Consider the following 105232-nt stretch of genomic DNA (forward strand, 5'->3'; position numbering starts at 1 on the left):
TGACAGAAGGCCTTACACTAACACGCACACTCTGTGGAACCCTTAAAGACATGAGCAGACACATTTAGCAACATACACATGGTGGTGAAGAAGCTGTGAAAGGAGACAACAGGTAGGAAATATTTCTCATGTGCTTTAAAAAAATGCATTTTTATAAATAATGGTAACTGATGATGGTAGCAGATAACTATATATACTGTATATATTAGTGATGCACGATAATACATTTTTCAACCGATATCGATAACCGATAATTTCCTGCCCCTTCCACCCGATAACCGATAATGTCAGACCGAAAATTCTATTCAAATATATATGTAAAATTTTAAAGTATACAAAGATCAAATGTTACTGTGCAAAAATGTAATTTAGTGTTTTTTTTTTTTTCCACCTCATATGTGAACAAGTAGTAAATTCCAACAACTAAACAATGGCAATGACGTTGTGTAATGTTAAGCTTTTGGCAACAATTACTTAGACAGTAAACACCCAAGTTGCACAAAAATGCCTTTAAAAGTAAGCCATTCCTACCATGTAATATCACATTACTACACTGCAAAAACACCTCCTTAAAACTAGCAGAATTGGACAAAACTGTTGATTGCGCACATTTGGAGGCTAAATCAAGTATATAATTATCGGATTGCATTATCGGTTGAATTTCGTTTTATCTGGATTATCTGTGTGATGTCATAATTGCCATTATCGGCCGATAATTATCGGTGACCGATATTACCGTGCATCTCTTGTATATATGGCAGAAAACACAGACAAGGCTGAAAAAGCAGTTTCTGCTTTTGCACCCCTCTATAAAATAAACTGCTGTATTTTAAGCCAAAAGAACGGTTGTGTTTGATAAAACAATTTGATATGCTGCCATAGCAGATTCATGGCACATTAAGCCCCTGAACTATTTTTAATTTGTCTGTTTTACCCTGGAAACCCCCATTTACAAATGTTGCGCAGCCGTTTTTGTTTCAACCTAGCCATAAAAAGTTAAGTAATCGTATTTATTATTCGAAATGTCTGTCATTTTTAGCTTAGAATCATTAATCAATGTCTAATATTTAGTTAGAAAAAAACTATTTTAAAAAAATCATTCACTCGCATATTTTTAACTTTTCAACAAATAACGTGAAATGAAATGACAACAATGAAAAAATTGCCGTCTGTAAAAATAGTCGCATATACGTATCTACCTCATATCTATCGCTTAATTGTATTTTTTCATTACTGTCGCATTTTCCCCCAATAGTTTAGATAAACAATCGATCCAAATAAAGAAGAAGAAAAAACATTTAAAATGGTGAATATATGAAAACATCTCGACCACTCCTTGATGTCTGCGATTTCTGCATCGTGACCCTTATTACAGTGCCCTCCATAATTATTGGCACTTCTGGTTAAGATCTGGTTTTTAGCTTCTAATATATATATTAGGGCTGTCAAACGATTAAAATTTTTAATCGAGTTAATTACAGCTTAAAAATTAATTAATCGTAATTAATCGCAATTAATCGCAATTCAAACCATCTATAAAATATGCCATATTTTTCTGTAAATTATATACATATATTCTGTAAAATAATTTGTTGGAATGGAAAGATAAGACACAAGATGGATATATACATTTAACATACGGTACATAAGGATTGTAGTGGGCATTTCACTCTACTGTCATTTAAATCTGTCTATGCTGTCCTCACTCCGAAGCGTCTACTTTTTCCAAAGCTAGACAGCTAGTGAACGACGACTTAATAATCAGACTTCTTCCTTTTTCATCTGATTTATTAATAAAATGGCCTCAAACCATTGTCCTCTTTAGACCGTAGTGAAACTACAAAAAAAAAAGTACACAAGCATTGCATTAGCAACAACGTTAGCTTAGCACGCTATACAGGTTCACTAAACATAAACAAAAAGCGTCTCATACAAAAAATATAACATTTCGCTTACTAACATAATATGTACATTCTTTACAACGACCATACTTACGGACAAATCTTGTCCAAGGATCATATAAGCACAACATTACAACGTAGGCGTCAGCCCGAGACGTCGTGCAGCCATATTGAACTGGCAAGAAAGCAATAAACCATGTCGCAAAGCGACCACAAGAGTTCGCTGTTAGACAGCACAAAAAACCTTGCTGTAAAACTTACCAAAAGGCAGAATACTGTCTGAGCGGGACATGTGCGTTAATTGCGTCAAATATTTTAACGTGATTAATTTTAAAAATTAATTACCGCACGTTACCGCGATAATTTTGACAGCCATAATATATATATATTTAAATTCAAATAATATGGGACCTTAATGGGAAAAAATAGAAATATCCAACCTTCAATACAAGTGCATTTATTCAGTGGGGAAAAAATCCCACATAAAGAATAATTATTTGACATCAAATAATGTGTGTCACAATTATTAGCACCGCTGGTGTTAATACTTTGTACAACCCCCTTTTGCCAACAAAACAAGGTGGTGGTGGAGGAGCTTGATTTTGTGTCTGGTGAACCATTTCTGTGTAGATTTGGCCATATGTTTAGGGTCATTGTCTTGCTGAAAGACCCATTGACGACCCATCTTCAGCTTTCGGGCAGAGGGCAACAGATTTTGATTTAAAATGTCCTGTTATTTCAAAGCATTCATGATGCCATTCGCCCTAACAAGGTTCTCATGGCGTTTGGAAGCGAAACAGCCCCACAGCATCACTGACCCACCCCCATACTTCACAGTGGGTATGAGCTGCTTTTCAGCATGCACATCTTTCGTGGCACGCCAGACCCACTTAGAGTGTTTGGTTCCAAAAAGCTCAGTCTTGGTCTCATCTGACCAAAGCACACGGTCCCAGGCATCAACTGTCAAATAATTATTTCGTTATGTGGGATTTTTTCCCCACTTTTTTCCCCACTGAATAAATGCACTTGTATTGAAGGTTGGATTTTTCTCTTTTTTTCCATTAAGGTCCCATAATATTTGAATTTAAAAAAAAATATTAGAAGCTAAAAAACACATCTTAACCAGGGGTGCCAATAATTATGGAGGGCACTGTATATTACCATGTTTCACCCATAAAATCCGCCAAAAATCCGGCTGTGGCCATTCACAGCTGTGTCTTGACACTTGGTGATGCATGCTACGTGGAGTTTTTGGATCGAAAAGAGGAAAGTACCTGATAATATCTCGTCAAAATTAGTGTTGCACCGATACCATTTTTTGGCCTAGATACCGATACCCTGCTGTGCAGTATAGGCCCAGGCCGATACCGATTCCATAACGATACCACTTTGATTGAAATATGTACTGTATATGTATACAAAGTGAATCTAGTAGAACTTTTTGTTGCATACCTGGTATATGTGACAATAGTTAAATAAACTTTTGGCCCTTAAAGGCCAAAATAGTGCTAAATTCATGAAATTAAAACCACTATAATACTAGCCCAACTGTAAGATAGTGAAAATAAAATAAATAATGAATAAACTTTTTTAAACCCTGATTTTTGGCTCTCAAAGGCCAAACAGTGCAACTTTCATGAAATTATAATAATAATTGACCACAGCATCCTGTCTCTCTATTAGCCTCCCTCTCTGTGCACCATCAGCAACACACACTTAGCCGCTTAGCTTATTTTGCTTACTTCTACAGCACTTTTGAAGAGGCTTGCCACCCGTCCTTTGAAATAAGGAATCGTTCCGAATTGGGAATTAAAAGTTGCGTTCCGTGTTGAACCAATACGGAATATATAGAAATAGATACATTTCTATGCATTTTAGGAGTTTTGGGGATGTCCCTTTTTTTTCGTCACCTGTACAGCTTAGGGCGCGAGGGGGGGGCGTCCCTTATTTCTATTTCTGAAAGGTGGCAACCCTACTTTTGAAACAGGTCTTAAATTACTGCGGCATTTCTTTCACTACAATAAAAGTAAAGTAGACTAAGTGAGCTGACCTTTCACTTGGTAACAGTTGCTACTGTTGTAGCCTCAAACTCTGTGTTCGTTCACGTTTCGTCTTCAAATGTTTTATCAGGTTCGAGGTATTGAAACTGCCCAATTTAACTCCACCTCTCAAAACTGTCCGGCCCCAAATCTTGCATGCAGTTATTGTACTCGACGGAGATTATAAACTGAAATATGTCCAGACCGCCGACATTTTCCTTTCGTAGTTTGTTTTTCCTACATATGAAAAAGCTGCACGGGCATTGGTTAAGAGCAGCTATTGGCCTGCTCTCATTGTTCTGGAGCAGGCCAATAGCGATAGCTGCTTGGCATGCAAAGTGATCACGTGTCATCACACAACGGAGAGTGTAGTGAGTGTCAGGAGAAAAAAAGGCTGCGGTCAAGTGTGTAATACTGGACCGGTAAATGGTATCGGCACACTCTTTGCTGGTACTCGTTGATGCCAATACCACCATTTCGGGCCGGATCGGGCCCCCCTGCCGATACTGGTATCAGTATCGGTGCATCTTTGGTCAAAATCATGGTGTCTTTAATTCTGCTCTCGCGTGCTCTCACCTCCAGTTAGGGTTCTGCTGTTTAAAAAAAAAAATTTTTTTTTTTAAATGCCCTCCTGTTCAAAAAATTTCTTCCCACAGAAAATTGACATCTTAAGCTTTCCAATGATGTATCACACATGCATATAGGACAATTTTGAAATTTGGCCAAATTGGGGGTCTCAGAGCGGAACCCATTCAAGTCACCTCAGTGTTTTCCGCCATATATAAATTTAGCCTTTATTACCCAAGTAGCTAAAGTTGTTGTATTTGTTGTTGTTGTATTGTTGTAACTTTTAAAGTTATGTGTGTGTGGAGTGGGTGGGGGGGGGGGTGATAAAGGGATAAAATTAGTAAATATTTCATAGACTAACCTAATTTAACTTGGAATAAAATGTTCATTTGTAACGAAAAGGAAACAACAGCCTCTATAAAGATAAATTGTTACTCAGGACTACTAACTGTTCTAAAATAACGGCAGTTTTCTCGTTTTTCTTAACGTTTTGTGGGAATGCGAGCCACTCCCACACGTTACATTTATACCCATCACTACGTAATATTTCCTCGTCTTAGCTCTTCATATCGCCCATGCTCTTTGCTGTGTGCGCTTGTGCTTTTGTTCGTTTCAAAAATACTGTGCCCACTCTGAAAATGAGAGCTCTGGTACGGCAAAAAAGTATGTTCCTTGAGGTCACATGCGCCACCCCAGGCATCACTCTGGGGTGCACCCAACTATTTGAGAAGCATTGCTTTACATGCAAGTCGATTTATAGTAAGCTGCTCACAATTGACTTACTTCAGCACTAAGCAGTGGTGGAACCAAGGGCGTAGCTTTGGTCTCAACATTGGTAGGGATGATATAACAGCATAACCTGTAAGTACACATTTTGCTGGGGACGGGACATTAATATAGCCAAACATATCGGGTGAATGGGGTCAGGGCTACATTTCTCGCAAATATAAACCTAATTAATTGATAGGCTAAATAATCAATGCAAAATACATCTGTATTGACTGATACTAATTTTCATACAGTGCCTTGCAAAAGTATTCGGCCCCCTTGAACCTTGCAACCTTTCGTCACATTTCAGGCTTCAAACATAAAGATATAAAATTTTAATTTTTTGTCAAGAATCAACAACAAGTGGGACACAATCGTGAAGTGGAACAAAATTTATTGGATAATTTAAACTTTTTTAACAAATAAAAAACTGAAAAGTGGGGCGTGCAATATTATTCGGCCCCCTTGCGTTAATACTTTGTAGCGCCACCTTTTGCTCCAATTACAGCTGCAAGTCGCTTGGGGTATGTTTCTATCAGTTTTCCACATTGAGAGACTGACATTCTTGCCCATTCTTCCTTGCAAAACAGCTCGAGCTCAGTGAGGTTGGATGGAGAGTGGTTGTGAACAGCAGTCTTCAGCTCTTTCCACAGATTCTCGATTGGATTCAGGTCTGGACTTTGACTTGGCCATTCTAACACCTGGATACGTTTATTTTTTAACCATTCCATTGTAGATTTGGCTTTATGTTTTGGATCATTGTCCTGTTGGAAGATAAATCTCCGTCCCAGTCTCAGGTCTTGTGCAGATACCAACAGGTTTTCTTCCAGAATGTTCCTGTATTTGGCTGCATCCATCTTCCCGTCAATTTTAACCATCTTCCCTGTCCCTGCTGAAGAAAAGCAGGCCCAAATCTTGATGCTGACACCACCATGTTTGACAGTGGGGATGGTGTGTTCAGGGTGATGAGCTGTGTTGCTTTTACGCCAAACATATCGTTTTGCATTGTGGCCAAAAAGTTCAATTTTGGTTTCATCTGACCAGAGCACCTTCTTCCACATGTTTGGTGTGTCTCCAAGGTGGCTTGTGGCAAACTTTAAACAAGACTTTTTATGGATATTTTTGAGAAATGGCTTTCTTCTTGCCACTCTTCCATAAAGGCCAGATTTGTGCAGTGTACAACTGATTGTTGTCCTATGGACAGACTCTCCCACCTCAGCTGTAGATCTCTGCAGTTCATCCAGAGTGATCATGGGCCTCTTGGCTGCATCTCTGATCAGTTTTCTCCTTGTTTGAGAAGAAAGTTTGGAAGGACGGCCGGGTCTTGGTAGATTTGCAGTGGTCTGATGCTCCTTCCATTTCAATATGATGGCTTGCACAGTGCTCCTTGAGATGTTTAAAGCTTGGGAAATCTTTTTGTATCCAAATTCGGCTTTTAACTTCTCCACAACAGTATCTCGGACCTGCCTGGTGTGTTCCTTGGTTTTCATAATGCTCTCTGCACTTTAAACAGAACCCTGAGACTATCACAGAGCAGGTGCATTTATACGGAGACTTGATTACACACAGGTGGATTCTATTTATCATCATCGGTCATTTAGGACAACATTGGATCATTCAGAGATCCTCACTGAACTTCTGGAGTGAGTTTGCTGCACTGAAAGTAAAGGGGCCGAATAATATTGCACGCCCCACTTTTCAGTTTTTTATTTGTTAAAAAAGTTGAAATTATCCAATAAATGTTGTTCCACTTCACGATTGTGTCCCACTTGTTGTTGATTCTTGACAAAAAAATTAAATTTCATATCTTTATGTTTGAAGCCTGAAATGTGGCGAAAGGTTGCAAGATTCAAGGGGGCCAAATACTTTTGCAAGGCACTGTATGTGTGGTTCAGGTGATACAATGTTCCAGTCAAACTTTTGTTTTCAAAAACTACTAAAGACACAGAAAACTTCAAGAATAAATGTCTGAATTTAATTAGCAAATTTATATTTCAATATTTGAACATAACTCAAATTATATTGAAATACACAATACAAACTTGTTAGTAATCTCTTAACTATCCAGGAATGCAAAAAATAAACATGTGTCTAAAGATCACTCATTATTGTTGAGAAACTAATACAACATATATATAACATAAAAATAATTTAGGGCTGTCAAAATTATCGCATTAACGGGCGGTAATTAATCTTTTTAATTAATCATGTTAAAATATTTGATGCAATTAACGCACATGCCCCGCTCAAACAGATTAAAATGACAGCAGTGTAATGTCCGCTTGTTACTTGTTTTTGGGGTTTGGCGCCCTCTGCTGGCACTTGGGCCCAAATGATTTTATGGATTTCAGCACAATGAGTGAGCATGGTGTAATTATTGACATCAACAATAGCGAGCTACTAGTTTATTTTTTGATTGAAAATTTTACAAATTTTAATAAGACGAAAACATTGAGAGGGGTTTTAATATAAAATTTCTATAACTTGTACTAACATTTATCTTTTAAGAACTACAAGTCTTTCTATCCATGGATCGCTTTAAGAGAATGTTATAATGTTAATGCCATCTTGTTGATTTATTCTTATAATAAACAAATACAGTACTTATGTACCGTATGTTGAATATATTTCCGTCTTGTGTCTTATCTTTCCATTCCAACAATAATTCACAGAAAAATATGGCATATTTTATAGATGGTTTGAATTGCGATTAATTACGATTAGTTAATTTTTAAGCTGTAATTAACTTGACTAAAAATTTTAATCGTTTGACAGCCCTAAAAAATATACATTAGAAATAACATAAAAAAAAAACTGTCAGGGATAAACAAAGCTAAATAACACTACTGCTTTTGTCCATAAGTACAGCCAAACTCAACAAAAAAACGAAAGCTCCTTCAGGCTGCTTTAAAAACACATAAATGAAATAAAAATGAAAATTGGGGAGAAGGGGATAAACCTCGGTTCACTGCATTGCCCATAGTTTAATTAACGTTAACAGTAGAAAATACATTCAGGAGGACACTTTTTTTTCTAAGCAGCTTCTTACTCAAGTTTTGCAGGTTAGCAAATTCACACAGTTTAATGTTATAAAATTAGTGGTGTGTTCCCCACCTCCACAACATTGACGTCTTTTACATTAAATACAGTGGCAGCAGCTGGTCGGAAAAAGAAACTTCAATCAAACGTGCATTTGAGGGGAAAAATGGACTTGCACACTCAGCAGTGAAAAGGGGTAAATGTAAGTCTGAACATAATGAAAATAATTCACTCAATAATGGTAGGGTCAATTATATCCTCACTACATATAGGGAGACAATCTAAATTACCTTAAGTCATTATATAATGCAAATAAGGTTGCTTAAAAGTTGGTGGGGACAATTTGTGCATCCTAAAAAGTTGGTAGGTTTATGTCCCTACCGTCCCAGTGCAAACCTACGCCCTTGGGTGGAACAAATGTGGATTGTCCGACGACGGGGGGTAGGTGGGTGGTAATGGAATTTTGCGGCCCCATCCAGACAACCGGCCAAGTGTGGGGGGGCTGGGAGAGATATTATATTGTAACACTTAAAATACCAATTTACAGCTCCGCGCATCATTTTCCCTTCCTGTTTGACCCTCCCCTTGCCCAACCACGCCCACAAACCGGCGGGTGTGGTCGCACCCCGCTAAGTTCCGACCTCGTCGGTAGGTCTAAAATAGGGGTGTGACAAAATATCGAAATGGTGATATATCGTGATACTTTGTATCTTTGTATCCCAAAAGGTTATCGATATGCTCCTGCCAAGAATCGAGATATCGTTTTAAAAAGGTGTCAATGTTAAAAAAAAAAAAAAGATTTAAAAAAAGAAAAGAAAATGAACCAACAAGTTGTTATCAAAATCTTCCACCATAATCCAACCCCTAGCAAAAAGTATGCAATCACCAGCCTCAAACCAGCACTCACTCAGACATTTTATCATACTGTAGAACAAACTCGGATAAAAAGCTTGAAAAAATAATGAATGACTTCAAAAGCAAACCAAGTGTACTCAAAACAAGGGAGGGTAAAAATAAATAAATGAATAAAATAAAAAATAAATAAATAAAAAAAAAAGATATAAAAAAAAGTGACTCCAATGCAAACAGAACATATCCTGACATCACAAGGACAGATAATCTTAACAACATGGAACTGGTCAAATGGCCACTGAGTGCCCTGGCCAGGATCTTACAGTGCGGCCAAAACCTGATCAACGCGCCTGCCTGGATCGAATCAACTGAATAAACTAACCACTGAATTATGAACTAATCTACTGGAATCAACATAACAAGCACAAGGACACAATCGACATGGACAATTGGAAAAATGAACTATCAAGGGGGATGGTTAAATTACAAAAAAAAAAAAAAAACTTGTAATCACTACGCAATCTGAATGTCAAAAATTGTTATTCGATAGTTTCTGCGTCCTAAGGTATACTGGGGGCGGGTTTCAATAAGCTTTGGCTTCTCCGTCTGCCATTTTCTTTTCGGGTTGAATTAATTGTAAACAAATATGAATGCTGTATGTTTTTTGGATTTGTCACGTGTCACGTTGAATTCACATGTGGAGTCCCTCAAGGGTCAATTCTTGGACCACTCTTATTTAACATCTATATGCTTCCGTTAGCTCAGATAATGGAACAGTATGACATCTCCTATCACGCCTATGCAGATGACACACAACTGTACATTTCTGTGTCCCCACATGATTATAGTCCCTTAGTCTCCCTGAGTAAATGCATTCATCAAATCAATGAATGGATGTGCCAGAATTTTCTCCAGTTAAATGTGGAGAAGACAGAGGTGATCATTTTTGGGCCAAAAAAGGAAAGGTCAAAGATAAGCAGGCAACTTAGCACAATGTCACTTACAGCTACAAATCAAGTCAGAAACCTTGGCGTAATTATTGACTCAGACCTCAAATTTGATAGCCATCTAAAGTCCATCACTAAATCCGCTTATTACCACCTAAAAAATATAACCAGAATTAAGGGGCTTCTGACTCAACAAGACATGGAAAAACTTATGCATGCATTCATTTTCAGCAGATTGGACTATTGCAACGGTATATTTACGGGTCTTGATAAAAAATCAGTCAGGAAGCTGCAGCTAGTACAGAATGCTGCAGCCAGAGTCCTCACAAATACAAAGAAGCTGGACCACATTACACCGGTTTTGAAATTGCTACACTGGCTTCCAGTGAGTCAAAGGATAGACTATAAAATACTACTGCTCGTCTACAAAACACTTAATGGCCTTGGACCAAAATACATGCTTGACTTGTTAGATTCCTATGAGACATCTAGACCCCTAAGGTCGTCTGGAACCGGTCTTCTGCATATTCCAAGAACAAGAACCAAGCAGGGTGAGGCAACATTTAGTTATTATGCTCCTCACCTCTGGAACAAGTTACCTGAACGTTTGAAGTATGCTCAAACTGTTAGCTCTTTTAAATCAGGGCTAAAAACGCTTTTGTTTAGCACTGCATATCCATAACTGGCTATATATTTCAATCTACCTACTTTCTATTCCTCTTGTGCTTATCTCCATTGCTGATTTTAATTATTAGTAGTAGTAGTTTTTGTTATATTTTTGTTTTATTTTTATTTATTTATTTTTATTCTATTTGTGATTAAATGCGATCTTTTGTCTTGGTTTTTACATTGTATTGATTTAAATGTGATTTTTATGATCTTCATGTGATGTAAAGCACTTTGAATTGCCTTGTGTTGAATTGTGCTATATAAATCAATATGCCTTGTCTTGCCTTGCCGTGTCATGCCTGAAGGGGAAAAAAAGAAAGAAAGTTAAGAAAGAAATGTGCAACTCTTTAGCATTCAGATACACTAAAAGAAATGAATAGAAAACGTGGTGATCAGTAAATGTTACTTTTATGGAGAAAGTACAGGGAAATATATATGGAATCACTCCATTCTGAGGGAAAAAAATATGGAATCATGAGAAACAAACAAAGAAATAACCATCACACATCTCTAGTATTTAGTAGCACCACCTCTGGCTTTCATGACAGCTTGCAGTCTCTGAGGCATGGACTTGATGAGTAGTCTTCATCAATTTGGTGTCAACTCTCTTTGATTGCAGTTGCCAGATCATCCTTGCACCTCGGAGCCTTGCTGTGGACCATTTTTCTCAACTTTCGTCACAGGTTTTAAATAGGGTTGAGATCTGGGCTATTTGCAGGCCATGACATCGACTGGATGAGTCTTTCTCCAAGGAATGCTTCAACAGTTTTAGCTCTGTGGCATGATGCATTGTCATCTTGGAAAATGACAAACATATTTTCAATCGAAGGGATAAGAAAGCTGTCTAAAATTTCAATGTAAACTTGTGCATTTATTGAAGATTTAACCACAGCCATCTCCCCAGTGCCTTTGCCTGACATGCAGCCCCATATCATTAAGGACTGAGGGAATTTTGATGTCTTCTTCAGGCAATCATCTTTGTAAATCTCACTGGAACAGCACTAAACAAAAGTTCCAGCATCATCACCTTGTCTAGAGTCAAGAACTTGCATTGGACAAGGTGTTAAGAGTCAAAAATCTGCATTGGACAAGGTGATGATGCTGGAACTTTTGTTTGGTGCTGTTCCAGTGAGACCTTAAATGGCCCAAAATTACCTAATTGCTTGGCATTGACTGCCACTGACAGCCATAGACGTTCAATCCGTTTGAAGTGGGAGGGATGGCAGCGAATGAACATGAACATTCGTTCGAATCGATAATCGTTGTATCGCCATATCCTCAGATCATCGTTATCATGAGCTTTGTATCGCAAATCGTATCGTATCATGAGGCACCAAGAGGTTGGCTTGCTCCGCCCTCGGAATTTGATCCGCCGGACGGTCGCCAGACTTAATCGCTGGAACAGCGATGAGTCTGGTATACCAGGCAAGTAAGTGTGATACATCATTTGAAAGCTTAAAATCTCAATTTTCTGGGGGAAGAAACATTTTGAGCAGGAGGGCATTTAAAAAATATATTTTTTTAATTAAACAGTAAAACCCAATCTGGAGGTGAGAGCATGCGAGAGCATAACTAAAGACCCCATGGTTTTAACAAGATATTGCTAGAGGTGTGGAAAATAACCGATATGGATTGTGGTCGAGATACAAAGGTACGCGATGCGAGTGTATCGATTCATTCACAGAACAGAATTACAGATGCCATGACTTTAACGAGATATTATCGCGTACCAACTTTGTTTTGATCCAAAAAGTCCATGTAGCATGTATCACTGAGTGTCAAGACACAGCTGTGAATGGCCACAGGGGGATTTTGTGGATGAAACATGGTCATATAACAAGGGTCGAGATGCAGAAATCGCAGACATCAAGGAGTGGTCAAGATTTTCTTTTTCATTTATTTACCCTTTTAAACATTTTTTTTTTCCAATTTTTTTTTTGTTTGGATCAATTATTTATCATCTAACATATCGGCGAAAATGCGACAGTAACAAAAAAAAAAATACAATTAAGCGATAGTTATGAGGTAGATATCCGTGACTTTTTTTTACAGATGCTATTTTTTTCATTGTGACATAATTTGTTTAAAAGCTAAAATATGTGAGTGAATAATTTTTTTAAAGTCGTTTTCTTTTTTTTTTTTAAACGAAATATGAGACATCAATGAATGATTCTAAGCTAAAAATGACGGACATTTTGAATAATGAATATAATTAATTATCTTTGTTTTATGGCTGGTTGAAACAAAAGCGGTTGCGCGACGTCTGTAAACAGGGGTTTTCAGGGTAAAACGGACAAATTTAAAATAGTTCAAGGGCTTAATCTGCCATGAATCTGCTATGGCAGCATATAGACACATTATTCTATCAAACACAACTGTTGTTTTAGCTTAAAATACAGCAGTTTCTTTTAAAGAGGAGTGCAAGAGCAGAAACTGCTTTTTCAGTCTTGTCTGTGTTTTCTGCCATACAGTGGGGCAAATAAGTATTTAGTCAACCACTAATTGTGCAAGTTCTCCCACTTGAAAACATTAGAGAGTGAAAGTCCGTGTTGCCCGACGACAGCACCAAAACATCACTGCTCTAGAGGAGATCTACATGGAGGAATGGGCCAAAATACCAGCAACAGTGTGTGAAAAGCTTGTGAAGAGTTACAGAAAACGTTTGGCCTCCGTTATTTCCAACGAAGGGTACATGACAAAGTATTGAGATGAACTTTTGGTATTGACCAAATACTTATTTTCCACCATGATTTGCAAATAAATTCTTTAAAAATCAAACAATGTGATTTTCTGTTTTTTTCCCCACATTCTGTCTCTCATGGTTGAGGTTTAACCATGTTGACAATTACAGGCCTCTCTAATATTTTCAAGTGGGAGAACTTGCACAATTAGTGGTTGATTAAATACTTATTTGCCCCACTGTATATAGGAAAGTCAATTACATACAATGACACTTTTTGCACACTAACGGGGGCTTGGCCCCCCTTAAAATCTGCTTATGGCTATTGTTTCAGTGTTTTATTTGATTTATTTTTAACAAAAAAAATAAAAATCTACCCAACACCAAGAGGTGCTGCAGCACCCCACTTCCCGCACCACAGAGACCCACTCATCATTTTTCATGAAATACCTCCCCATTAAATCACACTGAATCATTCAAATGTAAGGTTCCCATCTTTTCCTCTGTTTCCACTGTTAGGGTTAGTCAATAGTAATCACTTCCAATGGCATCACAGGGCTCGAAGTTAAGCGCATCCCGATTGTTTAGAAAAAAAACCAGCAGCCTGAAAATAATACATGGCCGATTCAGGCAGGCGAATGAAAATACTGCTGCAACGATTATTCAGTTAACTCGAGCAATTCAATTAGAAAAGATTCGAAAACATTTTGCTGCTTCAAGCATTCGTTTAATTAAAGTGGCGTTTTAATGGTTTGTTTTGAAAGTGTTTACATTTAGTTTTATTAATTTGGGTGGCTACACTGGCAACAGAGAATATGACGTAACGCATTTCACATGGCTGAATCAAGCTGCTCCCTGTTAAGACCGACATAAGCTAAGTTTTTGTTTGCGCTAATGTTTTTTTTTTTTTTAATGCATTTGTAATTTGGTTTATAGGTGTATTTAGCCGTTTTTTTTTTTTTTGTGGGAATATGTGTTTGAACCATTTGTTAAGAGCATTGTGAAGAAAAAAAAAAGGTTGGCATTTTATAGCATTTAAGCTAGCGGAGTTTTGCTATATAAGTTAGCCAATTGTTCTTTTGTTGTCCTTAGATCCTCATTTATTTATTTTATTATACCGTTTGAGGCTCAGCTCAGGTATTCTTTTTTATGTTCCTTATCCGATTACTCAATTATTCCAACTAGTTCCTCGATTAATCGACTACTAAAATAATTCACAGCTGTAGCCCTAAACGAAAATATAACCGTCAAATCCACTTACAGTATATTAATCAATTCAGTCAATTGTATTGATATATTCTTATGTTACAGTGGGAATGGGGGATAAAGTTACCGACCAGTAGAACAAAGCATCCCCATGCAATTTTTCCGGAAATGGCATTTCTTTTCTTTTTTTCCAGTAATTTTGAGTTGCAAAATCCATCATCAATGTTGCTATTGCACAATGGCATGAAGCGGATTTTAAGCCCCCCCCCGTGGACAAAAAATTGACTTTCCTATATATATATATAAAAGTTGTAAAGCAATAAAACTGCAACAAAAATGAATTAAATGAACAAAAACAAAAAAATTTTTAACAAAGGGTCAAAATTATTTTTCGAACAGATCATGTGACTAGCACCTTAGATGGTCATTTGCTTCGCATATAATTTTCAAATAAAAAAAATAGGGGAGGGCAATTTTATTTTTCAAAGGATTTTTTTTCTTTGAATTTTTTTTTATTTATTTTTTTTTTTATTGAAGCAACTTTTTTTGGGATTGAATGATTTTGACACAAATGTTCTACCCATATGGCCCAAACACAAAAAGGATTGCTTCAATCAAATAAAATTTTTTCAATGACAAATTAAGTGTTCAAATGCAAATTTTTCAATCTCAAGTATTTTTTGCCATTCAAAAATGTTCTCTATGACTGACATTTTCTTTTTTTTTCTTGAACTAATTTTTTGATTGAATAATAAAGACAAAAACGTCCTAACCAAAATGTGGCCCAAACACCAAAACATTACTTCAATCAAAAAAGTTGCCTAAATCCAAAAAAAAAAAAAAAAAAAATCAAACAAAGAAAAATAGCTTTCACATGCATTTTTTGAGTTTCAAATGTATTTTTGCATTCAAACACATTTTTTTTGATTGAAGCGACTTTTTTTTTTTTAATTGAAAATATATATTTTGATTGAAGCAACTTTTTATTTTTATTGAGGCAACTATTTATTTGGATTGAAAAATGAAGACACAAATCTACCTCCATATGCCCAAGGGATACACTTTTTTGACTGGGGTAACTACATTGGCACGACACCGGCGGGTGTACCAAATTCAATGGATGACGATCTTGGTGAAAAGTATTGCCTAAGCAGCCTGATTTAGAATTCCCCTCAAGAATGAGGGGAAACAAAAACGCTCATTGTCAACTTATTATTATAAATATTGTTGTAAGTTAATTTTATTGCTGACACTGCGTTTCGGGGTCATCAACATGTTGTGCCCACCCTGCCCCAAAAGTCAAACTCCGCCTATGCTTAACTCTGACAGCCATAGACGTCCAATCCATTTGAATTGGGGAGGCCTTTTCTGCCAGGTGGCCACCGCCATGAGGACCACCCAGCACACCTCTGTGAGGACGCCCTCAACCAACTATGCTGATTGTGCATATCTTCTATTCTGACAAGCATGTGTTTGTGTATGTACATTAGAGTGGTGTGAGATGGAGCTCGCTGCATGTCAACATTGCATGGAACATTTATTACAGCCAGCAGCTAAAGGTGATTTTTTTTTTTTTTTGTAAATTCTATGAAATTTGTCTATGTAAAAGTTATACTTTGTTTGCTTCCCATTGTGTGTGTCAAGCAGAAAGCTGTCAAATATGACAGATTCCGCGCATCCTACTTTCTGGCCTCCAGGACACCTGAGTGGTTCATGTTTCCACATGCATGTAAGTGAATAAAGTGGTTCATGTAACATGACTTGGTGATTATGTACAGTGGGGCAAATAAGTATTTAGTCAAACACCAATTGTGCAAGTTCTCCTACTTGAAAAGATTAGAGAGGCCTGTAATTGTCAACATGGGTGAACCATGAGAGACAGAATGTGAAAATTTTTTAAAGAATTTCTTTTCAAATTAGAGTGGAAAAAAAGTATCTGGTCACCTACAAACAAGTAAGATTTCTGGCTGTCAAAGAGGTCTAACTTCTTCTAACCGGTCTAACGAGGCTCCACTCGTTACCCGTATTAATGGCACCTGTTTTAACTCATTATCGGCATAAAAGACACCTGTCCACAACCTCAGTCAGTCACACTCCAAACTCCACTATGGCCAAAGAGCTGTCGAAGGACACCACAGACAAAATTGTAGACCTGCACCAGGCTGGGAAGACTGAATCTGCAATAGGTAAAACGCTTGGTGTAAGGAAATCAACTGTGGGAGCAATTATTAGAAAATGAAAGCCATACAAGACCACTGATAATCTCCATCGATCTGGAGCTCCATGCAAGATCTCACCCCATGGCGTCAAAATGATAACAAGAACGGTGAGCAAAAATCCCAGAACCACATGGGGGGACCTAGTGAATGACCTACAGAGACCTGGGACCACAGTAACAAAGGCTACTATCAGTAACACAATGCGCCGCCAGGGACTCAAATCCTGCACTGCCAGACGTGTCCCCCTGCTGAAGCCAGTACCCGTCCAGGCCCGTCTGCAGTTCGCTAAAGAGCATTTGGATTATCCAGAAGAGGACTGGGAGAATGCGTTATGGTCAGATGAAACCAAAATAGAACATTTTGGTAGAAACACAGGTTCTCGTGTTTGGGGGAGAAAGAATACTGAATTGCATCCGAAGAACACCATGTATAGAGTAATTGTCCCCCAACCCAGAGGATGTGGGTTCGATTCTCCGCCCTGATGAACTCGTCTAAGTGTCCTTGAGCAAGACACTGAACCCCACTGAGAAAATCAATGCTAATATTTACTACTTTTCATGTTGTCACAGTGTCATTTTGTCAGTGTTGTCCCATGAGAAGATATAAATATCGCAGAAATGCGAGGGGTGTACTCGCTTTTGTGATACGCTGTACATCTAAGATTGAAATTTCAGACATCAACCTATTTTCTAAGTGGGTGAACTTGCAAAATCACAAAGGGTGCAAATACTTCTGCTTCTTACTGTAGGCCTATACAGTGCATAATCTTGTGTTGTCACAGCAGTAATGACACTTTTGTCCGTGTCAGCTCTGCCATCTGCTTTCGGACCAGTGAGAAGAAAAACCCTGCAGAATGTTTTTCGGCCCATCCCGCTGGAGGCTGCTCCGAATGCGCTTGAAGGAATATGGCGGCATCGCCACACCAGGAAGTACATGAAGCAGGGACTTGAAGGAATGGCGCACACCAGTGATCCGTGGTGTAAGCCGCAGCTGCTGCTAGATGCAACCCACGGACATCTTTTGGGGGTTGAAGACAAGCTGTACGAATGGCCTCGTGGCAGATTCTCTAAGCTAAAGCTACACTCACAGCAAAAAAACCCACTCCTTCCTCCACTGAACCCACCCGTTCTGCACCTCCATGTCAGCAGGTCATCTCCTCCATTCAGCCTGCTTGAGGCCTTAAATTGAATTGCAAAAAAAAATTCCGATGCTTCAAATGTCAACCATATCATCTGTCTTATCCTACAGATGTGAATAAAAGTGAAGGTCTGATTGGCAAAGGAGTGGACATCTTTTAAAATGTGTTTATTTTTTACATGTATCGCCAGTTAACACATTGGCAGGATAAGATCAGTCAGACAAATGGCACGGGCTAATAAAATGACATGAAAAACATATGTGTAAAAATTTAAAAGTAGCTGGAAAAAAATTTTGAAGTCTAGAACAATGCAAATTCAAATCGACAATCACTCAATAACAAGTTTAAATGGAATCACACGACATCCATGCCCAACCCCCTCGCCACCATGGTGAGGGCCTGAACGGCTCTGGACGTCCCGCCGGCGTCTTGCTCCTCCCGGGCGGTCCCGACCGGCTCGTCGTCGATTTGCGGGATGGTGCTCATGACACAGTACACGGGGGACTCGTCGCCTCTGCGAGGGCTCGACTGAGCAGACGTGTCCTCCTCGGAGAAGGAAGAAGTCGAGGAAGAGCTTCCGCCATCGGGCGCGGCCTCTTTCTCGCCACGCCTTCGCGGGCTCTTGCGAAGGCCTGTGGGTCTCTTGTTCATGTTCTTCATGATTTCTTTGGTCACCTCCTCCGTCTCCACACGCACCATGTTGAGTTTTAGAAAGCCGTCGGCGTCCTTCCTGTATCTGGAAAATAAACATCAATCCATTTTGACTGATCGGAAAAGAGTTAAACGAGCCAATCTTGGTGAATGCTAGAATATCGTAGCGCACGCAACAACTTTTGCTCATTAATATTATTGACGTTAGCAACTGCTGCTAGGAGGGTCAAGCTCGCGTTTCTCCCTCATGCTAGATGCATGCAAATAGTGTACGAACGAGATGTTTACTGAGCTAAACCTACCAATTCTGTCCGAAAATGATGTCTGGTAAAGATGTGGAAGAACATACAAATGTTTAAAGAGATGGCTTGAATGCGAGGGCTGAAAAGACGGGTAAAAGTGCCGACCTGATCCAGAGGTAGCTTTTTTTTAATCGATACCTTTTTCTTGTGTGCATTGGCTTACGCCACTGACAATGACATTCTCCTGTTTCAACAAGCTATCCTTTACCACCATATGCCCTGTCTTTCTTATATTTTATATCCTCTGGTTGTCTTACCTCCTCTACGACTGTTCTTGGGAGTAATTTATATTGCTATTTTTGTGTAGCAATCGCAAATGCTACTCGGTGACAGCCAACGAACATTTAAATTTTTTCATTAATAACAAATCTTAATTCTATTAATTTATTTACACTTCCCCCTTACTAAGGTTGTTTCTTTACAACAGAAAAGGTAAAGCTGTTAAATCTAGGGCCTATTTGTATGCATGAACAGGCTTACGGCGTACTACATAAAGACCAAGGGGAAAAATGGCTCATTTATTTAAATATCCATATTTTAGAAAAATATGCCTACATGACTGTTGTAATATATAAGATACAGTGGTACCTCTACATACGATCACTTCGACACACGATCTTTTCGACATCCGACGTAAAATTTGAGCCGCCATTTGTTTCTACATCCGACGAGTTGCTCGAAATACGACGACATGACAGCACTGCAAACGAACCCACGGTGGATTTTCTTATGTGAGAAATCAACACAGTTTTCAAAAAAAGTTGATACAGTTGGAGAAACAAGGAAAAAAGTGATGCTTACCTTTGAAATGAAGATGCAAGTTATAGAAAAATATGAGCTTGGGGTGCGCGTCCCTGAACCGGCTCAACAATACAGCTCCATGGTCCTCTTATGACCACCGTTCGCCACTATTTATAAGTTAAGGTGACAATTATTATTGTGGTAACATTGCCAAGGAAATCGCCAGCTTTGTCACGTTTTTATCATTTATTTAAGAACTTATCCAACACAAAACGCTCATTGTCTTAAGCAGTTGACTGCTCTCAGGAAAACGAAAGTATTATCTGTACCGCACCGACCTATCTCACTGGAGACGTCACCTTCGCGGTGCGTTCAGGGACAGTAAAAAGTGTCCGCCATATTAGAATCCGATTCGTTACATTATTTTCAGGAATAATTATTAATTCTTCTTCTTCTTCTTATATTATTCTGAATTATTTATTTATAACTTATTTGTTTTTCTATGTTTAATTGCCATTTGTAACAGTGCCAGCAGTATTTATTAAGAATTTAGTGTATGTTTTTAGGCTTTGGAACGAATTAATGGAATTATAATGTATTCCTATGGGAAAATCCTGCTCGACATACGACCATTTCGACTTACAAACAAGGTCCTGGAACGAATTAAATTCGTATGTAGAGGTACCACTGTATATATATTTCCTCACCGGCCACTTTATTAGGTACACCTGTCCAACTTGACACTTAATTTCTAATCAGCCAATCACATGGCGTCAACTCAGTGCATTTAGGCATGTAGACATGGTTAAAGACAATCTCCTGCAGTTCAAACCGAGCATCAGTATGGGGAAGAAAGGTGATTTGAGTGACTTTGAACGTGGCATGGTTGTTGGTGCCAGAAAGGCTGGTCTGAGTATTTCAGAAACTGCTGATCTACTGGGATTTTCACACACAACCATCACTACGGTTTACAGAGAATGGTCCGAAAAAGAAAAAATATCCAGTGAGCGGCAGTTCTGTGGGCGGCAATGCCTTGTTGATGCCAGAGGTCAGAGGAGAATGGCCAGACTAGTTTGAGCTGATAGAAAGGCAACAGTGACTCAAATAACCACCCGTTACAACCAAGGTAGGCAGAAGAGCATCTCTGAACGCACAGTACGTCGAACTTTGAGGCAGATGGGCTACAGCAGCAGAAGACCACGCCGGGTGCCACTCCTTTCAACTAAGAACAGGAAACTGAGGCTACAGTTTGCTCAAGCTCATCGAAACTGGACAATAGAAGATTAGAAAAACGTTGCCTGGTCTGATGAGTCTCGATTTCTGCTGCGGATGGTAGGGTCAGAATTTGGCATCAACAACATGAAAGCATGGATCCATCCTGCCTTGTATCAACGGTTCAGGCTGGTGGTGGTGATGTAATGGTGTGGGGAATATTTTCTTGGCACTCTTTGGGCCCCTTGGTACCAATTGAGCATCGTTGGAACGCCACAGCTTACCTGAGTATTGTTGCTGACCATGTCCATCCCCTTATGACCACAATGTACCCAACTTCTGATGGCTACTTTCAGCAGGATAATGCACCATGTCATAAAGCTGGAATCATCTCAGACTGGTTTCTTGAACATGACAATGAGTTCACTGTACTCAAATGTACTCAAATTAATAAATTAATAAACAAATAATTTAATCGAGTTAATTACAGCTTAAAAATTAATTAATCGTAATTAATCGCAATTCAAACCATCTATAAAATATGCCATATTTTTCTGTGAATTATATATATATTCTGTAAAATAAATTGTTGGAATGGAAAGATAAGACACAAGATGGATATATACATTCAACATACGGTACATAAGGACTGTAGTGGGCATTTCACTCTACTGTCATTTAAATCTGTCTATGCTGTCCTCACTCCGAAGCGCCTACTTTTTCCAAAGCTAGACAGCTAGTGAACGACGCCTTAATAATCAGACTCCTTCTTTTTTCATCTGATTTATTAATAAATTGGCCTCAAACCATTGTCCTCTTTAGACCGTCGTAAAACTACAAAAAAAGTACACAAGTATTGCATTAGCAACAACGTTAGCTTAGCACGCTATACAGGTTCACTTAACATCAACAAAAAGCGTCTCATACAAAAAATATAACATTTCGCTTACTAACATAATATGTACATTCTTTACAACAACCATACTTACGGACAAATCTTGTCCAAGGATCATATAAACACAACATGACAACGTAGGCGTCAGCCCGAGAAGTCGTGAAGCCATACTGAATTGGCAAGAAAATAAACCATGTCGCAAAGCAACCACAAGAGTTCGCTGTTGCAGCACAAAAAGCCTTGCTGTAAAACTTACCAAAAGGCAGAATACTGTCTGAGCGGGACATGTGCGTTAATTGCGTCAAATATTTTAACGTGATTAATTTAAAAAATTAATTACCGCGCGTTAACGCGATAATTTTGACAGCCCTAATATATATATATATATATACAGGGGTGCACATAAGTGGTTCGCATGCGCGCATGCGTACTGGACGTAGACAAACGCGCTGGCCCTCAACGGCTTCCATACGCTTTTGCGTACCGATGGCTGACCACTGTATTTGCGGCGGACACGAGAAAATAGCTCCTCAAAATGTCGAAGAGGCAGGCCACACTGAGTAATTACTTCCATGTTCCCCCACCCCCGTCAAAAGACAGACAGACGACAGAGACGTCACCGGAGCTACCGTAAAAAAGGACTTTGGCTGAAAAGTGGCTACAGGAGGTACCATGGCTAGAAGCAAATGATGCTCGCACGGATATGCGGTACAAAATGTGCCGTGAGAATCCCAATGTCGCCGATAAGAGCAGCGCATTTTATGTACGGTCAAAGAATTTCAGCCATCCAAACTTTGAAAAGCACGAAAAAAACAGAGCATGTGGCAATTAAGCAAACTATTGATGTCAAACAGGACCCCACTCGCCCTATGGACAAGTGGTGGAATAGGGCGGAATAAAGGTAATGAACAGCGACATGCACTGACAAACGTGTTTTTGCTCGTATTTTACAAAGCTAAACATGCACGTTCAATGAGGTCTTATGAGGAGGACATCCCACTTTTAAAAAGGCTTGGAGTTAATGTGGGAGCCGCATAATGCCCTTTATTTTGAATTGGTGCTTTTTATTTCTTTACATTTCACTTCAAAGTAATGGCAATTTTGTTGTGCCAGTTGATGTTAATCAAGCATTAACTGTTAATATAATTAATTAAAGTTAATTGGCTCTAAGTAAAGCTTGTCATAAATTTATCGCATCAGGCGGGTCGGCTCTCAAGCTCAATGAGGACCAAGTCACATCTCCAGGTCCTCCTCTGAGAACCTGGGCAAAAAAATTATGTGCACCCCTGTATATATGTATACATATATATATATATATATATATATATATATATATATTTTTTTTTTTAAGTTAATTCACTGTCAGACAGAAGCAGCACAGTAAACCGTCACGAAATACAAAATAAGTAAATGGGTTACCTCTTCGTGGCAAGCAATGGATCGGGATTGTCATCTCCCAACAAAATGTTTACTGCATATCAAAGGAGATCGTACCTTTTCTCGTAGGCAACGTCTAACTGTTTGCATTACTCTAACACACAATATATAATTAATCAGGGAATAGTATTGTTTCTCGTATTTACAGTTTGACTTTTTGTATAACTCCAACACGCCCAATATAAAATAAACAGCACTTATACCATTGTTTAAGGAAAACAAGCAGAATTTAGGGCATAAAAGATACACGACGCCTTCTTATCACGGAAGCCCAACGTGTGCATCATGAGCAACATTGATGCACCAACTCTGGCAATCAGTTCTCCCGGACAGTCCAGAACAAATGGCGGGCCGCTCTGTCCCAACACAAGGAGCATCGGAAAACGCCCGATATCCAACTGATAACACGACTGACAAGACTCCCAGAGCCCCTTTGATGCTGAGGTGGCAAAATCCACAACATTTGTTGCCCGGACAACAGTAACTCCCGAATCCTCCTGTCCAATCCACAAACAGACAATAATCCCAAACACACTCTTCTTCCTGCCCACGGCCCGCCCTGCGAGAGCGAACTTTGAACTAAGTCTTGTCTTTTTCTGTCGAGATGCTTTTGTTGACTACTGGTATGGTGACCTTGGAACAAGCTTGCCTCCCTGCCTGTGTGTTTCCGTTTTGCCTTGCCGTTTTGCTCGCTGTCGACCTGAATAAATTGTCAACTTGTTTTCGGTGAGCCTTCTTTAAACCTTTCAAAATGCAGTCAGTACAAAGGTTTAAGACTAAGGTGAACGCGCGGAGTTTGGCCCTTCTGGGCAGATTGCCAGGGTCCCGCCGGCCCGGGTCTTTGGAGCTGCGCCAGCGCGGGTCCGGCGATTCGGCTGGTGTGATTCCGGTAGTCTGGCTGGAACGTCAGATTCCTTCAATATGAAGGTTAATGGCTTCACCTAGCTGGCATTAACTGGTCTTTTGTACGTCTGCACAAGTTGATCCATTGTTCAAATTTTTTCTCTCTGAGTTTCTGGTTTCGGGAAACACAGAAGGAAAACATCCTTCATATGTGGATGGTCGTAATGTCTTGAGTCATTTGTACAAGTTCCATAGCAGCAGTGTTTATTCGGCATGTTCTTTTTTGAAAGATTACCGGCAGAAAACAAGCAGTACTTGCATGGGTTGTATGCCAGCGCGCTCCTATGTTGAGCCCTTCCGGTTTTCAATGGTGAGGTCACGCATTCATGCGGTACACTATTTTATTTCAACAATTTTTAAAACTTTTTATTGCTTCCTGGTTCGCAACGTGTGACTTTGCTTTATGATGACATCACCAACCTGAATCGCGAATGACCCGATGGCCACTTGAGTTCATGTTTCTTTCGCAGGTGAAGTGTGAGCGTGTAACACCAGGAGAACACCTTGTCACAAAGGTGACATTTATACTTAGACACGCCCCCTACCTGCACACAAAACGAGACATCACTCATTTCATGAGCTCAAGGTAGACAAGCGAGCTAAGCAAGCGACCTCGTGCTCCCTCTTGAAATGCTGGCTCATGGACTGGTACGTCTGGCACGAATACTGGCAGCCTTCCACGGAGCAGCGGAACAGCGAGCCCTCGTTGTGGACGAATGTGTGCTTATTCAGGTCTCGCTGGTTCTTGAACCTGACAGGAACAGAAACATCGTAGAGGACAAGCACGTCTTGAAGTGAACGAACGTACCTTTTATCGCAAAAGTCACACGGGAAAGGCCGCTCGTCGCAGTGTCGGAAGCGGATGTGGATCTTCAGCGCGGCCAGCGTGGTGCATGTCATGTCGCAGAAAGGGCACTTGACATGATTCACTGAAACGACAGTGTCTTTTTTTATAGGGTGCCATTTGCGTTCTCAGTATAAATTAAGCTCTGTTTTCATAAAAAAATAGACAAATACACATTCATCTTATGTTTTTGTGTATTATCGATTGCTGTCTATTATAAATTCAAGGGTACAGGCTCCTAAATTCTTTTTTTTTTTTTTTTTTTTTTTTTTTTAATTTCATATACTTCTGGTAAAAGGATCTAATAGAATTTTGCTATGTCCTTGAGGTGTTTCATTCAAATTCAGTCTATAAAAACTAATATAAGTAGAATTTTTTAAAAATGATTTTATTGTCCTGGATAAACCATCTTTAATCATGAGTTGTTTTTACATTTAAATATATTATTCAATTAACAAAAAAGTTCTCTGTTCATTCCCAGTGTCACTGTCCACTGTTAGCTATTTTTAGTGTCCATTTATGAAAATTCCCCATATTATAACGACAATATCTTCTGAAATTTGGGAAAATTTCGCCTCTTGTTAACAAAGAAATTTCAGGGTATGAAAAGCAAAAATACAGAACGGCTGGTCCTCGAAGCTCCCAGAGTATACTGAATGTTACATCAGGGGTGAAAGTGGAACGGAACGGTCCGGAACGATGTTCCGGCAAGAGATTTGGCGCCGGACTGGGGCGGAACAGTTCTTTGATCGTGAAAATATGACAGCAACTGTAAAAACCCCATGCTAAAAACAACCTGCCTGGATGATACACAGGCATCTCCAAGAGGAAAACAATCTACTAATGTCAGATTTACAAACGCCTGTTAACAACAAGCATAATAAAGTGCTTGAGTAGCGTCGTTTCCACCGATATTTATTAGAGGTGCACGATAATTATCGGTCCGATAATAGGAATTATGACGTCATCCCAATAAATCCAATAACATTACATATTATCGGGCCAATTAATATTATTTTTGGCACTGTGTTGGTGGATTGGGATGTGTGCGTTTGTTTCCACTCCTGTTTTGCCAGTATGCAAAGTTTTGTTACTGCTCTAGAGGCCTTATTTTTCCATCCCTGAGTGATGAACCTTACTATGGCAATTAGACAATGTTTGCCTTTTACAGTGCTATGGTTACAAGTTAATGAGAAGCCTTTTGGTTATTGATAGGCTTGCTGTCCTATAATGGCGTACCGCAAGCAACACGTCACTTCCGCTCATTAATATTCATGACATTAGCTACTGTTGCTAAGTAGGGACAAGCCACCGTTTGTCCCTAATAGGAAATGAATGGAAATCGTGTACGAAGGAGATGTTTACAGACCTAAACCTACCAATTCTCTCCAAAAATTATGTGCCTGGTGCCAAATTCACTGGCAAAGATGTGGAAGAACATATAAATGTTCAGTTAAAGAGATGGCTTGAGTGTCGAATGTTGAAAAAGACGAAAAAAACGAGCCGACCTAAGCATAGCTTTAGCTTTTTTATCGACACGACTGACAATGACATTCTCCTGTTTCAACAAGCTATCCTTTACCATCAGCCCTGTCTTTCTTATATATCCTCTGGTTGTCTCTTACCGTTCTTGGGGGTAATTTAGTTAGCTTTGTGTAGCGCATCAGCCCTGTCTTTCTTATATATCCTCTGGTTGTCTCTTACCGTTCTTGGGGGTAATTTAGTTAGCTTTGTGTAGCGATCGCAAATGCTACTCAGTGACAGCCAACGAACACTTTAAATGTTTTCATTGATAACACATCTTAATTCTATCATTTATTTACACTTCCCCCTTACTAAAGTTGTTTTTTTATATATACATACTTATCTATAACAAAAACGGTAACAGTGGCAGTCAGATACCATTGTAATTCTTTTCAGGTCATTCATTGTCAGACAGAAGCAGTACAGCTCAACGTTACGCTAAAAGAATAAGTTAAAAATATAAAAATGGCTTATCTCTTTGTCCTCTGAAAGACCATGCCAACCCAACATAATGTTTACTGCATATGAAATGTGAATGGATTCACCGAGCCGATGTTAAAGTCCGCGCAAATTGATTCGGTCTTCACATTTTTTCCTCCCGAGTTTTTGGTTTCCGGAAACGTAAGAGGAAAACATCCTTCATGTGTCGTAATGTGTAGAGTCGTTTCTACAACTTCCAAAAAAGCAATACATGATCGGCATGTTCGTGTTTGAAAGATTACTGGCGAAAAGTAGCACAAATTACATTGAGTCTATGCGAGGGCGGGTCTATAATGTCCCACTTCGGCTTTACTTCCGCTTTATGATGCGACGTCACCGTCACGGTCTAAAAATAGCCTGCGTGCGGTACGCCATTGCCAGGGTAACAAAGCTGTTTGATGGACCAAGACGACTAAAGTCTCTTCTCCTGTTGCACCAAAAGTTTTATCTGCAGACAAAGCACAATACCTGTTGGGTTTATGTTTGTTTTAGTTATGTGGTTATTGTTCAGGGGAACACATGGTCAATGATTTTCACTGATTGATTGTGATTGACTCATATTATATTTATTTAAAAAAATGAATATGGGCACTTTATTTGAAGTCAAAACTGTTGTCTTTGTTATGTTCATTATAATAATGTTCATGTCATCATGAAAATTCTGGTTATGTCAAAGGCAAATCTACGCTGAATCCACCACTAGTATTTTTGACGTACAGGTGTTCAAAAATTTATATACATTATCGGTTATCGTATCGGTATCGGCCTTAGGCAGCAGGACGTTATCGATATCGGTTTCAAAGAATGGATATCGTGCACCCCTAATATTTATTAATTATTTATTCCAAGTGGTGGAGCGTCCATGGAGTAGAAAAGTATTTTAAATCATCTCTAAAAACTCCATATGCAGTCATGTAAAAAAATTAGGACACCCCATTAAATATTCAGTTCTTTATTGAAAAATGTTCACATATCAATGTCTGATAGTTTTTATCTTTGGAAAAGAAAGTGATTTAATTGCAGGTAAACAACAAAAAATAACTTTGTTTTACTTACCGGTACATACATCATATATATATCAACAAAAATGCATATTCTAACTGAGGAAAAATTTAGGACACCCTACAATCTAATAGCTACTGTTACCTCCTTTGGCTGAAATAACTTCATTGAGATGCTTTTTGTAGCCATCTACCAGCCTTTGACATCGGTCTGAAGAAAGTTTGCCCCACTCCTCAACGCAGAATACTTTCAACAGTGACTGACTGTTGAAATAAGAGAAAACACCATGGTGACATCAAAGGAGCTGTCTGAGGCCTTCAGAAAGAAGATTTCAGATGCTTATGATTCTGGTAAGGGATTTCCAAAGCTCTCCAAAGAAAATAAAATCAGCCATTACACTGTCCGGAAAATAGTCTACAAGTGGAGGACGTTCAAAACAACTGCCAACATGCCCAGGTCTGTCTATCCAAGCAAGTTCACCCTGAGAGCAGACCGCAAGGTCCTAAAAAAAAGTCTCCAAAAACCCTAAAATTTCATCACGAGACCTACAACAGGCTCTTGCCTCTGCTGATTTGAAAGTGCATGCCTCTAAAATTAGGAAGAGACTTCACAAGTTTAACCTTAATGGGTGGTGTGCAAGGAGGAAACCATTGCTCTCCAAAAAGAACATGAAGGCCAGCCTGAAGTTTGCTAGAGTGAATGGACAAAGACCAGGACTTCTGGAATAATGTTCTTTGGGCAGATGAATCTAAAATTGAATTATTTGGACACTAGAACAGGACATGTTTGGTGAAGACAGCAATTCAGGAAAAGAACCTCATACCAACTGTGAAGCATTGAGGTGGAAGTGTCATGGGAATGCTTTGCTGCAGCACGACCTGGCAAGCTCACCATCATAGAATCCACCATGAATTATATCGTTTATCAGAGGGTGCTTGAGGAACATTTGAGATTATCTGTGAAAAAAATTAAAACTGAAGCGAAATTGGACCCTGTAACATGACAATGACCCAAAACATACCAGTAAATCCACCAAGAACTGGCTGAAAAAGAAGAAATGGAGAGTCAACGCACAGATCTTAATCCCATTGAGATGCTGTGGGGTGACTTGAAACGGGCTGTACATGCAAGAAACCCCTCAAACATCTCACTGTTGAAAGTATTCTGTGTTGAGGAGTGGGGCAAACTTTCTTCAGACCGATGTCAAAGACTGGTAGATGGCTGCAAAAAGCATCTCACTGGAGTTATTTCAACCAAAGGGGGGTAACACTAGCTATCAAGTGGTAGGGTTTACTCTTTCCTTAGTTAGAATATGCATTTTTGTTGATATATTTGGTTTAATGAGTAAAACAATGTTAATTTTTGTTGGTATTGAACTGAATATTTAATGGGGTGTCCTAATTTTTTCACATGACTGTAGTATATATAGTACAATAAAGGCATTCTATTCTATTCTATTCTATTCATGTACAGATAGCCACAAAATTGATTGATGATAACAGAAAGTCATGCCAATTTATTTGTATTTTTAGAATGTGTTTTTTTTAAAATTAACTTTAGGATTGGATTGGCTAGCATGGCATGACAATGAATGATGTTGGAATTTGAGCTGTTACCATGTTGTCGAACATGACCCCGCAATAGTCTCTCACTGGAAAAGGCTTTGCCACAGTGTTCACACACGAGTGAATCTGTGAAAAAAGATTCAGGACTGTTAGAACCACTCATAAGAATCAGGTGGAATATTCATGTGCAGTCCACCTACCCAGTGGCTGTGCCTGCCTTTGGAGGTGGTCAAAGAGTTTGGTATTGCAAGAGAAAATGCTGCCGCATGTGGGACAGGCAACTAGTCGTTCTTGCGTGTGACTTCGTACGTGTTCTCTCAGGCGGTAGCGGATCTTGACGTAGACGTCGCAGCCCGACCAGTGGCAGAAGAGAGCCTGCCGTTGATGAGAGAGCGGCTTGTGCTCTGCACTTTCCACGTGATTGTCCACATGCCGGTAGAACCACTCGGGGTTGGTGAATGAGCTCTGTGGAGAAAAATAACAAGTGAGACTGTGAATGATTATGTTTGGGTGAGATTGACGGCACCTGACGTCCAATATATTTTGACTGGGAGATGCTGACGAGAGCTACTGTATGAAGGAAGGAGCTTCAGGAAACCAGTACACAATGTACCTTAATTTTTGGACTTAAAGGCGCACCTGACTAAAAGCCGCCACCCATCAAATTTGACACGAAAACAGTATTTCTTCATAGATAAATTGCACTGGACTATAAGCCACAGCTGTCCTCACTGTATTATGGGATATTTACACCAAAAGATATTAACCGGTAAAACTTTATTTGACAAAAGACACCTAATCCATTTGACCTAAGAGGCAGCGAATTATCTCAAAGCTCAAATGGATTGAACATCTATCGCCATCAATGGTAGCCAATCAAATAGCATAGATGATTTTTTTAATATGGCAGTAGAGTTGAAATACAAGTACGATTAAAAAATAGCTTTGAATTCATTGTTATAGAGGCGTTAAACGGAAGCGGCCCGCTAGGGGGTCCAAAGTAGTGCTGCAATGATTAATCGATTAGAAAAAAGATTTGAATTAAATTTTGCTGCTTTGAGTATTTGTTTAATTAAAGTGGCATTGTAATGGTTTGTTTTGAAGGTGTTTGCATTTATTTTTATTGATTTGGGTGGATGTACTGCCCTGTAGTGGCAACAGTGAATTTGACATAACTCATTTCACATGGCTAAATCCAGATGCTCTCTGGTAAAACCAACATAAGCTAAGTTTTTGTTTGAGCTAATCTTTTTTTAATGCGTTTGTGATTTCCTTTATGGGCATATTTAGACGTTTTTGTGGGAATATGTGTTTGAACCATTTGTTAAGTGGATTGTTTAAAAAAATAAATAAATAAATAAAAAGACGTTAGCATTTTATAGCATTTAAGCTAGCGGACCTTTGCTATGTGAGTTATCCAATTGTCCTTTTGTTGTACTTAAATTCTCATTATATGCCGTTTGAGGCTCAGCTCAGTTATTTTAAATTTTTTATGTCGTTAACAGATTATTCGATTATTCGAACTGGTTCATCGATTAATCGACTACTAAAATAATCGGTAGCTGCAGCCCTAGTCCAAAGTAGGATGTTCTGCCTGACAAGCACTTTGTAGCTTGTTCATACTGTACATAAACACTCACATTTATTTGTATGAAATCAAATGTCTTTGCCAATTCATAGTTTGATCATTAAAATTTGGCCAACTCTGTTGATTTTTACCTCATTGGCTGCCATTGACAGTGATAGACGTCCAATCCATTTGAACTAGGATGTTGGCAGCAAATGAACGAACTCCCAGTATACATGGATTGGACGTCCACTAGAGATAAACTCATTTAAATTCACAGCAGTATGATGAAAAGGGTGATTGGCAGTGAAAGAGTTATTGTGTGCGTAAAAGCTTTACATCACAGTTATCCCAATGGCACAGGTGTTGGTCGGAACCCTCGGGCAGCAAGTTGTTGGTGTGCACAGCGTGGTTGCAGGCAGGTAGGTCAGGTCGAGACTGAAGCAGCTGAGAACCCAAAAACTTGAGCTTGCCGTGGTAGATGTGGAAGTACATGTGAGACTCCAGCTGGACCGGGCTGCCCATGGAGACAAACTCGCAGCCTTCCCACATGCAGGCATACTCGTCTGAGAAGTGCAAACGACAGTCAATAGAATACGTGGCACGGGTTCCAATCAACTACAGCCTCACCTAACTCCTCCAGGGTGTCTTTGTCCCCCAAGTAGTCTCGCAGATGCTGAGACATGTGGTCGCTCAGCTCTTCCATGCTGCTGCCTCTGTAGCCGCATGACCCCCACTCGCAAACCACCTCGAAGTGGTCCAGCCTCTTGGTGGTCATCATCGCTGGCCACAGACATTGCATTTTACACATAAACATTGCATTTTACACATGAGAACGCACAGATTAATGCCATTAGTATGCAACACATTTACCAGGCGCATCCCAGCAATAAGAATCTCTTTTAATAATTGAAAAACACACGGGACTTATTTTTTCTAAATGTGTAGTGGAGGAAAAAAAAGTTAACAAAAGCCAGTGTTTCCAGAAAAAAAGTAACCTTTGTATGGGCAGATATTTAATCAATGTCAGTACTATTTGAGCCAATCATATACGAGTATCCCAGACTGCCAGCCCTTCCTCATGAGGTCAATAATACCCATTATCACATACACGTGTGCTCGAGTCTATCAGTGTGTATGTGCGTGGGTATAACTTCAAGTCACAAAATGTCTGCGCTCATAATGTGTCATTTTTTGTGTTAAACCATTTTATCCATTGTCAGAGGTCTAAGATTTTTTTCAATTTCCATTATCAACATAAATTTGTCAACGAGCACAATACACCATCGACAGTTAGTGAGAACTCGCGAAACTTTAAAAAAAAGTGCATTCATCAAGGGTTCGTTGGCTGTGATTTGCGTGTATCTGTCAGCCGAAACAGCCTAATAGCACAGATATCAGTATGCCTGCCCTTCTGCCGATGGATACGTTGTTGACGTCAGCGCAGCAGAGCTATGAAAACAGAATAAGTCTCTATATTGGGCACTGCCCCTCTGCGAAAATTCACTCAAGACTTTCGGCTTCGTCCAAAACGGCCATCGCCGCTCACTTTCACTAAGAGGTCCCCTCCCACATACACAATGAATGGGTTGCCGCTGATCCCTTCACACTAGGCTGCCGCTATAGTGTGAAACAGCCTTAGATATTTAAAAAAAAAAAAAACAGTTGAAAGCACGTGTGCAAAGTTGGCTTGGGAGACAAGAGTTTTGAGCGGGGAAGAGGACCGTGAGCAAATAAAGCAAAAAAAGCAGTCCATAGTATGGTCTTATTTTCAAGAAAAAAATGGGAGGGATTCACTGTCATTTACAGCCTTTGAAAAAGCCGAGCTTGCGTACCATGGCAGCACCCCTGCTATGAACAAACACCTGAAACGCTGTCACTCAGGTGCAGGGGCGCCGTATAGGGGTGAAAAGTGATATGATTTCTAAGGGCCCATGCCCTGATGGGGCCCACAAACAAAATTAGAACATTAGGTAATCGTTTGCAAATTTAATTTAATTTAATTTTTTGGAGACGTTTCCTCTTTTGAGGATGAGGTGGGGTGTCCTGACTCCTGAGCGTCTGCTTTTAAAGAAATCTTTGTCTTGAAAACGCGTGGGGCGGTGCATTGAGCAGAGCAAGCGAGGTAAGTAGGCAACCAACCCGGAAGTGGAGCGCAGTGCTGGGCAGACAGCAGCGGGCAGGCAGATAACCATCTTGCTGTCTTTAATATCTCCTGCTCTTTTTGTTCATTATTGTTGGCTCGGTGTTCACTCATGAGCGCAGGTATGTGTTTGTGTCTGACAGACGTGCATGGGCTGGGCGCACCGCCCCTCCCCTGTACGACTCATTCACGCATTGCCGCAAACAGCCTACAATGGCGCCGTTTTACTCATATACAGAGATAAGAGGCAGAGTGGAGTAGATACAAGCATTCATTGGGGCCGTGCTTTTAATTGGCAAAAGCTTTGTCATCTCTCCCACAGCACCTATAAATATTGTGGGAAGCGACGTGGGGAAGAATGACAGGAGTTGATCTTTTTCTTAACACCCTGTAGTGTACCCAACGCAGAGAAGATATAGCATTTGCAGCCACCACACACAGTCATGGCTGCACCACTTCCCATTATGCATTTGGGCAGAACAGTTAAGTCGCTACAGTATCATTTACTGAAAGTTCAACAAATACACTAGATGGCAATATTTAGTCACAATATACAAACTCACATTTATCCTTTAAGAATTACAAGTATTTCTATCCGTGTATCCCTTTCACAGAAAGAATGTTAATAAAGTTAATGCCATCTTGTGTAAGAGTGTGACAATATCTCGATACAGCGATATATCGCGATATTTTGCAACCCGATGGGTTATCGATATGCTCCCGCCAAGAATCGATACTTTTATTTAACATATTGGCCATACAATGGAGTATGGATGCTGTAAACTGCTCAATGTTTGTTGAGCAATTCCTTGGCGGTCCATTAGGGGCGCTCGTGAGTGGCGGTGAGGGTAAAGTGCGCACAAGTTGTCTAGAGAAGAAGAGGAAGCTCCAAGTGGGTTGAAAAAATAAAAAAGCTCAGTGAGAACGGTGGAGGAAAAAAGGAGAAAAATATTGCTACAAATCACACATGGGGACACACTTTAGATTTTACACCAACAAGAAAGGAAGTAAGGTGAACAAGGACTTTGCTGTATGCAAGAATTGTCCAAGAAAAATAAGTTTCACTGGGAGCTGGTGACGTAGTGGACACTGGGGTTTGTGAGCTTCGCTTTCATCACTTGAGGTAAGAAAGTTTTGCAATGTAATTGACTTTTTAATTTACATGTATTATTTTGATGACATTTGGTGTTGAATGATATAAAATAAACCAGGACACTAAACTGGATGAAAATGAATATCGAACAAGCCCACATGAATTTACCGATTTATTTGAGAACCAATTTCCATCTAGTTTTCTACACAAACTGTTATTACTGTCATTTTGATACAATAAGCTATAAAAATGGTTTGAATAGGTTCCAAGATATATAAAGTGATGTGCATGATAATTAATGTAGCCTACATATTAAAAATAGGTAATTATTGAATTTTTAATTTCTATACATTCAATTAATATTTTTTTTAATTCAATACTTCCAACACAAAAAAAAAAATCAGAACTTCAACTCAAACGCTATGAAGTAGCTAATATTTTTTGTTTTATTTTGTTGTTTTTAAGGTGAGGAAGACTGTGACTGAGCAAGTCTGACATCTTAAATGCTGAAGCAGATAGCGGAAGTGCTCAAACCAAGCAACAAAGTTCATATCCGAAGAAAAGACCCACCAATTTTATCATTGCCCCACTCCAAGCTCAACTGCTGACACCTACGGCACTTTTTATTTATTTATTTTTTTAAAGATTTAAAACTTTAAATAAATTAAGGGTGCCATTCATCATGATCTCTCCAAGCGATATCAGTGGTCGTGGTTGGTTTCCTCTATATGTGCAGGGGCACAATTTGCAGTAGATTTATATTTTACAGCAATGTTGCACAGAAAAGGTGTCACTGTTTAATAAATGACTTAAACAGTATTTTTTCTATTTTCAAATATCTTTTTTTTTTTTTTCGTTTCAACAGTTGTATCGTAGAATGTCATGTATCCAATTTCTGACCAATATATCGATAATCGCTGTATCGTGATATAATCGTTATCGTGAGCCTTGTATCGCGAATCGTATCATATCGTGAGGTGCCCTGAGGTTCCCACTCCTAATCTTGTGGATTTATTGTTATAATAAACAAATACAGTACTTATGTACAGGATGTTGATTGTATATATCCGTCTTGTCTTATCTTTCCATTCCAACAATAATTTACAGAAAAATATGGCATATTTTAGAGATGGTTTGAATTGCGATTAATTACGATTAATTAATTTTTAAGCTGTGATTAACTCGATTAAAAATTTTAATTGTTTGACAGCCCTAGTTAAATGTACACCTTATGCCTAATATATACATAACACAATAAAACAGAATTGTTGTGGAACTCAAAATGTTGACTGGACAGTAATGGACTAGGCACATTAAATCATTAGTAACATCAAATATTACACTATACACTAAAGTATATCAGTAGCCGTGTCCTTAAAGTGTCTGTGACACGAAAAAGCATGTTTATTTCATAATACACGCGGTATTTTATGCTCCTGAATGATATGGACCGCTTGGATGTGTGTGGAAGCGATCGCTATATTTATTTAGTTTTTTGAATCCCGCGCCAGGAAAATTAGTGACTTCCGGCTTCGGTCTTGCATTAAGGAGGAGGGCGCTGTGACGTGTACGGTAGAAGACGTCCTCTTCATGCTACAGTGTACTGTTGTGTATGAGGACGAAGGATTCAGCTGATTTTGCGGATTAATACGTTTATTTTTCGCATCACGCCAGCCGAACGGCTGCAGAAAAATCATTCTGTATGAGGGAGAGGCGTATGCGCCTTTTTGGAGTTTCAAAAGGTTCCCATTCACCGTGGATATTCACTGTGGGACCATTGGACTTACGATGAAGTGAGTAAACATCTTGTTTTGTATTATGTCAAATACGAATACAGCGATTACAAAGTAAACACTACAAACTTCCTTTAAATGAAGGACTACTTACGTTTGATCATTGATAGGCATGTAAAAAGCTCTCCTAATGCATTAGCAGCAGCACGTTAGCTGCGTTAGCTCCAGCCGCCCTCCTCCGGGGAACGAACTGTAAATTGCTCTCCGCCGGGCGGTTTGCCGATCCGCTAAGACATTCGACAACCGGGTCGTCATGTCAAATAATCCAGGATAGCTATGTGTGATTTTCCGCTTTGAAGACTTTGAAACATCACTCGGTTCGGGTTAGCATGTCGGCTAGCTGTCACGCCTTCTGGTTTGTTTACATTCTCCGAAGCCAGGGAAGGGAAATGACATATGTCCGATTTAGGTGTCATAAAATATCGTTCGGGAGGTGCGACAGTAAAGGTGAAGTCGACAGTTTTGACCATTATGGAGTAATTTTGCCATGTCGTCCTGAATAAATGCATTTTTATTATTTCATATTCCATTCAGCACAAGACTGTTATTTGTCATGACCATGCCATTTATTTAGCAATTGGGGAAAATACTTGGATAAAAAGAGTATCCTGTAAAAATATTGAAGCAAAGAGACAGAAACAATGACATTTTGCCGCTCTCTTCGTCGCGTTTTCCTCATTGTGAATAGTTCCCCCTCAACGGGCTGACTGGTCCTTCTTAAGCCATTTATATAGCTATTGGGGAAAAATACTTGGGTAAAAAGAATATCCTGTAAAAATATTGGAGTAGAGAGACTGAAACAATGACATTTTGCGGCTTTCTTCATCGCGTTTTCCTCGTTCTGAATAATTCCCCCTCAATGAGCTGAATAGTAAAACCGATGAGCCCAGTCTCCCGCTGACGTCATCCACCTGTTGGGTACGCTACAGCCCTATAATGGTAGCCGTGGCTAACCGGCAGATTAAAAGACTAATTTCTCGTCATCTGTGCTTTGCTAAATTGTTGTATATAGTCGAATCGTCTCAAAATATGATTCTAATTCACATAATAATGACATTTTAGACTTTTTTTCTCGTGTCATATGCTCTTTAAGTCTTTCTTAAGTTTTCCCCTGACCTTTTTACTGCGATAATATAATGAAAACCTGAAATTATGGCTTTTAGTTTTGGCCACCCCAAGATTTTAAGTGGCCCCATCTGGCCACACCTATGAAAAATTTCTGGAGGCGCCACTGGCCGGAGCCGCTGGTCGTGCATGGTCGCCCCATGGGACAATTGTGGAATACGGAATAAACTGCGTTCCGTATTGGTTCGATACGGAACGCAACTTTTAATTCCCAATTACGGAACGATTCCGTATTTCAAGGGACGGCTGGCAAGCCTAATTGTTAGGGACAGCCCTAATTTGCATGACTTTAATACTTTGAGCAACAGCCTTTCAAATGAAGGTCATTTACAGTAGATGCTGTCTGTCCCTTTATGATTGGTTGAGTGGCAAGGATGGGAATGTGATTGGACAAAACCAAGTGGACTAATATTCACATAAAAGTCATCACATATAGACAGAAAAGAATAAAAGTCATCACATATAAACAGAACACCTTAATTGTCATAGTACTGTCATTGCCTACAACGAGATTTAAAGCTTCGCCATAACGGGCTCCACATAAAACAAAAGTATAAGGCTAACATAAAAACACAGGTTACCATGTACACAGATTTGGAGTAAAGTGATAAGTGCTAGCAGGAGTTGGTGATGTACTGGTAATACAGTGCGACAGTTCTCAGTTGGGAGGCAGATGGCTGACTAGATATGATAGTACAAATGAGTTTGTGCATAGATATCAATGTAACGTGCAACCACATCATTTTATGGGCCAAATTGCTCGTTAAACCATTAAATTGTAGCAAAGAAAATTACTCGAATTAAACTATCCCTTCTGACCTTAAGCGTCGGACATTTTTAAAGACTTCTAATATGAATAAAAACGTTCGTACTCATTCTTTGACAATGTAAAATACAGTGCATATTTTTTTAAATTCATATTTGTGACACGAATGTTAACTAAAATGTGGGAAAGGGTTCTTACAGATAGTTATGTGACGCCAAACATCAAGCGGGTTCTCAGCTCTACTGTTGCGTGTCTTCCCTTGTTTACTTCCGGGTTTCCTTGGCGCCAAACAGGAAACGACTTTCTTCTTTGACGGGTCTCAAAAGTAATACACTAAAACAGAGCCCTCTAACGGCTGTGTTTTATTTATTTATTTTCGATATTTGTGATTTGTGTTCATAAAAATGTGTGGTTATTGGTTAATAAAAACATTACATTTCTATATTTGATGAGGACAATGCACAATGATCAACACATCAGTAAAAAAAAACATCATTATAAATATGCCAGAGTCAGCATTGTTCATACATGCATTAATTTTATTGACTCTAGCATGAAATGTTTAAAATCCAAAACCAAAAAATGATGAGATCTAGGTAGTGTTTTACTGTAAGAGTGTCCTCACGAATCATTTATTCAATATGTCAAGCTGCTCTGAAATGACACTAGACATAAGCAATGAATTATTGATGCATTGTTATGTCAGGATGACTGATTCGCAGGAAAACAGACAGAAACATCACAGCATGGCAATACAATCTAATTGAGTAATGTAGCTGATTGACTAGCTGTTTTACCCAAATTATCTTGTGGTCACCTTGCAATTTAAAAAACAACTTCAAAACAAAATGCAGATCAACTTGGGTTCTTGTTTTTTTTTTTCTTTTCTTTTATTCCTTTTTGTCAAAATGATTATTAAATGGAAATATAATTTTTTTTGCCTTTTGATGTTTTGGCAAATATTTCTTGTATGTATTACGACCTTCATTGGAAGATCTTGTCTGTTCGTTTTCCCATGTAACATTATGATTACATATTCAATGATTGTTTCAGTTTCTTTTATGCAAATTGTTATTTTCTCATGCTTAGAAATGTGAAGTGGCATAACCACAGACAGCAAGGACGTATGTTTGGTCTCAATATTGGTAGGGACGATATAACAGCATAACCTGCATGAACACTTTTTGCTGGGCACGGGACATTAATAAGACCAAATAGTTGGGTGAACGGTGGTCAGGGCTACATTTCTCACCAATATGAGCCTAATTAATTGGTAGGCTAAATGATTAATGTAAAATAAATTTGTATTGATTTATATAAACTTTCACACTGCAAATTTATAACATCTTAATCTGATATTTTTTCTTAAATGTAGTCAAATAAAATTTTCTCCATCTTGTTTTGAGTGTAAAAGGCTAGTTAACAGATTAATGCGTCAGATTATTCCACTTACTTTAAGTGAATATATGTTTTTATTAACCCCATACATCTAAATGTTGGTCATTTTTCACCTAAATCAAGAAAAAACTGCTTTCAAATTATGAACAATATCCATTTTTTCATTCAGAACATTTCGAACAAGTTTTTTTTTTTTTTTTTTAAGATTAAAGATACAAACATTTTGCTTGAATAAGTCTGTTAAAAGTTATTTTCAGCTAGTTATTTTTCATATTTCAAGAAATCTGAGTAAATTTACTTGAAGCACTGGCAAATAATTTCACATATTTCTAGATTTATAGTATAAACAAGGGAATTTACATTTTTTTCCCCCTCCGTTTTAAGGAGGTGTTTTTTTGCAGTGCATATGTATTGGTTCAGGTGATACACCATTCAATGTAAACCTTTGTTTTCAAAAACATCTAAAGAAAATTTTAAAACTTCAAGAATAAATGTCTGGATTTTATTAGCAAATTTTAATTTGCAATATTTGAACATAAATTATATTAAAATACACAAGAAAAACAAACTTGTTAATCATCTTTCAACTATCCAGGAATACTGAAAAAAAAAAAAAAAAAAAACGTTTGTTTTAAGACTACTCAAAATTGTCTGTCTCAGTAAATCAAAGACCACAAAAACACTTCTTAGTAAGGGAACAACATAAATACATAAAAATTGAGCCTTCCTTCTGGTAAGACACTACTTCTTTTGTCCACAAGCGAAGCCAAACTCAACAAAAAAATGACAGCTCCTTTGGGCTGCTTTAAGACCACATGAATAAAATAAAAATGAACTCTGGGGAAAAGTGGGTAAACCTTAGTTCACTACATTTTTTAGAGTTTAATTAACGTTGACAGTACAAAAATTACAGGAGGATACTTCTTTCAAAGCAGCTTCCTCCACGAGTTTGAAAAATTCACAGATTAATGTTACGCTAACTCTGATGCAGGTCGGACTTTCAGTAGCAAAATTAGTGGGATGTTCCCTACCTCCACAACATTGACGTCTTTTTATATTACTTACAGTGGCTGCTGGCGGAAAAAAAACTTCTAATATCCCTCATCTTCGAAGGGGGCGGAGGAGGCGGCATGTTGTATTTCTGTCGTGCTGTGAATGTGAGTGTGTGGGGTGACTCAGTTCATCAGCCAATCAAACGTGTGTTTGAGGGAAAAAATGAACTGGCACATTCAGCAAGTGAGAAGGGGTCAATGTAAGTCTAAACATAATGAAAGTAAATCATTCGATAATGTTGGGGTCAGTTCTATCCTTACAACATATGGGAAGACAATCTAAAAGACCTATATAACTGAAGTCATTATATAATGCAAATAAGGTTACTTAAAAGTCGGTGGGGACAATTTCAGCATCCTGAAAAGTTGGTAGTGTTATGTCCCCACTGTCCCTATGCAAACCTATGCCCTTGACAAACGGTATGTTTACATGAGCATGAAAATAAATCCTTCAAAACAGTCAAAGTAAATTTCAACTGTTTACTAAATCATGCGATAACCCTGATCAAACTTGATTATTTTTATAGTGTATCATTTTTCCCATGGAGAATAAAAGTTAGGGGGGAAAAAAAACACGATTACAATCTTTATGTTCACTTTTTGTTCTTTAATCCGAATTCATTTCGAACAAGCTGAAAAGCACACACGCGCACACTGAAAAGATCACACCAAACGCATCATCATCTGCATCCATTTCTTTTGTTGTGTTTCTTCAACGTGATGACAAGATGGCACCGCTTGCCCATAATAATAATTGAAAAAAAAAAAAAAAAGATGGCAGCGTTCAGCACCAGAGTGTGGACTGCGTGGCACTTTGTTGTCTTGTTAGTGGTGAAGGTGGCACACACACATACACGCATACACACAATCAGGTACTGTAGTGTGCTTAAAAGCAGAGAGTGCACGTTAGTTAATGCTGGAATGCTGGCGAGAGCTACCGGACATGTGAAGGAGCTTTAGTTAGACACTGGAAAGAAAAAGGGCATTTGAGTTATATGAGAAAAAGAGATCCTAATATTATATTTTTATTCATATTACATTTGTTGCATCACTAGATTTATTCACATATTTGTTTTCCTTTCAAGCGTTGGGCTTGATTCTTGTAAAATTAGATTGAAATGTTGTAAAAAGCAAGTTAGTATTTGCATGAATTAAATATTTTTCTCTAAGAATATGAAAAGATTGAGAATATAAAATCATAACTTTTTTGCCATATTAAATATGTGATACTACTACTTTATCCTTGTTAATTAAAAAAAAAAAAAAAGCCTTTTCTCTCCAATTTTATGACATTTTCCTGACATAATGACATTTTTTTTCTTGCATTATTAGATTCTTTCTTGTAAAAATGTTGTCATTTTCTTTCCAGTGTGACCCCTAAGACTCCCACTTAAAGTGTAAATTTTTGTCCTTGTGTGTAGAAGACACAAGACCTTACAAACTACATTATTGTTATTAGTGTAACAGTAAATTTGCAACAAGAACCACCTTGCTGGTGTGTTTACTTCATAGCTTAAACAGCCACTACTAGACTATCATTTACTACTAGACATGCATATATTTCAAAGAGCATAGCATATATGGACCCTTAAAAGCTCAATTTACAAGCTAAAATGCATACTGAATATTGGGGGTGGGGCTTGCATGCGAGCTCCAGGGAAATTAACTCCAATTGATTTGGTTTCTTAGCAACAAAACGGATGAAACTGGAGATCAGCCTTCTACTGAAAAAAACAGCCGAGGCACTGCAAAGAGGAAATCGCCCCCTTTTTCCCCCTGCACAAAATGAGTTGTATATTTTTCTTTTGTTTTTTTTACAATCATCAGATGTGAAGTTGAAGTGTCAAAATACCCCTTTGTACATGTACAGCACACATACAGTAACCATGGCTCTATTGTGCAAATTAGGTGCTTGAAAAATGATAATAATCATATAAAGCAGCTTTGTGGACACACACTCCATTTTTCACACGCACAAACTGTCAAAGATTAACATTAGACGCAAATGAGGAAAGTGAAGCGAGTGTTTAAACACGTGGCAAAATTACTGTTTGGCTTCGGCCAGTCTATTGCTGAGCTCTTTGTTCTTCTTGGTGACGCCCGCCTCCGCTTCTTCTTCTTTCTTTTTGGCGGAAGCGGCGAGCAGCTTCTTTTCCTTGTTCTCCTTGGCTTTCTTCACCGTCTTGGTCGTTGTCGCTTTCTTCGGCCTGACGCGAGACGCCGGCTTGTCCGCCTGCCAGGGAAATACAGGAAGATGGTAAATAAAAATGGGTTAGTTGGGTTGATGCTAAAGTCAGAGCATGCGTTTCCTTAAGGTGTCCTATAAGTGTTAATGGGGGTTAGTGGAATGGGAAGAATTAAAGAGCACAAAAAAGGTTTTGTGCTTTTTTCTGGGGTGAAAGGAAGTGCCATGATCAGCTTTTACACTCTCTTACAGTGCATATAAAATGTCTAAACATCCATGTTCTAATGCCATCTTTCTACAGGGTGTGTAGACTTTTTGTTCCCACCGGCTGTTCATTACACCTCTCAATGCGGCAAAATTACAACAATTAGATTTTCATTTTAACTTTTTTTTCCCAGTACTGCAATATAAAGACATCAAAAGGCACTAAAGTCATATTTTTTCAATATTTGTTTAAGGAGAAATTAAGAAAAAAAATGACAGAGAACGCTCAGAAGAATTAAAAAAAAAAAAAAAGTTAAAAGAACAAAAGTAACGTAAATACAGTGGTACTGTACCTCTACTTACAAAATGAATTGGTTCTGGAAGTAGTTTCTTAACTTGATAATGCATAAAAATGAATCAAAACATGTAACAAACATAAATTACAATTAGAATATTGCAGAATAAACATAAAATCTGAGTTGTGAATAATGAAAAAAGAAACAAAGATAGAGTAAATTAAAGAATAAAAGTTAATTCACTCATGTAAAGCTATCGGAACACGAGGGGCGAATGAAGAGGACGCTGGGATACACACATGCAGTGGAGGTCCCTCTTAGCCAATTGAATGCCAGGAATGCTACGCAATAGCCAATTGAAGAGCAGCTGTAACTTTGTCACATTTAGTCAACTCTAGAAGCTGCATATACCAGCCATACTATATTTTTGCCTTTCTTATCCTGAAATTTGTTTCGTAACAAGAGGCAATATTTTCCCCGTTAAAGGAAGTTCTTAAGTAGAGGTACCACTGTACTGTGAATTGAAAAACTCATTAAATATAATGTAATATACCCCCCCACCGTCCCCCTTTATTTTGCACAGATTTTTGTATTTTACTTTTCTAGTTTTCTTAGTGACTATTTCTTTCTAGTAACACAGTAGTTATATGTTTATAGTTCATTATTTTTCAATCAATTTCTATTTCATTTATTGTTCATTTAATTTTTGCACCATGAATGCAAATTATAAACTCATAACAAATCCCAAGCATTTTAGTTTGGCGACATCTAATGGTCAACCAGCATAACCGCTGTGATAAGCTGTGACCAGCCCTTTTACAAAGGGAAAAGGCTTCTACATTCACTTTCACGGCAACGCATGTTAGCCCTAAACCGATAATGAAAAATCAACGTCGATATTATCCGATGTCACTTTAAATGCTATTATCGGCCATTACTAACGGCTACCCAATAATATGGGATAACTCTAAAAAACCAAAAAACTCTTTCTCATGGAAGAGTCTATTCTATAGAACTGGTTGCCATATTTCATTTTTAGGCAAACAACAACAACAACAAAACTCAAATTACCGGTAATTATTCTTAAAATCTTTTGCAAAAAAAAAACAAAAATCAAATGAATTTGTATAATCAATTCATCGCCCAGGGCTAGTCCTAGACCTGGTTGTCAAAAGAGCCATGTAATTGGAAAAAAACGTTCATCAATGGCACTGAAAGTGTTACATTGGCATTGTATTGTTAATATCATCTATAATAAAACAACAATTACTACTGCTTCTCCTGTTATGAATCCTGTGATAATGATATGCTGACATTAGCATGCTATGAATGTTGGTCAACGGTTAATTTGTTTAGTGCAAACCACTATAAATCCTGAAGAAAAACAATAATTACGACCTCATAATCCATAGATGTGATGTGGCATAAATCTTTGGCTGGAAATTCTGTCAATCTGTGATTGAATAGTTGGTCAAAACCTCTTCCACCAAAGAAGCCCAGTGACATGCCTCAAATTTAGTGTGGATTCATTTGTCTTTCTTCTACAATCACGCATTTGTAGAATTAATCCGAAAAACTTTCATGGTTGATTGACAGGTTAATAAAAAATGAGGTGGGACAAGCAACCAGTGAAGAGAGGCTATTCAATAATAATTAGGGATGTCCCGATCGCATATTTTTGCACCCGAATCACTTGATTTTGAGAATCTCCAGATCTGATACCGAAAAAAAAAACAAAGGTTCCAAACATGTTACTGTCCCATCGGCCCACCGTCATAACATGAATTATTTTAAAACAAGATTCTTTGGCAAGATCAAAGTTACAAATCTGTCAATCATTTTTAACTTTAAGTACCAAATGCAAGCTGGACAGTTTGGCAGCACTGCTTAGCAGGAGGGAGGGTGAGAGGCTGTAGTGCTGTACGAGCATGAAGCAGAAAAACAAATACATTTTTAAAAATAAAAACACGATCCTTTCACACAATTCAGCTCCTCTGGAAAATGGCGCGATCGGCCTGATTTCCGATCAAGCGATCGGATCGGGACATCCCTAATAATAATACTAATAATAATAATAATGTGGTACTAATGAATGGGATTATGTGTGTGTGTTTGGGTGTGCGTGTGTGTGTAGTCTGAGGTGGGCCTCCATGCTTTTTTAATGGAAACACACCTGACTACAGCAGATTTACAACAGAGATGCTCTTTGCCTCTGACTCGTCCTATGAGAATGAGAGAGGGAGGGGCTACATGAACACATGTTGACACACAAACACGCACACGTGCACACAACACAATATGGGACAATTGGTCCTATTATGGGTGGGAACAAAAAAATTCAAATGAAGCAACACGATACTAAATGCTAATTTTATTGAATACTTTTCCATTAAAAGCACAAAAGCTATATATTCACTGGGAAATGGAGCAAAAAGTGTCAAATGTCAATGAAATCCAAAAGTCATGAAAAATATACTAAGAAATAAATTTTAGTGTTGCCAGTTTTGGCTTGCCCCAACAACAGTCGCCACAGTGAGGTAAAAGTGGAAAGAAAAACCAAGTAAAGCCATAAAAATATTGTATATGGTATCAATAAATATTCGGAAATGTTACTCTCATGTTACTTCTCATAATTTTTCAACAATCATTCTCAGAATCAAAAGATTAGAAACTGCACTCGCTAGTTGCACCCACTTCATGGTTTATGCATTACACTTACGGGCCACTTTATTAGGTACACCATGCTAGTAACGGGTTGGACCCCCTTTTGCCTTCAAGAACTGCCTCAATTCTTCGTGGCATAGATTCAACAAGGTGCTGGAAGCATTCCTCAGAGAGTTTGGTCCATATTGACATGATGGCATCACACAGTTGGTGCAGATTTGTCAGCTGCACATCCATGATGCGGATCTCCCGTTCCACCACATCCCAAAGATGCTCTATTGGATTGAGATCTGGTGACTGTGGAGGCCATTTGAGTACAGTGAACTCATTGTCATGTTCAAAAAAACAGTCTGAGATGATTCCAGCTTTATGACATTATCCTGTTTAAGGTAGCCATCAGAAGTTGGGCACATTGTGGTCATAAAGGGATGGACATGGTCAGTAACAATACTCAGGTAGGCTGTGGCGTTCCAACGATGCTCAATTGGTACCAAGGGGCCCAAAGAGTGCCAAGAAAATACTCTCCACACCATTAGACCACCACCACCAGCCTGAACCGTTGATACAAGGCAGGATGGATCCATGCTTTCATGTTGTTGACGCCAAATTCTGACCCTACCATCCGAATGTCGCAGCAGAAATCGAGACTAATCAGACCAGGCAACGTTTTTCCAATCTTCTATTGTCCAATTTCGATGAGCTTGTGCAAATTGTAGCCTCAGTTTCCTATTCTTAGCTGAAAGTAGTGGCACCCGGCGTGGTCTTCTGCTGCTGTAGCCCATCTGCCTCAAAGTTAGACGTACTGTGCGTTCAGAGATGCTCTTCTGCCTACCTTGGTTGTAACGGGTGGTTATTGGAGTCACTGTTGCCTTTCTATCAGCTTGAACCAGTCTGGCCATTCTCCTCTGACCTCTGGCATCAACAAGGCATTTCCGCCCACAGAACTGCCGCTCACTGGAGATTTTTTCTTTTTCGGACCATTCTCTGTAAACCCTAGAGATGGTTGTGCGTGAAAATCCCAGTAGATCAGCAGTTTCTGAAATACTCAGACCAGCCCTTCTGGCACCAACAACCATGCCACGTTCAAAGTCACTCAAATCACCTTTCTTCCCCATGCTGATGCTCGGTTTGAACTGCAGGAGATTGTCTTAAACCATGCCTAAATGCACTGAGTTGCCGCCATGTGATTGGCTGATTATAAATTAAGTGTTAACGAGCAGTTGGACAGGTGTACCTAATAAAGTGGTCTAATAAAGTGGCACTTCATCATATTGCAATTTTAACAAAAGTGGAAATAAACACCTGAACATTTAGTATTCAATGCGAAAAATAGAAACTGAATATACTGCATTCACCTAAAACACTATAAAATTGCTTCATATTATTACTTGGACAGAACTAGAGTATTTCCATAAAGATAATTGTCTTTGTAGTTTAACTTGATGTAAGGTCCTTTTTACAAGCATGAAATTTCATTTTTGTTTTTACTAGTATTATTATTATTATTTACAGCATTATTTTTAGTTATAATTTTGGTAACCACCACCACTATAAACGTACCGTATCTTTGGAAAATCATTTTTTTCATTGAGCTCTTGTACTGGATCATATAGTGCAGCTGTCCCTTATAATGTGACGATATCAGTACATTACTGAGTGTAAAATGTCTTGCTATCAGAGCGTGCATGCACTCACCTTGTGGGTCTCCTTGGCAGGCTCGCTATACAGGCTGCGTATCCGCCTGCGCTCCAGCAGCTTGTTGTCGGCCGGCTGGGCCTTGACCTGCTCACCCCTGAAGGTGGCGCTGTAGCTGGTTTCCAAATTGCTCTCGTTTTCGGCCGGAGGCTTGTACTGGGACGGTGCCTTAATGGGCTTGACTGGTTTCACGTCCTTATAGGCTTTGAACTCAGATCTACGAGACATGCGACACCATGTTTATTTGCTTTATAGACTCATCGACACTAGTGCTGCAACGACTAATTGATTAATTCGAGTAATTCAAATAGAAAAAAAAAACTTTGAATAAAATTTTGCTGCTTTGGGGATTTGTTTAATTAGAGTGGCGTAGTAAAGGTTTATTTTGAAAGTGTTTGCATTTAGTTTAATTGCATTGGGTGGAAACACTGAACTCGAGTGGCAAGAGTGAATATGACATAACTCGTCTGACAGCTGAATCCAACTGCTCCCCTTTTATGGCCAACACAAGGTTGTAAGGTTTTGTTTGAGCTTATATGTTTGTTTATGCATTCGTGATTTAGTTTAGAAGTGTGTTTGAACGATTTGTGAAGAACTGTGTAAAAAAATAAAAAATTAAACCTAAGCATAGCATTTAAGCTGGCGGACCCTTGATATGCAAGTTTGTTTTGTTTTCGATTGTTTTGTTGTCCTTAGATCCTCATTTATGTATTCTTTATACCATTTGAAGCTATTCTCATGCATCTTATTTTTTTAAATAAAAGTGCAATTCCTGTTTAACAAACACTCAAAGTGTAATCATAGCAAGCCAAAATAAATATTATTGCAAGCATAAACACGTGTTTCTTTCGTTGTACATCTAATAAAATTTATTCTGCAAGGCATTAAATGTTTGTAATCTGATTACTCAATTATTCAAACTAACTAATCAATAGATTAATCAATTGTCTAAATGATCGATAGCCGCAGTAGTTCGCTAACGTGTATTTCATATGCAGAACGTGTAAAACCATGATTAAGTACAGCGGTACACTACAAACATGCAAAATAGTACAGAAATATCTGAAAACAAAGTATATTGGTTAAAAGAAGTCTTTCTAAAGACACTTTGTTTCCAGAAAATGTGGAATTCATTCCACCTCTGTAAAATTTATTGTTTTGTTGAGAGAAATAAGTACTCCCTTTAAAATGGTTACTGTTTTTGCACTTTCTTGTAAAAAAATAAATAAATAAATAAAGCAGTTTAAGGGCAGCTTTTGTTGTATGGGTATGGTTCCATCGCTCCTCTTGAATCATTAGGATATTTTAAATAAATAATGGACATAAATTTGTTTGGCTACTGTATTAATTAGCAATGTACGATACAGCGATAACCGCGATCATCGTCAATACCGTGATCATCGTTCAGTAGTTGAATCGTAGCGCCCTGAATCGTAATCGAATCGAATCGTGGGGTGCCTAAGATGGCACACCCCTAATGGCAATACAACAGTTATGGATTTGTGGGTCAGAAATCATTCAAGGATATTCTCCAAAACAACTAATAAACAGATAAACAAACAATTTTCATCCCTTTGCTGTGAATTCGAATCAGCTCATCACTAGTTGACAATCCATTTGAACTGGGAGGATGGGGGCGAATGAACAGCTAATGCCAGGCCACGATTTAATTCTGGGCCATATCACGACATTTTCTGTTGCTTTTCGGTTACTGAAAAAGAAGTTACTCAAGAACGTCCAGGCTCAAATTAATGAGAAGTGACTCAAAATCAAAAGGGAGTAACCTGTAAATGCCCTAAAAATGAACAGGAAGTGACCTGTAAATGCTCACAAGATTGGCTGTGAATGCTCTATTTTTAGTGCCATTGACGCCGCTAGACGTCCAATCCAGTCAAAATAACCCGGATGTCTAGCTCTGTCAATGGCTGCCAGTGCGCTAACGTCTGCACTATAGTATTCTAATGAAAGATTTTTGTATCAACCTTTTGGTTCCTTTTATATTTTTCAACAGTCACACTTTCTGAAAACGATATATCGATTCATGGTGGGAGCATATCCATAAACGTTGGACTACAAAGTATCGCGATATATCCCCTTTACGATATATTATCACACTCCTCATGGTAAATAGTGAAGATCTTAAAAGTGGTCCAAAATCTCTCATTGTATATATTTGAACTAATGCATATACTGTACTTTAATTTTTGTTACCAGTCTGACAAAAGACTAATGAAGCACTACAGCATAAATATGAATTTGCTAATGAGAATCATATTGACCATCCACTTTGTAAAGTGCACCAGCCTGGCCGTGATAATCTTTCCACTTAATAATGTTGAAGTGCTCATCACGACATATTCACATCTTCAATTGAAAGAGATCATGCAATGACCGCCATGCCACCAAACTCCCAGCATTTTATTGAATTATTCATTCTTGGCCTACATCATGTTCATTAGGATCCGAATGCAGGAAGCTTCAGCCACCCCTTCAAAATCTGATTGTAAAGCGTAGCACACAAGATTACTGTACTGCTTCATTTGTGCAACACACTGCATTGATTTGGTAGCCCAGGGATGGGGGAAGGGCCAATCAATACATTAGCCTTATCTTTACGGAAATATCACTTACAGGGGTCATAAGGGTCTTGTAACAGGAAAACGTGCAGACGACAACATCCAAGTAATATAAAGTGGAACATTACTGTCACAAGAAAATTGGTTAGGCAGTTTACACTTTTTTATTGGAAAATATTGCACAGTATAATAGTAGTAGTAGTATTTTGCATCTTGGTGGTAAAAGCTGTAATGTGGTCTTCTATGAAACAGATTCTTGCCTCACTAACACCCCTCCCAAAAAAAACATGTTTTCTTTCTATCATTCAATCTCGATTCTTTCTGGTTTTATTTATTTTACTGTTTTTTTTTTTAACTGGCAGATTATTTCAACATTTTATTCAAATAGAAATTAGTAGCACTGAATGCTCTGCAGTGGCAGGGTTGAGGAGTGGATAGCACATTCGTCTCAAAGTTCTGTGCTCAAGGTTTCAATTCCAGACATCGGCCTTCCAGTTTGAAGTTTGCGTGTTCCCCATATGCCTGCGTGGGATTCCTCCCACATCCCCAAAACATGAATGCTAGGCTGATTCAACATACCAAATTGTCCCAGCGTATAAGTGTGAAAGAATAGTTGTTTCTCTCCTTGTGCGCTGCGATTGGCAACCAATTAAGAGTGTGCCCCACCGACTATCCGTAGTTAGCTGGGATAGGCTCCAGCACCCCCTCGTGAAGATATCGACAACAAAGAGGAATGAACTTTAGAGTGTTATTGGGGCCTACGATCAGAGTGGATTTTAGTTAGTTAGTGATTATTAATGTCATCACCAGAGACAACGAGGAAATGGGTAACAGCAGACTCATTTTAATCGAAGAGAATAGCGAATTTAGCGATCAGTGATTTTCCATAACCTGTTGGAAAACATGTTAACAGGTCTCTTTCCTCGATCAAGATGAGCATGCAAACACACAGAATTGGTTTGAATTGATGAATTTTGTAGATCCGGAATACTTACCGTATTTTTCAGACTATAAGCGGCAGTTTTTTCATAGTTTGACTGGGGGTGCGACTTATATTCAGGAGCGACTTATGCATGAAATTATTAGCACATTATGATATCATTTCACATGTTATTTTGGTGTTTTGGAGTGACACCAATGGTTTGGTAAACTTGTTAGCATGTTCTTTATGCTGAAGTTATCTGAATAATTCTTAATAGCTATGGCCACGTTCGCGTTCTGCCTTTGGCAATTGACTTTTTTATATTGAAATGCATGCTTTTAGTTTGTGGCGCTTTCACGGCCAAGTGGGGGCGCACTCGCACTTGTTTATGCGAAGAAGAGCGCTCACATGCCAGAAGAAGACGGACAGCTACGCAGCGTCTGAGTGAGTGGGCGAGGGCGAGAGAGAGAGAGAGAGAAACACGACTGCGAACCTACGTTCATTGTTTATGCTTGAAAAATATCTCTACAGAGGCAACGCCTGTGTGTATCATCTTTTCTGTTGTTGTTGTGCGTTTTCCACCCGCGAGTGGACAATTAGAGCCAGTTGTGTGGTTGTTGAACAATGTGCTAATGCTAGCGAACGCATGCTAACTGTTTGTGTCATTGCTATAATAGACGCTAATTATCATTTATTTACGTTGATGCTAACCTGTTGGGTATCGAGGATTAAATTGATTTGTATTATTTCTATTTTTAGTTTAACTCTTCAAATGATGGTATCATAACAACGGCCAAAATTAAGTCAGCAAATTATACGAATGTCCATCATCGTCATTTGGGAGTTTAGCTCGCTGTATAGCCAGGACCGAGCCGTAGTGTCCTGGTGAGGACAGTATATTCGCATTTCGTTGTTCATGCATCATGTAACATTATCAGACAGTACACTTATTCAGCATGTTAGGACTGCGAAAATGCGATTTATACTCCGGTGCGACTTATATATGTTTTTTTCCTCTTCATTGGGCTGGTGCAACTTATACTCAGGTGCGACCTATACTAATAAAAATAAAAATTTAAAATACGGTAGTTGAAAATTTAATCTGAGATTTCCATTTTCCATCCAAGATTTTCCACTCACTGGTACAGACAACCTACTCTATGTGTACTGCTAAAAAATACAGGCCTCACGATGTAAAAAGGGAAATACTCAGAATACTGGAAACACTCAGCTAAGGAGGGGCTGGCTGAAGGCTCAGAAACCGGATGCCCCATCAAGTTTGTTAACGAAAATCAGGCATTTTTCCCCTTGGGTGGAACGTCTGATATCGTGAGGCTAGGACAAATGCTGGAAACTGAATTGGCTGATGATGAACACGGAAGCAAAACACAAATTTGCGACGCGCAAATCGTTTTTTTTTTTAATGGAAAAATCTCCGTTTAACCATTGAGAACCTTTTTAGACGTATTCCCAAAAAACATGTTTCTTTAATAGCTTTTGAAATATGGCCATTTCATGAATAAAGTGCAAATCCTACATTGTGCACCTTTAATAATAAATACATGTATAATAATAATAATAATTGAGCCATAACATCCATATAATTTCGGTCATGTAGGCCACACTATAGCAAATGTTAATATTGTGAGCTACATGACCAAAAATGTGATGCCCATGTATGTAGACACTTGTTCTTTTTGGAGTTTTTGTTTTTGATTACCAAAAACAGTCACCTGTCCTATAAGGGGTTCATATTTGTGAATAAAAAGTTTGAGAACCACTGCCAAGGCATATAAGGTGTAAATCAACATTCATTAAGGATTAAATTATTAACTAGTATTACCAGTTAAAGCAACACTTTGTAATTTTTCAGTTTGGTCGATTTTAGCGACACCGATGGGCAAAAGCGGTAGTGTTTTGCTTTAAGGAAGACCATGAGGACCAGTGCTGCGTTTCCCATGAGGACCAGCGCACACCTGAACAGTGTCGTAAAATCATCAATAAATCAAAAATCAATGCCTCGGTTGTCTGCAGAAAACAACATTTCTGTTTCCAGCGTCTGTGTAAAGGACAAATAATAATAAGGTAATTAATCTATTTGTGGCTTAACAATGGCATATGACGGTTACTAGAGGTCTGCAAAATTTCCGATTCTTAGATTATTCGCGATTCGGCCGTGGACGATTCGAGAACGATTCACAAACATCCAAATTCCGATTGTTGAAATATGCCAAGTAAAGCAGAAGTACGACACACTCAGCGCGCCGCGCGGTCTTCGGTACGCAATTAGGGACGGAGCGAGAGTAGCTAAACATCATGCTTCTCATTACCCGGCCCCTCGGGTAACGCCAATGCTCAACTCACGGCTCTAGCTCAACTCATGCCACGAGATAAAAAAAAAAAAAACAACAACATACCTGACTGCTGCCGAAAAGCTGCTACAACCCACATTATGTTACGGTAGATATCATTTATATAGAACTAGATGCATTATAGCTTCGGTATCGTTACGGGGGCGGCGTTAGTAACGGCCGCCATCTTAAAGCAGTACACTTCCCTGCAAGGCTGTTGTTGCGAACCTTCCAAGCGAACCTAATTAACTTTTTATCTAAAATACTCTTAAATCGGTAAAATATTGACTTGAATCTATCTTTAAAATAGTTTTAAAACTTTTACATGTTGAAAGTAGACAAAAGAGAAATTATGGAATAACAGGAGCAATTTTAACAACTTTAACGGTTGATTCACAACATTAAATTAATTGAAAGTAGTTTAAAGCTGCTGATATAGAATGGGGACTAGAGTTTTTTTTATTTACTGTTATTTTTGTATATTTGTTTACTGCTATATGTTAACTTGATATTGAAATAGTAGTTTGGTTTAGCCTGAGAGGATTTTTGAACAATTTTGGAACTAATGTACAAAACAAATTAAAAAAAAAAAAAAAAAAAAAAAGGAGTGGGGTGCATCAATAATCGTTTTATAATCGAATCGGAGCCTCTGAATCGTAATCGAATCGTTAGGTGCCCAAAGATTCCCAGCTCTAACGGTTACCAACCGTGTGGCTAACCCACCATCCCTGAACTTGTCAGGGCTGACGAGATCAGTTGAGGGGTTGGCATCACGCCAGCGAGTGAAAGCCGGGCCAGTGTTTATTCTGTATATGGCGGAAAACACTCAGTTGACTCAAAGTTCCGCTGTGAGACCCCAATTTGCCCAAATTTCAAAATTGTCCGATATGCATGTGTGATACATCATTGGAAAGCTTAAAATCTCAATTTTCTGGGGGAAGAAACATTTTGAACAGGAGAGCATTAAAAAAATAAATAAATAAACAGCAAACCCAATCTGGAGGTGAGAGCATGCGAGAGCAGAATTACAGATGCTACGACTTTAATGAGATATTATCGCGTACTCACCTTGTTTCGATCCAAAAAGTCCATGTAGCAAATATCACTGAGGGTCAAGACACAGCTGTGAATGGCCACAGCTGGATTTTTGGGGGGATTTTATGGGTGAAACATGGTAACATAACAAGGGTCGCGATGCAGAAATCGCAGACATCAAGGTGTGGTCGAGATTTTCTTTTTCATATATTTACCCTTTTAAACGTTATTTTTCAATTTTTCTTTGTTTGGATTGATTATTTATCATCCAACATATCGGGGAAAATACGACAGTAACAACAAAAAAAAAAAAAATACAATTAAGCGATCGTTATGAGGTACAGTGCCTTGCAAAAGTATTCGGCCCCCTTGAACCTTGCAACCTTTCGCCACATTTCAGGCTTCAAACATAAAGATATAAAATTTAAATTTTTTGTCAAGAATCAACAACAAGTGTGACACAATCGTGAAGTGGAACAAAATTTATTGGCGAATTTAAACTTTTTTAACAAATAAAAAACTGAAAAGTGGGGCATGCAATATTATTCGGCCCCCTTGCGTTAACACTTTGTAGCGCCACCTTTTGCTCCAATTACAGCTGCAAGTCGCTTGGGGTATGTTTCTATCAGTTTTGCACATCGAGAGACTGACATTCTTGCCCATTCTTCCTTGCAAAACAGCTCGAGCTCAGTGAGGTTGGATAGAGAGTGTTTGTGAACAGCAGACTTCAGCTCTTTCCACAGATTCTCGATTGGATTCAGGTCTGGACTTTGACTTGGCCATTCTAACACCTGGATACGTTTATTTTTTAACCATTCCATTGTAGATTTGGCTTTATGTTTTGGATCATTGTTCTGTTGGAAGATAAATCTCCATCCCAGTCTCAGGTCTCGTGCAGATACCAACAGGTTTTCTTCCAGAATGTTCCTGTATTTGGCTGCATCCATCTTCCCTTCAATTTTAACCATCTTCCCTGTCCCTGCTGAAGAAAAGCAGGCCCAAACCATGATGCTGCCACCACCATGTTTGACAGTGGGGATGGTGTGTTCAGGGTGATGAGCTGTGTTGCTTTTACGCCAAACATATCGTTTTGCATTGTGGCCAAAAAGTTCAATTTTGGTTTCATCTGACCAGAGCACCTTCTTCCACATGTTTGGTGTGTCTCCCAGGTGGCTTGTGGCAAACTTTAAACGAGACTTTTTATGGATATCTTTGAGAAATGGCTTTCTTCTTGCCACTCTTCCATAAAGGCCAGATTTGTGCAGTGTACGACTGATTGTTGTCCTATGGACAGACTCTCCCACCTCAGCTGTAGATCTCTGCAGTTCATCCAGAGTGATCATGGGCCTCTTGGCTGCATCTCTGATCAGTTTTCTCCTTGTTTGAGAAGAAAGTTTGGAAGGACGGCCAGGTCTTGGTAGATTTGCAGCAGTCTGATGCTCCTTCCATTTCAATATGATGGCTTTCACAGTGCTCCTTGAGATGTTTAAAGCTTGGGAAATCTTTTTGTATCCAAATCCGGCTTTAAACTTCTCCACAACAGTATCTCGGACCTGCCTGGTGTGTTCCTTGGTTTTCATAATGCTCTCTGCACTTTAAACAGAACCCTGAGACTATCACAGAGCAGGTGCATTTATACGGAGACTTGATTACACATAGGTGGATTCTATTTATCATCATCGGTCATTTAGGACAACATTGGATCATTCAGAGATCCGCACTGAACTTCTGGAGTGAGTTTGCTGCACTGAAAGTAAAGGGGCCGAATAATATTACACGCCCCACTTTTCAGTTTTTTATTTGTTAAAAAAGTTTAAATTATCCAATAAATGTTGTTCCACTTCACGATTGTGTCCCACTTGTTGTTGATTCTTGACAAAAAAATTAAATTTCATATCTTTATGTTTGAAGCCTGAAATGTGGCGAAAGGTTGCAAGATTCAAGGGGGCTGAATACTTTTGCAAGGCACTGTAGATATCCGTGACTTTTTTTACAGACACCATTTTTTTCATTGTGACTTAATTCGTTTAAAAGTTTAAAATATAAGAGTGAATCATTTTTAAGTCTTTTTTAAAAGAAATATTAGACATCAATTAATGATTTTAAGCTAAAAAAATTTGAATAATAAATCTAATTAATTACCTTCGTTTTATGGCTGGGATTAAACAAAAGTGGTTGTGCGACGTCTCTGTAAACGGTGGTTTCCGGGGTAAAACGGACAAATTAAAAACAGTTCAGGGGCTTAATGCGCCATGAATCTGCTATGGCAGCATATAGACATATTGTTATATTAAAAACAACTGTTATTTTTGGCTTAAAATACAGCAGCTTATTTTAAAGAGGGGTGCAAGAGCAGAAACTGCTTTTTTAGTCTTGTCTGTGTTTTCCGCCATATCCTGGTAGCCTGTCCTCATTTTCCTCTTCAGATAAAACGAGTATGTGGTTTTGTTTTGCGGTAACAATTGTTCATTGATAAGCTTGTAGCTTTTCATTCTGCAGACTGCATCTTTAAGACCTTTTGTGTCGAAGTGCTTTCTGAGACCGTAGAATCCTGATGTTGAAACTTTAATGTTCAATCCATACGGAACGCAAAATTAATACTGTGGTCCTTTCGAAGACACTTTTATTCATCCAGCCTATTCACCAGTTTGTGTCTCCCATTCTGGTAGATGGCGTCCGTTGGCAAGTTTTTCTTTTCTTACGAGCTGGTTCATCCAAATTTTTATTACGTTTGTATCAATTTTGTCAACTGCAAGTCATGAAATGCTACGTAAGTGCAAGTTCACGTGATCAGAAGAAGCAGACGCTAAGCTCAACGCGCGATTCTTGGGAGCAAGTGGCTACAGACTGTTTCGGTGCATTGTCTCTAGGGCTGCAGCTATCGATTATTTTAGTAGTCGATTAATCGATGAGCTAGTTTGTTCGACTAATCGAGTAATCGGAAAAGGAACATGAAAAATTGAAATACCTGAGCTGAACCTCAAACGGAATAAAAAAACAAAAAAAAAATGAGAATCTATGTACAACAAAAGAACAGATGTCTAACATGCATAGCAAAAGTCCGCTAGCTTAAATGCTATAAAATGCTAACTTTTTTTTTTTTTTTTACAACGCTCTTAACAAATGATTCAAACACATATTCCCACAAGAAAACGGGTAATATGCCTATTAACTAAATTATGAACGCATTAAAAACATTAGCTCAAACAAAAACTTAGCGTACGTTGGTCTTAACAGGGAGCAGTTGGAGTCAGCCATGTGAAATGAGGCAGACCAGAGGGCAGTGTATCCACCCTAATCAATAAAACTAAATGCAAACACTTTCAAAATAAACCATTACAACGCCACTTTAATTAAATGAATACACGAAGCAATAAAATTCAATTCAAATATTTTTTTTCTAATCGAATACTTGAGTTAATTGATTAATCGTTGCAGCACTAATCGTCTCGTTGCCGAAACAGTGACAAAATCAGAACGGAGAAAAAAACGTAACGCACGAAAAACATACAGATTTTGAATGTACAGCGTACACATTTAAAAATCAGTGCTCATTTGTAAAAATTACTCCGAAACTGTACAACTTGACAGATATGAAGCAGCAGGATTCGAAACGAAGAAAAAAAGTGGCGGCTTAAAGTCTGAAAATTACGGTAGTTGTTAGTCGACATATTATCACAAATGTTATGAAAATATTTTCTAAAAGGTTTTTAAAAAAAAGTTACCTAGTGTTGCTTTAACACATGTATTTCTAAAGGATGCATGCACAGTACTAATGACACTTGAATCGATGGTGCCATATTCCCTTCATGGAACATCCACTGACTTAAAATATGTACAACGTTATTGATAAATATTGTATTTGGTCGATTTTAAGCCTCTCCATTGAAGGCGAGGAACTCCAAAAGAAGATAAAAGATGTTTCTGCGTTACCTGTAGCTACTATTTGAAGCGGTCAAGGTCTGCTTAATGTGTCTGTTGAGAGCGTCGGCTGCCGCCCTGCCTTTTCCGCTAGGCGCCTCCTCGCCTTTCCTGTCGGCGGACTTGTCCCTCTTGGCCGGCTCCTTCACCTCCTTCTCCTGGAGCTTCTCCTCCAACTCGCTCTTCTCCACGCCGCTATCTATCTCGGCGGACACTAGCTCCATCTTCCCCGCTGCCGCGGTGCTGCCGCTGCTACCGGTGGGAGGTGCTAGGCCGGCTTTAGGGATCCAGGGGTGGTCGTGTTTCTTCGGGATGGGCCACGCTTTATAGTCCTTTTGGTACTGGGTCTCCGGGATGAAAGGGCCGGCCGCGGGTTGGTACTCATTCCTGGGTTTACAGCTGGGCTCCGGGCGCACTTTCCATGCTTTAAAGTCTTGCCGCATGACGGAGGAGGAGGCGTCCGAGGCGGCGGCGGGCGGTGCCTTGGCGGCCTCCGGTTGGCTCTCCGGCCGGCCCTCAGCAGGGGCCCGTTTCGGCTGCTTCTGCTGGACGTCCGAGTATTTGGTGAAAACGAGAGGCACGGCGATATCCGCCTTGTCCAGCTCGCTCCAGAAGCGGTTGATGCAGCAAGCACGCGTGATGCACGGCCACGCCATAGTGCTTCGGGCTCGGTTGTTGGCAACTCGTTGGTTATGCTTTCTTCCTGCTTTGCTTCTGCAGGATGCCTGCCGGAGGGTTCAATGGGTGGACGTGCTGAGGCTGCACGAGTCAAGATGATGACTCCACCCACGTTTTGCACCTGAACGCAACTGCATGTTCAAACCAGCAGAGGGAGAAAATGACACCAAAACCCGTTTAATTTAGGGTCCTTTCATGATTAAAATTTGGAGCACCTCATTTTAAATAATCCAAGCACAAATGACAGAAACATGCGCTTGCTTAACTCATCAACTCACATTGATAGCACCAGACGTCCATTCGATTTCAACTGGAAGGGGCTGGTAGTAAAGTACCATCACTTTTGATTACTAGGAAATAGGGGTGTGACAAAACATCGACATGGTGATATATCGTGATACTTTGCATCCCAAAAGGTTATCGATATGCTCATGCCAAGAATCGAGATATCATTTTAAAAAGGTCTCAACGTTTAAAAGGGGAAAAAAAAGGAATCCAACAAGTTGCTACCAAAATCTTCCACCATAAGTGTCTCAGTTGACTCTGGCTGCCATTGACAGCGCTTGACGCCCAATCCATTGAGACCGGAAAAGGCGAATGAACGTTCGTTCGTAACCAGAGAATTCACAGTCACTCTTTTTGATTTTTGAGGCATTTACAGTTAACTTTCTGTTCGTTTTAGGGTATTTACAGGTCATTTCCAGTTGAATTTGAGTCTCTGCCTATTAATTCCGAGTCACTTCCTGATCTGTAACCCAAAATCAACAGGATGTGACCCATAAAAAGCCCCAAAATAAAAAAGAAGTTACCCTAAAATGCCCCAAAATGAACAGGGAGTGACTGAAAATCCATCAGAAGCCATCACTGCTGCCTTGGGGGAGACAGGCAACCTCTGCTGCCACCTGCTGTCAACACTGTTGTTGTCCAACATGCCTCCTAGCATACACTGCAGTGCTACGGATGTAAATTAAAAAAAAAAAAAAAAAACAGTAAAAACCATCTTTATCAGTTAAAAAAAAAATCATATTCTGTGCTAAACATTTCTTTAGTTACTGTTCCAGTTTTTTCATTAATTGCTAGTTATGGTATTTGGTAACACTTTGACAGTGGTGACATAAGACTGTCATTAGACAATCATAATTTTGACATGGCACTGTCCAAAGCATTAATGAATGCTTATAACAGATGTCATTTAGTGTTAACCGGCCAATTATTTCACTTTTGAATGGATGTAAAAGATCCAAGCTGGACTTAAATGGAGTTAGTGACATAATTTGCCAGATGATACTAAATGACATGTCACAAGCATTTATTAATGCCCATGATAGTGTCATGACACAATTATGATGATCTTATGACAATCTTATGACATCACTGTCAAATAAAGTGTAACCTATTAACCCAAATAAATCAACAAATAAGCCGCACTTGACTATAAGCCACAGGTATCAAAATGAAGGAAAAAAGTAGCGGCTTATAGTCCGAAAATTACGGTATATATATTTGGGGGGACACCTTGTATTTCTGAGATTCTGGCTTAGAGTCCTGGAGAACTTCATGTGAAGAATTTGCATGCTATTACAGTGCCTGGGTGGTTTTTCTCAGGGTACTGGAGCTTTCTCCCACATTAAAAAAACACGTATACTTTATTTAACGGACGACTAAACAAAAATACATGGTCGAGCAAATTACATATTTAAGTACTGTATTAAAAAGACAGCAAATTCAGGAATTTATGAAAAAACACCAAAATGTTCTATCAACAGTAAATAAATGAATCATTACAGGAAAAGTGAAGCTTAAGTCAAAAATAACACACTAAACATCAAAACAGCCCACAAAAACAGTGCTAACAATTAATTAATGAATTCAAGTGGCTCAGTAGAGGCAAACATAACTGCAGCTCAGTATTAGCTCTAATAAATTGGCATTGGTAGAGCAGCGCCTCCTTGTGGTCACCTTGCTTATCGTAACAATAATATCACATTGACAGGAGGAGTGTGATTTGTATTAATGTGGACTTGCTTATACAGTATGAACAGGTCTGTATATTTTCACTCATTCATCTTCCGTTCTGCTTATATTCACGAGGGTGGAGACTATCCCAGCCAATTACAGGCAATATTATTATTTTGATTATAAACCACTGGGAATTTGGAATAAAATTTGTTCTAAGGAAATCGGTACAAAAAATTTACCTTGTTTTGCATTACAAGGTGCACCTGGTTCTACTCTTTCACAAAAACAACACAATTTAAATACAAAAGATGCAACTACTGTTTCAGTTCTGACTCGGAACAGCCTCATTTAATTTGCCTTCTTCCTCTTCTTGCTCGACTTCCATCTCGGGCTCGTCCTCGGGGTAGAGTCTGCAATATTTGTCAACCATGACATCCAAGTCCGGCTTGACGTGGGTGTTGACGTTGAGCACGGCCAAGCTGCGGTTCCACAGCTTGGCGGGCACATCGTCCAGGTAGGCCCGCAGCCGCTGGCCGGCCGTCACACCTTGTTGCTCCTCCATCTTGAGCGCGGGAAGCGTGGAGAGCACCTTGAGGAAGGCATTGACGTTGGGGAAGAACTTGATGTCGGGCAGCTGGAGCGTCTCATGGATGGTGGTGGGTAGGCGCACCTCTTTGCCGCGGTGCTTCCACTTGATCCGCCAGCAGTGCAGCTCGGCCGGCAGCGTGTCGGGGCTGGGCAGGTCGGCGCGATACACGTCGGCTGAGGTTTCCTCACTGGTGTTGAACTTCATTTGGCCCATGATGGCGGGCACCAGCGATAGGCACTTGAGGACTTTGAGGTTGACCTCGGAGAACATCTCTTCCACTTCCTGCATGACGCTGTGGATGATCGGCAGCGTGACGTACTCGCGGTAATAGGCCTCTGCTTGGATCTCGCTCATGTCGGTGGCGCGCTGCCTCTGAACGTAGAGCCGGGGGACGCGCACGGGGATCTCCATGGAGGCGGCCAGGCTCGTGGCCTCCTCGTACCAGAACTCGTGATACACGTCGATGTTGTCGTTGACCTCATTGAGCGAGTGCATGACGGCGGTGAGGCTGTTAGCGGCGCAGAAGGCATCCATCGTCTCACTTTGGAGATTCCGGCCGAACGCTCGGGTAAAAGTGAGGACGCTTTTCAGGACCACGGCGGTCATCACCATCTCGAAGTCGGCGAGGATCTCGGACAGCGAGTAGGCGGCGGCCACCTCCGCGCCATCGAAGGTGCCGTCCGTGTTATCGTGGATGTTGTCCAGGCAGGAAACGAGCGGCGGGAGAATGTCAAGGAGCACGTCGAAGACATTATGCTGCGTGGTCCAGTTGTCGGCACAGGCCTGATGTAGCGCAGTGGCCTTTTCATCATTCTTTTGGTAGTGAGCGCTGATGCAAGTGCGTAGCCCGTCCTGCGCTGCTGTGCTCTTGAAGAAGGCAGCAACCCTCCTAAGCGTTTCCACCAGCACCTGCATGTAGGCATGGGCAATTATCAGTTTCTCATGGTCTGATAACTTTGAGCAAAAGTATCACGGTGTTAAAGCTAGCCAGCTTCACGCGCCACATCACAGTTACTGTAGGATTTACTTAACTGACTAATCGAATGCCAAATAAATTGACAACTGTTTTGATAGTCAGTTAATTGCAGATCACGTAATTGCACATGCCAAACAAAATAATAACTTTCCAGCTCACATTATTCTGAAAAATAGGAGGGTTAAAAAATGCATTTTTTTAATGTGTCTTAAAACAATGTTTGCAATAGAACACTTAGTACAGCACAAAAATAAATAAATAAATTAAAAAAAAAGCTCCGGCAGCTCGTTTATTTCAAAGACATCGGCACACTCCTTGTTAAATCCAATATCCAAACTGCCTATCTTTTTACAGGATCAAAAAGTAGCTCATATGGTAAGTTTCTGCGTTATCTGATACCTTGACTTTTTACAACCTTCAAAGCGGTGATCGGCACATTCCTACCTGCACGTTCGGAAATGGCAGACTGTTGGCCAAGTGGATGTTGAGCGCCATGCGCGAGCAGGGCATGTGCAAGGCCAGCGGGTACTTCTCCATCAAGAGCACGGCCACCGCCTTCATCTTGGTGGCTGACGCCCCGGTTACTTTGTGCGCCTGTCCGCGACAGTCCTCCATGCTGAGTCCCCAACGCTCCGTCAGCTGCGCCTCTATACGCTCCACCAGCGCCAGCTCATCGCCATCGAACGACACAAAGTCCAAAAATTCCTCGCGGACCACATTGTGCTGGTTGACGAAACGCAGGAAGAGGGGCAGATGCTTGTCGTCACCAAAGTCCACCAGGTCGTCGGTGACCAGCGAGAAGAAGCGGCCCTCCCTAGCCTCCATCAACATCTCCTCCCTCACTGTGTTCTCGCACACGTCCAGGAGCTGGTTCAGCTGGGCCGAGGACAGGAAGTCTGCGTTTACCGGCGTGGCCTCGAAGCGCCTCCTCAGGGCCTCGTCTCCGGCATGCATTCGGTACTGCAGCAGCGCCTGGAAATTGTTGGATGCTTTGTCTCCGTCTAGGGCTTTGAAGGTCTCCAACGGAACGCATTGTTTGGCAAGCTCCAGAACCAGCTCAAACAGAGACCGCAGGTAATCGCGCAGCTCCTTCTCCTCTGCCGACATCTGTGGCTCATCTGCTCTGGGATCTTCGGCTACTGCCTCCTTTTTGGATTTCTCAGCAGACGCAGCCACTGAGGAAGGAGGCACACTTGACTGGTATACCAGGGAATGACAAGATGACAAATGTTTGATGTAGGCATGTCCTGATCACATATGTTTGCACCAGAGTCACCTGATTTGTAGAATATGCCAATATAGAGTCCCGACCCGATACCGAAAAAAAATATGACGATGACATAACTCATTTAACTCCTTGAATCCAGCTGCACCGTGTTAAAAACAAACATAAGGCAAGTTTTAATTTAGACTGGATATATATTTAGCAGTTGTTTGTGGGAATATGTGTTTGGATGATTTGGTATGAGTATTGTTAAAAAACAACAAAAAAAAGTTAGCATTTTGTAGCATTTAAGGTAGCGGACTTTTGCTATGCAAGTGCGCCAATTGTTCTGAGGTGCTCATTTATTTATTAATTTTTTAATACCGTTTGAGGCCAAGCCCAGCTGTTTTGATTTATTTTTAAATTTATTTATTGCTCTTTTGAAATGAAAGTGCAATCCTGCAGAGTTTGAAGAAACACTCGGAGATTTTATTATGTATTTAATGCATAATCTTATCTTGTGTTTGTCTCCTAACTTTATTCTGCAATGCATTAAATGTTAATAATCCGATTACTTGATTATTCGAACTAACTTGTTGATGAATTGATTATTCATATATGCAGTGGGGCAAATAAGTATTTAGTCAACCACCAATTGTGCAAGTTCTCCTACTTGAAAAGATGAGAGAGGCCTGTAATTGTCAACATGGGTAAACCTCAACCATGAGAGACAGAATGTGGAAAAAAAACTAGAGGTGCACGAGGTGTTTCCAATCCTGTTTTTCCAGTATGCAAAGTTTTGTTACTGTCTTTGTTTTGTTCATTAGAATAATGTTCATGTCATCATGAAAATTATGGTTCGGTCAAAGGCAAATCTAAGCTGAATCAACTACTAGTATTTTTGACCTACAGGTGTTCAAAAACTCAGGTGAATATACATTGAAAAATTATATATATATTATCGGTTATCGTATCGGCCTTGAGGAGCAGGAAGTTATCGATATCGGTTTCAAAAAATGGATATCGTGCACCCCTAAAAAAAAAAATAAAAAAAAAACAGAAAATCACGTTGTTTGATTTTTAAAGAATTTATTTGCAAATCATAGTGGAAAATAAGTATTTGGTCAATACCAAAAGTTCATCACAATACTTTAATATGTACCCTTTGTTGGCAATAACGGAGGCCAAACGTTTTCTGTAACTCTTCATCAGCTTTTCACACACTGTTGCTGGTATTTTGGCCCATTCCTCCACGCAGATCTCCTCTAGAGCAGTGATGTTTTGGGGCTGTCGTTGGGCAACACAGACTTTCAACTCCCTCCACAGATTTTCTATGGGGTTGAGATCTGGAGACTGGCAAGGCCACTCCAGGACCTTGAAATGCTTCTTACGAAGCCACTCCTTTGTTGCCCTGGCTGTGTGTTTGGGATCGTTGTCATGCTGAAAGACCCAGCCACGTCTCTTCTTCAATGCCCTTGCTGATGGAAGATTTTCACTCAAAATCTCTCGATACATGGCCCCATTCATTATTTCCTTTACACAGATCAGTTGTCCTGGTCACTTTGCAGAAAAACAGCCCCAAAGCATGATGCTTCCACCCCCATGCTTCACAGTGGGTATGGTGTTCTTCTTTCTCCTCCAAACATGAAAACCTTTGTTTCAACCAAAAAGTTCTTTTTTGGTTTCATCTGACCATAAAACATTCTCCCAGTCCTCTTCTGGATCATCCAAAAGCTCTCTAGCGAACCGCAGACGGGCTTGGACGTGTACTGGCTTCAGCAGGGGGATACGTCTGGCAGTGCAGGATTTGAGTCCCTGGCGGCTCATTGTGTTACTGATAGTAGCCTTTGTTACTGTGGTCCCAGCTCTCTGTAGGTCATTCACTAGGTCCCCCTGTGTGGTTCTGGGATTTTTGCTCACCTTTCTTGTTATCATTTTGACGCCACGGGGTAAGATCTTGCATGGAGCCCCAGATCGAGGGAGATTATCAGTGGTCTTGTATGTCTTCCATTTTCTAATAATTGCTTCCACAGTTGATTTCTTTACACTAAGTGTTTTACCTATTGCTGATTCAGTCTTCCCAGCCTGGTGCAGGTCTACAATTTTGTCTCTGGTGTCCTTCAACAGCTCTTTGGTCTTGGCCATAGTGGAGCTTGGAGTGTGACTGACTGAAGTTGTGGACAGGTGTCTTTTATACCGATAGGGAGTTAAAACAGGTGCCATTAATACAGGTAACAAGTGGAGCCTCGTTAGAAGAAGTTAGACCTCTTTGACAGGCAGAAATCTTGCTTGTTTGTAGGTGACCAAATACTTATTTTCCACTCTAATTTGCAAATAAATTCTTTAAAAATCAAACAATGTGATTTTCTGTTTTTTCCCCCACATTCTGTCGCTCATGGTTGAGGTTTACCCATGTTGACAATTACAGGCCTCTCTAATCTTTTCAAATAGGAGAACTTGCACAATTGGTGGTTGACCAAATACTTATTTGCCCCACTGTATATGGCGGAAAACACATATAAGACTGAAAAAGCAGTTTTTGCTCTTGCAACCCTCTATAAAATAAACTGCTGTATTTTAAGCCAAAAGAAACTGTTGTGTTTGATAGAACAATATGTCTATATGCGGCCATTGCAGACTCATGGCCCATTAAACCCCCGAACTAATTTTAATTTGTCCCTTTTACCCTGAAAACCACCTTTTACAGACGTCACGCAACCGCTTTTGTGTCAACCCAGCCATAAAACGAAGGTAATTAATTATTCAAAATGTCTGTCGTTTTTAGCTTAGAATCATTAATCGATTTCTCATATTTCATTAAAAAAAAAAAAAAAAAAAAAAAAAAAACACTTTGAAAAATTATTCACTCACATATTTTAAACTTTTAAACAAATTATGTCACAATGAAAAAAATTGCATCTGTAAAAAAGTCACGGATATCTACCTCATAACTATCGCTTAATTGTATTTTTTTTTTTTTGTTACTGTCGCATTTTCTCCAATATGTTAGATGATAAATAATCGATCCAAAGAAAAAAAAGTTGAAAGAAAAAAAAAGATGTTTAAAATGGTAAATATATGAAAAAGAAAATCTGGACCAATCCTTGATGTCTGCGATTTCTGCCTCGCGACCCTTGTTATATTACCATGTTTCACCCATGAAATCCCCAAAAAATCCAGCTGTGGCCATTCACAGCTGTGTCTTGACACTCTGTGTTACATGCTACATGGACTTTTTGGATCGAAACAAGGTAAGTACGCGATAATATCTCGTTAAAGTCATGGCGTCTGTAATTCTGTTCTCGCGTGCTCTCACCTCCAGATAGGGTTTTGCTGTTTAAAAAAACTTTTTTTTTTTTTTTAAATGCCCTCCTGTGCAAAATTTTTCTTCCCACAGAAAATTGAGATTTTAAACTTTCCAATGATGTATCACACATGTATATCGGACAATTTTGAAAGTTGGCTAAATTGGGGGTCTCAGAGCAGAACTTCAAGTCACCTGAGTGTTTTCCGCCATATATATATATGTATGTAAAATCGATTACTGCAGACCTAGACAGTTTGTTCCAAAACTTTTGAATAGTGTTTTCATACGTGCCGTTCAGATTATCATTTGGCATAACCCCCCCACCCTTATTTGGAATAGAATCTTGATCGAAATGGGCTCGATCGGTGTGTACAAGATGCCTTTTTATTCCGACCAGGCTTTAAATTCGGATAAAAGTGTCCATTTAAACATACTTACTGAAGATGAAGACTTTATTGGATTTAGTAGTGATTTGGAGTGAGATGAAGAGATGGGTAAGGAAGTTATGTTGTTTAAGATACAGTTATCTGACTAAGGGATGATACATTAAACTTATAATTACTATTATTGTTATTAATAATCATTGTTTTTCTTTTAATTTTTGCATTTTTTGGGTTATACTCAGGTGTGACTTGGTCTGAAAAAAATGTTAACTAAGTGGCTGTTATCTATCTACATCTAATCCATTCACCCCGATATTGTAGTTAAATGCATTGGACTTCTATTGACGTCAGTGGTGCCGAATGATGCCCTATAATGGGTTAATATTTTTTCACAACTTATGCCCCCCCTTATTGGCTTGTGTACTGGGATAGCCTCAGAGCCCCAGCCTACTTACATCTCCTTTCCCTTATTCGTCTTAGGTCCTCTTCCGTCTGAAACCGAAAAACAAGAAGCTTTACCCAAAAAGTTACACATCAAGATGACATTCCATTTTTGCCCTCACAAGTTCTTTTATCTGCTTGCGGTGTTTGACGCGAGGATTTGTCAAGTGGCTGGTCAGATCAAAGATGGTGGGAATGGCCGTATCTTTTAGCACTGTCCTGTAGGGGCTCTGATACAGACACACAAAGTTAAGACCTTTTAATTATTATTTTATACGTGCTTCCAGGTGGAAAAATTGCAAGTAATTTGCAGAACACTAGAATGCTAAAATGATTTAGTTCTTCACACTTAACAAAGTAAATTGCTACAGAGACATATTTGAGATGGTACAGGCATAAAGTAATTGTTCAAATATATTATGAAACATACGAGGGGCATTCAAAAAGTAATGCACTCAAGCGCATTGCTTGTACAGGATTTTACCAATCTTGTTTATATTTGGCACAAATATGATAGGACACACCTTTTTAACCTCTTTCAAAGCAAGAATTCGACGTGTTCGGCCCAACTTGGGAATGGCAAATGTGCTCCTCCAGCATGACAATGCACGTCCTCATACAAGCATCAGGACCATGGAGGTCATCACTTCATTTGAACGGACTGTGATACCACATCCGCCATATTCTCCTGATTTGGCACCGTCAGACTACCACCTCTTTGGTCCAATGAAAGAAGGACTCCGGGGCAACCGATATGGCAATGACGATGAAGTGAAAACTTCTGTCACGAATTGGCTTAGAGATCAACCGGCTGAGTTCTACAACACTGGTATACATGCCCTCGTTCATAGGTGAACTGTAGCTGTTGAGAGAGGTGGAGTCTATGTGGAGGAGTAAAAATGTAATCCTCACACTTGTACCTTTATTTTGATGTATAATACATGTTGCTATTATAATTTGTTTGTACATAATAAAGTAGGGTGCATTACTTTTTGAATACCCCTCGTACATGTAAGCGAGGTACTCACCGTTTTGTACACTAAAGCTGGATCGAAATGTTTGGCACACAATCTGTAGTGCTTGTTTAACTGATCGGCGGTTTTGGCCTCCAGGTCCGCTCTGCGACAATTTTCCACCCAGATCCGACATCTGGAAGTACACAAGTCATTTTAGACACGTAATACATTCTTGGATTATAATGGTACTGTCAGTGTAAGAATATGTGGTCACGAGAAGGCAGGCTAAATTCTAACGCTACTTATCAATCACACATTTCACAGCAACATAGGCATTTGAGGCTTTATGGGGTGTTATTTTTTTCACGAAATAAATAAAAAACGTATTTTTGACATTTGTCATTTCACTGCTCTTAGTGTAGTGCACTATTACAATTTAATTCCGATCAAGATCAAATGTCAAATTTAAAACAAGCAATGAGATGTAAGAATTTGTAGTAAATGAATTCATTGGTTTAAATCATGTTTTACTATCTTAAGTGACTTCACATGAGAAAACATGGACAATGCGATGTGTTCACAAACAACCGTTTGTTCCACTTTAGACCATTAGCATTTCATAAAACATGACACGATAATATGTTATATCTTACCTCTCGGGGTCCCTCGGAAAACGAAAAAATGCCAAATCCGACTGTGTACTCTTCCGTGTACAGTTCGGCGCGGCGCAAAAATTCGGCATGTTTCAAGAAACACTAGCTAGGTAGCTCACTAGGCTACTACTTGGGGTTTATGTTCAACAAACTTTGTTAGCCTTTCACAAGTCGCTTCTTATTGAAAAAAAATCCTACTGTCCCACCACACCGGTTGCACCTCACGACAGCGAAAAAAACCAAAAACAAGTAAAATTATGTCATTGACGGTTATTAATACTGGAGGAGCGCCGAAAAACCACCGAATCTTTTTGCTCGACGGAGTTTACAAGCTCGCTACTGATTGGACAGAGATAAACGAGGCTCCACAATAATTGGGCAGCGTCACGGGACGTTGACCAATAAGAGCAGAGATAAAGCATTCTTTTACGTAAATTGCGTCATAGAGACGCACCAGTGTTTCCATGTGCCGCCATCTCCCCCCAGTTCGGTCCTGCTGAGGCTAGGGTTAGCCAACGCTAACAAGAGTCGTGTCTCACCGGCCAGTTTGCATCGGGGTCATGAGCTAAACCTTGTATTTAACAGTCAATGGCGCACGTGCTTTGAAATAGGCATGGATTGCTGAACTTCCAATCGATTTTTAAACAGCTTGTTTTGTCATTAACGTCCAAGATGCAGAAAGATTATTTCCAATATTTTCTCAAAATCCAACCTGAATCATTAATACATTTTTAATAAAGCATTTACTGTTTGTAATTCCGTCAAGAGTTCAGCCAAGAGTGTTTTAGTAGGAAAACCACCTTACTTCCGCAGCACGACAGCCCGCCTGAGAAGTCCACCGACGCAAGATGGTCGCCAGTAAATGCAACAACTTCAACTCCTCTCAACAACTTCGCCTTTAGACATCTAGTCTCTGTATAGGATATCTATGTGTTGGGGCGTCAGCAACTTTAATATTTCGTCGGTTTGCTCATCAGTCATTTTGGAAGGGAGACGGAAAGAAGTAATTAAAAAGAAAATCGCAGAGACATGGGCTTCTCCATCAGAATAACAGTATTTTGACCAGACCATACGCCTTTGCACGGTTCGATTTTCATGGTCGTTTTGATGATGGAAAGGCTCGTTGGTCTAGGGGTATGATTCTCGCTTAGGGTGCGAGAGGTCCCGGTTTCAAATCCCGGACGAGCCCGCTTTTATAAACGAGATTGGCCCATCGTATGGGGGTGGTTAATGACGTCACCACAATGTTGCAAAGAACTGCGTATGAACACATTGTACTCAAACAAAGCAAAAATAGAGATTACATCATTAATTGAAACTCAAAAAGTAACCTATGTAGTTTGTCAAGAATACAAACACCGTGTAGTTTTACTGGAATGACTTGGTCATTATGTAAAACCACATGGGCTCGTCCGGGATTTGAACCCGGGACCTCTCGCACCCGAAGCGAGAATCATACCCCTAGACCAACGAGCCGAGTGGCATAGCAGGCCATCCTCTACGTTTTTGAACACAGTGAACCCAGACACTCACACATGACAACGAGAAGACTCACGCAAAGCATAACTACGCGCAAAATATCATGATTGTATAAATTGAAAGAGACCAAAAAAAAGGACACAGACCATTTCATTTAACTTCTTTTTATATATCATACATAAGACTGTCTTAATATAATACAAAGGGCATTGTCATAAACACAGCAAAGTCTTGACTAGATCTTACAATCTGTGGATACATGGACTTATCCTTTTCCCCCATGCCGTTCAATTCTATAGTGCATGTTGCATGTACAAAAAAAGAGAAGTGAAAAATGTGAAGTATAAAATGGAAAAAAAAAAAGGAAAAAAAAAAAAATTAATCCAAATTAAATAAGAGGATTTCCACTTCAGCTGGGTGTTCAGATATGTCAACAAGAATGTGTTTGTGTCCAACCCACAAACGGAACAGGCGTATGAAAGATGGAACCTTATTATATATATATATATATATATTTATTTTTTAATTTTTTTTTAAATTCACCAACCATGTGCTTCTCATAGAACCAAAAAAGTAAGGTTTGTGATGTACATGCACTTACAATATACCCTGTGAAAATTATTAAGGTTTGAAGTTCTAGCGTTCCCTGTTTGATTCAAACCCTACCTCATAGTGTTGTCCTGATGCAGTCAAGTTTTTGCCACTAAGAAAAAACAGGAGTGCCTGCCCCAATGAATGGTCACCCAATTTTGACAAACATAATCAACATACCAGCAGGAGCAAGGTAGTGAGTTCTATACTTCCTTTATTAAAAAAATATAAATATATACATAAATTCTATTTCAACTATTAAAAAGGGGCTGCATTTCATGACAACTGCTCTAAATAAGAGGTCAATCAGCATGATCGGAAATATAGGCGCACACTTACGAGTCACTGCAGTCAATTTTTTTTTTTGTCTTTTTCCACTTTATTTTTGGAATGTTTAGTACCAGTACGAGCGCCGGCGATCAAAACGGCCGACAAAACGTGTTTAAAGATCTCAAATTCGGCGAGGGTGTGAACAAAACTGATTGCAAATTTGCAATTAACCTTGACATCCAGATAAACCCCCCTTCTCAATATAGGTAGCTTTACATTGGTGTTTAATGAGAGCGTGATTTGGCGTTTTTTTTTTTTTTAATCTTCTACAATGACAAAAGCATGACGTGCATGCATGTCTGTTTTTGTGTGCGGCCTGTCGTCCATTTTGACGGGTGGCCGTGGGCAGGTTGTCTCCTCTCTAATTTCAAAGCTGGTCAAAATGAGCAAACAGAAAAATGTGGGGGGGAAGGAAGAAAGCACTTCAAAATCCCTGATGTAAAAGAAAAAAAAATGTAATGCTTCGAGGACAAGCGTGTCTGCCCAGGCAAAAAACATGAGTTGGCGGGCTTCCCTTTGAACAAGACAACAATCAAGGGACGTGCCCTGCGCCAACTACAACATCATACCATTCAACACAATTATCCAAGCCAAGTTGACCAAATGTATGAAAAGGCAGCAAATACCCTTTAAAATAGTATGTAGGATGGGGCAAATGAAAAATCAAAAGAAAAAAAAAACAAAAAAACTGACAACACAAATAGAACACAGTCTCCTTTTTTTCTGGATTTTTTTTTTTTTTTTAAACCACCATCAGCTTCTATCTTGCTACTCCGGAGCCTGCAGAGTAACTACCAGATTCTCTAAACATATTTTTTTTTCTTCTTTAGCATTAAAAGACTCCCAAAATAATCTACCAATTAATATGGAAACAACTTTTGGTAAAAGATGGCAAACAAATGTTTCCAGAGTGTACACAATAATAGCCTGAACAACGTTCTCCAGTTTTGCTAACGTAATATATATATATATTTATATTTATATATATTGCAGCTGTTTGTGTCGACGCTCCGATAAGATCAGGTCAACGCGTGGTGAACCGCTACATTATTGGTTACAGACACCTAATATGCTATAAAACAACTGCTTTGGTATAAAAACATATCCAAAGGGAAAATAAATTCTTGTAAAATTCACAGCATAATTTGAGGACAAAAAAGGCAGTCACTTAACTTTTTTTTTTCTTCAGTTTCCATGTTTTTTTTTGAATGGAGAGACTTGTGCAGGTGGTTCTGATGAAGAACTACATGCAAAAACAGAAGCAAACAAAAAACAAACAATAAAACCTCAAAAAAAAGAAACAAAATTTAAAAAAAAAAAAAAAGGGTCGACTCTGGGAATAAGTTCTTTCCGCTGCAAAAAGCCTTAACCGGTGACTATGATTTTTTCTCAATGAAGTCATGTTTAGGAGGTTGTTGTGTACAATAAGACCCTGTTATGTGGGGCCCTGCTGAAGAAGAAAATCTTTGTCGAGAAAGGCCTCAAATTACCATTCTTATTTACTTTTTTTTTTCTTCTAAAATGTTTTTAAGAATTAAGGGCTGTCTAGAGAGAAAAATAGAGAAAAGCCATCTTAATTCAAAATGATAATGTCCAGCTCCATCCCCAGTCCAAGTCCGTGAGTCATAAGGCCAAAGGGTTATCTAGAACCAGCCGACGACTGTGTTCCTTTTGCTGCTGCGCTCGTGCCGCAATATTTTGGGGTCTTGGCACAAGGGGCCGGTGCCTCCCTCTCCTCTGACCCGCTCGGCGTCTGCATCCGCCCGTGCCCGGCCAGCACACGCTTATAGGGAACTCCGCTGTCATGTCGAGTTACACAACACCGACAAGAAATATCACCGCAAAAAACACTCGCCCTCAAGCTACAGGATTTACAAGCAGCTTCTTTGTGTGACATTTTGCTGGAGGGGGGGGGAATAGGATGGGGGGGGGTGCAAAATAATGACCGACCAGTAATGTCAGGCAAGCATTTGGTGGTTTTATCTTTGCTGTAAAAATGCTCCTCTTTTGCCACATAATACCTTACGCGGTGAAATGGTAAGATGGATGTCTCGATCTCACTATGCTTATTTCCGCAGTATTACTTTGTGCCTAATGGTCGCAAACAAAACCAAAAAATAAAAAAAATAAACAAATAAAACAGGATGACAATTACATTTAGACTTCTTAACAAAGGGTTTCTTTCTCTGTAGTAGCGGTTCAGTGATATCTCCCTTCTGACGTGAGCAGCTTTTGATTTTCAACACACCTTGTAGTAAAAAAACACCACCTTAAAAATGACGCACTGGGTTTCGGGGGGTAGGGGTGGGGGACACACAGCCAAAAAAGTCAGCGCAGTCACGAGCTGGCCATGGAACTCTGCTGCACACATACTCCAGTCATTGGAGACTCCTCCCGGTCCATGCCCTGCCTCATGCTCAGGTGGCCCTCGGCTAAGTAGTGGCCGGGCCCTGTGTTCGTGCCCATTGAGAAAGCAGGGTGCGCCGCCATGCCGGTCTCCTGCCGTGGGTTCGAGAAGGCACCTAGCCCCATGCTTAGCCCACCGTTCTGCCCAAAGTCGAGCGCTCCGGCGGGCAAATGGCGGAGCTGGTAGGCCTGGTTGCCGTGGTTCCCGGTGGAAGAGGACGACGTCGATGAAGAGGAGGCTGAGGAAGACAGGGAGGTCATAGACAGATGGCCGTGGACCACCTCCATGGAGTCCTGGGTCGACGAGCTGTGCGTCGGGGAGGCGTAGTGTCGCGGGCGCGGCCGCGTGGCCATCATGGGACCGTGGTGGTGATGGCCATGGGAGTGGGGGTGCAGGGCCTTCGGGTGCTGGGGAGGGACGTGAAAGGTGGTCTCCTGAACCGGGTGCGTTTCGCCCGTGACCGACTCCGGGACCACGCCACCGCCCCACACCAGCGGAGGCGGGTAAGGCTGGCGAGCCTGTGGGCGACAAGAACAAGCGACGACGCCGTCGTGTGATGCTTTCGTGGAAAAGACACCGCCGGACCGGAAAAACGAATGTTTAATTAAACCTTGGCGGTAAATCAATTTTATGGATTAATTTGATAATATTAAAGTGATGGTATTTTTTATTTGTCTTTGCCCAGAATGATATCGAACAACCAGTTATTTATGAGAAAGAGTTGTCTTTGTGACTTAATTACTTTGTATTTGGGAGCTGACAGCACAAATAGAGGGAGGCAAAAATTCTATATTTAAGACAGAAGTTTTGCACCATACTGACATTACTCTTGCTCAACATTTTACAATTTTTTAAAATATTGTTTCAAATTTTCTCTCTTTCTGCTCTTATTGTCTCATTAACTCATTGGCTGTCATTGACAGTTATGGACGTCCAATCCAATTGAACTAGAAGGGTTGTCAGCAAATGAAAATTAGCTTTTTAAGAAACTTTTAACAAGATGATTACATTTTAGTTCGTAAATTATCAATTCCATTACAATATAGTAATTCTTTGTACAACGATACGAAATTTGCGAATTCAGTGAATCTTCGCTACTTTGCACTTCAAACTTCGCCCTCAGGCCATCGCGGATAGTTTTTCCTAATTAAAATAAATAAATAAATAAATACAGATGAGCTGTCCTGATCCGATCACTCAGGCTAATTTCATACTGCAGTTCTTAATGCACGAATCCGATTTTTTCCGACTCAAATGAGGCAATAACTTGACGGTCTGAACGGGACAAGTCGCATAGAAGTGAACCATTTCAAATCTGATCTGTGTCATTAGTATGTAGTTTAAATCCAATCCAAGACGGCAGCGATGTAGCTGTTTATTAGCGTTAGCGCCTAGCTTTTACTACACAGGAGGCGGGCTTGACAAGTCAAAAAAAATACAATGAAGAAAAGGATAAGCCTGATAATGTTCGGTTTCTTACTATGCGCCAATGAGCAATATTTCAGTAGTGCTTACATGGTCAAGTCAGGGCAAACTGTTTCACACTCATAAGGCTTATGTGTGTGTGCTATGCACGCGCAGTGGTTAGTTATTTTTTATGCTTCTGCACATGCTAGTCAGCTTGCTCAACGCGTAATACTTGAACGGGCTCAATGGACAAACACAGTCTGAACGGGCACGCCACAAAACAGATATGACAAAAAATCGGAATTGTGCATTAAAACCTCCAGTATGAGCCTAGCCTTAGTCTCACTCCTGCTGCTTTTCTTGGTCTGGCAGTGCACTGAAGTTTCTTATTAAAGATAATTGACAGACCTTAAGGTTTGATCTTGTCAGATGCTTGCAAGCCGAAACTTCAAAGCGCCACATGCGTCAATCATCGTTTAGTTTGTTAAACAGTTGCTGTGGAAACTCATTGTAAGTGAGCAGCTTGAGCAGATTTGAGTGAACTCACGCAATGAAGAATAAAGAAAAGCATTTTTCTCCTTTATTCTTGTTTAAAATTTAGTGGAGCAGTGACATGACTAAAACTTAACTAATTATAATTATTACATTTGAAGTGACTAAAATGACTCCAATTGAAATGTTTTGTTTTAATACAATATTAAGTAGATATTACAGGGTTTCCCCCCAGTTTTATGATCCTAGCAGGCCACAAGACTTCTGCTGCCCAGGCCAAAACAGTGCTATAAAAGAAAGTATAAGCAATATATGGGGTCGAAAACGTTATTTCATCAACTTGAGGAAGAGGATAGGCCAGATTCGTCTTCGTTTTCTTCGAATGAGAAGACTGACATCACTGTACAAAGGGCGGAAAGAGGACCGACATTCCCTGGAAGTGTGTGCTTTGATCTCCTCTAGAGCAGTCATGTTTTGGGGCTGTCGTTGGGCAACACGGACTTTCAACTCCCTCCGCAGATTTCCTATGGGGTTGAGACCTGGAGACTGGCTAGGCCAGTCCGGGACCTTGAAATGCTTCTTACGAAGCCACTCCTTTGTTGCCCTGGCTGTGTGTTTGGGATCATTGTCATGCTGAAAGACCCTCCACGTCTCATCTTCAATGCCCTTGCTGATGGAAGGAGATTTTCACTCAAAATCTCTCAATGCATGGCCCCATTCATTCTTTCCTTTACACAGATCAGTCGTCCTGGTCCCTTTGCAGAAAAACAGCCCCAAAGCATGATGTTTCCACCCCCATGCTTCACAGTGGGTATGGTGCAATTCAGTATTCTTTTTCCTCCAAACAAGAGAGCCTCTGTTTCTACCAAAAAGTTCTATTTGGTTTCATCTGACCATAACACATTCTCCCAGTCCTCTTCTGGATCATCCAAATGCTCTCTAGCGAACCGCAGACGGGCCTGGATGTGTACTTTCTTCAGCAGGGGGACACATCTGGCAGTGCAGGATTTGAGTCCCTGGCGGCGCATTGTGTTACTGATAGTAGCCTTTGTGACTGTGGTCCCAGCTCTCTGTAGGTCATTCACTAGGTCCCCCCGTGTGGTTCTGGGATTTTTGCTCCCCGTTCTTGTTATCATTTTGACGCCACGGGGTGAGGAGGGAGTTGAAAGTCTGTGTTGCCCAACGACAGCCCCAAAACATCACTGCTCTAGAGGAGATCTGCATGGAGGAATGGGCCAAAATACCAGCAACAGTGTGTGAAAAGCTTGTGAAGAGTTACAAAAAACGTTTGGCCTCCGTTATTGCCAACAAAGGGTACATAACAAAGTATTGAGATGAACTTTTAGTATTGACCAAATACTTATTTTCCACCATGAGTTGCAAATAAATTCTTTAAAAATCAAACAATGTGATTTTCTGGATTTTTTTCCACATTCTGTCTCTCATGGTTGAGGTTTACCCATGTTGACAATTACAGGCCTCTCTAATATTTTCAAGTGGGAGAACTTGCACAATTAGTGGTTGACTAAATACTTATTTGCCCCACTGTATAAGAGACTTTTATTGTATCGGATAGGGACACTTATCAGGAGATTCTCAAATCAGGTGACGATCTCGGATGCAAAAATATGCGATCGGGACAACCCTACTTTTTTTCAATGTTGTATTTGATTAATTGTTTTCCGGAATCAATCTTTTCAATTTTTATAGAGATGTGTTTGTTTGAGAAGCTCAATTGTATGTATCGTTTTTTTTCATAGTTTGGCTGCAGGTGCGACTTATACTCTGGAGCAACTTATGTATGAAATTATTGACATTATATCATTTCACATGTTATTTTGGTGTTTTGGAGTGATATTGATTGTTTGGCAAACGTGTTAGCATGTTCTTTATGCCATAGTTATCGGAATAACTTAATAACTATGTTACGTTAACATACCGGACACGTTTGCATTTCGTTGTTCATGCATCATGTTACATTATCATACTGTACACTTATTCAGCATATTGTTCTCTATTGTATTTTTATTAGGGCTGTCAAAATTATCGCGTTAACGGGCGTTAATTAATTTTTTAAATTAATCACGTTAAAATATTTGACGCAATTAACGCAGATGTCCCGCTCAGACAGATTTAAATGACTGTTCAGTGAAAAGCTCACTTGTTGTTATGGAGTTTTGCCTCCCTCTGCTGGCGCTTGGGTGAATGACCATCTCGCATATTGCCTCAAACAGTTTATGCAATGAGGCCGTTTATGGGCATTAAGAGTGAAGAGAATGCCACCGGCCGCTTGGGGGCAGCGCCGTTCCATACTCATGTTATTTCTTCAAAACGTGGGAGAATTAGTAGTTGTGAGACGTTTATGCTGTAGTCACAATGCAATGCCAATTGCTATTTGTGATCCACACATATTTCGGTAAGTTTTCTTTCTTTTAGTGGCAATTATGTGTCTCTTGTTGTATTTTGGGTAGGATATGTACAGATATATTTAATACAGTAAAGGCGAGTGGACACGGGCGTTCTTTGGACCGCGCCGTTTATTGGCAACTCCTTCACAACAAACATACAGTGGAAGAACAAGTATTTGATACACTGCCAATGGGAAAACCCATTGGCAGTGTATCAAATACTTGCTCTCCCCAATGTAAGTATCGTTTAGTGCAGGGGTTTTCAACCCAGTCCTCAAGGCACACTGTGGGTCCTGGTTTTTGTTCCAGCCGATCCAGCAGAGACAGTTGAACCAATGAGGCTTCTGCTAAAACAAGCCACACCTGACTGCAATCAACTGATTGCACTTGTAAAACACCAGATTGGGGAAAAAGTGTTGTCATCTTGTTTGGTAAGAATGAAATCCTGCACCCACAGTGTGCCTTAGTGGAATAGGTTGGGGACCCCTGGTTTAGTGAAAGCACAACAAAAATATTCCTATCTCTCCAAAAAAAAAAAAAAAAAAAAAAAAAAAAAAAAAAAAATTTCACAAAAAGAAAAGCACTTCAGTCTATAGTAATGAGGCCCTATTCTTAAACAACAATGCAAAATGAACTGGCATTCCATATCAAAATAGCTATGCAAAATACACGTAAAACTTTGGTCACTATTTTTATTATTGTTATTTTTATTCTTTTTATTATTATATTAACTCTACTTTTGATTGAAAATTTCACAAATTTTATTAAAACGAAAACATGAAGAGGGGTTTTAAAATAAAATTACTATAACTTGTAACTATACCATTTATCGTTTAAGAACTACAAGTCTTTCTAGTCGTGGATCACTTTAACAGAAAGAATGTTAATGCAATTTGTGGATTTATTGTTACAATAAACAAATACAGTACTTATGTACAGTATGTTGTATGTATATATCCGTCGTGTGTCTTATCTTTCCATTCCAACAATAATTTACATAAAAATATGGCATATTTTAGAGATGGTTTGAATTGCGATTAATTGCGATTAATTACGATTAATTAATTTTTAAGCTGTAATTAACTCGATTAAAAATTTTAATCGTTTGACAGCCCTAATTTTTATTTTAAATTGCCTTTCAAGATGACATATCTGTTCTATGTGTTGGATTTTATCAAGTAAATTTCCCCCAAAAATGCGACTTATACTCCGGTGCGACTCATATATGTTTATTTCCTCTTCGTTGAGCATTTATGACAGGTGCGACTTATACTCAGGTACGACTTATAGTCCGAAAAATACGGTATATAGTTTTGATAAGGTCATGTGCGTAATACCTAACCTCACAAAGAGATATGCTAAAAAAATATATACTTTTTTTTCTTCACTTTTTATTTCTTGATTTATTTGAGTTAATAGGTAACACTTTATTTGACAGCGGCATCATAAGACTGTCATAAGACTTCATAATTATGACATGACACTCTCATGGGCATTAATGAATGATTATGACAGATGTGATTAAATGTCATCCAGCAAATTTTGTCACCAACTCGATTGAAGTCCAGTGCGAATCTTTTACATCTATTAAAAAACGAGATAATTTGCCGGATGACACTTAATGACATCTGTCATAAGCATTCCTTCATACTCATGACAGTGTCATGTCATAATTATGATGGTCTTATGACGCCGCTGTCAAATAAAGTGTTATCGGTTAATATCTTTTGGTGTAAATATCCCATAATACAGTCAGGACAGCAGCGGCTTAAAGTCAGGTGCAGCTTATCTATGCACAAATCATTTTCTTGTCAAATTTGCTGGGTGCGGATTATAGTCAAGTGCACCTTATAGTCCGAAAATTACGGGATTCTGTCTTATTTTTTTCAACTGAATGTTTATCCTAACGAGTTGAATAAATTTTATCAAACTTCAAAACGATTCGTTGGGCATGTTTGGTTGTAAACAGGACATCAATATTACAAATTTTGACCATATTTTTAGGGGATTTTTTCCTGTTGTCTTTTTGGGTCCAAAATGTTGATTATAATTTGTCAGTTTGGACATGAAGCTTATAGTGTCCCGAATAAATAAAAAAGGGACCCAACTAGACCATTGTGAACCATTCTTTCTCTGACATATCATCATCACATTACATCATCAAAAACATGCAAAATCAGACAAATAGGCCTTAAAGAGTTAATGCCAATTTCACAGTTAAACTTTCCCCCAAAAATCAGTAACTTTTTGAATATTTCAGAGACATATTTTCTTGAAATGCTGCATAATTCACAATGTCCAATTCAAGGAATATAAGACCAACGGGATGATACTCAAAGGCTTTTTAAGACACTGTCTTTAGGTTAGTAAATTTAAGATTTTTTTAAGATTCTGCGGGAACCCTGTTTACCATCGATCGAAATTCAGGACTTAAAATAGACATAACTCAAATTCACATAACTCAAATTCTTAAGTAACCATCTATTTTGAGTATTCCTAACTCATTTCACAACCAGTTGTATTAACTTGAATAATCACGTTTGCAGGCCAAACTTAAACTTCTGAAATGAAATGGTAAATCATGTGAATTTGAAATGTTAAGGTTTTTGTCGCCCTGGCCTCACTCACGATGCGTTCATAAGGGCGCACTGGGAATAGTTTAGCTCTGTATTCTACTTGATGCGCTATCACTGAGTTAGTTTTTCTCAGTCGCTTTGGTACATATCAAAGATCAGAATTGAAATTCTTAAAACTACTCATTCAATGTACATACATTGTGTCATTTGTGCACATCAAAAAATCAGTTTCTGCTTTGTCTGAACAAGTTGCAAATGCATTTGTACATCCATGCAAAGAGTCTTTCCTATATTATCTGTCGCTTCCGTCAAATTGCTCAAAATTTAATATCACTCGTTTCCGTTGAATAATCTCACTACCCATGATATTTAGGACTTAGTTCATTGCGTATTTCTTTACAAGCAAAATGGCTGAACATATGTCATAATATGTCAAGTGTATTTCTTGAAATTTTCATTACTATTTTCTAAATCTGTCCAAAAGCTGTAAGGCTAGAGCACAACAAAACCTTACAATGTTTGACAATCGAGGGACAAGAATTTGGATAGGGTCAACAGCCAGAGAGAAGAGGAAGAGGAGGTGCATGGCGGAGGGCTTGGAAGGTGAGGCAGAGGAAGTGGATTTATGCGCGTTTCTAATGAGATAAGAGCAACACTTGTAGACCACATTCGCAATCATGGCCTTGCAATGGCAAAGCTGGTAGAAGATTTCAGCCAAACGTTGGGAGAACATTTTCAGTAACAATCCTACTTAATTTTTTTGTTGCTTTTCTTTGTGCTGCATAGTGCTGTTATTTTCATTTCTGTATCGCAATGACACGGTCTGTCAACAAATGCTATGAACAGTAAAAATATAAAGTAAATCTTGAAGTAAATCTTGTCCATTCTGTTGTAATCAATCCACGTCCCCATACACATGTGCTAAGGCGTACCCTGTAATTGACAATAATTGTAATAAAAACTTTAGCCATCTTTTACATCAGAGCATCTCTCCAGAGTACAGTGATATTGACAAGACAAAGCAATTTGACTGTCTTGTTCGAACACAATGACACAAGGACTATTGTTCTGGTAGTACAGACATGTTCACTGACACAGGAATTGAGTTTTGAGAGATGGACAAAGCATTTTGAGCCAAGAACTGGATTTTGCAGGCAATCCATGGTGTTTTGCTATGTGTACTGATTGTTTTGAGAAATGCACAAATTGTTTATCAAATTGCACAGATGTTAAGACAAATGTACCAAAGCGGCTGAGAAAAACGAATCCACGTTCAAATCCAACTTCAGTTTTTACTTTAATTTTTGACTCAAAGCCACTTAATAGGCGTCCAATTTACTTAAAATTTGGAGTTGTCAAAATTCAAGTGCAACGGTTTAGCTTGAAATTTCTAATTTTTCAGTGGATTTAAGTGCATCAAACTATTAGACTTTTCCCTGAGTGTTTTAGATTTGAGTTTGGGGTATGACCTGTGGGCAGAGGCTGTCTCCATCGATGGCTGGCATGGCAGTGCCAAAATGTCCTCCACTGTGTAAGTGGTGATGGGTAGGGTCCGATCTCGCTCTGCCACTGGTGCTTGTTCCAGATGAGCCTCCTAAAGAGAAGATAAAAAACAAAAAAATAATCTCTATTGTTAAAGATCGTTCATTTTAAAGTATTTGCTCCCTACAGTCAGGTACCTGAACTGGAGGAGGTGCTGGAGGTGGTTCCTGAAGACTGGGACTGCTCCAGGGCAGGGCTGGTGGACACACTGCTGCTCGTATTGGTCCCCTCATCCGCTGTTTTCTTGAAAAAGCTGTGCTGCAGAGCATAGTAGGGCTGAATGCGACTCTTCGGGTCATAGTCCAGCATTCGCAGGATCAGGTCCTTGAACTTCAAGTAGTCTGCAACGGCATGGCCAGATTCGCCTGCCCGCCTGCCGCCAGGACCCCCGGTCTCCACGCCCAGGATGGAATGAAGCTTCCGCGAAGCTGGAGGTTTATACTGCCACGCAAAGCCCCAAAAAAATAAACAATTAATGTTGTTTGGGTTACCTTAATCCTTTACAGGTCCCTAATTAACTCATTGGCGGCACTAGAGGTCAAATCCATTTTGGACACAACCAGTTCTCCCATCTTAAATTGATTGGACATCTATCATTGTCAATGGCAAACAATGAGTTACTACCACTTCAGAATGTTATTGGGGGCTATAACCTCATTGTATTTGTTTTTATTCATTTTTAATTTGGTTTTTATTAACTTTTTTAAAAAATCATAATCGTGTTAATTCATAGGGAACTATATAAATAAATGAAAAATGAAATAAATTTTATCAATAAAAATAATTGTAATTGAGACCCGGCGTCCACATATGTGGACATCATATTTGCAGTCAAGTTGGCCCCATTTGTTTACCAAATATTTTTTTTAATTAGTATTGTTATTGTTTTGCCCTATACATTTATATGGCTGAACTAAAAAGACAGTCACTTACCCTTTTGCCATCTTTGGTCTTTTTAACACTCCATGTACCATCTGAAAGCTTCTCAAAGAACTTCCTGGCTTTTGGGGCTAGGTCCATTATGTGATTAGGTGGGATGCCAAGAACCTCCACAATTTTGTTCATCTGGTCCACCTGACAATGTCATCACAAAACAGGTTCAACACATTTTTAGAGAGGGTTGAAGAAATTGCACTTGTTTGTACTACTTAGAATGCTCTTACATCAAAAGAACATAATAGTGATCTTGAGCCATGGACAAAACAGTTGCATGATGTGTCAGATAATTGGCACTAAAATTGCACTGATCCATCAGGGCCAATTTAAAAAATTTGGGGCGATCGGTTATCATTTTAGTGGTCAGACAATAACTGATCTTTTTTACCAACGCATCTGGTCACTTAGCCACATTAGCCCGCTAGCATTTGGTCACGGACATTCGTGGTCATTAATATGAGCACATAAATGTAATTACTGGATATTTTCATACTTTGGGACTAACATAATGCTCACGATTGTAATGGTTGCTGCCCTTTGCTACGTTAATGCAGGAGTGAGATTTGTATTGATGTTCCACATAGTCACTATGTGGTAATTATTTTGATGCTGATGGCCTCATTACTTCGTCTTTCCTTTCCGAGTCAATTCGGTGAGGTAATACCTGTTATTTAGTAAATGCTCACAAAAAGGTATTAACATGGAGGGGTGGTGGAATGTTAAAGGTGTATGCGACAGGTCAGGCATTTAAAAAATCTGTGCTCGGCCAAAAAATTGTGATCGGTGCACCCCTAATTGGTATCCGTATACCTCATTGGCTCCGCTGAAGAGAGGCTCTCCTGTATGCATCTCTACCAAGATGCAACCCAAGGACCACATGTCAATGGCCAGGTCATACGGCATTCCTAGAAGCACCTCTGGGGAGCGGTAAAAGCGACTCTGGATATACTGGTATATCTGTAAAAAGGAAGAAAGAGAATTAGAACAACCTCTGTTTATTGAGAGTCCCGCTGTTATGACAAAAAGCATTAGGTACCCTTTGCCCTAGCTGACAAGAGCTTCCAAAATCCACTATTTTGATGGCGCTCCTCTTGGGGTTGCAAAGGAGGATGTTCTCAGGCTTCAAGTCACAGTGGATGATGCTGAGCTCAGGCGTGGCCAGGAAGAGCAGCGCCGTGCATAGCTGCTGGGCGAACTTCCTGGTGAGGTTGAGCGAGACTCCGCGGAAGTTGGTATTTCGGAGCAGGTCGTACAGGTTGTATGAAAGCATCTCAAACACGAGGCAGAGGTGGTTCCGAAACATGAAGTGACGCTTCAGGTGAACTGGGCGGAAGGACCATGTCTCGTTAGTCATTTAACAAAGAGCTTAACTGGTGTTAATGTACAAATTACAATTACCAATGTAGTATTTCATCTCTGTGTCATGTTTGTTCATAAGCTCTAGGAGGCGCACTTCAATCTGGGCTTGATTGAGGAAAGCTTTCTTGTTCTTGATGATCTTAATAGCAACCCATTCCTGCTCTGCTCGGTCGTATGCTTTCACAACCTAAAAAAGAAAGAAAAAAAAAAAAGGGGGGGGGCAGCTATAGTTAGATTTCCATGACGGCAGTTAAAATGTTAAAAATAGCTGATGATTTATGGCAAGGTATCAAATACACAATGTTAAATACTGCTCTCTCAAGTGTTCCGCAGCAGTACCCACCTGTCCAAATGATCCTTTTCCTATCAAGGAATCAATCTCATATCGGTCCATCCACTTCTCCCCATTCTTGACGATGTAGTCGTAGTTATCATCGTCATAGCCATCGTTGAAGACCTTCCTTTCTTTTTTGTGACTGGAGTCCTCGCCCTGACCCTGTTGGTGCCGCCGCTTCTTTTTTGCATAATACACCTGCAGCCACAAACAAAAAGGAAGTTTAGAAAACAAAGTGTGACATCCACCAATATTTAATTGTCATGTCATTTTCCAATTGTTCTCACTGACCTCATTGATGTGTTTGTATGTCTTGATAAGGTCAATGGAGAGCTTCCTCAGGGGAGCTGAAGTTGGGTCACGAAAGCACTGGGGCATGTGCCTCTGAAGTGTCAAAAACGTTACATAACAAGTTATGAAAGACACGTTTGTCCTCTTGTCAACAATTCAAACGCAACTGTTATTAAATGGCTCCTTAAGGCAACCGGGTGAGCGTCGGAGGCGCCCGTGTACCTGATTGGCAGTGAGCTGTGTCGTCTGGTCGCTGTACGGTAAGACCGTAACAGATTGGTCAGTGCTTGGCTGGTGGCGCTCACTGTACTGCTGGTGCGTATGGGGCATTGGAGCAGCCATCTGAAGACCAGCAGTGTGTAAAGAAAAAGAGGGCGCAAGCCGGACAGACGAAGGTTTGCATGCTGAAGTCTCTCCTCCTGCAAGACATTAGCACCTTGCCTTGAGTTGTGGCACCGGCAAACTGTATGCGCAAAACAAGAGGCTAATCATGACAAGGGTTTGCATTTATTTTCCACATACAATATATGTAAGAATGTTGCTTTACTTATCCAAGAGAAAGGCAAAAAAATCATGTGTTATTAATTTGAGAGGAGGGCAAAAATTGCAAATGAACCATTTGTAGGGCACTCATTTAACTCATTGACTGTCATTGATAGAGCTAGATATTCAATCCATTTTGACTTGGAGGACTGGCAGCTATCATTCGCTTTAAAAGGCACTGAAACTTGAGCATTCAATGCCTATCCTGTTTAAATGATTAAGACATCTATCATTGTAAATGTTAGGCAATGAGTTAAAGGCTATGAAAAAAAAAAACACATTTAGCTTGTTCTTGGGGGGCATAACTAGAGTATTTCTGTTTTATCTATTTTAATGTTATTAAGTTATAATTTGATTTAGTCATAAAATAATTATAATAAAGTATATGTAAAATTAAAATTGAGAACTGGCATCCACATATTTTGGGTGCTGTAAATTTAATTAAAAAAAACATCACAATATTAACATTTGGTATAAAAATGTGGGTTACATTACCCAACTTTTATATCCACATATGAGCACGCCAGGTCTTTATGGGGTTAAAAGTAAATAAATAAATAAATAAATAGCCACTTTCTCTACAAAGGGTTAAATTTATACATGTGTATTGAAATTTTTCATTTCTAAATCCAATACTGTCAAAAATGCGTAGAAAATGTGAGAAGTAAAATAGCTTATTTATGTCAAATTATTAACATGCTTTTCAAAGCATTAAAATAAGTGCATTTAATCATTTTTATTGTATGAGTAATATGAAGAGAAAATGGGTCCCCGTGAGCAAGCTTCTGAATAAAAAGGGCTGAAAAGAAAGGCCCGGCATACTGTACAGTGAATCATCCTTCATTTTTAAGGCAGAAGGAATGAAAAAAAAATGAAATAGCATGTTGAGCTATCAGCATCTCTCAGCACACAACACAATTCACCAACGCTACACAGTAACCACTATTCAGAATCCCAGCAACAGCACCTAATTAGCATAGCCTATCACCACAGAGATACAGCGTGATTTGGCAAGCCCATCAACGCACAGGCCAATCACAACGCAGTATGCAAATAGCCTACTTTTGTTGCCAGGGCAGAGCGGCTTCCATTTTCCAATGAGAAAACAAGAAATAAACAAGAAATCAAATTGAACTTTGGCACACTTAGACGCCGCTTTCGACACGACAGGCTGACGGCAAAATAGCTGCACAGCCCCAAAAAGATGCGCTCGCTACGAGAGCCGTTAGAAAGCTGACCCAGCTCTGAAGCGCCACAAAATACACCACCACTGACAGCAAGAAAGGCGACGGCAAGACGAGAGAGCTCAAGCAAAGGCAGTATTTAAAGGAACAGACAAGGTGTAACACAAGATGCCTTCTGATGCACTTAAAAATACATAAATGACACAGTACGTTCAGCTCGCTGAAATAGAACCTGTACTTGAAATAATGTCATGTTTTGCCTTTGTTCAAATGTTTCATTTAATCACACTCAAAAGTTAACATTTTCATCCATAATATGCCCCACATAAAAACGGCAAGATGCGATTTAGGGAAGAGCACAGCGACAGGAGGGGACTTAAGTTGACTGCTTCCCATACAATAGAATAGGATATCGAGATGTAAACACACAACAACCGCTAACCTGTAGGCATCTTGTGCAAAAAATGTCAAATCATCCTGGCAGGGGAGTCCGGCAGACAACAGAGTACTAGAAATAAAAGCACATTATTATGTTGGGTTTGAGTCCAAACTTTCTAAAGTCTGTTTTGAGCAGCATCCACTAAAGTCTGCAAAGAAGTTCAAAGGGGATTTTGAGATAACTGAGATAACAATGACGTTTTAAGAAGTTACTCCACAACCAAAAGGATTGTTTTATTAAGACCAAGCCAATCCTAGTGATAATCAACCAGTATCAGGCGCCCAACAAGCCACCAGCACATGACTCTGCTTTTCTTTGCAAATATCATGATAATATTGTTCAGGACTGGCTGCATCTGAACAGTTCCTTCTCCGGCTCAGCAACCGAGAGGCCTTGAAGTGCACAAAATAACGGCGGCTAGCTGGCTATATTCGCGGCCGTATCACATCCTATGTGTTGGGGGGCCAGGACCTCTATAATAAGCCCACCGCACGCCCATCATACTGCATTCCCGAATCAGCCCACAAATATCCATCTATATATGTAATAACTAACGCGGCTGTGGCTGCTGTGGATCGCGGTGTACTTACAGACTAGTCATGGCTGGAAATGATTCCAACGCATATTCCGTGTCTTGCTATGAACGCAAATCTACGGCGAGTGATTCTTCCGAGCGATGTGGAAGGATGGAAGACTCGTTGAGCCGAGCCAGCGGGTTGTTGGGGCCCACTCAGCTGCTCCGTCAACAAGTCAATGTTAACCATTAGCCAAGGGCTTCGTTCAATTAGCTCTCGGGCGTTAGCAACATTAAGCTAAACGAGCTCCCCTCCTTCACAATTCAATCATTTGGGAGCTCAAATCATATTTTCTAATAGAAGCCTTTGATGCCACCGTACAATGACAACGTAATACCACTGGGTTAATGTTAACGGTAGCAGCATGACTCTCCTCAACACACAGCCCCCCATTTTTTTTTTTTTTTTTTTTAAAAAGAACGACATCGAAATGGAAAATAGTCCACATTTAACACCTTCCATTTCGACTTTCAGCCCCACAAATGGGTTAACTAGCCCCACCATGTACCGCGGTTTAGCTACCGTTCGCAACTCCATCATTCCATTTGATTTATATACACAAACACAATTCAAAAGATGGAGGGGGTGCATATATTGTAGCCGCTCACCTCTGATGGCACGATCTTCATTTAAAGTCCAATAACCTGTATGATGAGGAAACTTATCCAGCTTGAGATTCTCCCCTCCCTTCGCACGGTTAGCGAGTAATGATCACGTTCAGTCCGGTCCGGCGTCCGTCTTCCAACCGGCAAATACGACAATTATTTGCCAGCCAGCTATAATAAACTCTCCATTTTCGACTCGGCGGTTGGGAGGAAGGTTACCATCAGCTGATGACTAGCAACATGCTAACGTGGACTAGCACGCCTAAGTTAGTGGCTAACTTTAGCTAATCGGGCTAGTCGACAAAATGAACGCGGCCCTAGCCGCGAGCTAACAATCGTTAGCCGCCGCCGCTAAATAAATGCTACGTTAAAGCGATTTTTACGCAGCCTTTTATCAAATTGGCGTCGACTTCCTCGAGCGGCGCGACGGCAAGGGTGGATTCGGCGTATTTGCAACCCCAAACGGACACCGCGTCCTCCGGTAATTCGGCTCGGGAATTTTGTGTCAATTTTCACAAAATGGCGCGCGGTCCAAACCTGCGCAGTGAACCGGCCCGGTGGACCACAGACGCGGACAAGCCGACTTTCGTGGCGGCGCCGCCTAATTATTACGAGCTCGTTAAAACGTCGGCCTCTTGAGCTTCTTCACCCGATCCATTAGACACGTCTCGTTATCCAAAAACGTCAAATGTATATCCACTGACAGCATTATTCCGGCGGGAAGGGAGAAACATTTGAAAAAGACTGAAGCTGGAAGGGGGGGGCGAGGGGGAAAAAAAACCTCCTGACAAAATGGCGATGCTCTCGCTTGTTGCCATGGTAACTGTCAATCAAAAAAACCCTGCAAGTACCCGGATGCTCCAATGACGAATAAAATGGAACTGGCCAGCAGGAGGACGCACACAAACTACTGCGCAGAGTATATTTTTTTATCCGAATTTTTGGCTTGTTGCTAACGTTCAGCACACAGTTCTTTGTCGGCATTTATTAAGACGAGCTATAATGCCAACTTAATGCAACTATTAAGGCGTTTGTTTTTGAAAAGGGTGATTGGCAAAGCTACAAGTGAGTACAGAGCTCACGAGCACCCAGCAAATACGGTGATCCCTCGTTTTTCGCGGTTAATGGGGACCAGAACCCGCCGAGATAAGTGAAAAAATCCAAAGTAGCGCATCCTCCCCAAATAAAAATTGTGTGTGTGTTCAATGTATTTATTCAGACTTAGCATTGGAAACAGATACATATAAGACATTTTTTCACTTTTTCCCCAAAGTGTAATTTTAAAAAGATTGTATATAAACATTTTTATATTTTTTAAGCACTTCAAATGTAATAATTATGATAAGTTTTAAACATGTTCCTGTCACACCAAAGTATTTTAAAACAATAGTAAAGTAGTAGAAAAGGCTCGGCTTTATTAAATGCTTCATTGAGTGAGTCTACTGTGATCCGCTCGAGCTGCTCACTTACACACAATGAATAGCGTACCGCAAGAATTCTATTTTTAGACTGTGACGTCGCATCGTAAAGTGGAAGTGGGACGTTATAGACCTGCCCTCGCATTGAAGCTATGTTATTTCTAGGGTTGTTCCGATCATGTTTTTTTGCTCCTGATCCGATCCCGATCATTTAGTTTGAGTATCTGCCGATCCCGATATTTCCCGATCCGATTACTTTTTTTTGCTCCCGATTAAATTCCAATCATTCCCGATAATTTTTCCCGATCATATACATTTTGGCAATGCATTAAGAAAAAAATGAATTAAACTCGGACGAATATATACATTCAACATACAATACATAAGTACTGTATTTGTTTATTATGACAATAAATCCTCAAGATGTCATTTACATTATTAACATTCTTTCTGTGAGAGGGATCCACGGATAGAAAGACTTGTGACTTTGTATATTATGACTAAATATTGCCATCTAGTAGAGCTGGGAATCTTTGGGCACCTAACGATTCGATTACGATTACGATTCAGAGGCGCCGATTCGATTATAAAACGATTATTGATGCACCCCACTCCTTTTTTTATTTTTTTTTTATTTGTTTTGTACATTAGTTCCAAAATTGTTCAAAAATCCTCTCAGGCTAAACCAAACTACTATTTCAGTATCAAGTTAACATATAGCAGTAAACAAATATACAAAAATAACAGTAAATAGAAAACTCCAGTCCCCATTCTATATCAGCAGCTTTAAACTACTTTCAATTAATTTAATGTTGTGAATCAACCGTTAAAGTTGTTAAAATTGCTCCTGTTATTCCATAATTTCTCTTTTGTCTACTTCCAACATGTAAAAGTTTTAAAACTATTTTAAAGATAGATTCAAGTCAATATTTTACCGATTTAGGAGTATTTTAGATAAAAAGTTAATTAGGTTCGCTTGGAAGGTTCGCAACAACAGCCTTGCAGGGAAGTGTACTGCTTTAAGATGGCGGCCGTTACTAACGCCCGCATCTAGTTTTTTGTAGATGTGCTGGTAACGATACCGAAGCTATATTGCATCTAGTCCTATATAAATGATATCTACCGTAACATAATGTGGCTTGTAGCAGCTTTTCGGCAACAGTCAGGTATGTTGTTGTTTTTTTTTTTTATCTCGTGGCATGAGTTGAGCTAGAGCCGTGAGTTGAGCATTGGCGTTACCCGAGGGGCCGGGTAATGAGAAGCATGATGTTTAGCTACTCTCGCTCCGTCCCTAATTGCGTACCGAAGACCGTGCGGCGCGCTGAGTGTGTCGTACTTCTGCTTTACTTGGCATATTTCAATAATTGGAATTTGGATGTTTGTGAATCGTTCTCGAATCTTCCATGGCCGAATCGCGAATAATCTAAGAATCGGAAATTTTGCACACCTCTACCATCTAGTGTATTTGTTGAGCTTTCAGTAAATGATACTGGAACCATGCCCAAATGCATGATGGGAAGTGGAACCATGACAGTGCGTAGTGCTACCAATTGATATATCTTCTCTGCATTGGGGAATAACATAAGGTGTTAAGAAAAAGATTAATTGCTACCTTGCTTCCCCACATTGCTTCCCATGATATTTCTAATCGTAGGAAGAGGGTTTGTAAGGCTTTAGCCAATTAAAAAAAGGCTCCAAAGGATGCCATAATTCACTCTACTCATTTTACGCCGCCTTTTATCTCTCTATATAGGTAAAACGGCACCATTACAGATTGAGCGTGACAATGCGTGAGTGGGTCGTGCAACGCATACATTAATTGCGCTAAATATTTTAACATGATACATTTTTTTTTTAAATTAATTACCGCCGTAATCGGGTTAAATTTGATAACCCTACCTTAAGCCTAAACTCAGACTCTGGATGAGTGTAACATATTATGTCTGTAACGTTAAATACAATTAGAAAACGATTTAATTAAAAAATATATATATGTTAAAAAAAGGCATGGCCGATATTTTTTTGCCGATTCCGATACTTTGAAATGACGTGATCGGGACGCCGATCGATCGGGACATCTCTAGTTATTTCTGCTACTTTTCCCTGGTAATCTTTCACAAACGAACATGCCGATCAAACATTGCTTTTATGGAACTTGTAGAAACAACCGCAAAAGAAAGCCCTCAAACAGTTTGCTGAAGACATGTCAACAAAGCACATGGATTACTGGAACCATGTCCTATGGTCTGATGAGACGGGCGGGTTTTGTTGTGTACCGTCTTCAGAAGCGGCTTCCTCCTGGGGTGACAGCCATGCACACCAATTTTTATGTAGAGTGTGGCCTATGGTCTGAACACTAACAGGCTGACCACCGGCCACCTCTTCAATCTCAATGCTGACAGCACTCCTGTAACGAGTCACATGACATTTTGGAGGGAAAATGACAAGCAGTACTCAATTTGGACATTTAGGGATGGACGTAGTTTCTAAGGGGTGTACTCACTTTTGTTGCCAGGGGTTTAGATATTAATGACTATATTTTGAGGGGAAAATAAATTAATTCTATTATATAAGATGCAATGGCGGCACGGTGACTGAGTGCTTAGCACGTCTGCCTCACAGTTCTGAGATCAAGGGTTCAATCCCGGGCTTTGGCCTTCCTGTGTGGAGTTTGCATGTTCTCCCCGTGCCTGCGTGGGTTTCCTCCGGGAACTCCGGTTTCCTCCCACATCCCCAAAACATGCATGGTAGGCTGATTGAACACTCTAAATTGTCCGTAGGTATGAGTGTGTGCGTGAATGGTTGTATGTCTCCTTGTGCCCTGCGATTGGCTGGCAACCAGTTCAGGGTGTCCCCTGCCTGCTGCCCGTTGTTGGCTGGGATAGGCTCCAGCATCTCCGCCACCCTCGTGAGGAAAAAGCGGCATGGAAAATGAATGAATGAATGAATATAAGATGCACACAGACTACTTTTCATTGTGTCAAAGTGTCATTTTGTCAGTGTTGTCCCATGAAAAGATGTACTTAAATATCTGCAGAAATGCGAGGGGTGTACTCACTTTTGTGATACACTGTATGTAAGAAAGACAGGGCTGGTGGTAAAGGATAGCTTGTTGAAACAGGAGAATGTCATCGTCAGCTGCGTAAGAAAAAGGTGGCAATAAAAAAAGCTAAGGCTATTTTTAGGAAGGCTCGTTTTTTCGTCTTTTTCAGCCCTAGACATCCAAGCCATCTCTTTAACTGAACATCTTGATGTTTTTCCACATCTTTACCAGTGAATTTGGCACCAGGGACATTTTCGGATAGAATTGGTAGGTTTAGCTCTGTAAACAACTCCTTCGTAAACGATTTCCATTCATTCCCTATTGGGCACAAACGGAAGCGTGTCCCCTCTTAGCAACAGTAGCTAACGTCATGAATATTAATGAGCGGAATTGACGTGTCTGTAAAAAAAGTCACAGATATCTACCTCATAACTATCGCTTAATTGTACTATTATTATTTTTTTTGTTAATGTCGTATTTTCCCCGATATGTTAGATGATAGATAATCGATCCAAAAAAAAAAAAAAAAGTAACGTTTAAAAGGTTAACTATATGAAAAAGAAAATCTCAACCACTACTTGTCTGCGATTTCTGCATCGCGACCCTTGTTATATCACCATGTTCCACCCATAAAATAACAAATTTAAAAAAATGTGGCTGTGGCCATTGTAATTGTCAATGATACCGATGATGATGACAATAAATATTTCATTCATTCATTCATTCATTCATAGCTGTGTCTTGACACTCGGTGATACATGCTACATGGAGTTTTTGGATCGAAACAAGGTAACTATGTGATAATATCCCGTTAAAATCGTGGCGCCTTTAACTCTGCTCTCGCGTGCTCTCGCTTCCAATTAGGGTTTTGCTGTTAATTTTTTTTTTTTAATGCCCTCCTGTTCAAAATTTTAGTTGCCCCAGAAAACTGAGATTTTAAGCTTTCCAATGATGTATCACACATGCATATAGGACAATTTTGAAATTTGGCTAAAATAGGGGGTCTCAGAATGGAACTTCAAGTCACCTGAGTGTTTTCCGCCATATATATCCTGTATATATACACAAAAGTTTTTGTTTTTTTAGTTATACTATGGGGGGGGGGAGTGAAAAAAAACGTCTTGTATGTATCTCTTTCCAATGCTAAATCTGAATAAATACAGTACATTGAGCACACAAAACAAAAACAAACAAAAAAAATTTTGGGAGGTGGGGGGTGTGGGGGTGCAATACTTTGTGGTTTTTCACTTATCGCGAGGGGGTTCTGGTCCCCATTAACAACGAAAACGAGGGATGACTGTACATACATTCAAGTGCAAAGGTATCAAACTCAAGACCCGGCGCACAGGTCCAACCTGCTACATCCTTATCATTTTTATTGCCTTTTTCTTGCTAAAATACCAAATGTGTTCCGTTATAGGGAAAATGACTATTTTTGGTCATTAAAAAAAGAACAAAAAAACTTAACACCATAAAGGCCTGGCGTCCACATAACTGGGCATCACATTTATGGTCAAGTGTGTAAGACCCAAAATATGAAATCCACCAGGGCTGTGCAGAGACACATGAACAAGAATTTAGTGCACCTTACAACAACATAACTTACAGGTTAACCAGCTTTACAGTATAATTGTCTGTGACTGTGACAGACCTTAATTGGGATGGGGGAATAGTCAGGGCTAAAAATGGTCTGGAATGATCCGGAACGCCGTTCCAGTATAAGATTCGGAATTGGAAGGGGCAGAACAGTGCTTCAATTCTGTAAATATGATGGCAACTGTCAAAACCCTATGTAAAAAAAAAAAAAAAAAAAAAACTGCCAGGCTGCCACACACAGATCTCATCTCCAAGAATAAAACAATCTACCAACGTCAGATTTACGTACACAAGTCTTAACAACAAGCATAGACTTCATTATGATTGACGGGTCAGAATCGACCTTCACCGTGCAATGCCTTTAAGGAAGGGGCCGCCTTAAAGTCCGCATCAGTTATTCCCAGTCAGTCGCCGAGCAAAAACATGCAGGAGTTTAACATGCCTGATTTAAAAAGTACGAAAGCTGTACTGCATACAAACAGGAAGGATTGTCTCAGGAGTGATTTTTTTCGAGGTAATTATTATATTTTTCGTACCATGCATGCATTTTGAAACGTGAAAAAAATCCATGGGAAAATGGGAACCGCTACGGCATTGGCATCATTCTTGGACATATTTATGTAAAATAGATGTGTAACTGCCTGTTTTTTTTGCTATTTTAACAAAGGATCGAGACTGTTTTACGTTCATATCTATAAAGAATTCAGGGATTTAAGCAATTATTCACAAGAATTTTCAAAGGAAAAAGCTGTTTACAAATGGCGGCCGCCGCATTGACTAACAGACTAGCCTCGCACTTTGACATAGTTATGTTAAAAAGTAACTGCTCGGTTTTTTGCCCTTTTAACAAAGAATCGATAAGGATCGAGACTGTTTTACGTTCATATCTATAAAGAATTCAGGGATTTAAGCAATTATTCACAAGAATTTTCAAAGGAAAAAGCTGTTTACAAATGGCGGCCGCCGCATTGACTAACAGACTAGCCTCGCACTTTGACATAGTTATGTTAAAAAGTAACTGCTCGGTTTTTTGCCCTTTTAACAAAGAATCGATACTGTTTTGTGTTTACTGTATATTTATGAAGAATTCGGGGATTAAAGCATTTATTCACAACAATTTCAACGGAAAAAGCTCTGTTTACAAGTGCCGGCAGCCGCATTGACTAACAGAAATATAAATGCGTAACTGCCCGTTTTTTTTTTCTCTCTTTTAACAAATAATCGAGACTGTTTTACGTTCATATCTATAAAGAAGTTGGGGATTTAAGCATTTATTCACAAGAATTTTCAACGGAAAAAGCTCTTTGTCTGTGATTCCACTCTGTTAGCTTTGTCAGCCACGCCAACAATGCAGCCCCCCTATTAATCGGCCCCGCGCCCCATGTCCGTCAATAGTTATGAATTCTATGCAACAAGCATAATAAAATGCTTATGTGCCATGATCTGTTTCCACCGATATTTATTTATTCCACGGACGGCACAGAGCTTTCCCCAACTGCTGCAGTTGCCAGCTACAGTGGGGCAAATAAGTATTTAGTCAACCATCAATTGTTTAAGTTCTCTTACTTGAAAAGATTAGAGAGTACTGTAATTGTCAACACGGGTAAACCTCAACCATGAGAGACAGAATGTGGAGAAAAAAAACAGAAAATCACATTGTTTGATTTTTAAAGAATTTATTTCCAAATTAAAGTGGAAAATAAGTATTTGGTCACCTACAAACAAGCAAGATTTCTGGCTATCAAAGAGGTCTAACTTCTTCTAACGAGGTCTAATGAGGCTCCACTCGTTACCTGTAATAATGGCACCTGTTTTAACTCATTATCGGTATAAAAGACACCTGTCCACAACTTCAGTCAGTCACACTCCAAACTCCACTATGGCGAAGACCAATGAGCTGTCAAAGGACACCAAAGACAAAATTGTAGACCTGCACCAAGCTGGGAAGACTGAATCTGCAATAGGTAAAACGCTTGGTGTAAAGAAATCAACTGTGGGAGCAATGATTAGAAAATGGAAGACATACAAGACCACTGGTAATCTCCCTCGAGGTGGGGCTCCATGCAAGATCTCACCCCGTGGCGTCAAAATGATAACAAGAACGCTGAGCAAAATCCCAGAACCGCACGGGGGGGGGGGGGGGGGGGGGGGGGGACCTAGTGAATGACCTACAGAAAGTTGGGACCACAGTAACAAAGGCTACTATCAGTAACACAATGTGCAGCCAGGGACTCAAATCCTGCACTTCCAAACGTGTCCCCCTGCTGACGAAAGTACACGTCCATGCCCGTCTGTGGTTCGCTAGAGAGCATTTGGATGATCCAGAAGAGGACTGGGAGAATGTGTTATGGTCAGATGAAACCAGAATAGAACTTTTTGGTAGAAACACAGGTTCTCGTGTTTGGAGGAGAAAGAATACTGAATTGCATCCAAAGAACACCATACCCACTGTGAAGCATGGAGGGTGGAAACATGCTTTGGGGCTGTTTTTCTGCAAAGGGACCAGGACGACTGATCTGTGTAAAGGAAAGAATTAATGGGGCCATGTATCGAGAGAGTGAAAATCTCCTTCCATCAGCAAGGGCATTGAAGATGAGATGTGGCTGGGTCTTTCAGCATGACAATGATCCCAAACACACAGCCAGGGCAACAAAGGAATGGCTTCGTAAGAAGCATTTCAAGGTCCTGGAGTGGCCTAGCTAGTCTCCAGATCTCAACCCCATAGAAAATCTGTGGGGAGAGTTGAAAGTCCGTGTTGCCCAACGACAGCCCCAAAACATAACCGCTCTAGGGGAGATCTGCATGGAGGAATGGGCCAAAAATACCATCAACAGTGTGTGAAAAGCTTGTGAAGAGTTACAGAAAACGTTTGGCCTCCGTTATTGCCAACAAAGGGTACATAACAAAGCATTGAGGTGAACTTTTGGTATTGACCAAATACTTATTTTCCACCATGATTTGTAAATAAATTCTCTAAAAATCAATCACTGTGATTTTCTGGGTTTTTTTTCCACATTCTTTCATGGTTGAGGTTTACCCATGATGACAATTACAGGCCTCTCTAATATTTTCAAGTGAGAGAACATGCACGATTAGTGGTTGACTAAATACTTATTTGCCCCACTGTATCTGAGTCTGCTGAGTCGCGTCGATGCGCGCATGCACGTAGCACAGCTTGGACTTGGAGTCAGTTGTCCGTTCAATTGGCTGACGTACTGACATGTGATCTGCAGAGATAATTAGTTCTGACTGGTTCAAATGAGCATTTTCTGGAACAGCAAAAAAGAAAAAAAAGAACAAGTTTAAGCATGTTGAATTGATCTTCAAAATACATTTTAGTGTGAATAATATACAATGGTAAGAAAAAGTATCTGAACCTTTTGGAATTTCTCACATTTCTGCATAAAATCCCCATCAAATGTGATCTGATCTTTATTTGAATCACACAGATGAAACTAACTAAAACCACCCAAACACCAAAAATAGGTTTTCATATTTTAATGAGGATAGCATGCAAAAAATGACAGGAGGGGAAAAATAAATAAGTGTATATTTAATATTTAATTTTTTTTTTGGGCAGCAATAACTTCAACCAGACGCTTCCTGTAGCTGCAGATCAGTCTGGCACATCGATCAGGACTAATCTTGGCCCATTCTCCTCTACAAAACCGCTATAGTTCAGTCAGATTCCTGGGATGTCTGACATGAATCTCTGTCTTTAGGTCATGTCTCAGCATCTCAATGGGGTTCAAGTCTGGACTTTGACTTGGCCACTCCAGAGCGTGTATTTTGTTCTTCTGAAACCCTTCTGAAGTTGATTTACTTCTGTATTTTGGATCATTCTCTTGGTGCAGCATCCATCCTCATTTTAGCTTCACCTGTCTGACAGACAGCCTCAGGTTTTCCTGCAAAACATCCTGATAAACTTTTGAATTCATTCTTCCATTAATGATTGCAAGTTGTCCAGGCCCTGAGGTAGCAAAACAGCCCCAAATCAAGATGCTCCCTCAATCATGCTTCACGGTGGGGATGAGGTGTTGATGTTGGTGAGCTGTTCCATACTTCCTCCTCACATGACGTTGTGTATTACACCTAAACAATTCAACTTTGGTTTCATCACTCCACAAAATATTTTGCCAAAACGTCTTTGGAGTGTCCAAGTGCCTTTTTGCGAACATTAAATGAGCAACAATGTTTTTTTTTTTTTCCAAAAAGCAGTGGCTCCCTCTGTGGAGTCCTCCCATGAACACCATTCTTGGCCATAGTTTTACATATAGTTGATGTGTGCACAGAGATATTTTACTGTGCCGGTGATTTCTGTCTTTAGCAGACACACTAGGGTTGTTTTTTTTACGTCTCTGAGTATTGTGAGTATGGGGATGGCGTGGCTTAATGGTAGAGTAGTTGTCCCCCAACCCAGAGGTTGTGGGTTCGATTCTCTGCCCTGATGAACTCGCCTAAGTGTCCTTGAGCAAAATACTGAACTCCACATTGCTCCTGGTGCTGCGTCACCAGTCGGTAGATGGCGATGTAGTGTAATGTGCTTTGAGTGCCTTGAAAGGTGGAAAAGCACTGTATATAACACCATTTACCATTTGAGTATTCTGCACTGAACTCTTGACGTCATCTTTGGTGAACAGCCACTCCTTTGGCCATAGTTTTACATATAGTTGATGTATGCACAGAGATATTTGACCGTGCCAGTGATTTCTGTAAGTCTTTAGCAGACACTCTAGGGTTCTTTTTTACCTCTCTGAGTATTCTGCGCTGAACTGTTGGCATCATCTTTGGTGGACGGCCACTCCTTTGGAGAGAAGCAACAGTGCCAAACTCTCTCCATTTGTAGACAACTTCTCTGACTGTCAATTGATGAACATCCAGACTTTGAGAGATGGTTTTGCATCCTTTCCCAGCTTTATACAAATCAACAATCCTTTATTGCAGGTCTTCAGACAGCTCTCTTGACCGAGCCATGATGCACATCAGACAATGCTTCTCATCAAGACAGTTCTTACCAGGTGAGTGTTTTATAGTGGACAGGGCAGCTTTAAACCACTTATCAGTGATTGGGCACACACCTTACTTAAATTGTTACTTATTTTCCCCCTTCGATCATTGTTTGAACGCCATCCTCATTAAAATAGGAAAACTAGGGCTGTCAAAATTATCGCGTTAACGGGCGGTAATCAATTTTTTAAATTAATCACGTTAAAATATTTGATGCAATTAACGCACAAATGCCCTTGCCTGGCTCTGCCAGACTATTCTCCCTGTATTTTTCAAACACTGAGAGAAATAGTCTGGGAACCATCCCATTAACGGCCTTTTCGAGCAGGTACAAAATCAATCGACAAATCAGATTCGTTTATTTGCGTGACGTGTTCTTCACGAGCAACGTCACTCTTACGCGCCGAAAGTCGTCTCCACAACACAGATGGTCAATGGGATAACCGAGAACATGTTCCAATCCGCGGTAAATTCTGTTTTAAATTACCAAAAACACAGCGACACGAGTCATTGACAATAGTCTGTCTCGCGCTAGCCATGTTAAATAAACTCCGCTCTCTTCGTATGTTTACTTCTGCGCACAAGTCCCTCGTCCTTCCGTCGTCAGTTAATAACGTCACGTCTGCCCATCGCTGATTGGTCCACTCCGCTGTCTGTTTGCTGTGGCTTGCTCCGCCCTGGAAATTGTATCCGTGGGAATGGTGGCCAGACTCAATAGCTGCAACAGCGTTGAGTCTGGTGTACCAGGCAACAAATGCCCCGCTCAAACAGATTAAAATTACAGCATAGTGAAATGTGTACTTGTTATGTTTTTTTGGAGTTTTGGCGTCCTCTGCTGGCGCTTGGGTGCGACTGATTTTATAGGCTTCAGCACCCATGAGCATTGTGTAAGTAATTACTGACATCAACTACTACTAGTTTATTTTTTGATTGAAAATTTTACAAATTTCATTAAAACGAAAACATGAAGAGGGGTTTTAATATAAAATTTGTATAAAATTTTATTAAAACGAAAACATGAAGAGGGGTTTTAATATAAAATTTGTATAACTTGTTCTAACATTTATCTTTTAACATCTACAAGTCTTTCTATCCATGGATCGCTTTAACAGAATGTTAATAATGGTAATGCCATCTTGTTGATTTATTATTAAAATAAAGAAATACAGTACTTATGGACCGTATGTTGAATGTATATATCCATCTTGTGTCTTACCTTTCCTTTACAACAATAATTTCCAGAAAAATATGGCATATTTTACAGATGGTTTGAATTGCGATTAATAGCGATTAATTAAGATTAATTAATTTTTACGCTGTAATTAACTCGATTAAAATTTTTAATCGTTTGACACCCCTAATGAAAACCTAACAATGTTTGGGTGGTTTTAGTGTGATCTGTGTGATTTTAACAAAGATCAGATCACATTTGATGGTGATTTTATGCAGAAATGTGAGAAATACCAAAAGGTTCAGATACTTTTTCATACTACTGTACACTGGTTTTGTCCTCCAATAGCGATCCACATATATTTTTTTTCTTGACTTCGTAGTTTAACTCATCGTCTGCCATTGACAAGGACAGACTTATGATTAGTTTAAAGTGGGAGGATTGGCTGTGAATACTCATGTTTCAGCGCTATTGATGGCACTAGATGTCCAATCAATTTTAACAAAGAGGGTTGACAGGGATCATTTGTTGCAAGCCTCTCCAAGTCAAACTGCATTGTACGTCTCTAGTGCCATTAATGGCAACCAATGAGTTAAATGAGTGCAATTTAAAGGGTAAATATATTGAGATTTTGCAATCAAATTTGTTACAAATCTCCCTTTTAAAAGAAAGAGAAACATGGTTGAATAATTTGTTGTGTCAAAGCAGTATATCGAGACATACCTACATTTTGCTCTCAAAAGGAAATAAAATATGTGTGGCACGTGACAGAAATAAGTTTGACACCTTTGCTCGAGTGAAAATTTTCAGGCTTTGCTGTAAAGTTAGGGAGCAACTTCAAGTGTCAAGATTAGAAAACTTTCAAATCAACACAAGAATCCCTCCACCAAAAGAAAATGAAGGTTTTGGAATTGCCCATTCAGAAGAAAATTGCAATCCTGGTAATCCGACAGATTTTAAATGCTTTTGCAATTATTGCCCTTTATTGCAAATGTTGTCTTTTTATTGAGTCATCGTGTGTTTATAGGAAAGTTCTTTTTTTGACCACAAGAGAGCAGCAGAGGTTTATATTAGTTGAAGCTTGCTAGCCCCACTTGTCACTTCATGAGGCACATTTAAGGATTATAATAAAATTCTGCCTTTTTCATTTGTTTGTAACAAAAAAATACTCGTATTGAAAATGAATTGATGGGGGGGGGGGGTTAATGAATTGACGCGGGTTGCCTGTTCATTATGTACACATCTCTCTCAATTTGCAAATATATCTAATCCATGATTAATTGATGCATTGATGATGGCATACAGTGAGGAGCAGAAGTATTTGCACCCCTTGTGATTTTGCAAGTTCTCCCACTTAGAAAATAGGTACAGTTCTGAAATTTCAATCATAGATGCATTTCCATTTATGCATTTCACATAATCTTTATAAAAATCTGGAACTCAGATTGTATGATTTTTTAAAAATAATTTATTTGTAATTTAATGGGGTTCATAAGTATTTGTACCCCTGAGAATCAGCAATAATAATGACACTCAAAGAGTTGTCAGTCTACCTTGAAAAAAGTCCATGAGTTACCACCCACCCGCCACCTGTTTGAGCTCATTATTGTGACTTGTGCAGCCCACAGTCAGTCATACCCCAACTGCCACCGTGGGCAAGACCAGAGAGCCAGAGGAAAAAATGTTGAACTCCACAAAGCTGGAAAAGGCTATGGGACAATTTGAAAGCAGCTTGGTGAGAATAAATCAACAATTGCAGCAATTGTTAGAAAATGGAAAAGGCTAAACATGAATGATAATGTAATTCGGACTGGGGTTCCATGTAAAATCTCTCCCCGTGGGGCATCACTCATGATGAGAAAAGTGAGGGCTCAGCCTAGAACTACAAGACAGGAGCTGGTCAATGACTTGAAGAGAGCTAGATGCACAGTTTCAAAGGCTACTGTCAGTTGAACACAACAGTGCAGTGGTTTAAAATCATGCATTGTTCAGAAAATTACACTGTTGAAGCCAGTACATGTGAAGGCCCGTCTAAAGTTTGCCAGGAACCATCTGAATGATGCAGAGGGATCATAGGAGAAAGTCATGCGGTCAGATGAGACCAAAGTAGAACTTTTTGGTGCAAACTTTACTCGTCGTGTGGACAAAAAAGAAGGACGAGTACAATTCCAAGAACACCATCCCCACTGTGAAGTAGGGGGTGGAAACCTCATGCTTTAGGGCTGCTTTTCAGCAAAGGGGACAGGACGACTAGTGTATAAAGCAGAGGATGAATGGTGAAATGTATCGTCAATCTCCCTCCCTCCATCAGAGACTTGAAGATGAGTCGTGACTGAATCTTTCAACATGACAATGATCCGCAGCACACAGCCAAGCTGACCAAGGAGTGGCTGCGTAAAGAGCATATCAAGGTTCTGGAGTGGCCAAGCCAGTCTCCAGACCTCAATCCAATGGAAAATCTTTGGATAGAACTGAAACTTCATGTTTCTAAACGACAGCCCCGAAACCTGAAAGATCTAGAGAATATTTGTGTGGAATAATGGGCCAAAATCCCTGTTTCCATATGTGAAAACCTGGTGAAGAACTGCAGAAAGCGTCTGACCTCTGTAATTGCAAACAAAGGCTGCTGCACTAAATATTAGCAGATTTTCTCAGGGGTATAAATACTTATGAACCCCAGTTAATTACACATAAATTATTTTGAAAAATCATACAATGTGAAATCCGGACATTTTTTTTTAGATTATGTCTATATAAGTGGAAATGCATCTATGATTGAGACAAGTGACAAGCATTCATTTTTAGCATTGATTTATACGGTATGTAGTAGTATCGTAGTAGTAGTATAGTATTGTGTAGTAACCGCATATTTGAAACAATACGGTTGTGATAATGGAAACAATTTTTGTTTAAGTTTTACTTGACATATTTAGTATTTTCATGTCATTTCAATTAAAGACTGACATACAGAATCAATTACTAATGTAAGGCAGGGTTTCCCCCAGTGCGTTATAAGCCTTGCGGGCCACCATTGTTCCCCTGCCCCAGTGCTATAAAAGAAAGTATTAAAACTATACATATTTAAACTGCATTTTAACCATGTCTAGTGATATGTTTAAGGCGAAGCACGGCAAATTTTATTTGTATAGCAAAATTCAACACAAGGCAATTCAAAGTGCTTCAAATTACATGAAGATACACAAGCACAGATAAAATGATTAAAACGACAATTGAAACGGGAAATAGAATTATACATTAAAATCCGAATAAATCATCAAGAGAATAAAAAAAAAACCCAATTGAAATCAGAAATAAAATGGGAAAGCAAATCAGATCAAATCAAATTAATTTCTATAGCCCGTCACAAAAACCCGAAAGCACCGTAGCTTTTCTGTCCCAACAATCCGGTCCTTCGATCCTCACATTGTCATTCATGAAGAGAGGTTCGAAGTGTCTAGTTGTTTTATCATATGCCATTTTCTGTCAGTGTTTGAGCCTTTTTCTTTTTGTCAGTCCAGTTTTTGTTTTCATGCACATTCGGTATTTGTGGAAGTGTGGTGTGCAATTTACGACCCATGAGTAACTCAGCAGGGGAAGCGCCACACCCCAGGTGTGCTGCTCTGTAACTCAATAAAGCAACGTGAGGATCACCATTACCATCTTTGGCTTTCTTCAACAGTCTCTATAATATCTGGACCCCTTTTTCCGCTTGCCCATTAGCTTGTGGGTACAGAGGGCTTGAGGAGACATGCTGGAATTCATATTACTTTAAAAATCCTTAAAAGTCGTATTGAGGTCCATTATGACTGACAACACATTGAGGAATGCCTAGTTTGTTAAACTGTATTTCAAAACTCTTCCTTTTTGTAAGACTATAAGTATTGTTAATACATTGGTATGAAAAAGTATCTGAACTTTTTGGAATTTCTGACATTTCTGCATAAAATCACCATCAAATTTTGTCTAATCTGACATTTTAATGAGGA

The 105232-nt window shown here is 39.6% G+C and overlaps 4 protein-coding genes and 2 non-coding genes across 7 annotated transcripts; 1 reads left to right on the top strand and 5 right to left on the bottom strand.

Moving 5' to 3' along the window:
• Positions 1-17080: 17080 nt before the first annotated feature.
• zgc:112083 (uncharacterized protein LOC550461 homolog) lies at positions 17081-38353 on the bottom strand. The gene is made up of 9 exons (XM_057839751.1): positions 38267-38353; positions 31779-31931; positions 31488-31714; positions 29782-30046; positions 29633-29707; positions 24975-25095; positions 24779-24917; positions 24587-24711; positions 17081-18761 (listed from the first exon to the last, which is right to left on the bottom strand). Exons 2-9 carry the CDS (start codon positions 31927-31929, stop codon positions 18380-18382), a joined length of 1485 nt encoding a protein of 494 aa, XP_057695734.1. The 5' UTR covers positions 31930-31931; positions 38267-38353; the 3' UTR covers positions 17081-18379.
• Positions 38354-41779: 3426 nt separating this feature from the next.
• Positions 41780-59428, bottom strand: map6b (microtubule-associated protein 6b). Its single transcript, XM_057839665.1, has 3 exons — positions 58380-59428; positions 47563-47779; positions 41780-42751 (listed from the first exon to the last, which is right to left on the bottom strand). The coding sequence occupies exons 1-3, from the start codon at positions 59021-59023 to the stop codon at positions 42563-42565; spliced, it is 1050 nt and encodes a 349-aa protein (XP_057695648.1). The 5' UTR covers positions 59024-59428; the 3' UTR covers positions 41780-42562.
• Positions 59429-60565: 1137 nt separating this feature from the next.
• Positions 60566-70666, bottom strand: thap12b (THAP domain containing 12b). Of its 2 annotated transcripts, none has more exons than XM_057839664.1 (6): positions 70319-70666; positions 68933-69053; positions 68027-68134; positions 67919-67955; positions 63014-63744; positions 60566-62502 (listed from the first exon to the last, which is right to left on the bottom strand). In XM_057839664.1, exons 5-6 carry the CDS (start codon positions 63674-63676, stop codon positions 61327-61329), a joined length of 1839 nt encoding a protein of 612 aa, XP_057695647.1. In that variant the 5' UTR covers positions 63677-63744; positions 67919-67955; positions 68027-68134; positions 68933-69053; positions 70319-70666; the 3' UTR covers positions 60566-61326. The 2 variants fall into 2 exon arrangements, with proteins under 2 accessions (XP_057695647.1, XP_057695646.1); XM_057839663.1 differs by lacking the exon at positions 70319-70666 and adding an exon at positions 69514-70264 and having other exon boundaries at positions 60570-62502.
• On the top strand, positions 70631-70702 carry trnap-agg (transfer RNA proline (anticodon AGG)). The gene has a single exon. It is a non-coding gene; the product is annotated as a tRNA-Pro (tRNA).
• A 215-nt stretch (positions 70703-70917) lies between these two features.
• On the bottom strand, positions 70918-70989 carry trnap-cgg (transfer RNA proline (anticodon CGG)). Its single transcript has one exon. It is a non-coding gene; the product is annotated as a tRNA-Pro (tRNA).
• A 517-nt stretch (positions 70990-71506) lies between these two features.
• Positions 71507-89792, bottom strand: dyrk1ab (dual-specificity tyrosine-(Y)-phosphorylation regulated kinase 1A, b). Its single transcript, XM_057839533.1, has 11 exons — positions 89015-89792; positions 85888-86084; positions 85666-85758; positions 85384-85572; positions 85080-85227; positions 84718-85004; positions 84492-84638; positions 83679-83819; positions 82883-83186; positions 82673-82797; positions 71507-74838 (listed from the first exon to the last, which is right to left on the bottom strand). Exons 2-11 carry the CDS (start codon positions 86005-86007, stop codon positions 74251-74253), a joined length of 2142 nt encoding a protein of 713 aa, XP_057695516.1. The 5' UTR covers positions 86008-86084; positions 89015-89792; the 3' UTR covers positions 71507-74250.
• Between the last annotated feature and the right edge of the window lie 15440 nt (positions 89793-105232).

Source organism: Corythoichthys intestinalis, chromosome 6 (assembly GCF_030265065.1).
Source record: "Corythoichthys intestinalis isolate RoL2023-P3 chromosome 6, ASM3026506v1, whole genome shotgun sequence".
Classification (NCBI taxonomy): Eukaryota; Metazoa; Chordata; class Actinopteri; order Syngnathiformes; family Syngnathidae; genus Corythoichthys; species Corythoichthys intestinalis.

Bases quoted from the DNA above. Each gene is read 5' to 3' on its own strand.
- dyrk1ab (XM_057839533.1), bottom strand. From the start codon at position 86,007: ATGGCTGCTCCAATGCCCCATACGCACCAGCAGTACAGTGAGCGCCAC. The intron at 85,573-85,665 runs GTCAGTGAGAAC...TTGTGGCTGCAG, and splicing joins CATACAAACACATCAATGAG to GTGTATTATGCAAAAAAGAA. The intron at 84,639-84,717 runs GTACCTAATGCT...TCCTTTTTACAG, and splicing joins CTTGTCAGCTAGGGCAAAGG to ATATACCAGTATATCCAGAG.
- thap12b (XM_057839663.1), bottom strand. From the start codon at position 69,602: ATGCCGAATTTTTGCGCCGCGCCGAACTGTACACGGAAGAGTACACAG. The intron at 68,135-68,932 runs GTGAGTACCTCG...TGTCTGTATCAG, and splicing joins CAGCTTTAGTGTACAAAACG to AGCCCCTACAGGACAGTGCT. The intron at 67,956-68,026 runs GTGAGGGCAAAA...TTTCGGTTTCAG, and splicing joins GCAAGCAGATAAAAGAACTT to ACGGAAGAGGACCTAAGACG.
- zgc:112083 (XM_057839751.1), bottom strand. From the start codon at position 31,929: ATGATGACCACCAAGAGGCTGGACCACTTCGAGGTGGTTTGCGAGTGG. The intron at 31,715-31,778 runs GTGAGGCTGTAG...TGCACTTCTCAG, and splicing joins AGACACCCTGGAGGAGTTAG to ACGAGTATGCCTGCATGTGG. The intron at 24,918-24,974 runs GTACGTTCGTTC...TGTTCCTGTCAG, and splicing joins TGTGACTTTTGCGATAAAAG to GTTCAAGAACCAGCGAGACC.
- map6b (XM_057839665.1), bottom strand. From the start codon at position 59,023: ATGGCGTGGCCGTGCATCACGCGTGCTTGCTGCATCAACCGCTTCTGG. The intron at 47,780-58,379 runs GTAACGCAGAAA...CATGTCTCGTAG, and splicing joins GCTTCAAATAGTAGCTACAG to ATCTGAGTTCAAAGCCTATA. The intron at 42,752-47,562 runs GTGAGTGCATGC...TTTCCCTGGCAG, and splicing joins CTGCCAAGGAGACCCACAAG to GCGGACAAGCCGGCGTCTCG.